This window comes from Vanellus vanellus (genome assembly GCF_965231255.1).
Source record: "Vanellus vanellus genome assembly, chromosome: 14".
Classification (NCBI taxonomy): domain Eukaryota; kingdom Metazoa; phylum Chordata; class Aves; order Charadriiformes; family Charadriidae; genus Vanellus; species Vanellus vanellus.
In genome coordinates this window covers 11,924,434-12,063,772 of record NC_138919.1, presented here as the reverse complement: position 1 = coordinate 12,063,772, position 139,339 = coordinate 11,924,434, and the positions used below count along the sequence as shown (strand labels likewise).

The 139,339-nt window shown below is 48.8% G+C and overlaps 7 protein-coding genes across 8 annotated transcripts; 3 read left to right on the top strand and 4 right to left on the bottom strand.

The window, feature by feature from the left end:
• Positions 1-35,842: 35,842 nt before the first annotated feature.
• Positions 35,843-86,879, top strand: TNRC6A (trinucleotide repeat containing adaptor 6A; the record flags this gene model as incomplete). 2 transcript variants are annotated; one of them, XM_082490368.1, is made up of 24 exons in its annotated part: positions 35,843-35,988; positions 38,343-38,378; positions 48,456-48,546; positions 52,504-52,525; positions 60,530-60,865; positions 65,110-65,157; positions 69,906-72,494; positions 73,308-73,472; positions 73,649-73,824; positions 74,139-74,219; positions 74,661-74,712; positions 76,140-76,282; positions 76,951-77,088; positions 77,323-77,451; positions 77,562-77,639; positions 77,901-78,111; positions 81,748-81,879; positions 83,437-83,595; positions 83,974-84,114; positions 84,645-84,752; positions 84,981-85,202; positions 85,926-85,996; positions 86,142-86,281; positions 86,487-86,879. In XM_082490368.1, the coding sequence occupies 24 exons, from the start codon at positions 35,843-35,845 to the stop codon at positions 86,860-86,862; spliced, it is 5,790 nt and encodes a 1,929-aa protein (XP_082346494.1). In that variant the 3' UTR covers positions 86,863-86,879. The 2 variants fall into 2 exon arrangements, with proteins under 2 accessions (XP_082346494.1, XP_082346495.1); XM_082490369.1 differs by lacking the exon at positions 65,110-65,157.
• A 2,355-nt stretch (positions 86,880-89,234) lies between these two features.
• LOC309677840 (uncharacterized protein) lies at positions 89,235-95,480 on the bottom strand (the record flags this gene model as incomplete). The annotated part of the gene is made up of 11 exons (XM_082490736.1): positions 89,235-89,365; positions 89,626-89,779; positions 90,467-90,691; positions 91,594-91,785; positions 91,913-92,176; positions 92,221-92,406; positions 92,549-92,607; positions 92,695-92,807; positions 92,964-94,895; positions 95,066-95,185; positions 95,408-95,480. The coding sequence occupies 11 exons, from the start codon at positions 95,478-95,480 to the stop codon at positions 89,291-89,293; spliced, it is 3,393 nt and encodes a 1,130-aa protein (XP_082346862.1). The 3' UTR covers positions 89,235-89,290.
• Positions 95,481-98,064: 2,584 nt separating this feature from the next.
• Positions 98,065-101,100, bottom strand: NDUFAB1 (NADH:ubiquinone oxidoreductase subunit AB1). The gene is made up of 5 exons (XM_082490434.1): positions 100,931-101,100; positions 100,710-100,832; positions 100,402-100,489; positions 99,077-99,188; positions 98,065-98,242 (listed from the first exon to the last, which is right to left on the bottom strand). The coding sequence occupies exons 1-4, from the start codon at positions 101,075-101,077 to the stop codon at positions 99,097-99,099; spliced, it is 450 nt and encodes a 149-aa protein (XP_082346560.1). The 5' UTR covers positions 101,078-101,100; the 3' UTR covers positions 98,065-98,242; positions 99,077-99,096.
• A 177-nt stretch (positions 101,101-101,277) lies between these two features.
• On the bottom strand, positions 101,278-111,778 carry PALB2 (partner and localizer of BRCA2; the record flags this gene model as incomplete). Its single annotated transcript, XM_082490735.1, has 13 exons — positions 101,278-101,660; positions 102,518-102,666; positions 103,683-103,770; positions 104,103-104,219; positions 104,391-104,552; positions 104,834-104,919; positions 105,393-105,554; positions 106,747-106,830; positions 107,422-108,233; positions 108,954-110,873; positions 111,360-111,441; positions 111,552-111,611; positions 111,698-111,778. The coding sequence occupies 13 exons, from the start codon at positions 111,776-111,778 to the stop codon at positions 101,429-101,431; spliced, it is 4,035 nt and encodes a 1,344-aa protein (XP_082346861.1). The 3' UTR covers positions 101,278-101,428.
• Positions 111,779-111,920: 142 nt separating this feature from the next.
• On the top strand, positions 111,921-118,675 carry DCTN5 (dynactin subunit 5). Its single transcript, XM_082490352.1, has 7 exons — positions 111,921-111,977; positions 112,114-112,182; positions 112,653-112,771; positions 113,693-113,804; positions 114,428-114,530; positions 115,281-115,372; positions 118,323-118,675. The coding sequence occupies exons 1-7, from the start codon at positions 111,930-111,932 to the stop codon at positions 118,341-118,343; spliced, it is 564 nt and encodes a 187-aa protein (XP_082346478.1). The 5' UTR covers positions 111,921-111,929; the 3' UTR covers positions 118,344-118,675.
• A 1,051-nt stretch (positions 118,676-119,726) lies between these two features.
• On the top strand, positions 119,727-124,733 carry PLK1 (polo like kinase 1). Its single transcript, XM_082490778.1, has 10 exons — positions 119,727-120,140; positions 120,243-120,411; positions 120,535-120,679; positions 121,161-121,254; positions 121,790-122,009; positions 122,348-122,506; positions 122,712-122,789; positions 123,255-123,409; positions 123,873-124,055; positions 124,499-124,733. The coding sequence occupies exons 1-10, from the start codon at positions 119,742-119,744 to the stop codon at positions 124,703-124,705; spliced, it is 1,809 nt and encodes a 602-aa protein (XP_082346904.1). The 5' UTR covers positions 119,727-119,741; the 3' UTR covers positions 124,706-124,733.
• A 2,136-nt stretch (positions 124,734-126,869) lies between these two features.
• Positions 126,870-139,180, bottom strand: ERN2 (endoplasmic reticulum to nucleus signaling 2; the record flags this gene model as incomplete). The annotated part of the gene is made up of 22 exons (XM_082490777.1): positions 126,870-127,083; positions 127,155-127,222; positions 127,529-127,652; positions 127,905-128,032; positions 128,145-128,292; positions 129,009-129,208; positions 129,410-129,509; positions 130,255-130,444; positions 131,085-131,175; positions 131,456-131,705; positions 131,991-132,167; positions 132,396-132,517; positions 133,212-133,362; positions 133,451-133,529; positions 133,635-133,896; positions 134,167-134,268; positions 134,355-134,477; positions 134,655-134,727; positions 135,080-135,152; positions 135,777-135,810; positions 136,159-136,276; positions 139,097-139,180. 22 exons carry the CDS (start codon positions 139,178-139,180, stop codon positions 126,892-126,894), a joined length of 2,889 nt encoding a protein of 962 aa, XP_082346903.1. The 3' UTR covers positions 126,870-126,891.
• Between the last annotated feature and the right edge of the window lie 159 nt (positions 139,181-139,339).

Sequence of the window (139,339 nt, the reverse complement as noted above, 5' to 3'; positions counted from 1 at the left end):
AGACGAGGCACAGCCTGTTCAGCTAAAGTTGAATTTTCTCACAGATCCACACCTGCTGCTTCCCGTCCTACCAACAAGGGACAAGAAGAGCAGCTTTTTCCATCCCTCTTTCTGGCAGCTCCTTGGCCGTAGCAGAAGGTTGACCAGCCCTTGGCGCAGCAGCCGGTTCTGGGGACAGTTCGTGTGGCCTCTGCCTCCCTGGGATGGGACAGGGATGGACAGGACCCAAGCTGGAGCAAGGAGGACCCCAGCAGCAGGAGGAGCTGTGGTGAGAGGAGTGGGGTGCGCTGGTGGGGAGACGAGCAGCAGGCGGACGCAGGGTGCACCGAAGGCGGTTTCACAGCTAAGGGTCTGCTGGCACTTCTTGGACTATGGTTCTTCTTGGACTATGGTTTTATTTCTCCCCCTGCTCCTCTCAACCAAATGAGCACCATTCATGTGGTTGTACCTCACACCCCGTTCCCCATCCTCTAACCGCCCTCTGCCCCCTCTCCGCATCCTCTCATGCATCCCCTGAAGCCGGTTGCGGTGCGGCGCCGAGCCGAGCGGGAAGGCAGAGCTCTGTGACAGCGCGTCCGGCTGTGCCTGCCCTTCCCGCACCTGAGCCCCGGGCGTTTGTGACCGCTGGAGCCCTCTGATGGGCTCTTCCTTCTTTCCTGAGTCCAGCGGCCAGTTTGGCTGTCCCCCAGGCTGGAGAACTACCTCCCATCCAGTGCGGCGGTGGGGTGGAGGGCGAGGACCTTGCTGGGGTCGCTGGTTGAGGCTCTCGGTGAGAAGCTCAGCCCTGGTGGGGCGGTGGCGATGCCGCAGGGTGGCTGCGTGGGGCACCCCCGTGTGTCTGCGTGCTCTGCACGCCGGGGTGAGGCGTGATTCATAACGCCAGCAGCTGCCTGGAGCCACATCTGTACCGAGCTCCAGCACTGCCACCCCCGTGTCCTCGCGGGGACAGCCACGGCTCAGAGGAGGCCAGCGCGGAAAAACCTCAAGCATTTGGGAAATGCGTGTGACAAGCGGCGGAGCCCACCCGAGAGCCGCTCCTGGGGTGGGGGGAGCAGCCGCTCCCCTCGCAGACTTTGTGCTGAGGCTCCGCGCTGCCCGGGGGGAGCCGGGACCACCGGGGCTGGGCTCACGGCAGCACCGCTGGTGGCTCCGGGGGGTCTGTGGGGTGCGGGGAGAGCCGGGGCAGGGAGAGCTCTGCAGGCACCTTGTGGCCGGCTCCCTGGGCAATGCTGGTGCCTGGCATAGGCAGGGCTCCTCCGGGGTGTCCGCTCCGGCCACCGGCCACGAAAGGCCCCGGTTTCCAAAGCTCAGCCTGGGCTCGCTGGGTAGGATTGTCTCTGCGGGTTTTCTGTTTGCTTCTGCTCGTACAGATTTATGTTCAGCCTTCCTTTGTGCCGGATTTAGACCCAGGGATCCATTTCTCCCCGGGATGCAGTGCCACAGGGTGTAGGAGTGGATTTAAACCCACGTGGGTGAAGTTCATCCATGGTTCCATTAGAGGAGGGTCCCTGTCCCCCCCCCGGCGCCAAGCTCTGCTGCTGCCCAGCTGCACAACCGTGTCCCGCTGCAGTGCCCCGACCCCTCCACACACTTTTTGTCTTGTTTTAAGCAACGACCTGCCCCACAGCCCCTGCCAGGCCCCTTGACGCCCCTTTGGGGCCGCAGACCAGCCCCGTGTCCTCTGCCCCCAGACCCCCCCACGGCTCCCCACCAGCCAGGGGGACAGCCGGATCCGGACCCTCATCTCCAAGCGTCCCCATCTGCTCCGCCTGGTCTCTGGGTTCCCCATCAAACAGCCGGCGCACAAAGCAGAGCTCTCCATCTTGATTTAATAAGTATCTGGAAATGTCATAAAAGACGTGATAATAAAATATCAGATGCAGGGAAATGACTAGCCAAAAGGCATTTGAAAAAGGGAAGAGTGTAAACGCAGTAGATTAAGACACTAATTCCCATCCCTTGTATGTTCTCCATCTTTCCCGTGTCTTGACAGACAGAAATAAATGCCCCCTCTTCCCACGAAGCACTATCTGCCTCTCCTTGCTGTATTGTAACCACGGGGTGCCCACAGCTGTAACAGCCCATTTATTCTCAAGATTTGATGCTTTATCACTTTCAAAGGAGCGGCTCAGCTAGTTCATCATGCATTCCCACGGCAAGCACTTGCACTTAAAGGGCAGATAGAGATTCTGATGGCAGTACCTAAATTTGAGTTTTGATGCTCTGAAGTATCTCTGCAAATTAAAGACCTGCGATTGCGCCTTTGTTTAGACCACGCAACAAGGCAACAGGAACAAAGGCAAAAACCAAAATGAAAAATAGTTCACATGAGTTCGGGGCGGTCCAGAGGGTCCTTCTGTAATCCGGGCTCTTGTGAAAGTAAAAGCTGTGGGTTGTTTGTGGGTTTTTTTCTTGTAAATGTATCTTTGAACCAAATAAAATGCCAGTAAATTCCCAAGCCCAACACCAGCACAATAAAGACAGGAGCCAGATCAGCAGCTAAGTGATGGATGTGTTAATGTTTTAATAGGCCGACCACCTCATAAATAATTTGCTCAGTTCTAGAGTAATTGACCTGGTCACAGCGGTAATAAAGGGCTGTCCCCTGGGCTCTCATTCAAAGGTTCAGCAAACCCTTCCAGAGAAAGTCTTAAGTGGCTTTTAACAATATATATTTTATATTGTTACAGTCTAGTACCCTGCTAATTCCGCAGTCAGGGCAAACACCATCAGTTCAGCTCCGTGGATATTTCAATTAAAAAAAAATTAGAAATCATAAGGGAGAGTGGCTTTTGCCGGGTGAGCACTTTGTTTGCTCTCCAGTGAGCAGGGACCTGCACGCGGAGCATCCCGCCGGGGAGCACGGCTCGGTGAGGAGGGACGGAGCCTGCGGCAGTGCCCGGCACTGGGGAGCGGTGGTGGGTGGCCAGGCTGGGGGTGGCTTCATGGGAAGACACCCGCTGCCACCAGGCCACCGGGGATGGGTCTGTGGCCGCTGCCGCCGGCTATCCGGGGCAGCAGGAGCAGACGGAACCCAGCCTGCAGCCTGAGGACGGGGCTCTCCCAGGGTGTTCCTCCTGTGTACTGGGTATGCTGCTTGTGTACCGGGTAGTCCCCTTTTATACTGTTTTTTTCCTCTCGTGTACTTGTCATTTACCAGATAGTCCACTCGTGTACTGGGTATTCCTTTTCTGTACTGGATAGTTCTGTTGCGTGCTGTGTATCACATTCCAGTGCTGGCACTGGGAGCAGCTTTACTCAGCCTGGGGCAGGGCTGCTTTGTCATTAGGATTTCTAACCTTTTGCCATCGTGGGGGTCAGGCACTTGGTGGCATCTGCAAGTCTACCCATGGGCACAGTGTGTTTCTTTTAAATTATTTTTGCACGGTTAACTCAAGCTGAAGAGCGCTCCCCCGCCTCCCAGCAGCCCAATGTTGTTTTGACCGCGTGGTGCCGCGGGGTTGGTCCCACCAACCGCTTCGCTGTGCCCGTGGGATGGGCCAGCGTGGTGGTACTTCTGTAGCTGCGAATAAGGAAGACACCAAACGCCGGAGTCATCTGTCAAATAAAATCAATGGCAGATATCTCCAGCATTGCGCCTCCAGCAGGAGGATGTAATTAAATTTGAGACAATGAGGAAACACCCCTGTTTTGGAGGGTGGATCAGCAGCCCCCCCCGCGGGCTGCAGGGACAGGTCTGTTCCCCGCTCCGGCAGCGCGGGGCTCGCGGTGACAGGCTGCGGTGACCATCCTCCTCACTGGCTCCCGGCTGCTTCTTTACTCCGATGGGAAGATGCAGCCGAGGGGGAGGAGGAGGGCCCGGCCGTCGCTGCTCTCAGCGGTGGCAGCCCTGACCCGCAGCGCCGCAGGGCTTCGGGTGCCTTATAGGGGATGACTGTTCAATACGATGTAAAACACCAGCCCTGGCTGCTTCCATGCAGAAGGGCCCAGTGTCGAGTCATTTCATGCAATTAAAGCCACAGTCGTTAGCGCTGGAGGCGCTGCATTAAGGGTGCAGGGGCTACTGGTGTCCCCCGGCAGACCCTGGACCCCGGCTGGCTCCGTGCCTGGCCGGGATGTGTGTCTGTGCGGAGGGGAGCTGGCTGGGAAACCTCACTGGGATGAAGGCTCCAGTGTGAGGCAGCGGTGATTGCGGCTGCCACAGCCAGGGAAGTGGCCAGAGGACTTTTGGGGTGCCCTCGAGCACGGTCACTAGACAGCCGTGACCACGGGAGACTGGTGGTCCCCGGTTTTTGCAGTGGGCACAGAGGGTACCGCAGCAGCAGGACCTCCGCAGGGATGGGGCTCCAATGGAAAGTGGCATTTTACCTGCCCGGCGCTGCCTCCGTGGGTGATGCTCCTTGCAGGGTGTCATGGCCAGGGCTGATACCCGAATTAACTGGGAGAGGAGGGGCCCATGGCTGGGGATCTGTGGGGATACCGGCAAGGGGCAGCAGGCTGGCAGGTTTGTTCATGGGCTTGCAGTGTTTGGGGGAAATAAAAGCCCCTGTGAGCGCGTGCTGGCAGGCAGGGCGCTGCTGCTGGCAGTCCAGCTGTGCCCGTCTTGGAAAAGGGACCAGTAGCCAAAAGGGCCAAGTGGGAGAAGGGTGCTTGCCGTGGCTTTGCATATTTAGTTTGCCACATGCTGGCACTCTGGCTGTGCTCTCTGCCCGCTCTCCTGCCGTTGACGGTGGCGGCGATGCACCTCCCTCCCTGCCAGCCGGGAGCGTGGGCGCGAGCGGCGTCGCTTTGCCGAGTTGGCAGCGTTCCCGCCAGGGAGCCCACCAGCCGTGGTGTGGTGGTTGGCACCGTGCTTTGCCCTCTGCTTCTCTGCAGGGACTGCCGAGCCTGACCTGCCTGTGCCGGGGGGTCCCCGGTTGGACGCCTCTGTGCCAGCGGCAGAGCCCCACAGCCCCCGGCTGTGGCATCCCCTTGCCAGAAGCATCTTTCCTTCTGACCGTCCCTTCTCCTCCCCTCCTGCCCATGCAGCCTCATCCCAATCATCAGAGGCAAATGTGGCTGTAATGAAAAGTAAATTTAATATCCTTGCCCCTATTTTTGTAAATTAGTATAACCGTCAGCTACAGAATAAATGACACCTAATTACTGTTCGGGGAAGTTCACGCAGAAGTGCTTAGCTGTGAGGTGATCATAGGGAAGCACCATCAATGACGGAAAATGAACAAGATGCCGGCTGTAGGAAACTGTAATTACAGAGGACTGACATACTGTGAGCTGTTTATGATAATGAAGTGGTGCATCAAATCAAATTAACCTTAGTTATTTAACACAGAATGCACCGAGGACTTGTCTCAGTAGATGCTACATCCAAAACCGCAGCGGTCGCTGAAGTCAGAAAAGCAGCTGAAATGCAGGCACAGGCGGTTGCTTTTATTTAAGATATGTTCCGTGAGCGGCCGCCGCAGCGTGCCGGGGCAGCGGGGCTGCGCCATGGCAAAGGCTAGCGCAGGCAGAAAGCCGGCAGAGCTGCTGCCGGCAGCCCGGGGAGCCGCGGTGCTGCCGGGGACCCCCACTGCTGCCGCCGGCTGCGCGTTGGCGGGGAAGAGCCCGCGGCAGCGTCGCTGAGCGAGCCGCCCCGGCCGCCGTCGCCTCCGTGCCCCCCACCATGCGCCCCTTGTTCTGCGCTCCGCCGACGGCCCCGCGCTCGCTCGCCGCTGGAGCGGAGCCAAGGCAAGGTCAGTATCCCGCCCCGGGGAGGAGGGAACGAAAAGCGGGGGGGGTGTTTTCTCTCAGTCCGGCGGGGTCTGGCCGCGGGGCAGCAGGATGCTCCCCTGCCCGGTGCGCCGGGCACACCGCCGGCCGCTCCCCGTTTTAGGGCAAAGGATGCAAATGCCACTGTACTCTCGTAAGAGGGTTTCATTTGCCCATCTCTCTTCCCCACGAAGGCTGCGGTGCTCGCTGGAGGAGCGTTCCCGTCGGGATCCCTTCACACTGACGGGTGAGTAACCTTTCAAATTAACCCAAACGCTCCGTTAAAGATTAATGAGCTTTCTAAACAAGGGTCCCTTCTGCGCGCCGGGCTGTTCGCAGCGCTGCACATTCCTCTCCGCCGGAGGAAGGGATTGCCGTGCCGCAGCCAGGGCTCTGCCGTTGCTGGAGATGCCGGCACAAGCTCAGCTGGGCCGGGGGACTCCCGAGAGCATCGTGGCGAGGGGCAAAGGGGCAAACACACTTTACGACAGCGGTTCTGTAAATAATGTTTAAAGGCGGTTTGTGTCAGCGGGGTTTCTTTGGTTAAAGGGAGGAGGTGGGAGAGCCCGGCCCCAGGCAGCAGGGGTGCCGGCAGAGCCGGGCTGGCTTTGGCTTTGCGAGGCAGGACTGGTCGCTGCGGGCAGGGAGGAGAGCTGGCGAGCAGGGCACGGGGCCGTGGTGGGCAGCTGCCTGCCGGCACAGCCCAACCGCGCACACGGCGGCCGAGAAAAAGCAACCGGCCTGAATAAAACGCCTCTTGCCCTGGCTCGTACTGTCCGTGTGCCGCTGGCCTGCTGGCTTTCCGAGGACCCGACTCGCTTCTGAACGTTTTGTTACGTGTTGTTTTGAATTGGTTTGTACTATGAAATGTTTGCTCGGTGCCCGGTGTGCCTGCGGGGAGCTGAGTCCCTCCTCAGGGAAAGGATGCCTCTGGAGAACTTCCCACTTGTTGGAAAAACGCAAATTGCACCTCCAGTGAACGGCTTTCCTCTCTGTAATTCAAAGTGTTGGATGGATTTTGGAGTAGCTGTGGTCACATTCATCCCGAGTTAATTTCTGCATAACTTTCTGTTCATTGGATTTTTTAAAAAATATGTTCACTGTCTTTTTTCCAACAGTTTTCATCCCCACACACGCATCCACGCACAGCCCTGCACAACCACAGGTGCTCAAACAGGCCAGCAAAGGGCCGAGCAGGCAGCTAATAGAAGCGGGTGACACCAACACCGTGGTGGCCCTTTTGGGGGACAGCCAGGCAGTGCCCAAACGCTGTCCCCGGCGCGAGTCGGGGCCGGGTGCGCGGGGGCCACGTGGGCACCAGTGTTGGGAAACCGACTGCGGGGCATGGCTGCCCTGCCGGGGTGCGGGATCCTGCCCCACGTCAGTCACTGTCGGCACTTCTCTGAGCCCTCTAACCTTCAGCCCCGCACTGGCAGCTCCCCTCTGTATATATTAGCACCCCAGGGGTCATCCCAATAATTCCTCCGCTAATGCTGGCTTTGAGTCCTGGTTCATGGCAGAGGGCGCCGGCTTTTGTGGTTATGAGTTGATTTCGCTTCTTTCCATCAATATGAAAATGCCTTGTGAGTCCTGAGAGTTAATCACTATTGTACAGGAATAAAGAGAGAAGATTTTCTCTAATCCCCTTTAAATGGCCTCCAAATGAGGGCTCGAACAAAGATGACTAATGACAGACATGATTAAACTAATTTAGTAGGTGAAGCTTTGATGGGAGCCCTCCCAAGCCCAGGTGTAGCCCTGGGGGACTGCACTTACTCGCCATGCTGCAAATGCAGACCTCCTTGCTGTCGTTCTTGAATTAAGCAAACCGATTATTTTTTGTTTTGTTTTGACCAGAGGATTCCCTTTTTTTATGGAAAAAAAAAAAATGTCTCTTTTTGACAAACCTTTTACTTAGCACTGCCAAATATAATCTCACTAATGGGGTACTAAATCCAGATTCACTTAATAGCCAGCAACATCGCTCATACCTTAGCCGATATGGCTCATCAAAGGGTTCCCTCTGAACATGCATTTGTCTTTCAAGAACTGATAACAGTAATGAAATATAAAGTCAGTGAAATATGTCTGAGGACCTCTCCGAAGAAGATGCATTCCGTGCTGGAAGCCTGTTGTGGTAAGCTACGGTACCAGGCGCGGGATGGCTTAAATCCGGTTCCTTTTGGATAAAGCCCAGCTGCGGGGCTGTGCTGTGTGGGAAGAAGGAGTTGAGCGGGCAAAGCCCTCCGGTCCCCGAGCAGGGCCAGTGGCCAGTGGCCCGGCGGCTGCCGGAGCAGTGGGCAGCAGATGTGAGCTCAGGGCAGCATCGGGTCTGTTCTGCAGCACTTACCGCTGCGATGCAGCTTTGGGGTGCAAGCTCTCCCCCCCCCAGCTGATTTCCTGGCAGGGCGAAAATCTTGCAAAGCTGGTGTGAGGCCAGGGAAGACGCACGTGGAAGACCAAGGTGGTGGTGGGGTCTCAATTCAGGCTCGGCTGGAACCTCTCTTGAGACAACCTCCTTTCATGGCCTGGGGAAGCTGCCGAGCTTTCCCATGCTCCAGTCCTCCAGCAAGCCATGCTGCTTATTTCACTGGGTCTAGAGAGCATAAATTAGCTACAATTTATGAGATACTTGTAAAAAGTCGAATCTAGCTGTTCAAGGCTGTTGTTGTTATTATTAACACATGCTACTTTCAAAATATCATTGTTATGTCAGGGCACAAGGATTCCCAGCAGCGCTTTTCCCGTACAAAAAGCATCTATGTCCTGGCTGCTGTGCTGCTGTTGAACCGAAGCCATCAGTGAAAGTCAGTCCGAGGCCGTCGGACAGATGGGCCTGACGAACAACCCCCGCGGCTGGGCAGGGACTCGCATCCCTCCCTGCATTACTCTTTTGCAATGATGAACTGCTGTTTCCAGCCAGTGAAGCGGGACTCTGCTCAGCCCCGCTCCTCTTTTGGTACCAGGGGTGGCTTCATTTTGGTGCTCACCTTTCTTGGTCCACACGTGGGCACGGGGCAGGAGTCAGCTCCGGCTGGCTGGCGGCATCGCCGCCGTTGGCATCTCCCCGACGGGGACCGCTCCTTTGCAGCAGGATGGGGGGAATTACATTGATAGGGAATATGTGTGTCAGCATGGAGGACTTCAGGTGGTGCTTGCAGCACCGGTGGCGGGGTCCAGTTGTGCAAGCGTGTTCGGCGTGGGGAATGAGCTGCATGGGGTGAGCCATGTGCCGGGAGCAGCCTCCTGCCCTCAGTGGGGTTGGCAGGGAACCCTGCGTCCCCTTTGCTGGGACATCAACGGGAGAGCTCCTCTGGCCGCCTCTGCTGGGCTTTACCGTGTGTCTCTGCCTTGGCCCGTCCCCATCACCTCCCCGTCAGGTGCACATCAGCCTCCAGCCCTCGTCCGGGCACCCTCCCCAGCCTCGCATCGCTCCTGCTGCCCGTCCCGTCCCCTCCTGCCCCTGCAGCACCCTCCTCCCCCCTGCTGCCCCCGGGGGTGCTCGCCGGCCTTCCCTCGGCATCGCTGGTGCCCTCTTTTCCTTCTTTTCTTTCCCTTTTCTGAAGCTTCCCAGCTGCGGCGGATGGATTTTCCCTCTGCCATCGCAGGGAATGCCGGCCAGGCCGAGCTCCCGGGCACGCGAGGGATGGCTTTCACCAGTCCTGTGCGTTACCTAGCGCTACCCGCAAAGGCGGGTGGCACGTGGTCACTCCTCTTCTGGCTCACCCCTGGTGACTGCGGGAATACCTCAGGCTCTGGCACAGACCCTGAGGACGTACATCTGTCCCCCTCCTTCCTCCCTCGACCCAGAGCATCGCGTTCCCTTCTCCCCCTGAGCTGCTCCCTCTTCCCTTTGCATCGAGGGTTGCCCTCGCCGGTGACCGCCCTGTCCCCACGTGTTGCCCATTCCCTGAATCCTCGTGGGAAGCTGCAGCCTCTCCTCCCTGCTGCTCCTGGACAATGACACGCTCTCTCTCACCAAACTATGATCTGTTCTTACGTATAATGAACAGCAACAGATCCCCTTCGAGGCCTATTCAAATACCACAACCCGCACAGAGAAAAGTGTAAGAATACGCAGGACGAAACGAGGGTGTCCCATCCCTTCCCCGCAATATTGGGAGTGATTAATGTGACCCTATTGCTGTCCATCTTGCTTTTGTTTAATTATCATTTTTTTGTATTGTTCCTGTCTCCGGAGACCCGATCTGGTGGGAATGGCTTGATGGATTATGTATGAAATCCAGGTCAACACGTCCAAGTATTACTGCCTCATAATTTGCTGCGCCACAGAGGCCAATATAGATGCCTTGTGTTATTAATTATACCAATATATTTTCATGAGTAATGTGATTAATTAGGCTGTATATATTACAGTCGCAGGCCTGTTCTGGTGCTGTGTTTGTTCTTGGGTGGAGGTGGCTGGCTCAGAGAGCAGGCAGCAAAAGCTGTAGCTTGGACTCGGTCGCGCTCCTTCTCTTCCAGAGAGTTCAGGGGGAGAATACAATTCCGTACGCTGCACTTCGTGTGCCAGGGAGCCACGAGGCAGCGGGGGAGAGGAAAGCGGGGCTGCCTCCATCCACAGGCGCAGCGCGGTTGGTCCTGGGAGGCGCCGGGCGCCGTCGGGGCTCTCCCGGCTGCCGCCGACCCCTGCGCTGCTGCCCAGAGCCGGCTGCCAGGCTGCAGCGGTGGCAGGATGAGCAGGGAGATGCTGAACGGGACGGAGGGACCTTGGTGGGAATCCTGCCCCGGGGCTGCCCGCAGCATCCCACGCGCGGGGGCAGTCGGGATCGTACCGCCCGGGCTGGCTCCCGCCGGCGTCTCCGAGCCCGGCACCGCGCTGGCCTCGCCTTTAGCACTGCAAGGGTGAATTACACTTAAAATAAATCACAGAGACTCATCTGCTCTCACTGAACTTCTTAAAAAGTGTATCAATGAAGTCGTTCCTGTTCCCGGGGGCATTGTCATTTTTATTTCCCTGTTATAATCTCACAGTGTGGGATGGAAACTGTGCTGAGTGCGGTCCCTGCCCCGCTGGCTTGTGACACCTGCGGGGCTCCGCTTCACAAAGTGGTTTTAACCTGTCACAGGCGATATCCTCAAAGCTGTTGTCAGTCTGTATGGTGCGAAGACAGGACAAAGAGTTTGCAGCTTTGCTTGCGGTGTGAAAATACTCACAGAAAAACAGATTTTTGACAAAAGCCGCAGCCTCCCCAGCTTGCCGGCTGCGTTTCTCGGCGTTGGGGATCCAGCCCCCCCGGCAGCCTGCAACCTGTGTCCCTCCCCGTGTCACAGCCGGCACCGGGACCCGGGAAGTCCGTGGTCCCTCAGCTCAGCATCTCCAAACCTCCGCAAAGCGCAGCCGGGCTCTGCCAGGCTTCCCACGGGGCGAGAGGAACCTGCGCCTTGTTTTCTGCCTCTCGCCCTCAGAGCTCTGCTCCCGTCATCACAGCGGAGCTGAAACCTCTTCTGTCTTTTGTCTCCATAAAGGTCAAAGAAGAGTCATCGTCCTTTAAGTGCCAAGAAGAGGCCTTCCACCCTCTGGTGCAAGAAGACTTTGAACAGTAAGGCATCCGCTTTTTCTTCCCGAATGGTTGCTGCTTGATTGCACATACATTGATTTTACACTGGCCATTTTTTTTCCTTCTTGTCACGAGGTTGATTGCAAGGGTTTGTTTCTTTGCTTTTTCACGTAATTTCGCCCTGGCAGTCACACAAACAATCATGTCGTTGATGGGGTATTGTCCTGTCCTCCCAGTGATGCTTTGAGATCTTGAGTTGCAATTTTCCCGTCAAGTTATTCATTGAGTGGGAATGACAGGGACCGGGGGAGGGCATTCCTGGCTTCTCTGGAGCCTCGCTAACTCCTCTGAGAGCATCTGGGAGCCCTTCTTGCAGGGGCAAGGGCTGAATTGCGGCTCCATTGACCAGCGGTCCTGCAAGCACCCAGCCTGGGGCTCAGGGCAATTGTCAGCCAGCAGGTTGGGAGACCTCATTTCTGCATGGCTTTACTGTCTCACTGACTTGTGCGCCTTGGGGGAGCGAGGACAGCGGGCTGGCAGGGTGCGGGATCAAACCCAGTGTAATTAAGGTGAGCAGAAGGTGCTCCAGGTGATCGCTTTGCATCCTTGCCTGCAGAGGGAAGCAGGTACCTGATGGGGTTAAAGTTTCCGAGATTTCCAGAGTGCTCTTTCTGCACCTTGGGATGAAACCCAAACCTTGCGCAACGCTTTGGTGGACCCCAGGGGGAGGCAGAGCCCCCAGTCTCCGCGTCCCCGGCCGGCTGCCCTGTGCGGGCTGGCTCAGAGCCCAAGCGGCAGCAAGGGGATGTTTTGCTGCACGGTTTCACACAAAGGCGGAGAGCGGCACAGACACACAACGGGTCAGCTGCGGCCGTTTGGCTGTGCAGGACCTTGATTTAATTATGCCAATGGTCGCAGTTGGCGCCCAGCCTGACATGTGCGATCCCTGCCAGATAGCTGTTACGGCTCTTCGGAAGCGCTGTCTGTCTGCGGCTCCCTGCAGCCGCCGTTCAGACGGTGCCATCGGGCTCGGGCTCTCCGTGCTTCCCAGCCCAGCACGGCCACGCGGTGCCGAGGGGGCTCATCGCCTCCGCCTCGGCACAGCCAGCAAAGCCCCCCGTGCAGGGGCAGTTGTGCAGGCAAAGCTCTGCGTTAGCTGGGATCGCTGATCCCGCGTGGGAGATGGGAAGAGACGCTGCCAGCAGCTCTGGGGATGGCACACGCACTTTTTGCACGCTGGGAAAGGTTTGCTATCTTGTGCGCTGGCGTGCAGAGACGTACCTAAGTGTGGCTGTAATGAAATGGCAGAAAAGATGCCGCACGTGCGGGGCGGTGGGATTACCTGGTGCTGCCAAAAGCCACCCGTGCCAGTCCCACACTTTGGCCACCGCACCTGACCCCGTGTACCGGGGCAGGGGCGCGGGACGCCCGGGAGAAGCGTGGTGGCACCAGGCAGCTGCCCCAGTGGCAAGGACACAGCCCGCTGGCACGGCGGGGAAATGGAGCAGAGTCAGCCATAAATTAGGCAGGACGAGGGCAGGTTGGGACGCGCTAGCCAGGCTCATTACCGACGAGCTCTCTTTTCAGGTCCTGCTGCATATTCATTTGTTTGTCCTGAGCTATGGGGAGTGTGAATTCCCCCTCTCCAGCAGGCGCAGGCACTGGTGGCGCCACAGCCCTGGGCTCTCGGTGCCCAAAGCTGCGTGGGGCTGCGCTGCACCGGGGGTTTCCATCAGGGCTTCCCTATTCCTTCTGGCCAGGGTGGCCAGTGCAAGCAGGACTGAGCCCTGAGGTGACAGCCCTGTCCCACACGCGGGGAGCAGGACTGTGCCAACCCACGTGGAGGCGGCCGTGGGGTGCAGGGGACACCCCGGAGGGCACCGTCTGCAGCCGTAAGAGTCTTTCCGAATTACGGGAAGAGCGTTGTCCGTGGAGAAAAACAGCATTAGTGTTTCTCATCAGGTCTCTGGAGTAGCTTGTGCTGCGTTTCTGAGCCCTACACCTCTTTTTTGACAATGGGATGCACTGGGAGGGAAATGATCCCACTGGGAGCCCTTCGCTGTCTGGGGAACCTGCGCTGAGTTTGGATGGAGACGTGTGTGCCCAGTCACGGTCATGGTGAAGATGATCCCCCTGTCCTCCTCCCCAGCTCTGTCTGGAAGGCACCGGGGAACTCAGCATGAAAAGAAACCTTCCTGAGACGGTCCTGCCCCAGGGGTTCAGCCATAAGCCAGGGAGGAGCCTCCTTTATTCTACGTTTAGTTCTTGGGATTGATCCCCCCTCCCCCTGGGGCAAGCCCATTGGTGAAAATGCCTTTTAGAAGCTCCGGTCACAGTCAAAATTAAATCAGAAAATGAACTATTACTCAAAGTGACTCGGAGTTGCTCAAGATTTATATGCTTTGGGCAGCTGGAACTCCATTTGCCAGGATACCTGGGGAAGCCTCCGCCACTAGCCCACCGTGACCGTTTGCAATTTCACACCACTTTAAACTCGCTCTCGTTGAGATTGGGGAGATGAAAAATGTCTTTATTAAGGGAAGTCACAGGTCCTTGATTGGCTGCTAAACGTGTTTTAATGTGAGTGGGGAGGGCGGAAGGGGGGGCACGTTGGTCACTGAGCTCCCACAGGAGCCTGGCAGGGCACAGCAACTCCAAACAAAGGATTTCTCTTTGGTTTTCCTGCTGCTTTGACCATCTCGAGATGGTTGGTGGCATTTACTTTGGGCCAGCAAGGTGGCTTGTCGAATTCTCCATCGCCCCACGGTTCAGCAGGTGTGGGAGGAGGTGACCTCCGCTCCGCAGCTGATGTGCTGGGTTCAACGCAGGGCTGCAAAACATAGGGATGAAGGGAAGAGCACAGGGCTCGGGTGTCCCCAAAGGCCAGGACTCAGGTGTGCATCCCATCACCCATGCAATATTGCAGGTATTCCTGTTCCCTTCTTCGGCGGCTCTGTTTGTTCCCCGTCCGTAAATTCGCGGTAGTCCCATTGTAACGGTTCCTCCTGTTCCCCTGTCCCAGTACTTGTCCAGCTGCTCTGCAGGAAGGTCTCCCAGACTGGCAAAGAGCACCGTTTTCTGGAGAGATAGCGGAGAATATCCTGCAGCATTAGTTTGTTTCTCACTGTCTTTACGTGCTAGAGCATCCCCAGCTGCCGTGGTCCCGCTGTCCCCCACCGCTGGCTGAGGCACGCCTTACTGGTACCGGTTCACCTAAACCACACTTACTGAACAGCAGAATACGGTGTCAGTAGGAATATGAGTCTTTGCTGATGGCCTCCAAACCAGGCAGGATGCAAATGCTCACAAAAAGCCGTAAAAGAGGAAAAGAAAAGCAGCGTCTGCAGGGTCACTCCCCTGCAGTTGTGCAACTGGGGGGGATGCCTCCAGGTTTTGGAGAGAGCGTGCCTTTCCGCACAAGCCCTGGTGACGATCCTGGGCTCGCTGGGCTGCTGCGCTCCATCCAGACATCCTGACGGTGTGATTCCTGGTGGTAGCTCTTAATGAGTGACCCTCTGTACACGGATACACATATGCACGCGCATGTGCAATGTGCTTTGCTAATTTCCTCCGTTAAAGGCACCTTTATTTGTGCTCCTACAACTAAGAGTCTTGGTGACCAACCTCCCCGGGCATCCCGCAATGGCTCACACCTTGAGCAACTCCCACACGGACGGCCGAGGCAGAGCTGCGCAGGGGGGTGTTTGTGCTTCCCGCTGCTCTTGTTTCTCCAGCAGACCTTTGTGGGTATTCACTCCCTAATGAGCTTTTATTCTTGCATTTGTATCTTTACTCTAGGAATCATGCACTAAACCTGGAGTGAAGTCAAGCACAGACCCTCCTCCCAGCTCATCCAACTGCAGTTTACAAAAGGCTCTGTTATTATCCCTGCATCCACACTCTCTAACCCTGTAATTAGATGCTTAGGCTATGATTGCCCCATTGTCCGCTGGATGGGTTTAATCATTCTTTTCTCCTACAGTGGCAATTTTGTTCCAATTAATTATTTCGGTTTGAACAGCAATAGCTGGTTGAGTTTAGAGAGAAATTAAAAGGGTAGAGAAGGATAATGAAGAGTGAGCTAACTAGAGAGAGACTGCAAACAGGGCTCTGCGTATCCCTGCTTCTCTTCCAGGCTCTTGCTTGCTCCCCAGAGAGCTCTCTGGGGCTGGAAAATGTTCTCCCTGGAAACAAGGACCCTGCGTGCCACAGAAGTGCTGCCTGGTTTCATCCCTGCCTGGGAGGTTTGTTACTGGGTCTGATGGAAACAACAGGGCGTGCTCAAAGTCCAGCCTGGGAGGGAAAGTGTCTCTCATTCAGGCTTTAATCAATGTGTCTTAAACTCTGGTGGAGGCAGGGTAGGCTTTGGCTGGTTGTGCTGTATACCTTGTGTTTTCTTAGCCAGCGAACATGTGTTCCAGTTCAGTCCCTGCTGAACAGGACCTGTAGCTGGGTCCCATGAGGCTCTCCCGGGAAGCAGCTGCACAGCAACACGGTGCACCAGGCGGGACCCGCGAAAGCGAAACAAGGTGCAAAAGAAAAGTTGATGTCTGGTTCAGCATTTGCATGTCAGCCCCTCCTGAGAAAGAGGAAAAGCTCTCTGCGGTCCTAGTTCTCGCCAGACCCTGGATGGTTTCCAGTGCAGCATTGCTGCCTCCGTGTGAGTGGCTCCAGCTCCGGGCTGGAGGAGAAGCAGCAGGACCAGTCCCGGCTGCTGGTGGGACCCGGCAGCTCTCCCAGCCCCGCATCCCACCCTGCCTGTTCAAGGCAACGGGCCCCCGACAGCGGCAGTCGTGGCTCTGCCGTGCCTGTGCTGTCAGCCATGCAGCATGTTCACAGCAATCCGCAGAGCAACATCTGGTGGTGGTCCTTCCCGCCCCGAAACATCTGGCCGCTTGGCTAGCTAACACATACGAGCTGCCATCTGAGGGCCAGATGCACGCAGCACGTCCCGCGCTCCCGGTTTAAAATGCCACGGAAAATGGGTCCAGGAAAGAGGGACGAGGCATGCGGGGAGGAGCAAGGGATGCTCCGTCATTCCGTTATCCCAAAGTCTCTTCTTTGCCCAAACTTGTGACAGTGGGGCTGAGCTTTCCCTCTCCTGCCCCGCGAAAGCTGCTGCTGCAGCTGTGCTGGTGGGGGCAGCGGCTGGCAGGGCAGGAGGCGGGAGCGCAGGGCAGGCACCGGCTGGGCACAGCAGCCAGGGCAGCGCCATAATTTTGGATCCGTTTGTGGCTCTCGGTGCAGCGTGAAGAACCTGCCAGAGCCCCAGCACCCCTGTGAGTGCATCGCAAATGCTTCTGGCCTCGATTATTTTTAGACAGCCACGTTTTTCCTATGGGTATGGGCAGAAATGAACTCACGCTGAGCCCTGGGATTAGTTCACTCAGCTCTGGCTCCCTGAACGGGAGGAGTTTTGCTTTCGGGGTCACTGGCTGGGAGAGAACCTCCTTTGGTTTGGGGTCTGCTCTCTGGCCGCGCCAGCGGGGCCGGGGGCTCGGCCCTGGTGCTCAGCCTCTTGCGTGACCAGTGCTCCATAAGCTCTGTGTCCTAAAACAAACCCAAAGGTGGGGGTTCAGAGAGCCAGGGCATGCTCCGGGGTGCACCCCGCTGCCGGAGGGGGATCTGCAGCGGCTGCTGCCCTGCCCGGTGCTGGAGCACCCGGCTGGAGAGGTAAAGCTCGGAGGAGCTTTCCCGCTGTGCTAGACTGACCCTAAACACTGCTGTAAGATACATTAAATTACAGCCAACGGCAAACCGTGATCACCAAGTCGCTCATTAATTCAGTGAAATTACTGTCCGGTGCGGGAGCCGTTCTCAAGGTGATTTGGGATGCCACTGATTTGGATTTTAAAAAATTGAAAAAAAAAAATTTTAAGGTTATACAAGGTTTTGAAGGGAGCGAAAAAAATATTAATGCCTTTCAGGAGTTACAAAAATGCTGCCTGTGCAATTCATGTATAATTCAATGAATTCCAGAGTAGTTTGAATATTTAAATTATGTATGATCAAAGCAATAAAGAAATCTGCATTTCCTCACTCCGAGCCCCCAGACATAATGCTCCCAAGTGTCCCCTCCCCAAAAGGCAGCTCCTCGCTTCCACACTCCCAGATCTATTGAGCCTCATTGCTCCAAAGAAATTGAGTTCGACTGGAAAAATACGGCCGTCAAGTGCAACCGCTGTTCTTTAATAAATCCGTGATGCATTGCATCTCCAGCCAGCGCCGTTGCCAGGGCGATGGTCATTGCCGCCGCCACAGGGCAGGCCTGGGGAGGGGTGATGGGCACAGTGCGGGGGCGAAGGAGCCCCCTCACTGCCGGCACGCTGCCTGCGGCCACGGCTGGGGAAGCAAAGCTCCCGCCCGGGAGGATGGAGACGGGCAGTCAAGCTTCCATCACCAGCACAAGAGGATGGAGGGGTCTCATCCCCCACCGCTGCCTTTCTCAGGGTGTGCAGAATGGCAGCCCCATCCTCGCTGTGCGTCCCCCTGTTTTTCTCCGTGGGCCGGGGGGGGTTGTTGGTCCCATCCTCCAAGCCCCTGTGGATGCGTCCATCTCGTCTCCCAGCTCCTGTGCTCCTGGATGGGGATGCTGCAGCTCCCCTCCTCCTGCTGAGGTTGTGGCCAGGCGGGCCAGGAAAAAAAGGAAAAAAATCAACAAAATGCTCCCTCTGCCCCTCCCCCTGCCCCCTCTCCAGATGCTGTAAATTTTCATTAGTATTCTGTAATTTAATGATCTATTCCCAAGAGAAAATTAGTCTTCAATTTACAAAAAAATCCCTGTTAATTTAAGCATAATAGTAGGAGAGAGATGCAAGTGTGGGAGCCCCGTCCTACACCTCCCGCTCCTCCCTCTCCACAGCCTTGCAAAGGGCAATTACGAGGGAGAATTTTAATAATACACTAAAGTCCATTTGAAATCTCCCGACGAAGACTGCAAAGAGGTTCCTGGGGGCAAGAAAAGCAATTTCCTCCTGAAACAAGAGGTTATTTTGAAGCAGGCAAACACACCGATTCAGCTGGAGGTTGATGCTGAAAGCCTGGGAGAGGCAGGAATGCACCCGGCTTGCCAGGCGAGCCGTCAGCGCTCACACAGAAGGCAGCCGCCACCAAACCATCCCGGCTTCTAAAATGCCAGCCAGTGCCTGTGGCATCCTGTGCAGAGGGGCAGCGCGCCCCTCCGCCAGCCGAAACGCGGTCCCTGGGTTAGAGAGGCGCCGTGGCGGCTCCCATCTGGAGATGCTGCAGGTCCCCCGGGGCTCCAGGCTCTGTGCCTGCCTGCCCTGCCAGCGCTGCCCGCCATGGGACTGGGGGCGAGGGTGTCTCTCCCCCGCGCACTCACCCCGCTCGTGCCGAGGGTGGCGCGTAAATCCTGAGCATCAGCCGGAAGCCATCTCCTCTGCAGATATTGAGATAGATGATGGTGGCTTTGCTCATTAGAGGCTGTGGCAAAGGGTAGGTGCTGGGAGTCTCCGTTCCGGGGAAGAGCTGCAAGGGGAGCTCATTAACTTGAAAAATTGGGTCCAGAGGGCTCATTTGTCTGATATCAGTTCACTGTTTTTTCTGGTAATGTGGAAAATGAGGGAGGGGGATCTGAGCCTCTCCTCAGCGGCCGACTCTTTGATTTACCCCTTTCGCATTCATGTCCTCTCTTTCAAATTGCCTTTAATACTGTTTATTTTCCATAGGTCTTAAGTCTATCCATGTGGAACATAACCCTTTGCTCCCAAGATACTGCACTTACGGGACAGATCAGATGCTGCTACACATTTTTTGATCCCAGCACCGCCGGGATGCTTTCTGAGGGGCCCATGATACCATCCTGGTCAGGCCAGGGTGGTCCGAAAGCAAATCCTGGGCAGGATAGAGAAAGGAGCTGTTGGCTCTTCACCTGTGTCAGTAGCCAAAGGCTGCTGCTGGTGGCCAGGGAACGGTGGGGTTCAGGGCTTAACGCCCTGTCCCTGTCACCGCCTCGACTCACCACGGTGGATGCCACCGTCCACCATGGCGTGGGCGCAGCACCCACTGCAGGGCGCTGCCGTACGGGCTTACTCCCTGCAGGAGCCTGGTTTGTGTCCCCCCCCGTTGCCTCCCCTCATTCCCCGGGGTCATGGCGGGCAGCTGGTGGGCAGAGCCCTCTCCGAAACATCAGAGACGGCTGATCCCAGAGCTCCGGCGTGACCGCTCGTGTGGGGAGGTGCCAGACACTCTCTGGATGGAGAGGCTGTAACGTCAGCTGGACCCTTACTTGGTGATTCCCCTTGGTTTTCTGAGCGAATTTACGGCAGAGAGGGCTGAAGGACACCCCCCCTTGGCAAGGCGGTCGGCCCCGAGCTGTGCGTGTGCAGAATTCCCCGCGGACACACCGCTGCCTTCCCAGGGCTTGTCCCACGCCGCCGGGGCTTGCTGCCAGGCTCGTCCCTCTTGAGCATCACCCCGTGTGGCAAGCCTGGCCACCAGCGATCCCACCGGCTGCGTGCCATCTCCTTGTCACCCCTGCGTCTGCCGGGGCCGGGTCAGCGCCCGTACCGGGGGTCTGACAGCCCCGGGGATGCCAAGGCTCTCGCTCCAGCCGGTATCAGAGCCTCCCCCCTCCACCCCGCCTGGAGCCACGCACGCAACAAACCCGACAGTTAATAAAAAGCGTTAACAGCAATGGCGTTAATTGCACCGAGCTATTAATAAAGGCAGAGTTGTCAAACCACAGCAAATATTTGAGTGGGAGCCTGGAGCAATCCCCTGCCAATGCGGGTCCCCTGGCTGCCAGCCCGCGGCCGGTAACGAGGTCGTTTTCTCTCCGCGCACGCGGAGAGGAGGACACGCTTTTAGCTGAGCTCCCGCGGAGAAGAGGAAGGTACGGGTTTGGCCGCGGGAGGCTGCTGAGCCCCCGGTCAGCATTTCTGCCTCCCATCAAACGAAGAGTTTAGCATCGCCGCTAACTGACACAAACGTAAGGAACGTTCTCTTCACAGCCAGCCGTTCCCCGAGATGTTGTTAAATTAGAAGGGAAATCTCTTTCCTGTTTAAAAAAAAAAAAAAAAAATAAAAGGCGAGCGAACTCAGTGTTAAATATAGATATATGATATGTAAATGAATCTGACAACTGAGTGAATAAAAAATGAAGGTTTAAATTATTGAAGGGTAGGAGGAGATGGCGCATGCAAATAGCATTAATGTGGAAAGAGGCAGCTCTCTGAGCAGGGAAAGGAGGTTTTGAAACGTAATTATTTCTTTTAAGAAAAGGGCTACATATTAAATAAAAGCCAACAGAACCGGCACGTGTTTCTTTCAAAGGGCTTTCTCTCCATCCTGCCACTTTATTCTCCTGGCTCTTTTTTTTTGTCCCTGCAAATCAATGAGAGAAATGGAAGGCTACTGAATTTTTTAGCTTTAATTAAAATAAGATAAATTAAGTTTTGATTGCTACATGAGAACAAATGAGTTCCAGAGATGGCCGATCACAGGCTGCTTATTGAGAGGGCTGGGAGAAGGTGTTTGCTAATTGATTTGGTGGGGACGGGGCTCTTTGGCTTTCAGTGCCATTGCAATCACATCCCGGTTTATCACGACCGCTTGGAAACGATGGTGACTTTCGGAACGTTTGCAGAGATAGCGTGGACTTAATTTAAATGGAAAAACACCTGCCTCGAGATTTTAGCCTGCCAGAAGGAGTTAATTACACTTCAACTGTGAAGACACTCTGGTTGCTTCCGCTCTTGTTTCACGGCGTGTTGCAGAGACCGCAGGGGCAGGAATAAAAGGGAGCGCAGGGCCGGGCTGAGCTGCCTCCTCTGCCCACGGCGGCTGCAGGAGCATTAGCGGCTCAGTATTGAAAACAGAAAACTAGCTGGTTATTTTTTCAGCGGTAAAGCTGACAAGGAATGCTGGTGGAATGGGCACTCTGCGAGCGCAGTAAATGTCTTCATTACCTTCCACAGGGCTGTATTTATGCCTCTCTGACCCTCTTCAGGACTGACAGGGCAGGTTACGGGTTTCCTTTTCCTAATTCAGTACATGATGGCTTGGGATGAGTTGTTAAAGCTATAGATCAAAATGTCATTTATTAGAAAAGTGCCTCCCCAGGGATTCTTATCCTTCGTTTATTATTTGTCGTGTGCTGACAGTGAGCTCTGTTCTGTCTAATCTGTCTTTCTAGCTATTTATATAGCCCTCATCACGGCAGCACCTGAGTGCCTCCCATTGCTTAAAAAATGATGTTTTGTTTCCCACTCCCTTACCTGTTCTGCGAAGCCGGCGAGGGCTTTGGGATTTATGAAAAGTGCACGGGATTTATTTTTCCATTCCCTTCCCAGTTACCAGTGGTGAAGATCCCACCCCATCCCCCACAGTGGAGGGGGGGTCTGGCCCCAGGCGCTCGGCGGGGTCATGTCCAGGATCTCCCCACTGCCTGGGATGCTGCTGTCACAGATTTGGTGGCAGGTGCCGCTGCAGAGCAGAGACCTCTGGGTGGCCCTGGTGTCCCCAGCATCACGTTAGCTTTCGCTGGCTTTAGCCCCTGCCTGACGTGGGCATTGGGTAGGGAGAAAGCGAGGGCAGGGGGTGCTTCCAGCCCGCGGTGGGGGAACCCCGTGTTCTGCCTGCCCCGCTGGCGCCTCATCCCACACGCCGGCGAGACGCGGGAGCCGTTTGCACAGATTTGCAGGCTATTCGGGCAGGACACAGGAGCGATCCCTGTGTTTTAAACGATAAATCACCCTGCACCGATATCAGGCACACACAAACCGCATTCATCACCACAAACCATTCACGGGCAGCCCACTGGCCAAAATGCGTCGAAATAATTCTGCAGAGCGGCTGCTACATCTTTTTGCGGATAATTTGAGAGCTGTGCATGGGCGGGATGTGCTGAGTGGGTTGCTCAGTCTGTATCGCCGCCCAGGCCAGGCCAGCAGGGTTTGTGCCTGCTGCTTTAACCGACTAAAGGAATTCTGTCCCCCCCCGACAGTTTTTGCATTGGTGAAATGAGGGGGAAAGAAAACTCCTCCTTGGATCCCCCCTTCATTTTTACCATGTGCTTGAAGGATGCCATTCCTTCTGCTTCTCCTCTCCTTAGACTAGCAAATACCCTCCGTAGCTGTGGAAGCTGCAAGTGCGCGCACATTTATCTGCCACAGGCTGGCTCTAATTTGCTTAGGCAGCATAAAGCTTTCCTAAGGAGATGAAGGCGGCACTGACAATGCACCAGCAAATTCTGCCGTGTTTGAGAGAGACTGCGATTTTGCCATTGAGACTTATCTGCAGGACTCTATGGCCAACCCCACCAGTCCAAGCACCTTCCAGGCAGTGCCTGTCACACCCCTGCGCTGCGGCACGGACCTCCCTCCCACCCACGTCAGCCCAGCCCAGCAGGGGCTTTGGTGGGCTCCACGAAGTTTTTGGAAAAACTCCCTCCTTGACTCTGGTCGAGGTCTCCGTAGGATTTCTATCTCACCTTTAAACACTTTCTGCTACTCAAACCTTTACCCTTAGAAAGCTCTCACTCCATCAGCCTGTAAGGACACTGCCCTTTTAACTTCTCCCCGTGGAATCTGAGTACCCAGTCAAAGGGTGTGTTTACACAGCTGTGGGCAGTGGGGGAAAGCTAATTAGCACCTAACCCACAGCTACAACAGAGACTAAAACCCGCCTTTCTAATGATCTGAATGTATAAAACTCAGATTGGGTCACAATTCTTAGGGGGTTTAGGGCTCACCTGCTGTTTCCCATAGTTCTTCCACCCACAGCTGGGCTTCCCTGGAGGATGGCCCCTCTCCTGCCTGATCTGCCCTCCCATCACTCTGCCTTATCCTAAGGCTCTCATCTTCACAGAGTCACCACTACAGCTCTCCTGCAGTCGCCTTGCTGCTTCTCTGCTTTACACCAAGAGAGCTGCACAGAGTTTGGAGAAAGCACTTCTACTCCGAGCTGAGACTCTGCTTTGTTCTGCCCAGGTGAGAGCTGCTGTCGATCTTTAATTATTGCTCTATCCACAGATGAGCCACCCTGTTCTCCTGCCTGGTCCCTTGGTCTGGGGACCGTGGATGAGGACCATCATGGGGCACCTCATGTGGCCAACCTGGTGCTCAGCAGCACCCCAAGTTTCCACCTTTCTCTTTAAAGCATATGTGCTTTCTGAGAACCCCCTTCTCTGTCCTCGCCCTCCAGGACAGCCCATATCCCAGGCACCACCGGCACAACGAGGCACCGGCATCTGGTCCTGCCTCCTGGGTGCAACCCCCTTCTCCGGGGGGGGGGTGGGGGGGTTCAGCTGGGCTCTGGAGGGACCAGTGCCCCTGTCTCTCAGCTTTGGTAGCTCCCAGTCCATCCCAGTGCAGGTCCTTCCTTCTTCCAGTTTGGCCGCCTGTGGTCTCCATGGCAACGCGCTCTCCCTGCCGCAGCGGCATCCTTGGCTCGCCACTTCCAGCGCTGCATTTGTATTCCCAGCCTTTGTCTCCTGCTCGGCGCTGGCAGCCGGCCAGGCCAGGCATCCATTTCAAAGCCGCCTTTGTTTTATTGGTGAAATAGCTGGTCAGAAATATACGCGATTTAATCGGGGCGAGAGCACTTTGTTTCTTTGCTTTTCTTCTTCCCCCAGCCGAAGCGCAGTTGCTCGGCGGAGCTGGCTGTTACCTGCGCTCGGGGAAAAGCCCTGCCGACAGCAGATCGCTCTGCTAAAACCCTGAGAAAATGGGTCTGCACCAGCTGCGATGTGTCGGAGGGGCAGCAGCAAGCAGGGGGGAGACATTTTCTCTCTCTCTCCCACCACCTAGGCACATCTGAAAATTTCTTTCACGCTCAGATGTGTCATTTTCAGAGCAACCCTGTCCACGAGGTTCAGACACAGCTGGATTTGCTGAACTGCAAAGCCCAGTAGCTGAGATCCCAGTCCCTGGGCGGGGGGGGGGAAAGCTGCTTGGAGTGAAAGAGGAGCCCAAAGCCAGGATCCTGCCACCGGCTTACGGCTTCTTCCCTCCTGTGGCTGCCTGCTTCTGCCCAGGCAGGCAGGGTGGGAGCCAACTTGCTGGAGGGTGTGATCCGTTAATTGCAGTATCCATCCTTGTTTCTAGGGGAGTTCAAGGCTTAGAAAAGGTGATGATATTACACATCTGCTTAAGTGTGCAAAGATATATGCAAAAGTAGGCGTGTGCATACAGAGGTATGTTGGTGGAGGTTTAGTGGAGAGCCTGTTCTCCAGGCACTGTGGTTCTTTGGCTCTGGTCGACCTGTCCCTTGGAGGACCTTTCCCAGGGTGCAGGGAGGCAGCCACGAGGGGACACAAAAGGGGACCCCCAAAAGGGGGCAATGGTGTGTCTCTGAGGTCCTGGTGCTCCCCGTGGCCTCCCTGTGTGCTCTCAGAGCACAAAGTGAGGCAGGAGGCAAAGAAGAGGATGACTGGAGAACAGTGAAGACACTGTTAAGGACAGAAGCTGTGTATCTTAGCCTTGTCCAGAAAAAATATCTCCAGGAGCAGCCTCTGACAAAGGCATCCTCGGAAGGCAGCAGGAGCTGGGCAGCCTCCGGCAGCCCCGGGAGAGGAGCCTGAAGTGCTGGGGGCTGCCGGAGGGCTCTCCTGGGGACCCAGCCTGCACTGGCCCGGTGGGGCTGGACCCCCTCCTGCTACTGGGATGCCACCCGTCAGCACCCAAAGAGCCGCGAACAGAAAGCAGCATGGTCCAAGTGGAACAAGCCAGAATTGCCCTAGTTTTATCCAAAAACACCCCATGAATTTAAGAGCAGTCTTTATTTTTGGTTTAGTTTCAATGATTTAAGGTGGATAGTCTTAAGGTAAAAGTGATGTTTTTTTGTGAAAATACAGCATTTACAGCTAACTGGAATTGCACTTCTCAAAAGCCCACATCAGCCTGTCTCTAAGCAATGCATTTGCTTTACAGTGTGGTAAAAAAGGAGGAGTTCTTCAGGTTTGATCTTAGAAAGCCAGTAACACTCAGAACCAAACTGAAAGGGAAAACCAAGAGCAGCTTATTTAGAAAAAGCCCAAGTGGAAAAAAAAAATAAGCCTTTTGTAAGAGATGTAAATGCAAATAGGCAAAAGCGAATGAAATACTTGGGATGTACTCTGCAATTTTTGTCAAGTCAACACAGACTTGGAAGGAATTAAATTCATGCATGGCACATCTGGTAACAGGGAAGGCAGAGGTGTCAGTGCCGGTCCAGAGCAGCAGACCTCACGTCTCTATTCTATTATCAGAATAACTCTGGAGTCCGTTTAATACTGTGAATCTCTGCTGTGCTGCAGTGACACGTGGACATACCAAATAGATACATTTTCAGGTGTGTTTTAGGAGCAATTTAAATAATCATGACATGACCACTTTAAAATTAGTGTTCTTGGAAAATTAATCTCCAGGTAACTTGCGTCCTCGAGCTGATGTGCACAAAGCCAGTAGCATGATGCAGCTTTTTAATGCATTGGATGCCTGGAGCAAAACATCTCTCCTGCCCAGGAGGAGCTGGGGAGATTTGCATACGCCTGATCTATAAAGTATACCATTCAGACCTGCGGAGTGTTTGGGTTTGATTTCTTGACTGCAAATCCAAATACCAGGCGAACTGCAGGGGAACAGCTAGCTCCGCCTGTCCAAAGCTCGTGGCATCATGCTAAGTCTTCTGCCCTGCTGCTATGGGGAGCAGGTGGGATGGGGACCTCTTCGGCCTCGGGCCACATCATCCACAGCCTGGCTGCAGCTGGAAGTGGGCACGAAGCTATTGGCCTCAGAGGTCTTGCAGGAAAGACCTTTCATCTTGCTAAACCTCAGACAGTCTTCTAAGTAATTTACTGCATCATCACGGTGAGATATAAACCACTCTAGCATTACAGTTCCCGTGACGCATTTCACTGGAGTCACGGTGTCAGCCTAGTTGTGTTTCCTATGTCCCAGCTTAGGAAATTGCACGCAATCCAGCTCTGTGTATGAATAATTGAAGGGAATGCTGTGTGCTCATCCTCTCCGGCCCATCCCCGTGACTTCCCTCTCAGGCATGTGGAGTGGACTGGGGAGCAGGTCCGTCTCCCTGCAGGATCAGGGCAGGGAGGCACCTGTACAGACAGGTTAGCTCATCGGTAGCCCAAACTACTCCCGAGTGAGCGCCAGAGAGGCTGCATGGTTTCTTCCCAGAACACACATGCTTGGTTTGGCTTCCAGCAGAAGTTTCACCCAGGACTGCCCGTCTTTTTAAAAGCAAAAAGAGGAGAGCCTGTCTCTGACAGAGGAGATGTCGTGGTGCTGCTGGCTGGACCGCTCTGACAAGGCAGTGGATCTGAAAACGAGAAGTCAGGAAGGAGGTAGAGGTAGAGGTGGTGGTGAGCCCCCAGTAACACGTGCAGGTGTGGCTCATTTCTTCACAGCACCATGGAATGGTTAGCCAGCCATGTCACATCCCTGGTCTATCAGCCTGCCAGGAACCAAAGTCTAGGACATGGGGTCTGGATATCTCGGCTTTCTCTCCCTCGCTGACCTGGGCATGTGTGCTGGGCTGGGGCTAAGGCTGGTGGCTCCATGCTGGAGCAATGCTGCCCATCACTGGTGTCCTGCCACGGGGGCGGTGGCTGTGCACGGGCTGCTCACACCGCGGCAGGCAGCACGCTGCAAACAGGGCTGCGGGCAACAGGGACGAACCTGGAAAAGCCGATTGGAACAAGTAATTAAAATGTGAGTTGGTTCCCCCCCCCCCCCAGATTTCCAGATACATACTTATAAATGTTTTTAAGTGAAAGAAAAGCATAGCAAAGCAACTACACCTCAGCGGAGCCACTGTTACGCATACGTATGTCTGGAAGAAGGAGCCATTTTACAGAGCCAGCCCTGAGCCAGTTCTTGCACTTAAATAACTGTACGGTGTTACTTCTGGGTGCATTTATTTATCATAATCTATAAGTGATTGCATTTATTCATTGCAGCCTGTTGCACAGTGCATCCTCTCACACCCCAAAGCTTCACAGCTGATCCTACCTGCTGCGGAAGATGCGCAATACCAGATCATTGCTGATCTGATCAGTAAATAATAATGAGGACAAATTAAAGCAGCTTCTTTAGGCTAACATGCTGCACTTAAAGAATTGTCTCAGTCTCTGACTAGCTAAGGGATGAGCTGGCTGGCATTCAGAAGCACAAGGCAAAATCTTGCCAAAAACAACTGCTGTATTTGAGCCTCACACCTCAGCCACTGTCACCAAGAGGTGGGAAAAGCCTCTCTGGATTTGTACAGATGGAGAGAAGCAAACCCAGGTCAGCGGGACCAGAGCCTAGACTTTGCATAGACCTGAGGGCTAAAGTCACTTTTCCTAAAGCTTAAAGTTGTTTGCATATCTCCTGCTTGGAAAGGTGACTAGAGAAAGTTATTTTAATTATACAGCAGAGGAAATAAGCTATATAGTAAAACTTTATTTAAGTCACATGTTAGGATTTTTTGCTCTTCAGGGCACGCTGTGGCCTTTGCAAACATTAACGAATTAAGTTGCATCGTGTGTTTACAAACTGTTGTTGACTAGGACCATGTAGAGCGGGGAGAAACGGGAGCCACAGGAGTTGAGAGTCACACAGAAAGGTCATGGAAGATGCCAGCCATGGCCCAGGCACGACGACTGCTGGCAAGGGCCTCCCTGGCAGCACCGACGTGACTTTGCATGAGGACACTTCCCTACCTGGAGACAATCCCAGGAGGTAACAAGTGCCAGAGCTCATGCTGTGGTCTATGGTGCTGCTCAATAACACGTGTCCTGGCCCCATTTTATTCAGTGTAATTAGGAAATTCCACAGATGAATCACTTTCTGAAGCCTAAACCAGAGAATATTGTTGGCACAAAAAGAAACAGTCTGTGGCACTGCAGAAATCATTTGTGCTATTGTCGGAGAGAAGTGCAAAAGAAATAGGTGAAATCATCTGTTAATCTGGTACTGTGTTGAGAAAGGGCAGTTGTTGAGTTAGACGATCAATAAGCATTGATTACAAAGAGGCTTACTCCTGTTAAACATGACGGAGGACAGAATAAATACATATAAACAACAGCACCTGGCCAGGCAGGGCGCGCGTCCCCCGGGGCGAAGGCGAGAGCTGCGAGAGCTGCGGGCACAGCACGTGTGTGGTCTTTGCCCTGGGGCAGCGCAGGCTCCCTCATCGGCCCTCCAGGGTCCTTCTGTGTTGATGACCACTCCGGTAGCCCACTCACTCCCGTCCCTCTGCTGTGGGTCTGGTGGTTTCTCTGGAGAACTGGCTCATGTCTCTCTGCCCAATTCACCAGCTGGCATTAATCCTGGTGGAAGGGCCCGAGCTCTGCCATGGGTGTAGCTGCTGGGTCAAAGGTGGGGGAAGCCGTTTCCTCCATGAACATCAGTGTTTGCACCAAGTTCACAGCAAATTATTGAGTCTGGAGGGCAGAAGAAGGGGGGAAAGCACTGTTCCCTGCACGCGTCAGCCACATCTTCGTGCTGGTGGTGAAGAAGGGCAGTGGTTTGGAGCGCTGTCGGCTCTTCAAATAGTGCCCTGCTACTTTCCAAAATTGTCTTATTTAGAAAAAAAAAACCTAGAAACAAGCTAGAAAGAACCACGCCTGTGAAAGAGACGCTGACACACAGTGACCCAGCAGACTCTGCGCAGGCAAAATCGGCTGAGCCGGCCACAGCAGCAGGCGATGCCAAGGGGACACGGTGGCCGGACCCCCAGGCTGTCGCGGTGTCTGGAGGGGAACCTTCGGAGTCGGGGGAAACTCTCCGACCAGCTTCCATGAGCAATTTGGACCGGGCCGTATTCGCTAACACCTGAGCAGTGCGGAGCGCGGGAACTGGCAAAAAGGGAAAGACGCAATGAGCCCATCGGTGGGATTTTCTTTTGAAGTGCAATGCAGCCCTGGTAAATAAATAAAGATTGGAAACGTCTATTGCACTGCACCACTTAAGAGACCGGGGATGTGAGGACGGCGTAATTGGCTGGATGCAGAGTGAAATCCAGGCTCAGCGATTCCATTTTGCAGTTGGCAGCCTTCCCAAATACAGATCGGGGAAAGCAAGTTGGAGTAGCTTTAAAACACAGGGAAATTCTTTATCTTTTATAATTTTTGCTGATTTAAAGGGCAGGATTAAATTCTCATTTAATAACCCCAAGTGCCTGCTCTCCCCTGCTCTGATCACTCTGCGTAACAGTGATAATGCTGGAAAGGCGCTGGGAGCCTGGAGGCAAGGCAGTGAATTTTGTCCTCCTGAGCATAGATCTAACGATTGTTTGCTACCGCAGCCTGCGAAATAGGCACCGACTGCTTAATCATGAGCCTTAGCAGAAGATTTTGCTCGCTGTTTTCCAGGTCTGTTTGGAAGGCAAGGCCAACGCTTTCTGTTAGCCACTTCCAACTTTGTCATTTGTGGGTTTTCCTCCTAATTACAGAACCTACGGAGACCCAAATGTTCCTCACTAAGATAAATAGTCCGGTTGAGTTAGCTGAGCGACTGCTGGGCAGGCATTGTTTTTATGAGTAAGCACTGCCTGTTCAGTACCTTCGTATCGCCACCTCTTACCATCAGCTGAGCTATTTTTAAATAGCTCTAAAAATGCATCCTGTAAATAAAGGCTCTACAATGAACAAGGGAAGGAGCCTCCAAGCAGAGTAACACACAGAGCCTCTGTGTTAACAAGAAGACTGTTTTCCCTTGTCTGTCAGATCAGCTCATTTAGATTATTTAAGTCAAGTGCAATTTTGAAAACAATCTGTTTTGCTCGTGACGGCGTCTTCATTCTGTATAATGATGGTGAATGTAACAAGCGGCAAAGGGTTATTGACGGCAAATTCTCCACGTTCCCAGGCCCGCACTTCTCACGTCGCCTTATAAAAGGAGCCCCTTGCTTTATTTTGCCCAGACATTAAGCAGAAAGTATTTTCTAACATGTCGGCTTTCCAACTCCACGCTGAAGCCTTCATTTTGCGTGATGCCTTGACAGCAAACTGCAAATAAAGGGGAACGGTGGAGGGGATGGGAAACGTTGAAATGGCGCCAGCTCGTTTTTAACTATTTTTAGGCAGTGCGTTCCTCCGTCTCCTGCAGTCTCGCTCTGATTATGTGAAAATCCTAATTAAAAAGTTAATGGGGATGTGAAGACGGGAGGACCCGCATGCGTGCCAGGCTGGCAGGGTGCAGATGGTGGCTGCTGTTGCTGGGAAAAGATATTTGGGGATCACTGACCAGAAGGGCATGTTTACCGAGTGGTGAAAATGTAACAGCAAAGATCCATCTTTGGCAGCTGCCTGAATGCAGGGCAGGTTGTTTGCCCTTGAATAGTTGTTTCTATTATTTCTCATTTCATGTATGACCGCAGTGCTTCGGAGCCATTCAAATGCACACCAGAAAAGCGGCTGACAGCCTGACCACAGTGCTAACACCACAAAACACAATGCTTCCCAAATCCCAAACCTCCGCTGTTTTGCTTAGACCAGAGTGGTCAGACCGGGGAAGCAGCGGAGCCTGCATCCGTGCCGGGAGACATGCCGGCCAGTGTGGGAAGGATCTCCCCTGCACCAGGAGCCTTCGCTTCACCCCTTTCCAGCAGCGGAGTCAATTCTCTGTTCGTTGCAAGCAGTGGGGGCTTTTTTCCTGCAATCCCTACTCACCACAGCTTCTCCGCTCATCCTTCCCAGTGGGAAGAGGTGCAGGCAGGCCAGGAAGGTGGCTGCTGCACCAGCCAGAGCCCGGTTTCTGCCACCAGGCATGGGAGAGACCAGGAGCCACAGCCACGGCTTCCAAACACCTCCATATCTCCGAAGAAAGGGAGGGGGGGGATGGATGGAAGCCTCCAGCACAGCCAGCTGGCAAACATCTCCCAACCGAGTAATCTTCCACCACAGCAAAATGTGCATGGGGCGTTAGCCCGGGGGGATGTTAGGTGATGCCTATCAACGTGCTGTAATGCATGTGAACACTTTGCCTTTCTAAGGACAGCAGTGACAGGGTGTGGAGGAAGCATCACTGGTGGCATTAATGGGATTCCTCCCTGCATATGGTACCCGGAGCACTCCTTGCCCACTTGGGAAGATGGTGGTTAAGGATTTATCTACCCCTCAGCTGAAAGCAGTTCCCAACCCAGAGGGTTACATATGTCTTTGTAAGTGCAGAGGTGTTATTTTGCTGTCCCTTTGTTGGCTGGCAGAATCAGAAACTAGGACATCAGCAAAGAAGTCCAGAGGTCCAAGCTCCAATAAACACAAAAGAACAAAGAATGAAATAAAAAAATGTAGTAAGCAGGAGAGATGACAACCTGGACCTTGGCTCCCAAATAACTTTACGCTCAACAAAACACGTATTAAAGCTAAAGCCAAGAGTGGATGGTTAACACTGGACATCATTATTCTGGAGATGACCTAATGGGACTGCCTTGCTCTTCGGAGCAGCATGGAAATCAAAAGGGACAACAGGAGCTCAGAAGATGTGGCTAGAGCATGGGCCACAGAACAGTTCTTTGGTGGACAACTCCTCCTGGAGCTGTGCACCACCACCCTCCCTTGCTTCTGTTAGGAAGTGGGGACAGCCAGCACAGTTCAGGTGTGTGCATGCTACACTGTCGTGCATGTTCCACAACAGCTTCTGCGAGGTGACAAGTCAACTGGTGAAATCTGAATGCAGAGCAGAAGGCCTATCAATGTGTGGTTCTGCAGCTCTGGCGGGGTTTAAAACAAGGAGAGGCTATCTCATGCTGCTTCCACCCAGCAGCCATGACCTAGTAAGCATCACTGCTTTGACTAACAGTCTTTTGTACGGGTGAAGTTCAACCTTCTGCTGCTTTTTGAAGAAAATTTTCTTCCTATTTGAGGGTGCCTGAATTTCCCTAGTATATCCAGTAGATCACCAGCCAGTTCCATACGTGTAAGAACTTAGATGAAATAAAGTGCTACCTGTGAGGGTGAAAGAGGTAGGATCATGATGTTGATGCGAGGAGATGATGGGACAAGTAATAGGGGGTTAGTTAATGCCACAGGTTTGCTGACAGCTAACCAGCTGTAGTATTTACAAGGTGGAATGGAAGCAATTGCTGCAACAGTCTAGTTGCTAGGAGCATGTGCATAAATAAAATTAGAGAACAATCTAAAATAATAAAGCAAGCTACAGACCTTGACTATGAATTTTATTGACAGTGGCATAATACAGTTAACAAAATGACATAACAGGAGTGCATAATGCATTTATTAGCCTTCGTAACTGAGGACAGACTTAACAGCAGTCCTCCTACATGAAGCGCAGCGCCTTTAAAGACAGATAAAACAGGACTGCTGTGAATGAAACAGTAACGGGAAGCTGAATCAGACGTCAGGAAATAATGGCTTTCAGTTACACACTATTGCATGACAATCCAAACTTTTTCATATGAAGAAAAATAAAGAAGACCAAAATTAACTTACAAGTTATTAATAGAAGCTGAGAAACCGATTTCAAATCATCAGTGCCCTTTTAAGTACATCGAAGATAATACAACACTTTATGCGTGTGCATTGTCGGCTCACAGCAATGCACGCTGTATTATTAAGTCTCTAAGAAGAGGACAAAAATAGCCTTACTGGCTACGCTGCGTTGTCATAAATGCTCATCTTTAATAATGTAGCATCTTCTTCAGGTGAAAAATACTTTACTCCATTCATGTTGGCAGAAAGACAGTTGATATTGCAGCAGATTTCCAGAGACAATTGCTCATTCGTGCAGGACATCCATTTATTTTACAGGTCAATAAAATAGCATTCTTTTTTTCGCTAGCATTAATAAGAATGGCAAAGGCCAACTGAGACTGGGCTGGTAAATGCTTGTGATAATGCGCAAGCTGGATGCAAAAAGAGAGCAAGAACTTCCCTCTGCCAACAAATCCACTTTTCTCAGTAGCTCTTATAACAGAGCAGACAGGATGATGCTTATTTCCATGTGAACAGTGGAAGGGAGTTGAGAAGAAATTTAAATTCCTGAACGGTACTGCAGGCACATACAATAACAATTATTCCCTTGAAGAGTAGCTGTGCAGACTGTTAAGGTATTTTCAACCAGTGCTTTACACCTCGGTGCAGGAATGCCAGTAAACAGCCATCTCAGTGACAGTTTTGCTGTGCACCAAAGTAACCCAGCCCTGCGACCAGACAGCATATATCAAAAGTTAATATCGCTTAATAAATTTTGTAAAGATTTTTTTGCAGAGATGTAGCTATATGTATGATACCTCCTCACTATCCATGTACTTGGTATGGCACTAATTCCTTCTCAGTTACATTTTCTAAGCAGAAATCTATTATCTGTACTCACTCTTTTATTATTTTATTGCTAAGAGGTGTGCATCTGCATCTTTCTAATTTTATTCTGTAGGCATTGGAAATTGGAAGTAGAAATTAGCCATGATGTTCTGAAATGCAGGTATGTTAAATGGACTCAGGAGTTTCAAAGTCGTACTATAAGCAAGCTTCTTATTCTATGTTTCTTTTTGATGCCAGTAATAACACATTAAAATGCTGAACTAAACTGAAAAGGTTAAAAACTACTTTCTTGCCATTATTTATTCTGTGGGCTTGGATGATGAAAATGAAATCATTTCACTTTCATTTTGAGGGATTTTCCACTTCTCACCTTTGCAGTGTTTGCTCTACAAAGACCTCATTGCAGTGGTAGCTCCACCTTCTCCACGGGGAAGTGCCTGTAAGATTGTTTACTGTGAATTTTTGTCTGCTCTCAGCTTCGCTCTTTCTTCACATGACTGTTCTTAATTCTCTTCCATTATTCCCTGTCAGTCCTTTGGTTTGATTTTTCTAAATTAATTTTTGGGATATTTTTACTGAAGTCAAGAACAGTAACACAGAGCGTGGCTCATACATTCTTTGCTCTTCATATTTGAAGTTAGAGTATCTGTGTGTACTTTTTGGATTAAGCTGTATGGTCACATGAATCAATTTCTAGCTAGGCTTGCAAGTACTAGATACTTTTCCATTCCCTCCCTCAACCTAATAAAGTCAGTGGAAGGATAAGAAAAAGGTCTATCTTACTCTATGGTGGTTATTTACACGTTAAGATTTCTTTTCCATCAGTCTCGGTAGTTATTGACGCCCCAAAGTTTGGAACAGAGCCGAGCACACCAGCAGTGCCTAGGACCCGAAACTGCTGTACCACATAAAGAAAAATATGTGTGGAAACATATGTTATGTTCCTCTGTGCCTCGTCCCGTATTGCTCAGGGACACAACTGTCCTTTTCTGTAGGGTGGTTGGTGAGGCAGCGCTTGGAATTATGTGTATGCTTTCAGGAGAAGTAAGAACTACAGTGGTACACTATCCAAAAGCGATCACCTGGCCAGCGGTAGCAGTGCACTACGAAAGGTCACCCTGTCCCCGCATGCTGCCATGGCAGCCCCCGCCAGGGTGACGGGGCTGTGCCACTGCAGGCTGTGGAAGCCGGAGGCACAGAAACCCCTGAATTTGGGATTAGCTCCTGCAGCACAGGCAGCTCACACTCCCAGTCCCCCTGACCCGGGCAGAGCAGGCCTCACACCCCTCACAGACCGGTTACTTCAGGCCCTTCAGTGCAGACACCCCTGAGGCAAGGTGGGTCCCTGTCACTGCGCGCTGCCACCCGCCTGGGGAGGGGGCTGGGAGACTGCCCGCGGGCCTGGCGGGGCGGCCGACAGCCTTGCGAGCGGCCTCGGCCTTCCTCGGGGTCGGCCTCAATGTCAGAGCGACGGCGCTTCGCCTCCCCCACCCCGTTGCTAGGGCGGTTGCTGCGGCGCCATGTTGGGGCAGCGCGGCGACCCGGAAGTGCTGCCCGAGGCGGGGTTTCCCTTCCTGTGCGGCGGGGCCGGACCCGGCCGGGTTAGGAGGCAGGAAATGGCGGCGGTGCTGCAGCAGCAGCTGCCGGGCCCTCCCGCTCCGCAGTGCCGGGCCCAGGCCGCTTAGAGCCGCCGCGCCAGCGCCGGGCCCGGGCCGCAGCCACGCCGGGCCGGACTCCGAGCACTTTACATACATGAGGTAGCGGGCGGTGCCGGGCGGCGGGAAGGGCGGGCGCCGCCGAGCTGAGGCGCCCGCGGGGGCCCGGCCGCCGCGGGCGGGGGAGGGGCCGGGCGGCGGGGGAGCCCCTCCGGGCCCTGAGGCGGCCCCGCCGCGACCAGGGGGGGCGGGGAGCCGCGGGTTGGGCTGACGGCGCCTCCGATGGAGGGGGGACGGGGGCGGCAGCGGGCGGGCTCCCCGCGGGAGCGGTGCCCGCCCGGGCGGGACGGGAGGGGCTCTCCCCCGGAGGGGCCGCGGGGTGCGCCCAAAAGCAGTGTTTTCCCCGCGGAGCTGAGCTTTGACCTCCTGTGCTCGTTATTGTTTGCTCCTGCGGAGCTGGCGGCCCTTTGCAGCCGCCGGTCTTTATGGGCTGATAGGGCAAGGAGAGCTTTCTCGCCGCTGTATTTTCAACAAATTCTCAGGCTGAAGTGATGCAGCAGAATTGTTTTCCTTAAAGTACTTGAACCGATTAAGAAGAGGTTGCGTAGTAGCGAAGGATAGCTGGTGTTGGTTATGCTCCGCTTGCCTCGCTGTCCCTGGGTAAACATATCATTTGATTACTTGGCAATCTGTGGTCTCCCTGTTTCCTCCTGACAAATCAACATATGGAGCTCAGTGTGTATCTTAACCCCGCTCCAGTTTTATTTTTTGCTTTGTGCTGCATTACTGTTGACATGGAAACCAACACCACTTTCTGTTCCAGAGAATTGGAAGCTAAAGCTACCAAAGAAGTCGAAAGAAAACTAAGCAGGTAAGATACTCATTTAAATTCACTCCTACAGTTCAGAACAAGAGTTGGCCTTGGGCTAGAAATCATTGTGGGTTTTATCTGGAGCTTTAATCTCATGTTAATTGTGAGGATAAAAAAAAAAAAACACAACCTGAATTTGAAAATGTGCCCCTCTATTGCATAGAGTAGTCTCTGCAATTTTGGTTAATTCTATAAACTAAGCACCTTTTTAGCATGGTTTCTTTTGCATAATAACAATATTATGTTCTATAATAGAATTTCTTTAATCAGGTGGGTTTTTGAAGAGAAAAATAACTTACTTTTCTGTCCTGTAGTACCAAACAATAAATAAAAAAATGAATGAAGGGTTTGTTTGTTTTTTTTCCTATGCAGTTCAGGCAAAAATTGTTGGGAGGCAAGAAATAGTTTGCTCAAATAAACTGTATATCGCCATATAACTTTTAGGGTTTTTTTTTTTAAAGGCGGTGAATTTCCTGTTAGCATATAGTTTTTATTTGAGAACTTTGTAGAATGGGCAGTTCCTTTTTTAAATTACTTGGCTAAAGAGATAAGAGTTATGTTGAATTCAGAATTCTGTGCCAATAGTATACGTAGCTTTTGTATTTAAGAAGTTATTTCTTCTGCTCCATTTATTTTTAGTACAGTGACTTTCTTGCTAATATCTACCTCTTTCGGTTGTTTACATTCTTTGATTTTGACTTTTGTCCTACTTTCTTTTTGTGTTCTCTTTCAATTAGACCTTAAAGGGACTTTTGCTAGCAAACTTTTAAGGAGACCTCTACTAGGGCCATTTGAAATACGCTGAAACCCTGAATATAACTGATAGAGTATTAGTTTCTGGTACCTTGCTTTTTTTCTTATTTACCATGCCTAATCAGTCTCTAACTTCCAGTCTGATTTATGATTACACTGTGAAAACTGATTGGCTTTCCCCAATAATAATAATGTAATATGCTTAAGCATTAATAACTTTTCCCATTTTGTTGCTGAAATGTATGGAATCTTTAAGATACACTGAGTATATTGCTTGTAAATACAATGTCAGGGTCATTGTTAAATGGACTTTACTTGAAGAGAATGTTTTCAAATTGCAACTCTTTAAGTAATCTGTCCACAAAAGGTACCAAAAAAAAAAATATTAAATCATTGGCATTCTGTGGAAAGCACTCAGTGCATACTTGATGCCAGAAGCGATTTCAGAATTATGTTATTTAAATGGACAGAGTGCTAAGTTTAAAACAATGTTCTGGAGCAAGTCTTAGTAACTCAGTAGATCTTAACGTTTTTATGACCTTAAGAGAGATCTCTTGTCACGCTGGAGGCGTGGCAGACAGTGACAAGAAGCGAAAGTAAACTGTAGAACTGCCTAAACTCTGTGCTTCCTGGGGGATGGGTACAGAACAAAGTTCACTGAGTAGATTCTGATATGGAATGGGTCTCTGTGCTTTCTGACACAGAGGTGTACGGTTTATTCATTTAAAAGGTTCAGAACTGGTTTTAAGTTAACATTAATATACCGGTTGTTTTCAGGAAACCCGTATTCTAACTGATTTATGTTTAGTGAGGTAGTTTTCATCACGTGAGCACATAGCCTGATAAAACTGTGGCATACCTACTCTGGATAGGCCTGATTAATTGTTTTACTGTTGTAGAACTCAACAGATAGCCCTGATTTTTTTCTCTAATGTCATTATTTACAATCTTATTAAATTTGCAGTGACCTAGTCAAATTGTAAAAGAGCAAATATATTTTCCTGGGAAAGGTAAATAGACCTATGCTACAGTTTTCTTAATCTAAAATTGCATAGTGTATATATAGACTGTAAACTCTATGGGACGTTGGCATTGCTTCTTAAGTCACCTTTGGAGTTTATAAATTAATGGGTAGCAAATATTCTTTTTTATCTTACTAGGAATATTGGCCTAGGCTGTGGGTTTGTGATAGGATAGGTATTGTAGCTTTTACTACATCTTGCTTATCCAGTTGGAGTAATTACTGTTTTAAACTCAGGATTAGCAATTTGGCTTCTTTGGCCTTTTGGAAAACAGTCTTCATTTGGTCTGCGTTCTTTGTAAAATACATGCATGCCTAGTCCTAGGCAAATATTCCTGGTCTCAAAAATAAGTGTAATGCATGATCTGTGACAGTAATTCAAATAAATCTATTGCACTCTGTATTGTTGCATAATGTTACAAGTTAAATGTCACCTGTTCAATCTACCGCTGAACAAGAACTGTCCGTTATTAACTGGAGAAATGTAAGAGTTAAAATTGGTTAAAATCAGGAGCAGTAAAAATCACCATTTAGTTCTTCTGATTTAAGAAATAACTTTTTGATTCTGTTTGGTAAACAGGGCTTTCCTGCCTCATTTATGTGGAACTGAGAGAAGGTAAATATCTGAAATATGTTTACAATTTTTTTTCTAAACACAGGAGTTTGACTCTTAGTTCCCAAGCATGCAGACTACAGGGAGGATTAACACACTGTTTTCATTCACCTGTGTTTCTGTTCCCTGGAGTCCATCTATATTTGTTGCAGACTGTCCATGTTCTGGGAAAGCAAACTTTTTACCTAAAATCATGTATACCTCTAGATTTTATCCATGTATTCTACTAAGTTACTACTGTACAATTTTTATTTAACTCTTCCATGTTAGAATAACCCCCATATTTCCACGAGGCTTTCCGTATTTGCTGTAGGGAAAAAAAAAAGAGATGTCTCAATGATGTAGGCATAGAGAAGCAGTGAGAAATGTAGTCATTTCTGTTGATATTTAACCACTTGATTTTCTGTTGGATTTTTGGGGGGTGGGTTTATTTTTCCTGGTAAACTTCTTATAGGATGACTTCTGCTGTCAAATGGGAAGAGTTTATTGCAGAGACAGCATTCTTTTTGTACTTTTCAAGACCTTCAAAGGTGCATTCTTTTCTCCTCTACACACACTTTTTCAGGTCATGCATAATTGTCAGGTTGTCCACATAAGGGGGACAACCTGACAATCCTACAGCAAACCCATTGTGCAGTATAATTCTCGACTGTGTTAATAAAACTGAAGCGCTCTATGGTATGGGTGGTCCTATGGTTAAGATAGTGGACTTGAATAGTTGTTTGGGTTTGTGCATCTGTTACAGATATCCTATATGACCAGTGTGATTATGGAGAAGCAGTTTAATCTATCTTTCTCATTTCCCCATTTGTTAAATAAAGATAGGGATTGTTTATTGCTGCTACTGAAGTCTTGTGTATTTAGATTATGAATTTCTTGGGAACACAAATATTATTACAGAAATATGGCGTATTTCTAGTGCTTGTAGTTTGGAACCTAGTTCTGTTGAACCAGCTTCAGTATTAGGAAAATCAGAAAGATGAGTGTATTCCAAGTAATTGTTAGTGGTAGACATGGTAGTTAGAATTCTATCACTTCACTTTAAGGGTGATAATTTAAAGACCGAGGTATTTAAGAGCAAAAAAGAAAGTAGCTGATACACATTTACTAATTAATTATTCATTGAAATAATTGTTTCAATTTTTAGCTTGGCAGCACCTCTTCTATACATTAATAGATTGAAAGAATTAACACACACAAGATACCTGTAAATAAGTGGTTTTGTTTTGTTATCAGTGCCTGAGGCTTTCTTTGCTCCTGTGTAATATGCTGCGTGGGTTTTGCCAGCATGTTTCCATTTAAGGCACTGGTGGGTTTTGTTGTTTTTTGTTTGTTTTTTTTTTTTTTGTTAACTTCAAAGTACTAGTTTCTGTTCCACAAACTTGAAGAGTGCTCTTTTTGGAGGAGTACGCTATTTTGTGGGAAGTATTGATAAAGGAATTGGAGGATCCATTTTTAATCAAAATGGACAGTTTATAATTGATTGTTGTATAATGATGATTTAGTCGAAAAGCTAGCTATTGTGTTTTTTATAGAAACTGAGAAATAATTTGTATTGGCAGTTGTATGTAATTGCATAATTTAAAAAAAATTAAAGGTTAGGGGACTTGTAGGTCAGAATACAGAAAAAATATCAAAGTTAAAGTCTCAGAATATGTTAGAAAGTCTGTAGAATATCTGTCTTAGGTTGAAGACATAGTGTGCATGCATACATGTTTACTGCCTTTGCAGAAGTGTAAAAGATCTTTCAATTCCAGGTACTTAAACGTAGTTATCTGGCAGTGTTCCACCTGTAGCATTGCAAGTTAATTTATAACTAGAAGAAAAGCAAATGGTGGAAAGGATTTATTTATTTGTTTCCCCCAAAATTTATTTTATATAATTGTCACTGGAAATTTAGAGTGGTTCCAAAAGCCACTGTGTGTAATCACTTCTAATTCTTACTTTATGTTTACTCCATGTAGTGTATGGGTAGAAGGTAAAAATCCATAGTTATCTTTTTACCTTCAGTTAGTAACACAGGGCCACTAAGAGGTTGTCGGGTTGTTTAACTGATCTCCTTTGTCCATTGGCAGAGTGCTTGCCCTGTGTGACCCCCCACACGCTGTTGCTTGTGGCCAGTGCAGTGCTTGGTCACTCGAGGTGTTCAGACTGGGGGGCCGTAGCAGTGACACCAAAACCCCCAGTGCAGTCTGCAGTGTTTGAAGTGCTTCAAAGAACCCCTAACGTGCAGTACCTTTGGGAGAGAATCTCTTCACAGCCTCAAGGCTTCTACAAGCATTTGTTGGCGATGGTAGCAGTGTCTTTAAAAATGTGCTAGCACCATCTTGTGGGGCAGCGTGACTTTAATGTGCTTTGAAAGTGTTTTTGAAGGTGTCTGCTTGGCTAGCAAACACTCTACGTGAGCATTTGTACTAGTGCTGGCATCTTTAGCAGCATTTGTGGAGAGGCAGTTCTGTTAGTGCTAGCTTGAAGAATCCGGAAACCCAAAAAGTGCAACTCTTGCATAGGTAGTTCAGTTTTGGTGAATGTTAGGTAACTGGCATTAATGGTGAACGGCAACCTGTTTTATTTCGGTGTTGAAATTTGCTGTGTGCGAGTAATACATGCTCTCACTCAGAGATAAATACTGAGTTCAAATCATAACAATGCAGTGCTATGTCTTAGATCTTAATTTGTGTCAAAATTCTTCTTGTAACCATAATTTCCTCAGTGAGGTGACTAGAATTATAATTTCATTGTGGCATAACATGTTTCCTTTTTATGTATTATAACGGCAAAGATAGCATGCTGCACAAACAGTAATTATTGCATCGTCAGTATGTCGTCTTGGGAAAATATGGGTATACTTGATTCTCCTCTTCTGTACGTAATAATAGGGGGTAAATATGTCTGTTTCAGCCCAGATATTTTTACAATGACAAGCTGGAGCTTTTGAAATTAATAGAATTTTTTTCAGGAATTAAAGTAATAAATAAAATATGATTTGATGTAAATATTACCTGAAATGTTTACGTTTTGAGCATGACAACATTTTCCAATTTGCAATGCAAATAACAAATGAAGCCATACAAAAAATTAGCATTGTCAAAACTTAAGACAAAGAAGTAGTAGTACATGCTGACTGTAGAAGTAAGAATGTAGCTGCTCTTTGTTTAATGGTATGTTGATTTTGGTAGTAATGAAGTTAAAGACTTCATATCAAAAATTGTCCAGAATTGCAAGGCACTTGCCAAAGTGATACCTGTCCTAGAAGACTAAAAAGTACTCAATTAAGCCATTCGGGGAAAAAAAAAAAGTAAAGTATTTTGGTAGTTTGTTGTTTTTTTTCCCTTATACGAACAAGAATTGTGCTAAGGTACACAAAATTGGAGAAAAAATTGTTTCTAAAATAAATAACAGTAAATATTTATCTGGCCCTCAGTCTATTTTAAATTACGCAGATAATAGCAGCTTCTATTTGGATGCTCTCAGGGCCATCAAATGTGCAGTCTCTCCTGAGGTCAAGATCCATTTTCATTTGGTCTCACTTGAAAATAAAGCATCTTTCAAGTTAAGCCATTTATACTGAAGGACTTTGCTCCAGTCTCAAATGTGTATTTCATGTGTCGTGGGTATTTTATTTTCAGTTGATCTAAATTAAAAAATAAGGTTTGCATTTCTGCTAAGACAATTTAACCTTGGGCAAGCTAATCCAATTATACAGGAGGAAAAGGAAATTCCCTGTACATGTGTTTTTGTGAAAGTTGGATGGCTGATAGGGGAAATAGTAGAAGTCTGTTTATATATTCATGTTATGAATCTGAATTCTCAGTCATTGCTTTTCATTTGGCCAGCTGATGGACCAAGTGTGCTGCTACAAGCACTTCTGCCATACAAGGTCAATGGATTAAATCTACCCAGAGGTAGGGAAAAGCCTGGCAAAAGAACTCGCTATTTTTCTGGCTTTGTCTTGTTACTATGAGACTGGGTTCCTGCCGTGTTTCTTGTTATGTGCTGTGAAGTAACGTGAAGCTGCTGATAGTTTGTACACAAAGAATAATATAAAGTGTTGAGTACTTAGCAGGAATAGGTGGCTATTAAAGTCTAAGATGATAAATGGAAATACTACGTAACACTTCTGTTTCTCAAGGAGTAGGATTAGAAATGTAGCTTGGTTGTTACATGTTCTAATGGGTGTTTGTATCTGATGCATAAATACTATCATTTGCTGTCTGTTGAGAGGGCTGTGTCTTAATGTGTTGGAGAGAATAAAGGAAACTTGCGCTTTCAGCTGTCAGAGATGGAAATTCAGGAGTTCTGCTTGAGACTGTGATGACTTGATAGGCAAATCTGAATTTGTATTTAATCTTTATGTAAGAGTGTAAACAATCTTTCAGATTGTTTTCAATGAAGAACATGGGCAGTAAGGGCTGTACTGTTGCTGTTATTTAGTTGTACAATGGGTTAGTTTTGCTTTCCAGTCACTGAGATTTAACATTATAATGGTAATCTAATACTCTTTTAGAAACATGTTATGTACTACAGGTGGGTAATTTTTTTTCAGGGGTTGCTTAGGGGCCCAATACTAATCATAGGGCTTTTTTTTAATGTGTTCTAAGCTGGCTTTATAATCTAAAATTTATTTTTCTTAAATACATGAAAATAGAATGATCACAGTGTCATAATTTAGGAGTTTTATTGTTCCTGTGTGGAAACAGAAAAATTATGCTGGAATATTCCAGAGATATTGATATGTTAGTTGTTAGCATCTGTATTCTAAAAATAAAATGTAGTCAATCCTGCTACAACTAAATCAACAAGATAAGTTACCTTTTTTTCTGTGAAAATACTATTTTGCATTCTGCTTGCTCTTTAAAGTGCTATAACTTTCTTCTAAAAGCTGAATGATTTTTCAGTTAATGTAGTTTTTGCATGTGACACGCTGAAATTTGTTATACAAAACAAGGCGCTAGTGGCTTTCTTAACTCTTAGAATTCTTCTCAGGTTATTAAAAATCCTGTAAATAAGCTTTTGTACCAGTAGATAATACTAGGTAATGTACCATCCTGTAGCGTTGATACACTTACAGCATCAGAGGTGTTTAACCTGTGCCTGTAGACCTTGTTCAGCTTGCTAGAACAGTTAATTCAGGTGGCAGTCGAGAGAGGGCTGGGCTGTTTCCCCGGGGTTCCACAGCCTAGCAGAGGCAAGTTTCAGACTGGTTGACTGTGTCTGGCAGCAACAGCCTGTTCCCCAGGTGTCATCTCTTCCTAAGGTCTTGCAGCTCATCCTGTCTCATGTTAAGACACACACACTTGGTGCTGGGTAGACTGGGGACACAGGACCCCGGGATGGATAGCAACCAGAACAGGCTGCTGCTTCAGAATGATTACCCTAGATTGTACCTTGCTCACTCCTCGGATCTAAGTAGCCTTTGGGAAAGAGGATGTCATGGGAAGGTGACAGGAATTCCTGTTGCACAGCCTGCTTGTGATAGTGCTTTTTCCTGTGGTGATCTTGGGGCAAGGTGGACAGAGAACAACTCATAGAATATTTGTGTTGACCTCAGGCTTTTGGGAGTTGTCAGCCCAGCAGCACATGTGCAGATTTGTTGTGCATTATGCACAGAGGCAATGAGGTTGTGAGAGGAGAAGAACTATGGACACAACTTTTCCTGCCTGTAGGAGGAAGGTATGGTACTTGGCCTTATCTGTTGAATATCTCTTAGCACTCTTACCTGAGTGGTACCTCAGGAAATACTGTCTTTCTGAATAGCAAATCAGTGACTCTTCTTCGGATGGAAGTCAACTGGAAATGAATTGTGTATTCTATTGAAAATGAACTGTGATATATAGAAGCTATTTTTTCTAGACTGATTTCAGACCTGCTTGCTTCCTGTATTGGTTACTGATTCAAATTACCTGTTAAAAATTGGATTATTCCAAATTAACTCTAACTGAGGATCAGTGTTACCAACTTCAGTTTAGTTACAAATACTCGGGATGCCAGTCAGTGGTGGACAAAACTGACTTATGTGTCACTTTTATAATGCACAGATGTCACTGCGGGTTGTTACTTCAAATTTGCAAAGTATCCAAGGATTCCTTTAAATGAAACTGGCCAACTGTAATTGTTTTCTGTTGTTACGTGACTAACGTCTTAGTTGTCCGTGAAATAGTTTTTGAAACCTAATTGCAAATGCAAGATTGCTTTTTGCAGTAAGACAGTCCTAAATGAATCATGCAGCCAGATGATAAAACTATGATAAAATGCAAAATAGCCACATTGTGTTTAATGGTTTGTGATTTGTCTTGCAGTGCAACTGATATACAGAGGGGTCTCAGAAATAACATTTTTAGATATTTTTTGTGTGTGTGTGTCTTAATACATCAGAAGCAAGACTTTTATAAAAGAAATAACTAATGTTTGCTCTCTGTTATTAGAAAAATCTTAAAAGGCAGAATTTGTTCTGTAGAAACTTTTTGAAGTGGTGGTCTGTTTAGTACGTTACTGTATATGTATAGTGGAAAGAATACTGGTATTGTTTGGCTGCTCATTGTCAACACATGCTGCTGCTCTGCCTCTGGTAAATACCTGCAGTGTCAGACGGCTTTTGTTAACACATGCAGCATGAGTTGATGGGTACTTGTAACAGTCACCCTAAAAGTGGTAGAGGAGAAAAGGGATGCTGGATATGCAATAAATCAGTGTTATTCCAACAGAAGGGAGCAGTGGGAAAAGATAAAAGTAGAGGATGAAATCAGATTTGCAGTGAGAACAAAGATCTAGTCAAGTAGGGATGAAAACTGGTTTTTGTTTGTATTAGTTGCTGTACAGATACAGGTAGCCATGCTCCGAAGGTTTTCTGTTTACAGAGAGAAATCAGAAAAGATACTTGTTATTAAGTAAAGAGATACTTGTTAAGTCTGTGAATATAAAACTTTCCTCCCTCCAAACAAACTGATTTTTACCATCTAGAATAAAGTATAGCTGTTGTCTGGCAGTATTAATAGTAATGAAAGTAGATTTCAGAAAAAACGCTTCAGTTACCCAAAATGCAATCATATGATTGTCTTGTGTGCTAATGATAATGGTCTCAGAAGTTCCTGGGCCCTGTAAATATTTTAAGTATTGCTGTTTTTTTTTCTTCCACAATGAATATCTTTTTTGTTTGAAACTAATAATAGCCAAGTGGCCACAAGCTTTGAGATTTAAATATCAGTATCGTTATTACGGCATTGTCCCTACTGGGAGGAGAACCACTTTCAACATCTTGCTGAAGAATCTCACAACAGGAGGAAAAAACAGTTTTAAAGTTTAAAGGTAGAACTCAAATGGGCAGCAATAGCGTGGTATTCACCTCTTCCAAAAGAATGGCATTATTATACAGAACGCAAAATACGATAAGTCACTGGCTTCCATTAAGGGGAGACCTGATGAGCTGCTGTTTAGTATTACTTACATTGGCATCACCTATAATGAGAGGCAGGTGCTGAAAGAGTGCTGTTTTGTCTAATTAAAAAGTGAGGAAGTTATATGAATTTGCCACAGTGGAACTGGGCAACTGGGAACTGGAAGTCACATGTGGATTTAAAAAAAAAACAAACAAACAAAAAAAAACAAAACCAAAACCTAAACTGATAACTGATGCCTGCATTCATTTTGAAAGGGAATTGAGCTGTGTTAAAAGTAGAATTAGCCGATTATTTATATATCCAAATAAGTAATGAAAATTTTAATACTTGTGGAGTGACTTGTGTTTTACTGTATTAATTGGCGTTGCTTCTGACACATGCATAATTTATCTTATTTGAAACTGGAGGTTTGTAGTTATAGGTAGTTCGGGGTTAAAAAGAAGCCCAGTCTTTCTAGGCAGAAGCAAACCTCTTATTGACATCATTAGTTCATTTCCCCCACAAAGTTTTGTATAGCAAGGTGTCTTTTGTTTGATAATGTATGTGCAACCGTGTGTCGTTGAATGAGGGTAACTTTTTTAAAGGAGATTTTAATACATTCAGAGTAATTGTGTTATGAAATCTCTTGTGTTCTGCCTTGTTTAGTATGTGAAAAGCATGGCAAAGATAAAGCAGTGCTTTTTATGTTCAAAGCTGAACTTTGGAGATAGACATCAGACAAGACCACTTGTCATAAACAGGGGTGTAAATTCCCTTCTGTCATGTGTTTCTTGGCTTTTTCTTTTGCAACAGTAAATAACCTATGTATCTCTAATAAGTTTTACTGTCCAGAACTCTCCACAGCAGCTTTGAATCGGAGCATCTCTTGTTACTTTAGCTGCAGTTGATCAGATAGAAAGTGTGTAGACATGTAGGAGAACACCAGTTACATATGAAACGTTAATTTAAAAGACAGGAGTTGTACTAATCTCTGAAGATTATTCAAAGAGTAAATTTGGTGTCTTATTCCTTTGCTTAGTCAAAACGTGTGAAGTTTGTTCCCACATCCTATTCAAAGTATCATAGAAATTAGGACTTCTCTGAAGGACGTGGTTTACCCAGCGAGAGGGTAGATGTGCAGTGGAGCTAGTATTAAGATTCAGGACATCATAAGGGTGTGTGTTGTAACCTAGATATATGCTTCAGAAGGAGATCTGGAAAAACATTTTTAACCTTTTTTTTTAATCTTGTCCACCTGACTATATGGTCAGGGCTTACGGGCCAAAACCATCCAAGCTTTTGAGCTCAGAGGCATTCCTGACCCTGAAATAGCAAAGAAGAGTCTAGCAAATAGGCTTTCTGGTACACAAAAAATGCTTTATGCTCTGAATCTCCAACTTTGAAGTGACTGAATATTAGTAGGCTCCTTCTCCCGCTGTCCTGCAGTGTTCTGACAAAAGCAAACTGCTGCCACTGTTTTATTTTTATAGTCAGCTTTATTGTTGCTTTTTAAACTTCGGAATTCATCTTTCTGTGAGCAATTGTTTTTATTCTCATGTATGAAACAACTAACTGATGTTCAGTTGCACATTCCATGTTGTCACGAGCTTTTTGCACAATTAGCCCAAATGCGTTTTTGTCTGCCTGTTACTACAGTCTCTTCTGTCAGTTGTGTTTGTGTGGAGTTTGTTCTCGTTCTCATCTTTCCAAGCATGGTCTTTAAGAAAAGTTTATTTTTGTTATCATTAAACTTGTCTCACATATTAGTTCTTACTGACCCTGATAGCTTGCAAATATGCTTGCATGCCCTTAGTTCTTTCTGCTTTTTACACTCTCCATGTTCTCCCTTTTGTCTTGCCTTTGCTGAATTCTGTTTTTAAGAGAATGCAGTGTAATCTGGAAAGTGGTGTCGCTGCTAAGCCTTCTGTTTTAGCACGTAAAACTTTGTGTTAAGTGAATTTAAATTTATGTAACAGGTTTTGTTTTCACGTTTGTCAAGCTACAGTTCTGTCACTCATTTAACGTGCTCTAAAATTGAAAGCTCTGCTATTGAAAGTTCTAGTCTGACCATGCTCTTCAGCTCATGTACCTGCTAGTTCATGTGTCCTTTATGTCATAGAGATACGCAGCCAGTTGAATTAGCTCACTGCTCAGGCAGCAGAACGTGTATATATTGGTTGTTTCTTGGCAGAGGTAGTGTTTAAGATCAGTGAGCTGATGCAAGTTGTGGCATGGCTGTCTAGGCACCGGTGTGTTGATGGAAAAGGGTGAGCGTGGCTGGGGAGGAGCCCACTGCTTGGCTTACGCTGAGCGTAGTCAAACTCCGTGCTGGGTCAGAGCTGATTGCATGTGACAGTGGGGAAATGTGATGTGGGGGGGCTCAGTCATACAAATTCACAATAGCAGGTAGAGATTAAATAACATCTGAATTTGCTTTGGCTTTTGAATCAAATTATTGTCTAAACCTTCATTGTAAATTTTGGAAAAAAGAAAATCTTCCATGTAGCTTAACACTGCATCTGCTCTTAAAGTTTTGTCACTTGTGATTTGCAGTGAAAGTACATAGTCCCTATAGAAATATTATCCAATTAGAAGTAAAATTCCCCAGCTCCTTTTGTGTCACTGTGAAATAATTGTTCTAAAATGAATCTAAGTGTGTACAAATTATATTTTGGGAGAGTTAATTACAAACTGTGTGGTTCAGGGATTTAGTGCAAGAAGAGGAAGAACAGTTGATGGAAGAAAGGAAAAAGAGAAAAGAAGACAAGAAGAAGAAGGAAGCTGCTCAAAAAAAGGTATGTTGAACATTAAAAAATAAATCCCCGTGCTTATGGGTTACTTTTGTTTCATCACTAGTAAATACTGTTTTAGATGCTGTTATTCAGAAGTGTTTTTCTTTTTAATTTATGGTTTTAAGCTTTAAATGTACTGTCAGTTACTTAGTGGTAACTGACATACTGAACCTCTTAATTGGCTTTGTGTGCAGTTTCTTCAGAGCTTAAATGTTCTTACTGAGATGACCACTCTTTTTCCTGATTGTCGGTTGAAGCGGTTTCAAAACTTCCTCAGTGTTAGTGCATTTATTAGTAGAATAAAATTACCATATTTTTTTAAGAGAGTGGCTTTCAACTGTATCCTTGCTTTAATATATCTTCTTATCCTTCAGTATGGAAACATAGGTGTCATAAGACAATTTATATTAGGGAAGGTGGACAAAAATGAAAATATTGACAGCAAAAGTGTTTTGGGATGGAAACATAACAGAAATGCTTGTAAACACTTCAGAATTCCTGTTTCCTGTCAAGATATGAATCACAGCATCATAGAATGGTTTCGGTTGGAAAGGACCTTGAAAAACATAGAGTTCCAGCCCCCCTGCCATAGGCAGGGACACCTCCCACTAGGCCAGGTTGCCCAAGACCACATCCAGCCTGGCCTTGAACACCTCCAGGGATGGGGCCTCAACAACCTCTCTGGGCAACCTGTGCCAGTGCCTTACCACCCTCAACGTGAAATCATGGCCATTGATTCTAGTACAGACCCTAAGCTTGAGAGGAGCTTGTAAATCTGTTTTTAAAACATGTCCATTTCAGGTTTGTTTACTAACTGCGGGTAGCAAAGTGAACCTGCTTAACAGTTTTTCTTTGATTCCATTGACTAATGCTAGGTATTTATTATGTAGTCAAAAAATCAGTAGTCAGCTCTCCTTGTTTGTTGGCCTAAATGAAGATGTTTGTTGTGCACCTGTATGAAATTAGGTATGTCTAATCTTGCAACAAATCTAAATGAAATAGTATTGGAGGGGTACTCCTAGAAGAGGTAATTGTTCATATTTCAGAATGAGAGGTTCTTTTCAGTAGCTGACTGCAAAGCTACATAATAATTTTTGGGCCTCAATTGTAAATTTATAACTTATTTTCCCCTTGGAGTTCTTTTTTAGTCAGAAGTTGTAATGGGAAAGGAGCTGGTTTACTTGTAGAATTTGAATCTTCTAAACAAGTGGTTCTTCATAGCTGACTTCTTCCCCCCAAATTTAGTTTTTTCATGAGTTTGAAAGGCATGTTTGAGAATGAAATTTCTAGAAGAAATAGAAGCATAAATATTTTTTGAAAGTGAAGAGATTAGGCCTTTGCCTAAAATTGAAAGTTTTGCTTACACTTTCTCCTGCCATGGAGCACCTGCTAGACTGTTCTTCAGAAGCCACAGGTCTTTATTGATGTGCTGCATTCTCAGAGTAACAAAACAAGTATGTGGATTTCATGTATCGGGAATTTAAGCAGCTTCTATGGAAAAAGGAATAGCGTGCCACAAGGATGCTCATCTGCATTCCTGGAGAAGCTTAAACTTGATCTAGATTAAAGAGAATATACCTCTGAAAAACCATGGTAACAAACAACTGCCAGTTAACTTTGGTGTTTAAAAAAAAAGGAAAAAAGTCCTAGTACAGCCAGGGCTTGATTCTAGATTAAAATGAAAACTAGTTAATGTAGGTCACAAGGAAGGCAAGAATCCCTTTTATGTTATTTTAATATTCATGAGTAGTTTCAGATTGACCAAAATTGTTCTTTTTGTTTTGTAAGCTAACTTTTTCTGTTTGATCTCCTAAGAATGTAATGTTTTGTATTATCAGCCATAGGCTCTCTAGCAAAAATTTTAAAGCATTTAACAGTGCACAAAGTACTGATATATTTTGGAAGTCCCTAGCTGACGTATATTCAAATTGTTTTTCTTTTAGAGAACAGCACCTTAGTATAAAAAGGAGTCAGTAACCTTATCCTGTGACCCTTTCTCTTCGCTGATCTCTCTAGGTGCTGTGGATAGTCAGAAACAGGAAAAATTTTTGAAAAATTCTAAGTTATCTCATTTTCCTGCTCATGGGTCAAGTGCCAAGCTAATCAATTGATTTTTAACTCAAGTCACAATCGGAGGGGGGGGGTTAGATTACAAGCTCTCCAGAGTAAGTTCTAAACACACGTATAGGCATGGCAAGAACTGAAAAGCCATCATGTAATAATACTGTAGAAGGAAAAGCTAATGCTTGTTTTTTATATATACTGTAGTTTTTTAATAATTGGAACTAAAAGGAGTAGAAAAAGAACAGCAGCAATCAGAGGTATGACACTTAACTAAGAGAAGGTATGTTCTGTGTTTGCATCCTGATGCTGAGCAGCTTTTGTGGGACACCAACTGTTGTGTTCCATTTACCTTTTAAAGATCATATAAAAACATGTTTTGAACACTTGGTTCAAAGCCAGCTGCTGTGCATACAGTACCCTGGAGTTGAAGTGCATGCAAAGCTTCCCAGGTCTTCAAAATCATTTTTTTAGCCAGATGTGTTGAACAAAGAACACAATGAAGAGTTGCGGTGTTATGTAGTGGCCCTGAGTACAGCAACTGCCTTTTGGAAGATGAGGTGGTATTGGAGGAGTCAGGGTAATAAGATCAGCAAAACTGAAAGTGAACGTGATGTGGGTTTTTTGATACGCTTGTGTAAGCAGCCATTGGCTTTATTTTTGCTTTCTTAATTACAGAGGTTGATGCATTACTGTTAGTAGAGTGGATTTTCTTCAGAAGAGATTCTGCAGTCTAGCTATTTTTTAGCAATCTCTTAAGAGCATAAACAAAAAAAAAAAAAAAAAAAACAACAAAAAGCTGAGGCTCAAGGTTTCTTGGGAGCAAGAGTCTACATTTTGAACTACTGGACAGTATAACTTAAATTTTTGTATGTATCTTTGGATTTGTCAGCTTAAGAAGTTGAAAAGAGGCATTTTCTGTTAATGCACTCTTGATTTTTCCTTAAGAGAAATGAGGCTGTGGCACTGAAGAGTCATTAATAAAGTTACAGTAGTTAGCCGTAACAGTGCTAATGTCAATCTAACCAAGTATTACATCAAATCAGTGAATCAATACTTTTTTCTTGTATTCACATGTGCTCTCTCTTTTTTTCCTCTCTCCTGAAGGATTTATTTGTAGACAATCATAGCTTAAGTATTATCACAAATTTATTGCATGCTATGAATATATGCAAGAGCGTAATTAAAAAGGGTTGTATACAGCTACCAAAGTAACCATATCAAAACAAATCTCATTTTGCTTTGACAATAGTGCATTTTAAAGGTGATAATTAAGAAAACTCTAGTTTCAGATAGGAAAAACTATGATTTGTGCTTTTGAGAGGTCCTTCATGAAGTCAGTTTCACTATGTCTTATAGTTAAAACTGCACAATTAAAGTGCACTTCCTTACAAGAAGTGTTACTCTCCCCATTTCTATCCTGTGATAAAATTTTATTCAAATAGATCTCTCATCTTGGCCATGTCACAGGTGTAACCAGTTGAATCTTGGAAATGAAAGACTTAAAGCTTTTGCATTTATTTTCTTCCTTTAAATTTCTAGGTCCCTCCCTCTTCCCCTGCTGTATGCTGCAATAAAAGTGGTGGGGGTTCCTTGCTTCTAGGCACAGTTTTCAACTCACTTCAAACATCTTAATTTGCAAGTTTAATTCAGTCTGTTTCATGTAGTTATCTTTCAAATTAATTTTGTCTTCTATAACATTTAAACAGCTTTCTAGGCATAAGGAATAATAGGCACGGGTTGGTTAGAGAGACACTTCTGAAGTAGATAATTAAATAACTTTAAAATATTTTAAAAGAGGAAAGTCAAAAGCTAATGTTGCTTTATGAAATGGCTTATGCACATGTGGTTTTTCTCTTATCTGCACAAATCACTGACACTTCTTCTTTCTTGTTCTAGGCCATTGAACAAAAAATCAAAGGTAAGTTACTTTAGAGTTATTTCTATTCTGTGTATTATTTCTGCATTTTTAAATACATTAAATCAAATAGGTCACTTGAAGGCTCTTCTCAAACTAATAGGTGGGATGCTTGAAACTTCAGTTGCACTTTTTCAAACAGTGACCACAAGACAGTAAGAGTAATGGCTAAGGGTTGATTGGAATCTTCTGTTCTTCCCGTTTTCCTTTCTTAATTACTTATGCAGCACCAGGCATATACATCATCATGCCTTGAGTTCTTTTCTTTATTTGCTCTTTTTCTTCCTCTTTTTTGCTTTGTTTGGAAAGTGTACAAACACTCTAACACTTCAAGTGTGACCATGTATAGATCCACGTAATGGATCTGCTGGAATATTTTGAAATTAAGTTTCAAAGTGCAACTGAGGTGGTGAATGCTTGATAGACAAGTAATTGATATGTCTAGTTTTAAGTAACCATTGCATGTGGAGAGTTCATCCTGACAAAATGATCAAGATGACAGTATATGAAAGCTGTAATTTCAATGTTCAGTGGCAGACTGGGAACACTACAGTTATTCTGAATGTTTGTGGTTTTTATACAGATCTCCATTCCAATCAGCTTCTATAAAGGAGGGAAAAAGATTCTTTTCACTTTATTTTTAATTCTAGCTCATAACCTGTTAGTTGGGAAGTGGGTAATAATTGCATAAGTGATCGTGTGGAGAGCTTGCTGAATCCCTGTTTTCTGGGAACGTTGGGTTTAATTTAACACTTACTCGAGCAGTGGTAGAAATGAGCTCGGAAGCCCTGCTTAGCAGAGAAGCAATTACTGTTGGAAAAATCAAAAAGTGTTTGAAGTGCTGTTCTGGCATGAAGGTAGTAAGATGGTAGACGACATACTGCGCTTGAGAAGAGGCAAAGAAACAAGTGAAAGTATCCATTACTGAGGTGTGCGTTTGAAGAAGCATCCTAGTTTGTGTGTGGTTGAAATAGAGGAGGCAGGTTCTCCACGTAAAAAATGCGCTGATTCTCCTGCCAAGGACTGCAGTACCAATTACCAGCTATCAGGAGACACGTCTAGTTTATTTAAGTGCAATGTCTACTTCAGTGTGTGTGTTTAAATGGAAAAAAAAAAAAAATCCAAAACAGGTTGAGCGGGCCCAATAGGTTTTCAGTGTGTCATGGTGCTGTGCAGAGGGAAGGAGGGCAGCCTGGGTTCTGCGTCTTGGGGAGTTCTACGTGCTGCTTAGGGGAGGCTGATGTTTTGGTTATGGATTATTGATCGCTTGAGGCAGAAGGAGCTGCCAGAGCGTGGTGGCTACAGGAGTGTTAGTGCACTGTTCCTATGGCTGATATCGGTAATGGAAGTTTGTTCTATATGTGGAACCGTCCTGTGGGTTTCACTGGACTGACTATGGGTCCTGGCATTTCCAGCCTGACTCTGGTCCCTGAAATCAGTTAGGAATTCTATGTTTGTCTTTAGGCACAGAACTGGATACTTATTAAAAGTGCTGGAAGAGTATTATAATTAATAAATACTCTTCAGTTGTTTTTTAAAGCACCCTTTTTCAAGCAGTGCATGGAATTGCATTTGAAGTACAGGCTAAGCATTTGTTTTCTTCTGTGTATTCCTGCCATAAGGCTTCTAAGATAATATACCAGGTTTAAGAATTATGAAACTGCTTGGGTTTATTCTGAAGTAGTAAAATATATCTGAAAAGATAGTGAAGAAGGAAAATGATAAAATACTTTGCTGTAAATAGTAACCTCCATTTTGGATGAACATTTGACCTATGTACTTATGCTGCACTGGCATCCATGCGTCACATCAGGGACGAGGTTGCAAAAGCAAATGGCTAAAAATAGCACAAAGATGGGAGGGCAGCAATTCTGCTCAGTAGGCTACCTGATGGTAATCTTCAAATTGAAAGAAAATGCCTTTCTTCTGAAGGACAGAGTAAATATTTTTTTCTCTTTTTTTTTTTTTTTTTTTTTTTCCCTCTCCTTGGAGGCCTGATGTTTACTGATGAAGTATTAAGTTCCAACTTTAATGTTACATTATCATTAAAAGGGTATTTCAGGAAGTTTAGCAGGAATTTAGAGTTGTCAAAGAAACGCAAGCTGGCAGTTCTGAAGAAGAAGAACAGACATTTTGAGATTCAGATAGGCAACTTTTTGCAACGGTTTCTATAGGAACAAATTCGTTGCTTATGTTGCACATAGCTCTTTCATTGTTTCAACAGTTTTGCCTACTTGTATTCAGGATGCAAATTAATGTTTCATTAGTTTCCAAGTTTCCATCACGTTAATGTCTTAAATAATTTATTTTGTGCATGAGCTGAAGATAAAATACAAGAGTATAGGATCTCTAAATAATTCAGAATTATGTTCCTTCTTTCAGAAAAGTAGCTGGTTAAGTGGTGGGGGAGGGTAGGGAGGTTATTTCTTATTTTTAAGCATAGTTTAGATGGCTCCAAAATGTTGTTTTAGCTAAGGTAGAAATGGCTTTTGTACCAGCTGAAGTAGTTACCACTGTGCATGTAAATAGTGTTGATTTTTTTTCCTGTTCAGGTTTAGGAATGGAAGTAATGAAGATGATGCTAATATAAATGTTTCTGGTCGAAGTAGCATTTTAATCTTGCAGTATTGTCATTAAAAATGCATGTGTGTCATTCCTGTGGATTTCAAATATTCTAACCTGTCTAGTTTTATACATCTGGTTTTATTAAAAGAGGGAAGAGAAAGTTCATAGGAGTTAGAGATGAATGGATTAGTTAGTTCCTAAGTGGAACGTTTCGCTATTTGTGTAGCAGCTAGCATAACAAATTCATACATCAACAAGTGCCCTCCAAGTGCTCTTGTACCACTATTTTGCGAAAAAATAAGTGTTATTTGAAAGTCCTTATTTGTTGAGAATATTGTAGGAATTGTCAATTGTTGTGGTATTCCTTCTGGCTTGGCAAAATATGTATTTTTGCTGTGTTTAATGTCAGTGCTATTAAAGACAGACAAATCAATCCATTTACCCTGAATTTCTCCTAAAACAGGACTCTGCAAACCGTGCTGTGGCCGCAAGTAGCTAATGATAAGCCAAGCACTAAAGTAAATGCTATTTAAGAAGAATGTTTGAGTTCCGTTGTCTATGCTCACTTCAGTAATCATGGTGTAATTCTGCAGAATGAGATTTCATTATGAGATGAAATATCTTCTTGCAGACACTTTAATGTATGCACGTAATACCCTAGTGAAGTAATTCACAGAACTTGAACAGTAATGTTGATGTTGATGCTAGTGTTGTGGTTAGTTGTTCTGAATGCTTTTGTGCTTTGTGAAACGGAACAAGCTAGAGCTGAAAACATCTGTCAATCTCCAGTTCTGAATTCCCCTGCTTTGTAGAAGGCAGAGGCATAAAGTACTACTTTTCTTGCAGAACAGAATAAACTTTGAATCAACCACTGAAACGGAAAGTGCTTTTAAAAATAGCTGGGTGTGGAATTGAAATCTTTGACTCATATTTCCCACCTTGGAAACTTCTTATTCATTTTCTTTGTGAAGCAAAATTGCCAGAATACACTAACTCTTCTGTTTTTTGTCGGATTTTTTTTTTTGCTTGCCTAACTATGCTTTTACAGATTGGAAAAACTGTTACGTTAGCTTTTAAATCTTGAAAGTGAATAGCAAAACCGAACAGAATCACGAATGCTTGCTGTTAAAATTACCCGTCGGAATGGCATACAGCTTACCTTTGTGCGGATCTTCAGGGGTTAATGAATTGGCAAACAGTTAGATATTTTCCAGATCAGCTAGCTGAGCTTACAGCTGCGGCCATTTTTCCACAACGAAAATTCTAGCACTACATCTTACGTGTGTCAGCTTGAAAGCCAGACTTCCTCTGTTTGCCCTTCAGCATTCCAGCACTGACAACTCTTTGGGGCATGACATGCAGGGAGAGAGCATTACAATACATTTTTAAGAGGTCAGCTTCGGCAGCAGCAAGAAGAAACATTTAAATGACAGCTTGGTGCTGTTCTTTGTGTGGTTTAGTAGACGATTTGATCTTTGTACGCTGATTTTGTGCGAGTGAGAAACTGTTTTCCATCTGCATTAAAGTTATTCAAACAGCTGCCATTTTTTTTTATTGGAGGGGGAGTTTAAGTCACTGGGCCCCTACTCCAGGAGGAGTTGGCAGGCAGCACTCCTGGAGCAGTAAAATGACACCATGCTTCTCCTCCATTTTCTAATGAAATCTGCAGAGTGGGAAAGCAACACAAGTTGGAAGCGTCTTTCTTTGGAATCTCTCTGTAAACTGTAACTTCACCATCCCCTGCTTTGTGGGTTTTCAGCAGGTTTGTTCTTTATGAAAATCTTTATTGTTTTTTAATATTCGTTTCTGTAAACTTGCTATTACTAGTCAAGTAAATAAACTGCGATAGACTGCAAGGCTGTTAATATTATCTTTCTGCCTTAATATGATTCAAAATAAAACACTGGTGTGCAGAACAAACTTTTATTAAACAAGCAGCTTGTTTATAACAAATTAAAATATAAAGATGATGATTAAGGGGTGTTGGAATTTATAGTAGCCATATTGGAATATTAATGTATTATTTAGTCTTCTGAGAAGTTGTTCACTGGAAAATGTTGGACAGAATAAATTGTATAACTTAAAACTTACTGTGTAGTACTTAGGGAAGTGAAGGCAAGGGAATTCTGTCGCACTTCGGATTAATTTCAGTTTGAAATTAACATACGAATGTAAACTCTGTGTATTCATTAGTATAACTGTGTTGTCTGGTAGATTTCTCTTTAGTTTGATCATAGCAGGAAGAATAACCGTATTTGCTAAGGAAATAAATGCATAGAATATATGAGAAATACAATTTTCTTAAACTGTTTGTGAAGTCTTGTTTGTGTCGTAGCTTAGGGGCTGGCTTGGCAGAAAGTAGCTTGTTTATTAGTTGCACTCTTTTATAGTCGACAGTGATTTGATTACCTGCAAGTCCATTGGATTCTGTGAGAATACGCACTTTGTCTTAAAGTAGCTTTAATTAGGAAAGTAAAATATTAATGTTGCTGCGTTGCGGTACTGCCCTAAGCACACTACTTGCAACTCTGATTGGATATCTCGTGGAATGTCATATAAAAATTATTTTACTTTATCTGAGAGGAGCAATTGTACGTGAATGGAAGTAGTAGTGTAGGAAAACTGAATCTTTTTCGTTGACCATCTTATGGGGTATTGTATGTTGTATTAAAAATCTCTTCAAGCGAGGTGTACTTTCCACTTAAGCTGACAGTAAAAAAAAAAAAAAGAAAGCTTAAATGCAGTGTACAGAAGGCTGAAGGATGTATGTGTCCCTAAGTGGTGCCAGTACTCTATGACTACTTTTTGCAGCCGGTATATCATTATCAAGCCAACAAAGTGGTTGTTTTCTGCATATCACTGTCAGCACACCTCAGGTGTAGGCTGAACTGCGCTTTAAACTGTTAAGAATAATTAGAGTGAATCAGTTGCAGCAGAAAGCGTATCGATAGATCAAAAAGTTAAGATTTGGGCAGTAGTTACACGGACGGTGGTATGTGATGAATTTTATTTTTTTTTTTTTTAATTTCAAAGCTTTTTGCAGTACCTAGACCACAGAAATGTGCTAAGTGCTTATGCATTAAATTGTTGACAGATTCTTAGCTATGTGCTAAAATAGCCCCCCCGCAAAGGCTTAGTCATTTTCAGTTATTTTAATTATTTTTAAACCAGGAAATTTGAAAAAGAATAAATGGAAATTGATTTGTTTGATTTCTTTGTATTTGTGAAATTCAGTTTTGATCGTAACTTGTAGACGTATTATATGCATCAAAACATTGTGCAAGATATCTGATCTGAGTTACCTATTTTTCAATATAGGTAACAACTTAAATTGACGGAATCTGATATGGTGTTGGTGATTTTTATCAACTTGCCAATTTATCTAATAGCTTTTGAATACCTTCTATTCCCCGTGCTCTGTACATTAAATTGACTTATGTCTTGGCCATTCCTCTCCTTAATTCTGTCCTTCTCCAGTCAGCTGTGAAATAGAGAGAGCTGGGTCACTGCTGTGGCAAAGCAGGGGAGATGGTGGGGCTGTGGAGTGAAGCTGGGTACTCCTCCTCTCCCCTTGATACTTCTGGCAAAGGCCTGTGAAACAAGGAGGTCCGTCAAATTTTTCTTTTCTACTTTTCTTAAATAGCCTAAATATGATATTCCATTGACACATAACTCAGATCCTGATACTTAGGTGGTGTTTTATTCTAAAGGCCTTCATGTTTGTGCGGTTTTCTTTTTTTTTTTTTTTTTTTTTCAAAATATGTAAGTCCATATTACAATAGAAATTAAAAAATATTATAGCCACAAGTAACATGGACAGTATTCAAATTGTTTCTTTAAACAAAAGTTTAAGGAGTTTGCTTTCATTTATTTTTTTTATGTTGTATTCATGTGAATCTGTTCCTGAAAGCAAATGATAAAATGTTCTTTAAACAAAGTAAAAAGTCCCAGAAAATTACATTTTCATTCATGTAGGAATGACATTCCTGCTTCTGACATGTTGGGAAATCATTAAATGGCACACAGCCATTTAAAAATGTGGGGATGAGTTTTTAACCTGGGTCATTTTTCCCCTCTGTTGGCTGTACAGACCCAGAAGGGGTTGTGTTGCTGTGGGAGGAGTGACCTGTAGCTAGTAGGAACCTCTTTACGTGTTTGTCACCAGAGGAGTTGCCTTACCGAGCTGTGCCTTTGCTGTTAGCAGCAGCAATGCTACATGGATTAAACTATTTTTCCTTTGGTAACTTCTAAAACTGCCGGTTTCATTTTGTGGAGCTCTGAGTAGAGATGGTGTCTTAACCACGCAGGGAAGTCAGTGTTGAGGGAAGTCATGATCAGGTCTTGAGGTATCTCTAAGTTCCACAGTAAATGTAAACACACTGTATGGATATCTCATCCAAGAAATTTGAAAAGTACATTAACATCTCAATAGGGATTGGAATTCCAGTTTACCTGTTACAGGGGTTGGGATGAATGGCAGCAGCACCAGGAAACACAGATCCAGTAGCTCACAGTGTTCCTTCCTATCCATTGAGCCTGGTTTCCTAACCAGTTACCTACACCTGAACACCCCCATACCTACACCTTTGCTTTTGTACTGGTTAGGCTGGAGGTGTTAAGGATGTTGCGGTTTTCTCTATATTCAACAGGGTTGAACTGTGGGTTACAGGGTTTGGTGTGTTCACTCACAGATGACCTCTGCAAATTATTTGACCTTCATCTTGCCTTAAAGTGGCCGTGCTGTCAAGACTGAAAGATAATTTGGAGTTGCAGTTGCGCATTTGGCTTTTCATCAATGCTGGCACAGTCCTACCAAGCCATGTATGGGGCTACCTGTGCTATTAGCTTTTCCTGCTGGCAACAGATTGACTCAAAGCTATTAATGTATTTCCCTTTGGATGATAGAGTTGATAAAGCAGGCAAGTCTTAACAATGTGTTTGGTATGTCCTGTTCACCTCTTGTTCTTTTTGTGCAAGACTATAACATTTTTCTATATGTAACACTTAAGTTTCCCATTGGAGTAAGATTTTTTTTTTTTTTAGTACTTAAATATTTTTCAAAATAAAGTTTAGATGCCAAAATAAACTGGCATCTGATTATAATAATAATAATATAATAATTATAATAATAATAAACTGTTCCTGATTTGTCAGGAAAAGCTATAGAAAGCTTGTTAGTAGTAGCATGCTTTAACTGAGATAACTTTGTTAGGATTGCTAGCAAGACATATTTCTGCTTCCAGATCTGTGCTATTAAAGCTGTGTGATTATGGGATAATAGAGCTTTTAATGGAGAATGAGTTACAACTTGAATCAGAAAAAATGCTGCCATTACATAATATATAAACACATCTAAGAACATTGACTTAGTCTTCAATTTTTTAAGTTGCTGTTCTTATGAATAACTTTGTCCAACTTTCTTTTTTTTGGGGGTGGGGGTAGTGCCAGAACAAACAAAGACAAGTGTAAGCCAGCCTCAGCCTGTCACCTCTAACGGCACTTCCACAGTAACCAGCACTAATAATAATGCCAAGCGGGCCACAGCCAACAGTCAGCAGCAGCAGACCTTGCCTCGATACCCTCCTCGTGAAGTACCACCGCGATTTCGACACCAGGAACAGAAACAGCTTCTGAAACGAGGTCAGCAGTTACCAGTTATAGCTGCAAACCTGGGATCTACTCCTAAAGTATTAAACGGCCAGTCAGGAGGCAGCACTGTCACAAATAAACAGCCAGTGACCAACGGAGAAGTGCCGAACAGCAGCAAAAAACAGCCAGGTGAGGGGGAGGTACCTTGTTTTCCTTTAACTAAAATCAAATAGTTTAAATTAAATTATCAGTGAAATATTTGAGCTAATATTATTTAAAGTTTAAAATGTAAGCTGTAGCATGATGAGATATTTTCCTGTGTTGTAGCTTGGTACTAGAGGATGGTTTCAGCCGTCTTTGTGCAAGTTTCATACTGAAACTTAAGACATCTTAGTTGCTTGTTGTTGCCAGCGGTGTACAATAGTCATGTCTGTTTCCGAACAGATGTTGAAGCCAATATGACCACTGCTATGTTCTGAATTTCCAGACTTTATCCTAATAATTGATCCAAGCGTGGTCATGGTGTGAAGCATCTTTTTTGCATCCAGTTTTGATACACAGATCTTACGAGGAAGCGTCTTTCAGACAGCTCCCAGAGCATTCTGAACAGCATCTTAAGACTTATTTTTATCATATCTAGAGATATAGTATAACTTGTTTAGAATATCAGAATTGCTTTTTGTTATTAGGTCAGTTTTTCTTTGTTCAGCTACCTGAAGCTAGGTTGTCTTATAAAATGGATAGACCTTTACCTTTATTACTATTAGTATTAAGTATAGTTAGCCTTTAATATTGTGGCTTGTTATGCATTCTCTTCAAAGACCCTTTTAAGAGTAGTAACCTTACCTGTTACATGTGCATAATTTGCTGTTCAGTGAATGTACTAGCATGCAGTTCAGCAGATTTTTTTTTTTATAATAAATGCAGTCTGGTTTTGGCTGGAAAAACGTAACTTTCTTCATGAGGATCTAGATTTTCAAAGGGATTTGGTATGAATGCATGCTAACACTTAATACGTTGGACAAATACTTTATTTTTATGCTTGTATTTGGTTTTTGATGTGCACATAGCAGTAGCGTGCACAATCCCACAGATGGTTTCTTCTGAAAGTTTACTGAATTCCCAGTGTTTCTCAGAATTAGTGTTTTATACGCTATAACTGATGTGACTCGTAGCCCCTTCAGTTGCAAAAAAGACTTCCAGAAAATAGCCTTGACATTTCAAATTTTAGTTAAATTGTGAGCTGTTGTGAATCTTGAAGAAGCAGTATTTAAAATTAATATAAACAATTAAAGCATTGGAAGCAGTTTATCCATGTGCCCCTTGAGGAATGTTTCCAATATTACTTTCCACTACTATTTTTGTAATGTACTGATAGAATTCTTCCAAGAACTGATTTTAAGCAGTTAATTATTTTTCTTTTTGCTTCACCTGTATAATTTTATTCCTGTCTATAGTCAGGTTTAAAGTAACCTTTCATAGACCCACTTGCTTCTAAGATGAAAATTTTTCTCCAGTATGTATCATCTACTGGTCAAATTGTATGGTAGCAAATACTGGTTTAAATATAAATTCATATGTACACTCATCTAAGAAGTATTACTCTCTATACAACCTATTAAACCACCTAATTGTATCCAGAGGGTTTTTTTGAGTATACTGTCCTTCATTGCACTTTTTGTGAACGCCAGACCAATATTTAATTAGTTGGGTTCCCATTTCTGTATTGCATTCTGCTCAATTTTGCTTGATTTTTGTGCTGGTGTGGCTGGACCACCTTCAGGCTGGGAGATGTCAATGTGTCCCTGTGAGGTACTGCCTCAATGCTACACTGAGTGTCTGAGGCAACTGCTTTACTGAGAGTACTTCTGCGGTTTGAATAATGTGTTAATTATGTGAATAATCTGTCTACACGTTTAGCTGGTAACAAAAAGGTTCCGAGAGCCTTTAGGGGAGAGAAAGGTTGGCCAAATCACTTTCCCCGTCTTAAGAAAAAGTTTGTATTATCTGTAGCATCGTGTTAGATCTCTGTTAACTGTGTGCTGTGCTCGGGCCATTCCCCTGTGTCCAAAGTAAACTCATCAGAACCGACAAGTGGGGTTGGGAGGCCAGGGTCTTGTTTCTTGATGCCATGTATCTGTGTGCTTGAAAGGTCTCTTTCCTCTGATATAACCAGGAATAATGTCTGGTTTGGATGTTTTGTCATGGTCTTTGAGAAATGTAGGTAAGATGATGATGTAAAGAAAAAGAATTTTCCAGTGCTGCATTTCTGTAATGGTTTCAAAATCTTGTCTAATGAATTGCCTGTGAGGTAGTGTGGAGGTGGCCATAGTCCAGCAGCATCCAAGAGTGACTTAATGTCTTTTGAGGCCTTTGTATCTGAAAGGAAATACTACTGTCATTTGCCTGTCTCAGTCTTTACTCACTCACTCTTCCTAGTTCCTCTTTTAGCCTCCAACAGCAACTTCTAGGTACTCTCCTTGTTGTTACCTCTGAAATTAAAAATCTCATTAAATTTGACATATCTGTAGATCCTTTCCTATTGAAAGAATACCTGTGTATGGGCCATTTGGGTTAATAAATTTTATACCTTAATGGAATATCTTTGGAGATTAAGTTCTTGACTTTTTTTTTTTTTTAGCATTATTTAATGGATATTGGGATTGATCTGTATTTTAGGGTTAAACGGAAAACTGTAGCTTGAAGTGTTGAAGCCAAAATTGCTGTAATTGGTAATGGCTCCGGTTGCTTTATCTGTCATTCCTGGACAGACCCTGGGGTAGGATCTCTCCCCAGTTCCAGCTGTGGTCATTCTGTTCAGTAGGTGCTTTGTAAAAGCCAGAGAGCACAAGTACTGCTAAATTTCAAGTCGTCTTTTAAAAACTTGCTGCGGCCAGGGTAATTAAATCTTTGGTATTGGAGAATTTTTTTAATTATAATTTAATTTAATTTAATTATAATCAGTGGTCAAAAAAAACCCTCTTGTGTTTTGCATGGACAATCATCTCTTTTGAAAATTAACTTGCGTTATTTAGAAGGAATGCTTAAGAAGGGATAGTCCTGTGGGTTGAGAGTTTTTTTCCTGGTCTTTTTAGCACACTTGGCCTATCTTTTTGATAAAGGCACATAATTGAAGCTCATGCCATGTAGTACTTCTGAAACAGATACAGTCTTGTACCAAGATGGTTATTTTTAGAAATCTGCGTAAGTAGCTCTTTATCAGAACGTTTTCATACCCAATTTGGTTGTTTGCTTTACTGAAATTTTCCCTTGTGTGTAAACTTCACGTGAAAGCAAGGTCTTGAATGCTGCCTTGGTGTGTTTCTTTGCCTCTATGCTTTGTAACACATCAGAATAACCAGGTGGTTATTCCACAATGAAATGATTTATATAGTGAACTGAAATACTTGCCAGCAGTAATTGCTTACAACTGTGGGACAAAACAAAATAGGAGAGCACCATCAGGCTCCTGGCGTTCATCCAGTTACTTGGGTTCCTCCTTCGACATGACTGGGTCTCGCTTTTTCTTCGTGCATCTTGCAGCGGAACTGCAAAATTGTGTTACAGCCAGAGCCTTTGGAAACAAAAGATTCTTCCTGTAACTCCAGGGTTTTTTGTCAGTTATTGTAGCAGTTGGGGGGGAACAGTGAGCAGTTGGGATTTGCAGTTAGTAGCGATGGAAGTTGACTTAATTTAGGAAGCATTGCCTTAAACGTAACAGTTATGGTCTCCAACTGTAAAATTTCTGAATTTGAAACTTTGATCTCATATGCTGCCTATAGGACACTTAGGAGGAAGAAACTATGAAAGAGTGGTAAACGAAAGTTTGTTATGCGCACGCTTAAGTTAAACCAGAGTTGGACCGTACTTATTTCTGCTTGGTAAATCAGGTAGCAAAATAATGACTTTCAGGAGGAGAAAGCGTGTCGTTCAAAGAAGTGATATGAACTTACTTAAGTTTCAGGGCTGACCTCTGAAATTCTTAAGTTAGTACAGTGAAAAATTAACTGGTTTTGGTTTCAACGACTATAAATTCTTCCTCTTTTTTATATAAATCAAACTTTTAAAATTAAGAACGTGTTAAATTGGTTAATTAAATGCCAGGTGTATAAAAACTAACTAGTAATGGAAATACTTAGTAAAAGCAGCAAATTTGCTAATAATTAAATGCTATTTGTAGAAAGCTGGGTTTGCTATCAGTGTATCTCTTTCCTGTGGTGTGTTCAGTGCTGTGGGTGAGGCAATTCAGAACTTGGTTGTTGCTAGCACAGTCAGTAAGATTGAGAGATGGCTCTTAAGAGAAACCTATCCTGAAAAAGGGGTGCTAACAAATGGTTTTTAAGTCATGAGTGGTTTGGGGACTGTTCTCAAAGGCTAGTTTACTTTAGTAACACTTCTGTAATTTTCTTGCCTTTTTTTTTTTCTTTTTGTAGGCATGCCTCCCATTCGGGACTTGGTGAGCCACTCCCCTAACCAGTCAGGTTAGCTATTTAAATCTCACCTTTTTTGCACTACGTGTGTTTGTAGTAGTTACATGTTTCACACAATTTTGTCTCTTTTTTTTTTTTTATTTTTTTTATTCTTTGGCTTATGTTTTTCAATAACTTGTGCTGTGTGAATGACTGACTTAAGTATACTTTCTCTGTGCCATTACATATGACATTTGGTTAAACATTTTTAATTTTATAAAATAATTCATACCAAAACAGATGTTTCAACTTTGTGGCACTTCAGCTTTAAAATACGAAGTGTCTTTTTTTACCTTTATGCTTACATGTTAAATTGCCTTTTCATGGTATTAAATTGAATAATCTGTGCAAGCCCGTGCTTTATATCAGAGATATTTCACAGCACAATGGAGGAAATCGTGTCTGGGGGCCTTTTTATTTTGAATGCTGAGTTTATGCTGGGGTAGCACATATGTGGGGGCCTGCAGCTGTGTATGTTGTTTACTGTATTTGGATGTGAAGAACATTTGCTGTTTATTTTTAAGTAATATTTTGGAGCGAATATGATGTATGAGGGCTTGGGGGCGTGCCAATATGAAATGGTCTGCAGTAATGCAGATAGTGCTGTAGGATGGTTTGTACTGGCTCTGTTTCTGGCTGTGCGTGCACCCATCGGGCTGCCGTGGGCACAGTGCTTAGGAGAATGTTTCATGTTGCATCTTTTCTGTTTACCTGGAAGACTGCTCTCAAAGGGGTGCTGTTAATCCTCCTCTCCTCTTCCCTCCGCTCTCTTCTCTTGTGTTGAATTTGACCACTTAGTGAGTCAGGGCAGATTCTTCATGCGATGGAAAACCATGAAGGTTCCTCTTTTTCCGATGGCAGTGCTGCAGGGGTGTTCGGTCCAGCACAAGCCGGGGCCAGAGCCTGCTGGGCTCTCCTGCTGGGGAGAGGAGAGCAGGGAGAGAGAAAGTGTGCGGCACGGTCCTGTTTAGGAGAGCTGCCAGTTGTGCTGGGTTAGGCGCAAAGGGACATTGTACCCTTGTCCTGGCAGCTTTCCTCTCCTGCGTTAGCAGTTAGGAAACTATTGCAGAGGCAAACAGCTACATATACTAATTCTTGAGTTGGAGTACTTTAACACAACACAAACAGACTTCAAGACCTTTTTCTCTACCACAGAGAAACAGATATGTGATGTTAACAAACAGGTTGTTTTTTTTTTTTTGGTTTGTCATTTCATAATAAAGGTGCTTTTTTAGCTTGTTTAATAGAAGCTAAAAAGCTTGTTTACTAAAATGCATTTTTTCATAAAGAACTAAGGTATAATAATTGGAATGATATAGTATTGACCAGTCTGTGGGTACCAGTGCGTACTAGAACTCGAAAAGGAGACAGAGGGAGCAGGATTCAGATATTTGTTAATTTACACTTTTTAATCCTAATGTTTAGTTTAGACCATGTGATGGTACTTGAAAACAAACAAACTACTTTAGAAAATATATACAGTTTCCTGCAAACATTTCCTGCAGGGATAACTCCTAGCTAGAGACCAATAAATTATTTAATTACAAATTATTGAAAAAATCTTAGCAGATTACTGAATTTTAAGGAACTCTGCTTTGTGTAATTTTTTTTTTTTTTGGTCCAGGATTTAAGCAGCGGAAGTTCATTTGCAGCTTCCAAATAGTTCTGGGGAGAAAACCAAGAGAACTATAGGCTGGGTTTGCTGTGCACCAAATGTAGTATGTTGTTAACTCTTAATTTTTCAATTTTGAAGGTGTTTTTGTGGTATCTGCCAAATATGAAAAATTGGAGATAATTGCTTGCTTATTCAGTATTTATCTACTTAATCTCAGACGTTCGTGAGTTGTGGAGATTCAGATAGGAACATTTCAGAACAGCGGCTTATACTAGGAATCACACACAATTATGTCCAGGAAAAACACTGTTAGTCAAGGTAGTTTTGTATGTGCTAGGACAAAATTCTGGATGACTGGAAATTAATTATTGTATGTTGTTTGTGTATTGGATCATTGCAAACTGTGTATTGCATCTAAATTAGTATAAAAGAATTTTACTAAATATAAGCTTTCTTTTTATATATTCTGTTGCTGTGCAAATTACGATTTGTTTACCATTTCACTCTGGCTTGTCATAACCTGTGTCTCTTTCTTCACACTGAATTCAGGCTGTGTGCCATATGTATACTTTCATGTTGTTTTTAAAATCGATTGTCTTATTGGGGTACTTTTTATGTAATCAAGATTTTGTTTTGTTAGGGCAGCTTTTGATACTGTTGATTCTCTAGTTCATCAGAGTGCAGACAACAACTCCTAATTAGCCTTTTAATATAGGTTAAATGTCAGTTTTCAAAATACCAGTGTGAGATTTGGAACCTTGGGTTTTCTTGGACAGTTGTTTGGATATTACAGTGTTTTTTTTCAGTGACACGTTAGTAGATGGTTATGGGTTGTGCTCAACTGAATGAATGTCTTCCAGTTCTCTCAAGGATGCTGTGTGGTTCCCCTCTTTGAGACTGTGGAGCTGCCGGGCACTTCTAACCATTGCAGCCCTGTTTCTGCCTGCCACAGGTCTTTTTCCACTACCCCCTGTGCCAAATTGCTATGCCAGCATCCTTATTTCTCATGTTGTAGTTCCTACGTGAAGCTTAAGTGATTGTTTTGACTCTCTCAAGTTTCCATCATCCCGGATGGTGGAGAAGTAGTGGGTGATCCCCGCTCTGTGCTGCTCTAGGCTACCTACTCTTGGAGGTAGGATCTTTGGCTAGATGCTTTTTCTCTGTAGGATGAATAACATTGATATTGATTAAAAATTAATGAAGAACACACCAGAACTTTTTGCACATCAGTGTAAACCTCAGTAAACTCTCCATAGTAAGTTGTTTCTTCCCGTTGCCTGTAGATCATAAAGATAATAAATCTAAATAATGTAACATTTAGAATTTGTTACTCTGATATTAAAATGTGGGGTTCTTTGCTTGTCATGGTGTTCTCAAATTCCTTTTGCGAGATGGAAGACTGAAACAAGGACTCATTTTAAATCTACATCAATTGTGCTTCTCTTCAGATTGGTCAGTCATGTTACACACAATAAACCACATCAGCCCTTGTTGTGGTTGAGTTGGAGCACTAAGAACAGGCTCCTGCCGAGTGATCTCTGCATTTGAGAGCTGAGCTATTGCCAAAATTCCTATCTTGTCTGTGTTTTAACTTCTAAATAGGTGGCAATTGTGACTAACATTTTTAATAGAGTAGATGCGACTCAGTTACTTGTTCCTGAGCCGTAAGGAGGGGTTGGTGGGCATCGGGATTTGGGGCTTCGGTGCAGAATTGGCAGTCCTTGCCGCAGAAGGGGGAAGCTAGTGAGACTGGCAGCTTCCTTTCAGACTTTGCAATTAACATGTATTTCTTGGAAACACAAGAGGCTTTTAAATTAATGTTACATTTTAAAAGTAGTGAGTCCCTAAATATTCTTTAAACAGCTTTTGAGAAAAATAAAGCTTGATAATTGTAGCATTTTGTTACTAATTAGCTCTGTCTGTTAAGGTGAACAGGTACAGTTTCTGTTCAGATGTAGGGCGTGTGCTGTAAAAATCCATTAAGAATGAGTAGGAGCTAGAAAACTTTTTTCTCTTATATTTAGGTGCATACATTTTGAATATTCTAAGTAAAGGCAAAAACAGGAACATGACAAAGTAAAGTTGACAGTTTCTTTTTTTTTTAAAAAAGTGAATGTTTTAATGGGCAAAGCAGCATGCTTTGCTACATACACAGCAATTGAGCATACACTAGTACTGTTATTCTTTCAGTTCAGGCAAATACTAAGTAAAAAAACTTCACTGACATTTTGTACTTGTGTTCTGTTGCCAGCTTCATTACTATTTTTCACATGCTTTACACTTTCATAGTTTCATCTTCTGGTGCACTTGTCTGACTATGTTTTGATTTAACAGTTTGATGTAGGGGGTGGTCTCTGCACTAAAACTTTAGACATATGAGATGAAAATTGATAGCACTTTTTTGTAGCAAATAGTCCATGGTGCATGAAAAGTTTGTAAGTGAATTAGGATGTATGTCATCTTGATTTCCAGACGTGATCAGCTTATTTATTGGAAAAGAAACAGCAGTTCTTATATAAATGAAAATGGGAAGCATTGGTTCAGCTACTGCATTTAATCTGTACTTCTGCAGCAGCAGAACTTTAGATTGGTCTTGTGATTTTTGTGTTCGATTGTTGTTATATAAAAGAAAATAACTTGACTTGTACTTAAGAAATCTTACATAATGTCTTTTAATGGAGGGGTGCATGTGTGTGTTTCTCTGGCTGTTGTCACAGAGCAATTGGTACTACTGGGTCAGTTCAATATCATGTTTAGATTTCTGCCTTCAGAATCTCTTTGATTTTATATAGTATTTTAGTTTTTAATATATATGTGTTTTTACAAACTATTTTGTATATGATGATACAGAGTTTTGTTTTGTTTTTTTAATATTTCTCTGGAAAAAAAGAACTGTAGGAGTGCTTCTTCCTGCTTTTTGTGAGTGCAACTTTGTGTGCTGGTGAGAAGTGTTCTAGGTTATGCATCCGGCAGTGTCCTGAACAGCTGTACTTGGAAGCTTTCTCTGTCATCTTCAGTGACTGTAGTGTTAAAATAAGCAAAATAATTCTTAATGTCTTTATACGTTTTTTGTCCCTCTTCTGCTTAATGAAGTAATAATAGTAAATATATAACAATGCTTTTGGACTTTCCTCCTTCTCTTTAGATCTGAACCACAGTGGTCTAGGATCCCATTATGAAAATTCTCACTGGGGACCAGTCTCTTCAAATAGTGACTCCAGCACAAACTGGGATAAAGTTATTGTAGACGGCTCTGACAAAGAAGCATGGCCATCAATCACTGGCAGTGACCCAGAGTTGACATCAGAATGTATGGACACTGACTCTGCCTCTAGCTCTGGGTCAGAGAGAAACCTCGTTATAATGGCTTCAGGGAGCACAGGTGGTGAAAATGATGGCATTCGAAATGGCATTGGACATGGTTCTCAAAATAAGTTTGTGGTTGGTAGCAACAGCAATAATGTGGGCAATGGAAGTATTAATGGGCCATGGGGTTTATCCCATGGCACCATAATAAGCACATGTCAAGTTTCTGTGGATGCTCCTGACAGCAAATCTGAAAGTAGCAACAATAGAATGAATGCTTGGGGCACCATAAACTCTTCATCAAATGGAGGGTTAAATCCAAGCACTTTGAATTCAAATGGCAACCATGGTGCCTGGCCTGTATTGGAGAACAATGGACATGCCCTGAAAGGGTCTGTAGGGAGTGGTAATCCTGGCACAAATATTCAGTGCAGTACCATAGGTCACATATCTAATAGTCAGAGTATTAACTCTAAAGTGGGTGGTTCAGCCCATGGTTCCTGGGGAAGCCTTCAGGAAAATTGTGATTCTGAAATAAATGGTACAAGGAAGGTTTCATTCAGTGGGCAACCTCAAAACCTTAACACTGAAATGAATGGACCAAATAACACTACTAACTTTATGACCTCTAGTTTACCAAACTCTGCTGGTTCAGTGCAGATTAACGAACTGCCTAATAATACAGGGCATGGGGCCTGGCGTGTGAGCACAATGAATCATTCTCAGATTCAGGCCTCTCCAGTTACAAATGGCACTTCCATTTCTCATCTTAGCAATGGTGAGGCGAAAAATGGTGGATCTTATGGTACTACATGGGGTGCCTATGGTTCTAATTACTCTGGAGACAAATGTTCAGGCCCAAACAGCCAAGCTAATGGTGACACTGTGAATGCAACTCTAATGCAGCCAGGCATTAGCGGGCCTGGCAGCACTAACTTTCAAATCAATGGGAATAAAGGAGGAGGGGTGTGGGAGGCAGGGACAGTCAACTCCCAGAATATGCCATGGGGAAGTGGAAATGGTGCAAGTGCTGGCGGGAGTAGAAGAGGATGGGGCAACCCTGCGCAAAACACTGGCACTAACATTTCAAACGGGGAATGGAGTAAACTGCCTAGTAATCAGCATTCCAATGAAAGCGTGAATGGAAACAGCAGGAAGTTTACAAATGGATGGAAATCTACTGAGGAGGATGACCTTAACAGCCAGAGTCCTGCTGCTTCTCAGATAACTGAGCAGAACAGCGCATGGGCCAAAACAGGTACAGGGGACAGCGAAGGTAGTTCGGAGAGCACTGGATGCCATGAAGACAGAGTAACTACAGAAGGACAGAACCGAGAGAGAAGGAAAGTTGACCAGCATGCATTACTCCAAAGTATAGTGAACAGAACTGACTTAGATCCACGTGTCCTTTCCAACTCTGGTTGGGGACAGACTCCAATCAAACAGAACACTGCCTGGGATACTGAAACATCACCGAGGGGTGAAAGAAAAACTGACAATGGGACAGAAGCCTGGGGAGGCTCTGTGACACAGACTTCCAGCTCAGGGGGGTGTGTGGATAGACCTAGCCCTAATAATAATGATACCTCATCTGTATCAGGGTGGGGAGATCCAAAGTCTGCTACAAGGTGGGGCGACTCCAAAGGGTCAAACAGCCAAGGGGGGTGGGAAGAAGATTCTGCTGCTACAGTAATGGTCAAGAGCAATCAATCATGGGGAAGTGGCAAAGAGGAAAAGTCATCTTGGAATGACGCACAGAAGATCAAACAGGGATGGACAGATGGACAAAAGGCCAGCCAGGGTTGGGCAGTTTCTGCCAGTGATAGCTGGGGTGAAAATTCAAGAAGTAACCATTGGGGTGAGGCTAAGAAATCCAGTTCGGGAGGTAGTGACAGTGACAGATCAGTATCTGGTTGGAATGAGCCAGGTAAATCAAATTCTGTTACTTGGGGAGGTAATAATACAAACCCAAATAATTCTTCAGGATGGGATGAGCCTGCAAAGTCTAATCAGAACCAGGGCTGGGGAGACCCTCCAAAATCCAATCAGGCTCAAGGTTGGGGGGATTCGTCAAAGCCAATCAACTCTCCAGAATGGAACAAACAAGATGTTGGCTCTTGGGGGGCACCATCTTCCACAAACAAACCCCCAGGGTCAGGCTGGCTGGGTGGACCAATGCCAGCACCAGCAAAGGAGGAAGAACCCACTGGCTGGGAGGAGCCATCCCCTGAATCAATACGCCGTAAAATGGAAATTGATGATGGAACTTCTGCTTGGGGTGATCCAAGCAAATACAACTACAAAAATGTGAATATGTGGAATAAAAATGTCCCAAACAGTAGCAGCAGTTCCGACCAGCAAGCACAGGTACATCAGCAGCTACTGTCTTCAAGTGCCATGTCTAGCAAGGAGAGCAGTTCGGGTTCTGGTAAGACTTGGTTTTATGCAAATTTGTGTTTTCTGTTAATTGTAAAACACTTACTTTGTTCTTGCTTCATATAACAATATTTTAGTTTCAAAGAAGAAAGGGAAGGTGTCATTGAGGTACCATTTTTATTTATTAAAAAAAGTAACAGCAATGCTTATAGATGTTTGAGATTTTTATACAGATTGGAAGATCTGTTCTAGTTTTAAATAGCTTAAGTAATAAAGACTAGGTAGCTTTACTTGAATTCTGAGACGTGGGAACGCAAAATATTTAAAATAGTATCTGAGGAACAAAAGTATTTTTCTTCATTTGATACTAAAACAGTTAAAATTTAATGTTGACAAAGAGCCCCCCGAAAAAATTGTTGAGCTGCTACAGGACAGAATGAAGGGTGATGGTTTTGTATGGACTCTAGGTCAGACTTTCTGATCTTGTTGTTTTGGGAGCAGTGAATAATGATACTTGCAGATTAGTTCACATGGTGTTTATGAAGTATTTTGTGTTCTGTCTCTTTTTCAGCTGTGAAAAGGAGTAGCTTAAATATAATGAGCAGCTCTTAAGAACTTAATATCTTAGAAAGTTCTACTATCAAACTGTAATTTTTTATGTATGAAATTTGTATTTTTTTATTATGTTTTTTTAATGGAACAGCTTACAGTTGTAATAATTACCTTCATGCAGAATGTAAATAGGTACTAATATGCTTTTTATTGTATGTTATGGGTCTAGAAAAGGCAAAACACTTGAATCTCTTTAGGTAGCTTTTTTAATGCTGTTTAAAAACATGCCAATAACTCACACTGCTTTAAAAAGGTTGGGGAGAGCCTTCTACTCCAGCCACTACTGTAGATAATGGAACTTCAGCGTGGGGTAAACCCATGGATACTGGTACTAGCTGGGGAGAACCCATCAGCGATGCAGCAGGCACCTCTGGCTGGGGAAACGCTTCTCTTGGTCAACAGGCTTCAAATAAACCTGGTGAGTGCTTTCTGCATTGTCTTTGAATAAAAGTATTTGAGGAAGGCAAAATACTTCTAGAGAAGCTGTACATTTTTGGGGGCTTTTTTTATCTTGAAGTAAACACAAAGCTAGTTTCTGTGTTGAGTAGTCAGTCGCTACTGAAATGTTAACTGCTGGATTTTTTTCACAACCAGGGCCTAAATCTATGCAAGATAGTTGGTGTGGAGATGATATGCCATTGACAGGCAGTCGTCAGACCAGCTGGGAGGAAGAAGAGGATGTAGAGATTGGAATGTGGAACAGCGGTTCTTCACAAGAAGCTAACCCATCTTTAAATTGGCCACCATATATGAAAAAAATGCCCACAAAGGTAATTCTGGTTTCTGAGATGTCAGGCTCAAACATAAGAATGCAAGTTGGCCATGGGGAAAAAAAAAAAAAAAAAAAAAAGTGGTGAGGTTCCTGAGTGCTACTGCTTTCCTATTCTGTAAAATAATTCCCAGAGGAGGTTGAGTCAAGGTACTTGCACTGTTGTCATTTCTAAAAGCGAAGTCAGAACAGACTGCTGCACCGAGTGGAGTACCATTAAGCTTTAATCTTCATTCATAATGTTTTATGATGTAATTGAAGCAGTAGGTGGTAAGCATCTTCTGAGTATCACAGGAAATCCTTTCTATTTTTAAGGGAATAATGAAAGGTGGAAATAAGCAAGATGAAACATGGATCAATCCATTCATTAAGCAATTCACAAATCTCAGTTTTTCAGTAAGTATTTACCTTTACCTGGCTTTACTGCCTTCTTAGAGTGCTGGTTATAGTCCACAGAGATTAAAATGCTTGATTGCCTACTGTTCATTTTCATAGTATTTTTCATGTTGCTTCTGTTTGTCTCCTGGTTGTCATCTATCCCTTTTCTTTACATCCACATTACAAAAAGACCTATTTATTGATGAGAGGTGTTTCTGCAAACTCTACCCAGGTATTCATCCAGTAGTCTCTTCATTTACTTAGTGTTACTTACATATTTTGGTGAAGATACCTGTTTTCAATTGGGTAACAAGGGAGAAAAATGCTTTAAATTAGCATCTGATTTGTCTTGCTTTTTTTTTCTTGCAGGTTTGAATTGAAATAGTATATATGAATCTCTTTGTTTTAGCTTTTAAAAATATTGTTATTAAATAATTATGATTCATTTTATTACTTCAGAGAGAATCACCAGAAGAAACCATACAGAGCAATAAGATGGACATGTCTGGAGGTAAGAATAGGAGAATGTAGCTAGATTTTGTTGCTTTCCTTTCCAGTCTCTCATTTAGTTTATATCCTTCTGTAAATAACTCTTAAAAAACTTTATATAATACATATAGTTATAACTATATGTAGTTAAATATATGTTTCCCTAAATAAAGGAATACCCTTGTAGAGGAAAAGAAAAATGCACGTGAGTAATGCTACACACGTGACTCAGCTGGTTGCTATAGTAATATTATCCATAAATCAAGCTCAGCTTATATATATTAAGGTGACACGAAAGAATGTTTTCAGGGTGTGGTGGGTTTGTTTCTTGTAATATAAATATCTAGATTGCCTTCTGGATACCTTCACTTAAATATAAACAGAAATGTTCCGAATACCCACTTGCTTATTGTGGTTCATTCTTGGAAACGCGTTTTCGGTTCTAAGAACAAAAGTAATACTGAACAATTATTTTAGAAAAGTTTAAACCTGAGTACGGAATGACTTGTGAGCAGTTTTAGTTTTATTTGAATCCATTGACTGTTACAATTCCCCTAGCAAATCAAATATAGTATAATTCTTTGATACATCAATAACAATATATTATAACGCTAGAATATTTAATTAAAAGTAATTGTAGCATTGTAGTTTTTATTGTAGTTGCACTCTTTTTATTCTAGTTTAAAATTGGGTATGGGCTTATAGTCTATTGTGTAAAGAAACTGTTCTTTGAATTTTAGATTTCAGTATTAATGGCAAGATTCATTTAAATTACTTCATTTTTTAAAATTTTAATTTAAAACATCTGCTTGGAAAGTAATTCTCTTGTACTGCATGCAGTGAAGTACTAAATGGATTTCTTTACTACTGCTTATATTTTGATCTTCTATTGCCTGGTGGAATTAATGATAAAAGATAGCTTAAAAGTTGCTTTTAATAAACACAAATACTTTAAATTTGTGTTTGAGGCTATTTTTTTTTTTTAGCTAAATAGTTATGGTTTTTTCTTAACTGAATCAAATTAAAGAGCCTCTGAAATACTACACGAATGTAGGGCGTGTGATAAAGATACTACTTCAAAGTCAAGATAATGTTTATTGCTACTTAAAAAAAGGGGGCATTCACAACTGGAAACTGAAGTTTAAACAATTATACTTTGTTCTTTTGAAGAGAAAACCGGGAATAATACTTGTGTGAAGCCTACCAAAATCTGTTGATGCTTTGCTGATTCCAAGTTTTAAGTGGTCTGTAGCCATCGATTCGTAGTGTTTCCTTCCCTTTTCAGTGAAGCCCAGAGAGAAGAAAGCTAAAACTGATGTTTTCTTTTATTAGTATCTAGCTTGAGAGCTGTATTACTTCAGCCCTTCATAAGCATAAACTGGTTTCTTGTGTGTCTGGAAAATGGAATAATTCTTCAATGTTGTAGTCACATCTCTCACCTTTTTGTAGGGTTATTGCAAGATAAGCGGATGGAGATGGATAAGCATGGCCTCAATGTTGGAGATTACAATCGTGTGGTTGGAAAAGGCCCTGGTTCTCGTCCTCAAATTTCCAAAGAGTCTTCCATGGATCGCGGTCCTTACTTTGATAAGGTTAGTAGGTGTCTTACTGGTGGACACTTCTGAACTTCTTTGACTATGCATTCTAAGTAGTTATCTGTGTGCTCCTTAGCTTTCTGCATTTAGTGGAGAGGAGAAATAGGGCTTCCTTGTTAATCCATGAGATATATTTTGTTCTTTTTAACATACTGATATATAATACTAAGCACTTTCTATAGCCCATTTGCAGTGCAAATGACTAACCTGATCTCTTTTGTTTTCTGCCTATTTCCTGCTGGTGCTGGACTGTCATGTGACTCTTCCCTTCTGTTCCTGGCAATGGTTTCTCCCTTCTGCTTGCTTGCTGGCTGGTTGTTGCGCATCGGTTTGTCTGTCCAATCAGGATGGCATTGTAGCAGACGAGTCCCAAAACATGCAGTTTATGTCCAATCAAAACATGAAGCTTCCCCCTTCAAATAATGCACTACCTAACCAAGCCCTTGGCTCCCTAGCAGGGCTGGGTATGCAAAACTTGAATTCTGTTAGACAGGTAAGGCTGTGTGCATATCCTTGGCATGTTACTTGACAGCATTTAATACCTTTTGATATAACGTCTAGCTACCTATGTGATTGATATGTGTTTAACTTCTAATTCAAATGTGTAGGGGTGGGAGAAGCAGGAGAAGAGGTTTATTGTCACTGACTGTCCGTTCTTTCCCCAGAATGGCAATCCCAGTATGTTTGGTGTTGGTAATATAGCAGCACAGCCCAGGAGCATGCAGCAGCCTCCAGCACAAACTCTTAATTCATCTCAGCCTAATCCACGTGCTCAAGTGCCTCCTCCATTACTGTCCCCTCAGGTAAGTAAGTACATAGAACTCTCTACATATAAACTACCAAAATGCTGCTTCAGAAAATTGTGGTTTGTTTATTGGTGTTGCTGCTACTTATTCTGTAAATATTTGAAAACATACTTGGCTTGATCAGTGTCTCAGAAACGAGGCAACTGTTCACCAGAGGTGATAATATTCTATGTCTAGTGTAACTAATTCCATGTTCCTGTCAGTCACTCTTCATACTGGTCCATTTTGCAGGTTCCAGTATCATTACTGAAGTATGCACCAAACAACGGTGGCCTGAGCCCACTCTTTGGCCCACAACAGGTAGCCATGTTGAATCAACTGTCCCAGTTAAACCAGCTTTCTCAGATCTCCCAGTTACAGGTAAGCTAACAAAGCTAGTCGCTCTGTGTTCTGTTTTAAAGTCTAAGTAGAGACTTAACGTCAGCTATAAACTGTTCTTAAAAAAAACACCACAAAACACTGTCTCCTAGCGGTTGTTGGCTCAGCAGCAAAAAGCGCAGAATCAAAGAAGCATGCCTTCTGGTGGTCGTCAACAGCAGGAGCAGCAGGTAAATAAATACGTTTATTTTTAACTTTTCAAACTACCTTTAAAAACTGTTTTTCGTCCTGAGCTGTATTTCTTGTTATAAATTGTATTAAAGCGTGCAAGAGTGAATGGCATTTTGACAAGCTTTAAAGGAGTGACGTAGCTTAATGCTGGGGTTCTGCAGGGCTAAGATGCACAGAACCCAAGGATGTGTTTCGTTGTCTGTCTTTGAAGGTGGAAAAGCTTTTGCCTATTTACATTGTAACTGCTCTGTTTTTTTAAGGGTCGATCTCTTAGTATGCAGCAACAGATGATGCAACAGTCCCGTCAGCTTGATCCAAACCTGTTAATGAAGCAGCAAACTCCACCCTCTCAACAGCAGTCACTCCATCAACCCACCATGAAATCTTTCCTCGAGAATGTCATACCCCATGCTACTCCTGAGCTACAAAAAGGGCCATCACCAATAAATGCATTCAGCAGCTTCCCTATAGGTGGGTTTCTCCATGCTACTTTCATACAGTCAATTAAGGCCTATGTGACACACAGCCTTTCTTTTCACATTGCCTGCCTCCTCTGAAAACAATAGTGACTGCAATCCTGTTAGCACTTACAATTTTAATGTGTGGCTTATCCAGTTATCTTTGTTCACCAAAGAACTTTTTTCATAAATACACTCACTCCCAGAAGTGACCGTCTGTATTTCAGTGCAAAATGCTTCACATTCTTAAAGAATGTTTGTCTCCTTATTTCTTTTTTTGTCCTCTGGGTCCAAAGGACAACACAAAGTCCTTTTGCGGTTATGATTCCTGGAGCTAAAGAACTTTTAGAAGTAGAGTCCATACAAAGAATCCATTGATATGGTTTCCCTTCTTTGGATTTTAAAAACGTTTTCAATGAATCTGGAATTGCATAGGTAGAACACAATGTTAATTTCCCTTCTAGTGTTTTTGTCCAGGAAAGAAAGCTTTTAGTTCTGCATTTTTAAAGAATGGTTGTCTCATTTCAGGCAAAATGTCTGAACATTTATAAATACAAACATCTCCTGTTTCTTTCTCCCTACATTTCCAGGCTTCTGTCCAATTTCTACTTCAGAAATTCCAGGCTTGTATATTTTCTCCTTTCTTTAGGTCCCTTTTTAATGCTATCCTATACCTATTACAACTGTATACCATTTACCACTTGTTCCTTATCCCTATTTTTTTCCTCCTCTTCAGTTTGCTTTTCTTCTATGTTATTCTAATCTGGTCATTTCTGTTGGGCTGATTTCCTTTGCATTCTCATTGCCCTTTGTAGAAAAGTTTATTTAATCAAGACTGCTGCTGAAATCCTTGTGCTTATAGGTGGAGTGTTATGGAGCCAGTGGGTCGGTGCAGGCCATGCTGTTGCTCTGCATGTGGCACACTGGAATTTTGCTTGTGGCGAGTCTTAAGTCCAGGCTGCTGCTTAATAGTTGCTGCTGATGATTGGCATCAAGATATAACTGTTGCTTTCATTCAAAGGGCAAGGCATAAAAGTAAAGTTTGTTTAGCTGTTAGAGACACTATGTTAGTTCTAATGAAAGGAATATTTAACTTTCTCACCAAACTTCATGCTGAGTAATTTCATCCTGCCTACACTAGGTTCCCTTCTGTTTCATTTCTTGAGTTGAATTGTTGTATACTATTGTTAAGTAGCTGCTTTCTCACCTTAATCATTGCCACGTTTCAGGAACCTGCGGTATATGTAAGATTGCTTTGAGATCCCTCAGAAATCTGCTGCAGTATATGTAAGAATTCTTTGGGATCCCTTTGGAGTAGTACTGTATTGCGATATAAGCAAGTGGAGCCACACTCATTCCACAAATAAAATCTTAAGGGTAGAAATAGTAGGTTGCTGGAGTTTTTTCACCCTTTAGTGAAAAATTGAGGCAAGCGGAGTATCAGTAGCATCCTGCAAGTGCACAAAATATGGTAGCGTAGTCATGTGAGAAGGAGCTGAACTTGCCAAGTTGTCTTCCAGAAAATCTTGCAGGTATGTTTTTTTTCCTCCATGTTCTAATATCAGTGTCAGGAGACCTAGCAACAAAATCAGGGAGGTCCTGTTTACAATTTGGGGACCAGGAGTGTGTCCAGAGAAGGTCAGCAAAGCTGGTGAGGGGTCTGGAGAACAAGTCTTGTAAGGAGCGGCTGAGGTAACTGGGATTGTTCAGCCTGCAGAAGGGGCTGAGGGGAGACCCTGTTGCTCTCTCCAACTACCTGAAAGAAGGGTGTAGCAAGGTGGGGGGCGGTGTCTTCTCCCAAGTAACAGGCTATGGGACAAGAGAAAATGGCCTCAAGCTGTGCCAGGGGGGGTTTAGGATGGGTATTAGGAAAAATTTCTTCACCGAAAAGGCTGTCAAATATGGGAACAGGCTGCCCAGGGAAGTGGTTGAGTCACTGTCCCTCAAGGTATTTAAAAAACGGGTAGACATAGTGCTTAGGGACATGGTTTAGTGCTGGTTTTCATCAAAATCAGAGACTGGAGAGGTGATGTGTCCTTCTCTCTGATTGACCAGTCCTGCAGTCACTTCCCAATTCATTTGTAGAAGTTGTTCTAATAATAAATATAACCTTTTTCTGCCAAATAGTGAGTGTAGGTGAACAATATAAAATCTTCCACAATTGGATATGAAAAATTACAGTATGTCCAGGGACTGATGTTCATCCCTCAGTCCACAGATTTCAAATACAGAGCTATGGACATGGATCTGTGCCTGCCAAGGGACTGGCATTAACCTTATCAGCTAGATGTGCCTATTTGCCAGCTTGTGATCTTTCTAACCCTTCTTTTAGAGGTCTGTTTTCTGCAAGCTTCTTCAGAGTTAGAAGAAAGGTTATTGTTGTGCACAGGTTATTGCTTTGACAACCACTAAATGCCAGAGAGAGCTGTCAGAAATGGGATTGGTTGGACTTTCCCTTTTTTCTATTTCAGCTATTCATAATTGTTATATTTCTTAAAACTCAGCTGTTCTGTTACAAGGCACTTTCTCTGAGGCTTTTCAGGGGCTTCTTTTCTGCCATCAACATCTGCTCGTGCCTTTAAGAAAAAAATTGAAAAAAAAAAAAAAAAAAACCAAACAAACAAACCCCGAAATAAACGAAAAAATTAACCGGCTTCTATATGGTAGTGAATATAGACTTAGGAACAGAATTAAGCACTAGTTTCCAGTGCTGAATGAAGGTGTTTCTAGTAAAGATTTGAGAAGTTCTCTGTGTGCCTCTGGCCCTAAGGCAAAATGCTGTAGTGGTTTATTTTCAGAAATGAAGTAAATAGACCTGAAGGGCTGGAAATGTAACCCAGGTATGGATGTGAATTAAGAATTCTTACAGACCAGGAAAGAGAGGAGGCATACCAAAGTCAAAAGTGGGGGCACATCATCCAAGCCCAGAATAGCTGGTTCTCACGGGTGTTCAAACTGATTTGGGTTGGCACCGTGTTGATTCTGTGACAAATAAACATTTTGAAATACAGATGACAGCTTAGAACAGGCAAAGACAAGTTTTGTTTTATCTTAGCGAAATTTTAATATTCGGCATGAATAGTAGCATTAGTGGGGGCTATTAGTATCAGGGGTAATATTAGTTGTGCAGCTCCGTGCAAAGTGCTTCTCTATCTGTGCTAGTGTGGTTCAGAAGCTGGCGAGGTGTCCTGTTGAACAGCCCCAGTAACAACGGGAACAAGGTTGTAACTGCAGATACCAGTACATAACTTCTGCTGAGAAGGAGCCGCTGAGTGTAGCTCTTCAAAGTGCAGTACTTCTGCTTTGTACAGATGAGATCAGTTGTTGTGCTAGTGCTAGACTGGTGTTAGAAATGCCACACTCTTTACATGTTTACATTTTAGTTTCTCTAACTTCCTCAATGGCTTCTTCCAGTGACATTTTTGCATGAAGATATCAGCTGAGAACTTTGGAGTGCTTTGCATTGCTTAGCTTAGCTTCTGTCTGTAGTAAGTTCACTGTATTAAATGCTAGAATGTTTCTCTAAAACAGACTTGGAAGCATGAAATAACCATAGTAATGTGCTCTTAAATGTTTATTAGAACAATAATGGTAATTAGCAGAAGAAAAAACATTTAGTCTGTATTTCATAAGCTAAATATGTTTTTAGGAATGAACTCAAACTTGAATGTAAACATGGATATGAGCAGTATTAAAGAGCCACAATCTCGATTGAGGAAATGGACTACAGTAGACAGCATTTCTGTGAACACATCGTTAGATCAAAACTCCAGCAAACATGGTATGTTAAACATGTCATTAAGTAGCGTTTGACGTTGCACATCAGACTTTCACATTCTGTGTATAAAATGCAGGTTTGCTATATTTTGGCCTGTAGTGGTAATGACAGTTGTTTGTCTTGCTTGTAGCTGTCAGAATTTGTACTGTCTTCTGTGCCAGACTTGCTGCTTGGCTTGTACAGCAGCCCATAGCTTTCTTGAATTTTTTTACTTACGGAAGTGATTTTGTGATGAGATTGAGTAGAAACATTGTGCAGAATTCCTTTTTTAAGCAGACTTTTCTTTAAGTGTGACTGACTATTGCTACTAGTTTTATCTTAATCTCTATTGGAAAGCTTCATATAAGTTTAAACCAAAAGCTTTAGATTTGCTAGCTTTCTTTCTCCCCACCCTGATGGTCTTAAGGTGATTTATGGGAATTTAAATCTGTGAGCCTGCATTCTGGTCATGTCTGACATTTCTAGTTACAGGTTTTGATTATGAATGTGTACATTTGCATTCTAAAAATGGGGAGAGCTTAGAAGGGATAGACTAGTACCATTGCTGCACTTAGTTTTAGAGGAGGCAGACTTGGTTGCTTCGTGTCTTATTCCAGTAATCAAGATTCATATGACATTTCAACTGTTTCAGTTGCTTGAAATCTCATCCAGTTAAATTTGAGTCTATAGCACAAAGGTTCTGTGTCTAAAGATAGTTATGAAATGTCTCCAGTCTCCTATTACTGTTCAGTCTTCAGATTGTTTGGATATTTTTAGATGTGTCAGCTGTTTAACTACTATGAAATGACTTGCTGCCTTCAGCATCTAGCGGAGATATACTGCTACTGCACTTCTGAACTTCACCTGATTGTTACAGATAAACAGAAGTCGGAAGTGTTGGTGTTATTTTAGCTGTAGCTAATGTTTTCTGAATAGTATTAGGAATTTCATTATTTGAACTCCGTATTGCATTGAATCACGAGTAAAAGTCATTTATTCCCTCAGAACTGTAGAATATCTTTGGCTTTGCTGTGTAATAACTTTTGGATTTCTCCTTATAGGACTTGCAGAGAATCAAATAGGTTGTGTACAATGCTTTCGTTCCTTGCTCTGCCTCCAGTGACTCTTATTTTTTATTTCTTTCCCCTCCCAGGAATTTGAGTAGAATTTACAGAGCTTTTCAGCAGCTAAAGATCCTTCAGATGTTGTAGATGTTTATTCCAAGAGCCCTCCCGTCACAGAATATATTCATTACCCCTGTTATCCAGTTGGGGTCTCACAGAATGCTCTTACCCTCTTGAATTAATATTTTACTTACATTACATTTAATAAGTATACCATTTTAACGAGATGACTCCATGGGAGATTGTTCTTATGGTTTTCTCCTGAATTATTCAGAGACATTTCATTTTAGATTATATAATCTTGTATGACTTCCTGTATAACCTGACATCATAGGAGGACAGTGTGCTGCTATATATTTCATGAATGCTTTACATGGGCGTGTTTTTATATATGTATATGTACGTATATAAAAATTGGCTATGAAAACTATTTGACAACTTTTTTTTTTGTAATTAGGTGCTATTTCAAGTGGTTTTAGGCTGGAAGAGTCTCCATTTGTTCCATATGACTTTATGAACAGCAGTAATTCACCAGCCAGTCCTCCTGGATCTATTGGGGATGGCTGGCCCCGTGCCAAATCGCCTAATGGCTCTAGCAGTGTTAACTGGCCACCAGGTACGCAGCACCAGTGCGATGGTTCTTACTGTTCAGCTGTGTTTCTTCTGTGTTCCTTGATCATTACATGTGGATGGGGCAGGGAAACAGCTTACAAAAAAGCATTAAGGGTGTGTTTTTAGCGGACTGAAATTGAGAGCAGTAGTTTTATTGTACAAAAGGAAGTCTATCTCCCTGCTTTGAGATTTCACCCCGGTGAGACGGGACCAGACAAACTAAAAATTAAGTGAATAAAGTGAAAAGAAGACTAAATTAAGTCAATTAGATCTTAAAAGGTTTTGGATTTTCAGTCATTAAGAGATGTATTGTTTAGACAGCTGTTTCCTGTTTAAAAAAAAAATATCAAAATAAGCTTCTTTTCTAAATCTTTGTTCCTAGAGTTTCGTCCTGGTGAGCCATGGAAAGGTTATCCAAACATCGACCCTGAAACTGACCCTTACGTCACTCCTGGCAGTGTCATAAACAATCTTTCAATTAATACTGTGCGGGAAGTTGACCACCTCAGGGACAGGAACAGTGGTACGTTCAAATGCTATGTTTTCAAAGTAATTGTGTACTAGTCTTCCTTCAGTCGCGTAGAGAGACTGTTTACTTGGAGATGTGTTTGCTGCTTGCTCATCTCCTTGTTTATCTCTTGTAATCTGGATTTCATAGCTAAAAAGCTCATCTTTGGCTCAAGCACTACTACTTGATGCAATGCAACAGATACTCGAAGAATGCAGGCAGAGTAAGCGAACGCTGCTGGTCTGCGTTCTGATGTAATTCTGTGCACAGAGAGGCAGTGTGTTTGAAAGCAGGCAAGCAAAATCTTGGCAATCTAGCCATTGCAGTAATGCAATGAGCCTTGCCTGCAGTGAGGGCAGGGTGCTTCCTGCCACTGAGCATGTTTGCCACCACATGCCTGTGGATCAAGGATGAGGACCGAGGAGAGTGGAGGAGGTCCCTCGTCTGACTGTGCAGATGTGTTCAGTCTGGGCTACAAGTCATTCTTTTTAATTTTACTGCATTTGTGATGCACTGTGCTGTGACTGACTTCTGTCTTTCTATAGGGTCATCCTCATCTTTGAACACCACGCTGCCTTCAACTAGTGCCTGGTCATCCATTCGTGCCTCCAACTACAATGTTTCCCTCAGCAGTACAGCACAAAGCACTTCAGGTGATGTCTGCTTATATTGCTCTGAGCTGGTGTTTCTTTCCCTTCACGTGCTTCAGGGGGCTACTAAGTGTTAATAAAAAGTAGTCCTGAGGTCTGGCCTGAGTGGTAGCTTCTTGAATTTTCAAAGTAGCTATTTTGATTTTACTCTAATTTATCAGCTTTTGTTTGTAGCAAGGTGGCGGTTCCAGCAGCATAGCGATTATTGTTGGTTTTGTATGTCTTTTTTAGTAGCCAGAAACAGTGATTCCAAATCAACATGGTCTCCTGGATCAGTCACTAACACCTCTCTGGCTCATGAGCTGTGGAAGGTCCCTTTGCCACCTAAAAGCATCACTGCTCCGTCCCGCCCACCTCCAGGGCTAACAGGCCAGAAACCACCGTTGTCCACTTGGGATAATTCCCTTCGTCTGGGTGGAGGATGGGGGAATTCTGATACCAGATATACCCCTGGTAAGGATGTCTTTTTGTGTATGAAGGTTTTCTGTTTTGTTATCAAGCTAGGCAGTCTCCTGTGTATTTGGCTAGATAATCTGTCGCTGTTAGCTAGCATCTGTACCATTTGTCTTGCCAAAAGCAAAAGCTGGTCTATATATCCTAAACTGCATTGCGGCAGACTTTCTACTGAATAAAACTGAGGGGAGGGCTAGGTATTGTATGCAGCGGTAACATGGGTGGCACTAATGTTTTTTTCCATCCTTAGTATGAACCATCTCTCCAAGCGCTTTCTGAGTTTGACATCTGTGCAGCTGAATGCAGTTGCCTGTTAAGCATTTTTCGCAGAGTGGCTCAAACCGTAATGAATTAGCTCATGATAGTACAGGGAGGCTTCAGACGGGCTTCAGAACTATTCTGAGCTTGCTGCAAGAGTCAAACCAAGTATCTTTGTATTTTTGCTTCAGTTATGATTATCTGACAACAATGTAGCTACTTATGACTGAATTTATATGATCAAAACACTTCAGAAAGTAAATCAAATTAGTAGAGACATTAAGTCCTGTACCATCCCAAAGTAGCCACCTAATGGGTTTAAGTCCAGAAAAGATTAGTAGTACATGAGCTTTTCTTATTTGTGAATGAATGTTCCTGTGAGCTGCCGTGCAGCTTCATGTGCTCCTCCTAATACCCTGGTGTTCAGTGTGGCAGGGACTGACTCCTTTGTTTTCCCTCATTTAGGTTCAAGCTGGGGTGAGAGCAGCTCAGGGAGAATAACAAATTGGCTTGTTCTAAAAAACCTTACACCTCAGGTAAGGCTGGAGCATGCGGAGGGAGTGTGGCACGGCACGGGCAGAGCGGGCTGGTAGACGGCTCTGTGACTCGAGCAGCCGCCCCTTGCTCGAGTCGGAGCTTTGTGCAGGCTGTTCTCACATTCTGCGTTTGTTTCATCCTTAGATTGATGGCTCAACCTTACGTACTCTGTGCATGCAGCACGGTCCACTAATAACATTCCACCTTAACCTCCCACATGGTAATGCTTTGGTCCGTTACAGTTCAAAAGAAGAGGTAGTGAAGGCACAAAAATCTCTGCACATGTAAGTGGGTTTTCATCTTTTTTTAGTGTAAGTTTTAAACACCTGTAGATGTTTTATTGGGTTTTAAATACTTTTTATATGCAGGGATGCAAGGATTCTCAGTGCCAGCTTAACATCTAACAGGCTTCTGCCAAGGTGTTTACAGTAGTTGTTAGCACACAAAGACAATCTCTGTTTAAAACGTGCTCTTCTCATCCTTCCACAGGTGTGTATTAGGGAACACTACTATTCTTGCTGAGTTTGCCAGTGAAGAGGAGATTAGTCGCTTCTTTGCACAAGGCCAGTCTCTGACTCCGTCTCCTGGCTGGCAATCTCTCGGATCCAGCCAGAACCGACTTGGATCCATTGACGGTTCCCATTCGTTCTCAAACCGTAATGATCTAAATCACTGGAATGGTGCTGGGCTGTCGGGAACTAGCAGTGGAGACCTTCATGGCACTTCACTTTGGGGGAGCCCCAGCTATTCCACGAGCCTGTGGGGCACCCCGAGCAGCAATGACACCAGGGGAATTAGCAGCCCATCCCCCATCAACGCTTTCCTTTCTGTTGACCACCTAGGTGGAGGTGGAGAGTCCATGTAACCTTTTACTTTTTTCAACTAATAAACTGTGACCTCAAGATGTAACAAAGCAGCACTAATTTGGACTTTTCACCTACAGCAAGGGGGTCACCTGTGGAAACAGTTACTTTCTGCACATTTTCCACTTTGTTTTAGCCCAAAACATATCAGTTTGAATACTTGAATCATGCAGGCCAATATTATAATGTGAAAAAGTATATATTTACACTTCCAGATAGTGCTATCCATATAAAACTGCTTGGAATGAGCTCATTTGTGTATATTCATCATGTTTATTCTTTGAATTCCATTTTTTTTTTTTTGCATTTTGCTGATAATGTTGGAGTATGAGCTTTTTTAACTTTGCACTGAATGATGTTCTCTCTGTCTAATCGGCAATATCGGGGAGGCAGCAGTTCACGTGTAAATGTTTACTCAAGGATGTTCTTAACAAACAGTGTGCGCTCTCTACTATGCCTTGATGTATGCCTACCTTATTGTGGTATTGTGGCGTTTAAAGATCAAGTTATGATACTGACTTAGGATTATGAATGAAAGTATTGCACCAGTTTTTTCATGTATAAAACTAAAGAATTTAGCTCTACAGTTTAAAAAACTGTGGCCACAGCTGTGACTTGCAACCCAGCCTGCAAGCCAGGGGGGTCCTGCACTTTCAATAGGCTTTCAATTTTGTTTTGGGGGTGCCCGTGTTGGGACCTTCTTGTTTACAGAATATTTTTTTTGTTTTTTGAGAAAAATGTTTACTCTTCCATCATTTTAAAAATTTTTAAAAAGACAAAAAAAAAAATTGAGAATGAAAAAGATGCTTTCTATCTCTGGGAATAATGAACAGTGTTTGGCCATGTCCTTTTGTTTTCTATTCCTGTATCCTAAATCAAAGAGCATGGCTCTCAGGAAAACCAGTTCCCCAGTAAAAACTCCTTGTAGTTTCTTATAGGAAAAAAACTCAACTTTTAGCACTGATAATACTTATTGCTCTGTAAGACTTTTCTCTGCCAAAAAAAAAATGCTTCAAGCTGGAGTTTGACATACTGCTTTCTGACGCTGTCTTTTTATTAGTGAGTGGTGGTGGTTTGCTAATAATCTGTAGTTATACAATTTTTTTGTAATCCCATCGAGTGGCTCTGTTTCTGCTCTTGTGACTGTGTTAACGTTTAACTGTCGTACCTTAAAGCCGAACTGAGTAACTATGCATACTGTAACCAAGTTATTGGGCTTACAGAATTGTTTGTTGTATAAAAGTTTTAAATGTTTTAAAAGTTCTCGCAAATACTTTCTTGCAAAAGTAACGAGTTACATCTTTTTGCCACAAAAGGTATTATATAATGCTTGTTTAGTCAATGAATTACAGACTAAGCAAGGGTAAAAAATTTTAACAGTGCAGAAATCGCCATCATTTCATTGCCTTGATTCTAACTGTTTGTGTCCGAAGATGCAAAAGAAGTCAGTGGCTTTTAACTGTTTACAAATAGAATGTGATTGTAAAATGTACAGTTTGGTTGTGTTTGAATTATGAAGTTTCTCCAGATATTAATAAATCATGATGTTTTTGGCTGCTCAGCATATAACTGTCTATTTTTTGTGACTTTATTTGTAGGCTGTTTTCTATACAATGAAAATATCAAACGATATGATAGCTCTGTATTCCCATAGTTTGATTTCCTTTTAGCAAACTGATTTTTTTATGAACAGATCTGCGTTTTATTCTAGCAAAAATCGCCCTCAACGTGCCCACTATGAGATGAGAATATAAGTGTAGAAAACTGCAGCTTGCTTTTTCCTTTTCTATTCGAGCACCTTTGGGATCCTGTTGCCCTCATCCTCGGTATACTTCAAATGCCCCATTTTCAAATGACCCCACCATTTGTGCCCAGCTAGATGCTCAAGAGGACACTTGCAAATAAGGAGAGCATTTTGGAAAATAAACTTTAATGCTTAAAACGTACTGGTGTTTAAATTTATACCTCATTTACATTAATCATGATGAACAATGCAGCAGCGCTTAGTTTGTATTTCACTTTTCACAGTGGCTTAGCTTGTTCTGAAATGGCTATAGGGCAGACCATATATGTACATAGTATGATGTGACTTCAAAAATCTGTTAGCCTTTATTTTCAAATTGCCGGATGTAAGTCATTAACTCTGTTGAATGCCAGCATTGTGTGTTACTAGACACTTATCTGTAACTACTTACTATGAAATACGCTGTCCCAAGCCAAAGCTGGCTTCTGAAGTCTGGTCCGAAACAGTGGTGAAAACGTTGGCAGATAATCTTTCAGGACTCTGCCTCGAGTGGAACTGACATCACACCTGCGTTGATTGTATTGTCAAAGTGTTTGAAATTCCTTCACTTGAGCTTGTTACGTGGAAATAAAATGTGGTTGGTTTTAAAAGCTGAACCTTGTCGCCCGTGTCTTGCTCTGGGGTCTTCAGGCTGTCCAGCTTCTCTCCAGGTTGACCAGCTCCATCCCCTCGCAGTACGAGTGAGGCCGTCTGGCTTTGGGCTGTGGAGAGAGCGGTTTTGTCATGTACTCCAAGTGGAGCCGCCACCCCCCAGCCAGGGAGGAGTGGATGGCTCCCACCGCTTCCCTGGGGGGCTCCCACCGCTGTCTCCCTCCCCGGGATGGAGGGAGAAAGGCTGCAGCCACGGGCATCTGCACCCCCTGCCTGCACACCCGCTCCAGGGAGGGAGCACGGGCTCTTGCAGCGCCCCCATACATACAAGCCAAAACGCAAAGCCGCTTCCCTGGCACGCTCTGCTCACCGGTCGCTGCCTGGAAAGCTGATGGAGGAGGGGAAAGGGTGTCCACTGGATGGGCTCCATGGGCCAACTCGACACTGAGATATCACTGGCTTTCCCCGAGTCCACCATGGGATCGTTCATGCTGCTGGAACTTGTGTCCCAGTCGTAATGGAAACTGTGAAGAAAATTAATCAGTAATTAAAAGGAGGAGGAGAAGAGGGTGAAAGTCAAAGATGCTGACAACAAAGCAGCCCGGGGACCTCAGGAGCAGGACCCTGCCTGCGGGTATTTTGCTGCAGCAGGCGATGCGTTCCCTGCACTGACTGCGTCTGTCTGCAGATGTGCTCCTCTGTCCCCACAGCAGCACTCATCTTGAGCACAGCAGCGAAGGGAGTCATTCCCGAGCTCGCCCAGCTCTGGGGCCTGTGGGTGGGGGTGTCCCTGGCAGTAGTGTCGTTTGCTCATGAAACTGGAAACTTCCAGGGCCCTTTTTCCATTTACACCCCTGGAAGCTGATTGTGAGACTGTCATACGCACACACAACCACACTGTTTCCTGCAGATGTGAACCCTTCTGCTGTTAAACCAGTTCCCATCACACAACGCTCCTTATTTGAGGGGAAGAAGAAAAGAAGCCACATATTTCTCCTTGGACACCAAAGGATGCTGCGGGGGTCTTTAGCTCCCTGGCACTGGTGGTAAGCGCAGGGGGGCCGGCACATGCCTGGGCATTGGCCGCAAAGTGGAGGTGCCAGGGCAGGCTGCTGGACCCCCAAAACCCCTCACTTCTCTGCTTCACCCTTGCCCACTGTGCAAATTAAAGACGAGACGTTGCTATGGGGGCTTGGCAAACCACCCTCTACCTGGGCCGGCACGCCGGGCGGGCGGGGGGCACGGAGCCCTGCTTGGCGCTGTCGGTGATGCCTGAATCCTCCCGGCAGCTGCAGCAGCCATTGTCCAAGATCTGCAAGTGGAGCAGCTCCTCCGAGTTGCTGAAGGCCGGGTTGTCCAGCGAGCTGGCCGAGGGCAACCAGGAGCGCGACCAGTACTGGGCCGAGACATCGTCCAACCGGCAGAACCGCCGGTAGCTGCGGGACGAGGCCAGGCGGCTGCAGCAGTGCCCGGGGCACACGCACACAGGGGGACACACACACGCGTGTGGACACGCCACACGCCACCCCACGCGGCTGCACTGCAAGCGCCGATGGCAGCTTTCCACCCAAATTTCACAGCAGCGGGGCAGGGCCCAGCCCCACGCCCTGGGTGGGGACAGGGCCCGTGAAACCGAACAACATCTGGCCGCAGGCCCACAGCTGTTGGGGTGGTTCCTCGGGAACAATTCCCCCCACCACTACTCCCCCCTCCGCGACACATTACAAACCCCATCCAGGAGGGCAGCGGGGCTGGGACCGCTCCGCAGCCCCTGAGCACTGGAGGCACTGGGGGGGGGCGGGGGTGGGGGGGGTGGGGGGGGTGGTGTGTCCGTCCCCCTGGGACCATGTATTTGGGGGCTCATCAGCACACCCACTGCGTCGCTCGGTGCCACCCGCGGTCACATCCAGCCCTGCCGCCTCCGGTACTCCCTGCCCGCACGCTGCTTCCCCGGGGCCATGAGCATCCCCCGGGCACCGGATGGGAGGGGGGCGGGGGGGAGCTCCGTGGGACGCTGGGACCCACCGCTCCCGCTCGTCCGCCCCCCCCCCGCCCCCCATCCTCCCCGGCACCTCCCGCCCGCCGCTATCAGCCGCCGCAGAGTGTTTTTCTTGGCAGAGCTCAGCCCCCGCTCTCCCCCACCCCTGGATGGGCTGCGCTGCCCCCGGGCACCCACCCAGCTGCTGCCCATCGCCCGCCGCCCCCCGCACTCCCGGGACACACACACACACACACACACACACACACACACACACACACACACACGGGGGGGTATCACACACCCCCCTTCTAGGGCCACCCCAGCCCTCCTTCCCCCCGCCCCCCCCGCGCACCCCACCTGCTGCGGGTCTGGTCGGCCCTGGCCTCCAGCAGCAGCGCCTTGAACCGGCGGATGGCGACAGCGGCGACGACAGCGCCCAGGAGGACGATGCTGAGCAGGACCCCCGCCGCCACCCCCAGCAGGCTCTGCTGCGTCACCCGGTAGTCGCAGCGCAGCCCCATGAACCAGAAATCGCTGCCGACGGGGCACCTGCGCCAAGGTGGGGGGGGGGGGGGGGGGACGGGGGGGACACACACGACACGACATCAGCCGCCGGGGACACACACACACACGACGCACCACCGGTCACCCCAGGCCCGGCGGCGGGGGCACTCACTGGCAGAGGGGCCCGCGGTCCCGGGGGTGGGTGCAGATGCCGTGGTTCTTGCAGTAGTCGCGGTGGCAGAGGGAGGTGCAGGTGGCGTTCCCGTCCGCCCCGGCCACGCAGGCGAAGCCGGCCCGGCAGGCGAAGAGCGCGGCGCAGGGGTCCAGCGGCCGCTCTGCAGAGACGAGGCGGCGGGGGGAGGGGGGGGGTCCCGCTGTGCCACCCCCATCACCACCACCACCCCCCCTCCCCGCCGAGCGGACAGCGGGGGCCAGCCTGGGAGGGTCCGGTGATGGCACAGCCCCCGCCGTCCCCCGCACGCCCCCCCCCGGCCCCCCCCGCGCTCACCCAGAGCCACGTTGCGCAGGACCGGGGCAGTGCCCACCGCCAGTCCCGTCCGGGCGCCGCCGGAGCCCAGCGCGGCGTCGAGCAGCGCTCCCAGCCCCGGCGCCGGTACCCGCTCGGCCGCGAAGAGCGCGTCGTACTCCAGCACCACGCTGCCCTCCCTGCGGGGACACGGGACACCCCGCCACCAGTCCAGGGGCGGCTCGAACTCCCACCGCCGCGGCCCCGCAGTGTGTGACACTCCCTGTGTCCCCTCACGACGCCAGAGAGGGTCACACACTGCGGAGCTGCGCAAGCACCTACCTGATCCCCGTCACCTCCAGCCGCAGGAACCCCGGCACCGACATGAAGAGGGGTGAGACCTGCGCGGGGAGGGGACTGAGCGCCACGCAGGATGCCCCCACCCCAGCCGCAGACCCCCTCCCTGGACAGCCCCGTCCCGCACTCACCGTCCGGTTGAAGCTGTGCAGAAGGCCCTGGCGCTCGCGGGACCCGGGGTCCTGCAGGGCGGGAACGAACCCCATGTCCAGCACCAGCTCGCAGGGGATGCGGAGGAGGGATGCTGTGAGAGGAGAGAGGGATCAGCGTGACATGTACCTGCACTGCCCACCTCGGGGTGCTGCCACCACTAACACCCCCCTCCCCATACTGATGGCTCCTGGGTCCTCTCTTCCTCCCACCGTGCCCCAGCTGAGGGTCCCAAATCCGCCAAACCCACCTCTCAGGAGGGGTGGCTGATCCTCCACGATGAAGACTCGGGGAGCCCTGCCTGCTGCAGCCGGCGTCGCTTGGGGGGTGTCAGCATCCAGCCACCCTCTGGGGCTGCTCGGCAGATGGACCAGGTCTGTGTCAGTGGCAGCTGGAGGGGACCCGGGGCCCCCACGACGGCCCAGGGTCCCAGGGGGATTGGTGGGCTGCTGGGGGGGCCCTGGCATCACAGTGGGCAGATGAGTTGGGGACTCCCACATCAGCCCTGCCACATCACTCTGCAATACAGCAGCACCAGGCTCTGGAGTGACAGTCCCCACGTCCCCGAGCAGTGCTGGGCTGGCAGTGGCAGCTGTGATGGTCGTGGTGGTGGTGACAGCAGTGGCAGTGACAGCAGTGGCAGTGACACCAATAGCAGTGGTCGGCCCCAAGGAAGATGCAGGCTGGGATGGAGCCGGCTGTCGAGGGGGCCCAGAGGCTGAGGGGGGGGCCAGGCTGCCCTGCTGCCAGCTTGGTGGGGCAGTTGCTGCCCAGGACCCGGCATCGCCCACCCCCACTGCCGTCCCACCCAGGATCTGGGGGCTCTCAGCAGGATCCCCACCTGAGCCGGTGTGGCGCGGCCGGACCCCTGGGGATGGGCCTCCCGGGTGGGTGCCCACAGCGGGTCTGAACCCCAGGACACCCCAGCCAGGCCCTGGGGAGGGCTGTAGGGTCGGCAACGTGGGCACTGCAGAGCCACTGGCTGGGGCAGGCTGTGGGGACAGGGGGATGCGGGGGGACCCTGAGGTGGTGTGCGGCACCCTGCTCTGCGCCCTAGCGGAGCTGCCTGGGGCCACGGAGGTGGGGGGCTGCCCCAGCACAGCTGGCTGGAGCCAGGTCTGGTCCAGGGGGGCTTTGCTGTGCTCAGGGGGACTCTCCTTGTCAGGTGGCCCTAAGACCTGAGTGGTCAGATCCAGGGCTTCCCCCAGGCCGGGGGATGTCACCCCTGCAGTGCTGGCTGTGGCGGTGGGGGCAGGCAGACTCGACCCCTTGCCTGCGGCAGGCAGCGAGGTTGGGCCCATCCCCACGGCTGGCTGGGCTGTGCTGGCCACAGGGCCCCCACGGCCACCAGTCCCCAGGGATGATGGAGAAGGGCGAGAGGCAGAATGAGGACCCTGCCAGGAAACGTCCATCCCATCCCACGGGCGGGAGTCAGAGTCCCGTCTTCCTGCTGGCCTCAGTGTCCCACCCAGTGGCCCAGTGGGGGTCAGCAGCCTCTGCAGCCCCCCTGCAAAGGGTGACATCCTGATTGTCCCTGGTGCTGGGCTGTCTGTGGCCAGCGTGATGCTCGAGTGTGTCCCTGGGCTACTGTCACCCAGCGGCATGGTGGCTCCCAGGCCCTCCCCAGCCCACAGCTTCGGGGACAACGGGCTATGTGAGCCCCTTTGGCTCTGTACAAGTGCTGTCCCCATGGGGGTCCATCCCAGCAGGGTGCTGGGGGACCCCCGCTGTCCCTGGGCAGAGCCAGACACCGTCATGGAGGATGGTGAATACGAGGGGGTCCCCTGTGGGGCTGTAGCACCTTCTGCCATCACATTTCCTACAGGGTCAGTCCCGGGGGGGTATCTGGTGGTAGGAGCTGTGTCTGGCTCCATGGGCGCTGGGGGTCCCACACTGGTCACCTCCAGGCTGGCAGGAGATGGCTGTTCGCTGCCTGCAGCTGCCTGCTCAGTGGTGCCCGCAGAGAGCGGAGCTCCTGGGTGCTCGATGGCTGCTCCATCCCGCACTGTGGGCCCTGTCCCCTCCCTGCCTGCCCAGGGGCCTGCAGGGCTCCCCTGGGGGCTGGGGGCCTCAGCAGTCCTGATGGGGGTCCCAGGGAAGGGCAGCAGCTCAGCCTCTGTCCGCCGCTGCCCTGTGGTCTCCGGCATTGGTGCCCACCCTGTGCCAGCTCCTCGCTCCGGATCTATGGGCAGAGGCAAAAGTGGGGGGATGCTGAGCAGGGCTGACCCACAGCTGGCACCCCACAGCTGCCGGTTTGGCACCCCAGGCCCCAGTGTGGCACTGGTGCACGTGCTTGCACGCGGTGCCACAGACAAAGGGCCGTGAGTGGGACGGTCCCAGCCCCGGCAGTACCTGTCTGGCAGCGCTCCCCCGCCGCGGTCCCTGGGTGGGCGCAGGGGACAGCAGTGCCCAGCGTGGAGTCCGTCCCACTGCTGAGACCAGGGCAGAGACGTGCACAGCACTCCACGATCACTGGGGAGACAGCAGCATGCATCAGGCATCGCGCCCCAGCGTTGGGCATCAGCACCGTGCCTCCACCACCCCCAGCAGCTGCCGACACAGGCAGGGGGGCTCCGCGCCTCCCCTCCGTTAATGGTGGGCAGCGCTGCCAAAGGAGATGCTCAGGAATGACCCAAACCCAGCTGGAAACCACCTGCCTTTGTCTCAGCAAACAAAACCAAATCCTGCCCCAACCGGCCACGCTCAGCCACGTGGTAGAAATGCCCGTTTTGTCCTGACCCAAACCACCATCCGGCAGAGTCGCCATGTGCCAACACTGGCACCACCGGGTCCCCAGGCAGAGCACCACACCAGCACCAGGCCGGTGCCATGCCGGTGCCAGGCCAGCTGTCACCCTGGGCAGGACTCTGGGTCCCCGCTGCAGCAGCGGCTGCTCTCTGGAGGGAGTGGGCGGCTCACCGGGCATCAGGGTGGGTGGTCACCCGCCCGGGGTCACCGTGAGCCCCTCGGGCCCTGCTCTCCACCAGCGCCTCGCTGGGGCTCCCGCTCCTCCTCCCGTGGGCACCGCACCCGCTGCCTTCGACGCCGTGGAGCAGCCTGGGCTAGTGGCACGGCACATGGCCACCGCTCTCACCGGCCACACGCCGGGTGTCCGCCACGCTGCCCACCCGCCACGCGCCCCCGGGACGCTGCGGCTGAGCCCACCCCAGGCGGGTCCCGACGACACCCGAGCAGCCACCACCGCCCCCCGCCCCAGTGCAACCAGGGAGCCCAGACCCGCCCGAGCCCGGCGCCGGTACCGGCCCCGCCACCGCCGCAGCCCCCCGAGCCCCGCCGGGATGCACCGGACCCGCGGCCGCCCCCCCCCGCACCGAGCGCAGCATCCCCCGCCGAGGGACCAGCGGCGGATCCTGAGACCCCCGGGCCGGGGCCGCGGGGCGAGGGGAGCGGAGACCCCTCCCCACCGTACCCCCGCCCGCCGGCCCCGCGTCGGGAGAGGCGGCGGCGGGCCCCGGCTCTCACCTGCGGCGGCCAGGAGCCGCGGGAGCCGCGGGAGCCGCGGGAGCCGGAGCCGCTCCATGGCGCGGCGGCGCTGCCGGTTCTGCCGAGGCGGCGGCAGGAAGCCCCCGCCCGCCCCCGCTGCGGCGGGGCGGAGGCACCGGAGAGCCGCAGCCCCCCGGCCCGGTCCCGCCCCACCGGCACCGGGCACCACCGCTCCATCCCGCGGCGGCCCCCCCCCCTTTCCCTCCCCCCCCCGCCTCTGTCCCGGTCCCGGTAGCGTGTGCGGGACCCCTGGGACGCGCTGCCCGGAGGAGCATCGGGGCGGGCGGGTCGGGGCTCGGCCGCGGGAAGGCTGAGCCGGGGCTGCGGGACCCCCCGGGGGGGACACCGGCAGGGCCCAGCACCCGCGGTGACCGCTCCTCGCAGGCAGGGCCGGGGGCTGCGGGGACAGGACCCCGCTCGGCCGCCCGGTGCCCTGCCGTGGGCTGCACCACCGTGCCGGTGCCCAGGGACAGCCGGGGCTCCGCTCCTCTGCCGGAACACGGTTGCCACTCGCCCACCTCCATCAGGTTTAGCTCAGAAAAGCTGCGTTAGGAACTGCCAGGGCTCTGCCCCCGCCCCGGGCTGTCCCCAGGGCCACCTCCAGCCATGCCCGGCTCTGCCTCAGGCCAAAGGCTCCTTGAGGACACATCTGGCTGCAGTTCCCTCACCAGATCACTCAGGGCCACACCACCAAGTGAAAACAGCCACCACACCGGCACACCTGGGATCACAATGGGATGGCTCTGCAGCCACCATCACTCCTGCCTCCAAGCAGGCACCTCGTGTCCACCCCAGGGAAGATGGGGGAAAACCACCAGAGACGTGGTGGCCAAAACGACTGTTTCCCCCCAGTTCCACCATGCAGCCGGTTCAGAAAATATTTTGGAACACATTTCGCGTGAAGGAGTGATGAAGGAGCTTCCAAAGGCATGGGTCTTGCACACAACGAAAGCGAAACTTGGGCGCTGAAGGCAGAGGGTCACCCAGCTGGCCGCGGATGCAGCACCGTGCCATTTTCACAGCGCAGCGCAGCTCCAGAGGAAGCCCTGAGAACACCCACGCCACACTCAGGCACCATGTGCAGCGCCAATAGACAGACGCGGGTCTATTTTCCATCCTCCGCCACCCTGATTGCCAGAGGAGGATACGTTATCGAGTGACACTTTCTTGGCTCACAGCCTAGCAGTGCCTCTTTGACATATTGAAAGTGTTTCTTGGCTCAGAGGAAAAACTGTGTAGTGTCCAGAAATAACTTGTTTCTGTCTCGGGAGAGATTTAATGCAAACCTCCCGTGCTGAGATTAGTTGGGCTTATAGAAACACTGATGCGATTCTGCTTTTCAGCAGCAGGAAAGTTATTCCCCGCCTTTATTTTCCATCAGGAAAGCAGAAGCCTTTCGAATAGAGCTTGCTTGTTTTTACCAGCACTGCTGAAATAAACAATAAAAGCAGAAGGGCAGTTTATTGGAAAGAGCAGACAACAGAAGCAGTGACATGAGGGGAAGAGCAATCACACCAGCGGTGGAGGACACAGAGCTTTGTGCGCAGCAGCACAAGCCGTACAGGTGCTGCTCGCGCTTGCACATATGAAGGGAAGAAGAATGGCAAAATGCTCTCAGCAAGACACGCTCAGAGCCTGCCAGACACACAAACACCTCCCACTGCGCTTGGCAGACAGTGCTTTCATCCTCCCATGGGGTAAGGGGCCCGGCCAAGCAGAGGCTGCGCCACCAGTCAAAGCCTGGGTCAGAGAAGGGCGTTTCTAGTGAAGTCCGTTACTCATCCCTGGAGTGTCCTCACACACAGCGAACCACCGACAGAGTGAATCAGAAAAGTCATCAACACAACAATGGTCTTATATATTTATTCCTTTTTTTTTTTTCTTGTTTTTAAAGGACAACACATTCAGACACCTTTAAATACAACGTCCAAGTACAACTTTCTGATGAAAGCAGCAACGGTACAGCGCGTGCGCTTATATTCATACCCGCTGACACCAGCCCAGTCCTCATGGTAGAGACATCCCCTGTTAAAAATAAAAATCCACACATTTAATATTTCATCAACCAAGAACTACCATTTTAAGGCATAACTAGAAGTGGGTCAGGCAGAGACAAGCTGAACACCAAAAGCAGGCATGTACTGAGTCCACGGGTTTTTCAAATCGCTAAGCCCCTCACCTTGGCTCGGAGAGCAGCACAGGGGCGCAGCCCCCGCCCCAACCCAGGAGGAGAGTGCGGGGGGAGGCCAGAAGTGCACACAGGAACAAACAGGAATGTGGAGGGATCCGCTGCTGCACACTGGCCTGAGGCCACCAGCTCATTTCCCCTGCAGCCCCAGAGCACCTCAGGGCAGTCGCTCCAATAACCCTTTCCTGCCCGTTTCCTTTCCTGCCCGTCTTCAGCTGCGTCTGGTGGGGAGGAAACGCTCACGCTTGCTATGGGCAGCTGGGAGCTGTGTGTCACACCCCTCTGGAGGTCCCTACCCGACACACTCTGCACGAGGCCAAGAAGCACTGAAAAGATGGGACTTTCATGACTAAAGTCATTTAGCCATCTACTAAAAGATCTGTAGATAATCTGAAGTGCCACGCAGGGCAAGATGAAAGGTCGCTGAGCCCCACATCCTCCCTCCAACAGCAGATGCCTCAGGAAAACACATATATTTTATCCCCCCCAACTCAGAGCAGGCAGCTGCTGCCAGCTCGCTCCCAGACTTGCCAGACTCCCGCCTGCCATACAGCCATGCGGCGCTGTCGCCTGACGCCAGACACTCCCCTCTGCAGGTGTCACACGTGCACAAGTACTCTGTGCATGCCCATCGTTACCCCAGACAGTGGCAGGAGCACGTTTCTGCTTACCAGGCATCGAAGAGCTGTTTTTATTCATAAACATCCTTCTTATCTGCAATGTAATCTACAATCTCTTGCGGACACATTAACTTTTCTGCATCTCCATCAGGAATTTCAAATCCTGGAAGAAAGTGCACGTATTTAGCCCAAAACAACGGAAACGGGAGCAAGGCTAAAGGAAGCAATTACCGCTGGCTCAGATGACTGCAGCTTGGCAGGGGACAAACAGGCAGGGGCTGCTGTGTCAGTCAGAGCCAGCGCTTCATTACTATGCCCAGTTCCAAGCTGCGTCCTGCCTTACACCACACTCCTTCTGGATAAGGGACAGGGCAGACACAGGAGGGAGCAGGGCTACCGAGCCAGCCAGCGAGTGCCCCTCACGCCTCATTAAAGCCGCTAACGCCTTCCCAGAGCTCCCACAGCCACCAGTGTGGGACAGAAGGTGGGATGTTTTTGGTAACTCCAGGCAAGCCAGGGTGTGAAGCCTCTCAGGTACAGAGGCTACTGTTGAGCGCTCATACAACCAACAGCTCGTACAGAGCCGCAGCCGGGGGCAGGGAGCACAACGGCTCTCAGCCGTGGAACCGGTCAGAAATACATTCCAGAAAATTTATGTTCTTCTTTCTAGTCCTCGTGGCCACACACTAACATTCCACCCACGGTACAGAGTAGGTGTATTAAATAGTGTTAGCAAATGCTCTGAAAGTGAAACGTCTGCCTAGGTTTTAGAGAATGACCAAACCCCTGGGACATTTACGACCCATGGCACATACTCCAGAATTTATGAGCTTCAAGTGAAAGCACAAAGAAGTCCAAAAGGAAACAAAAAGAAAACTTGGATTATAAACTAATGAGGAAAAAACTCCCTTTGTTGCCTAATGGCATCAAGTATTGAGGATGAAAAAAATTCCGGTGAGGAAAAACCTGGAATATCTGTGATTTCCCACACAGGAACCAAGATCAGCTCCAGGTGCAGCCTTCACGCTAAATGCAATATCCCCTGCCCTCACTTACACGCTGCTGCCCCCAACTCTCCCCCTCCACAGCAACGGGACAGGTGGTGCCCAGGAGGGGTACAGGGAGAAGAGCAGTCAGTGCTCCCAGAGGGACTGAGCTCAGAAGCAGACGGACAGATGCCTTCTCCTGACTCCCGCCGGTGCCACCAGTGAATGTTCTTACTGACTGAGAACTGCATGTTTTTCTTTGAATTACATCAGAGAAAAGTCAACGTTACTATTCACAGGAAAGAACTAATACACGTTTGCTACAGCTGCGCTTAAGGATTAGCCTAAAAAAGGCAGTGATGAACCCCACCATGCACAGCTCCGAATTACCAAATTCGTCTTCCATAGCCATGATGATTTCCACTTGGTCCAAACTGTCCAAACCCAGGTCTTTCATGAAGTGGGACTCAGCCGTGAGCTAAGGGGAGAAAAAAAAAAAATATTAATCAAAGATCATTTGGCTGCAGCCATTTCAGTAGGAGGGAACCCGCAGCAGGACCTCCGGGATAAACCGGAGCCTTTCGCCTTCCCGACCCCCTCCCGCCCATGAGGGCCCGGCAGCGCCTCTCCTCAGCCTGCCCGGAGCTAGCGGCGGCCCCGGGGGTCGGACCCACCGCCCCCCCCCGGCCCCAACTCGCCTTCTCCGGGTCGATCTTGTCGTACAGCTTGAGGACGTAGAGGACGCGGTCCTTGATGTCCGCCAAGGTCAGGGGCGGCAGGTCGGAGAACCGGCGGCACGGCGGCCAGGCCGCCCGCGGCACCTGCAAGAGAGCGGGGGGCGCGCAGCGGGCAGTACCGGGCCGCCCCCGGCCCGTCCGCCCTCCCTCCCTCCCTCCCTCCCTCCCGCACCGGGCCTTACCTGCGCCAGCGGCAGCGGCGGGGCGGCGCCCGGTGGTGCCCGCGGGCGGCGGGGGCAGAGGGTGCCGAGCGCGGCGGGCCGCGGGGCGGCCGGGGGCGGCCGGGACAGGAGGCGGCGGACGCAGGCCGAGAGGACACGGGCCGCCATGGTGACCTGTTCCCAGCGGGCACCGCGCCGCTCCCGCCGGCCCGCGCGCGCCGCGGGGCGGGACGGGGAACAGCGGCGGCAACAGCGGCCCCTGGCGGGCGGCGGCCGCGCAGAGCCGTGCCCCGGACAGAGCCCCCACCCCCCCGCCTTTCCCGCCCCCCACCCGGTACGGTACGGCGCGGCAGCAGGCACGGAGCCGGTCCAAAGCAACCAGGTTTAATAGCGTTGCAACACACACCCGAGCGCCCGGTAGAGCCCGCCCCGAGCGCACGCACAGCCCGTTAAAGGCAGCAGCAGAAGCGCCAGGCTCTGCCGGTGATGGGGGCTTTTGTCCTCCCCCCAAGTCCTCCGTCAGGCCACTCCTGGCTGGGGATGCCGGTATCGGTAGAGGCAGACGGTGCCGTCTCGCTGCCCGGCCAGCAGGCAGGCACTGGCAGTAGCCCAGCGGGCCAGTGCCCAGCTCCCCTCCGGGTCTGGGGGCAGCAGCGCCGTGCACTGCCCCAGCAGTAGGTCCCACACCGCGATGGCTCCCGACGTCAGCACAGCTGCGGCCGAAGCATCCTTCACATCACCCTCCAGGTACCTAAGGTCGTACACAGAAGGGTCACAACGCTGCAGTTTGCTCATCAAAACACTATCGCGTCATTTTTTAAAATTGGCTAGTTTTTCACATAGAAAATTAATAAGCGAATTTAAGCCAACTGTAGGACACCAGGTTGTGTCACATGTTGTATCTTCAGCGCACCTGAGAACAAAAGATGTCAAGAAAATCCTTCTGCAGCCTCAGCACGTGCTTGAAAATTGCTCCGTAAACAGAGATCTCAATCCTCTAATATTTGTGCGCATCCGTCATACTGTTTCCTACATAAGCACATTGCAAGACTGAGCCTTAAACAGCTTAGTCCTCAAAATGCAAGACATAGGAAGGAAAAGGTCATCTGACTGCAAACAGCTGCTTTCACATAAATAAACCCAGCAAAGTGCTCCTTAACAGCACAAAGGCTCAGAATGTCTCATTTGCAGAGGTTTTCTCCAGGGGTTTTGCCTGGGGAATTTACCCGATGAACCCAGTTCCAGCATTTCCACAGTAGCTTTGGGGGGGAGGGGGAAGAAAGATAAAAGCATACAGCAGGCAGAAAACCAGTGCTGCTGTTTGTGAGCGAAGCCCCTGGCCGTGCGGTGACACCGGGAGCTCAGAGGTCAGCGCACAGCCTGGCACAGGAAGCGGGCAGGAAACAGCCAACACCCTCACCCCATTCCAGGGGTGTCTGTCCCATGCACAAGGACAAACGGCAGCGACGGATGCGGCCTCCTTATCATCAGCAAGATGGCAAATGGATCCTTGCCAGCAACGCTGCTCAGCTCATTAAGTGATTCTCCCCCCAAAACCACCTCGAAGGAGTCATGCAGCCAGCACCGCAGAGTCCCCGAGGTACTTGCCTTCCAGTGTGCCCAGGTGGGAGGGAGGAGAACATCACTCCCGTGCTCCTGGCTGTTTTGGGGTTGAATGCTATCACACGGAATGCAGGGTTTCCACAGGTCTCGCTCTCTTTGGCATGTGGATGACTTAAAACAACAAACAGAAGGCCCTGATACACAGAGGAAAAATACATCACTAAAAACAACAGCGAGAGGGGAAAAAACTCAAAGAATTTTCCAAAAATTAATTGCTACATTCTGTCTATAATCAAAGTCCCACGGACAGTGATGCATTATTTTTACTGAATAAAACAGAAACGGTTTACTTTCCTTATCAAATTAGATAAAACCCAAAGCAGCTGCTGACTGATAAGGGCTGATGCAATGCAGGAGAATGACAGCTCAGTGACCCAATGGATTTATGCACTTATCTTTCTGCCTGAAAAAGCTAAACTTGCTGTCGGATGAGGTGACATTTAAAGTAAAATTTCTGGGCCTCATATTAATCCCTAGGAGCTTAAAATGTATCAAGAATTCCATGCAAACCAGCACAGCTGAAAACAGTGGCTCGCAGAACAGCCACAGGCCAGCATGGGATAGATATTCTGAGGAAGACTCCAAAGAGTCTGACTCAAGCCACCATTATCGGACAAGACATTCTTGGCGCAAAAGGTTAAACGCTCACTGAGAACAATCAAATCTTTGATAAACTACAAAAATCCATCTGGAAACACAGCACAGGTGGAAGCAAGTGGGAAAGAATCATTAGTATGAATCTTGTTTTTAAACAGTTGATATCCTCGGGGGTACATGTCAGTAACAACCACTCCGCCATCAGTTTTCCATCACCACGCTGGCAGCTACCCACTTGTGAAATGGATGAGATTTGCCAAGCACCAGCACTGGGCAACAGCACTTCTGCTTCCCACGTGCAAGGTGCTGCTGCTTTGGAATACCCTTGATGCATCACACACATTTTATCAGGACATGGCAGAAAACCAAGAATTCAAGGCAGCTTGTGTGGCTTATTTCTCCTAGTTAACCTATTTACCTTTGAAATATCTTCAATGTATCTAAATAGAGCTGATATTTCAATCCACTCTGTAAACCCTAATCCTTTAAGTCCCCACCATAGTTAGTCAGTGCAGTCCATGCATAAACTGCAGGTCATGTCTCACATACGTACAGAGTCAGAATACGCTCGATGGCAGAAGGAAGCCGGGTAGGAATAACCAACGTGCATCTTCTTCAGGAGCTGCCCTGTTTTCAAATTCCTGCAGTTGGTGAAAATACAAATTCTGACTGCATTTCCATGTTCTATCTGTTATTTTCTAATCATATTTACACCGCTATGCAAGATGGACACATTTTTGGTTTGACATAAACCAAACTAAGAGGCCACAGGAAGAGATGTAATGAATATGATGCAAGAGCAAGAGGAATTATAGCAGCATAGTTCATTCACTATCTATCCGACTGTATAGAATTTAAAGTGCCAAACTGCAGGGCCTTCACAGGCAAATCAGCAGCCAACCAACGGCCCTATATAACGTACCACCACGTACACCTGCAAGCTAAACCATTTAATTGCAGAGGAAACACTGACCAAACAACAACGCTGTTCACTGCAGTGGTGCCAACCAAGGCGTCTCTCATTCCTTCTACTTCAGCAAAAGCTAAAACAGTTTCTTCGGGGGGCATCAAAGTCTGTCCATCCTTGCTCCTGAATAGCAGATTAGCAAGTGAGAAAAGGCAGTCAAAATAATAAGTATGTGTTCTGTACCCAGCACACCTCCAGAAAGAAGAGGAACCTGACGCTTTTCTACATCGGAGATGCTTCCTTACTTTTCTTCCATCTGCCACACAGAGATCACCCCCAAACCAGCAGACTCACCTTCCTGTCTCCGAAAACGATACTATTTCCACTTGCTGCTCTTGCACGGTCCTGCTGCTGCTGACCAGCCTCCTATCCTTTAGCCCAAGAACAGCTTTTATATTTCCAGTTTTTACTAGTGATTGCTTGAATGAGTCATTCTCAGAGGAGTACAGCAAGAGCCTAAATTAAGAGAAAAGTACACATAATGACAGAAGGAAGCATAATTCAACCATGCCATAGCATATAAAAACAGGCGTATGTTTAAACAGTCTGCCACCTCTAGGGGTGAATAAGCAAGTCTTTACAGTTGATTTTTTAGAAATCCCTTCCATATTTTCCAACTGTTAAAGCAACTGAGAAAGCGACACATTAGTAAGAGATAATTTCAACCACTACACAAGAGGAGAGTTAAGCTGCAGCTATTCAAGGTGCAAACTGCTAGTAAGAAATAAATACAACACCTTATTTCTCCAATCTCCAAATCTCCCAATGCTATACACACAAGATTACAGGTGTCCGGCAGAGGAACGATCTGTATGACAGGAATCTAGGATAGCAAACCAAAAATTCAGTGTCACCCACAATGTCCCTTTGACTTTATTGCCATTTTCCAGAGTGTTTCAAGTAAAATGATATGGAGCAGAACTAATTTTCTGAAGAAGCACATTTAAGATTAACAGCTGAACTCTCTGCTGACTGCTTACCTAATTAAACAATCCCTGTTGATATAAGAGACAAAAAGCATCTCCAGGGAGCATAAAGGGCAAGAGCCTAAGTCAGTGTCTGCAGCCACCATTCAGTACATGAAGTATCAAATTCCAACAGATAACATGCAACCATAGAAGCTACTGGCCTTCTCCATCAGCAGTGCAAATCATTCTCTTCTGTTGCCTGATGGAATGAAAAATTTGTGCCACCTAAAGAACTTAACCAAGACTGCAAGCTCCTTGTATCTTGGGAACTAACACACTGGGACAAAACAGCTTCCCTAAATTCTAGAAATAAGGATTGTGTTCATACCTCTCCAACCTGCCAAGTATAGACTTTTCCCCAGCGGTCAGATGCCAGAGGTTTCCACAAGGAGACAGAGCTCTCACAAGCAGTCACCACACACAGCTCTCTGCAGCCAGCTGCTTCCCACCACATGGTACTCACATCCACAGCCCAGGAACTTGAAGAATCCTGTCCAAAACAAAGCAGCACTGGTTTTCTTCTGATAGGCACAGTTATCTAACCTGGAGGTTCAGACTGAAAAAAAATGCTTGACATTCAGCGTGATGAGAATTTGAGGCTAACGCTAAATGCTAACAAAGTTTAATTTTGAGCAAAGTGTCAGTAAAGCACCAAGGAAAATAAGCCTGGTAGGTTTCACCCTCAAAGCAGCAAATATCTTGGTTCGCATCACAAAAATCACTTGTCATTTGAAATGACAGAGACCCACCTGAGCCCAGAGCTGTGACAGGACTGGGGGTACTATGGCACAGACACAACAAAGCCCGAGTGCCACCTACCTGCAGTTGTGCACTTGCTTTCCTTGTTGCACAAATGGGAGGGGGGACTTGCAGTAGCACAGACTGAGTCTGAAACTGAACAAAGCAAAAGCCTTCTCCTCTCCCCCATAAAGAAGCTTTCAGCTTCAGCTATATCATCATCGGCTGGTTCTGCTAACCCCCCAGGCTTGCTTCTTGCGCAAAACTTTGCACTTTGGTTTGGAAAAGCTAGAGGTGACCCAGCCCCCAGCAAGCTCATTTGGAGTTCAGTGGGCTTTCCCACAGATGTTGCTTCCTTGCCTGCCAACTGTTCCCTACCCACTATGAGACAGAGGACAGTGGAAGGACATCACTGCAGGAGGAAGAGGCCATGGCTCAGCTGTGCGAACAGTCCTGGGCAAGATTTGCTTTGGTCACTGCACGTGCAATCAAGTCTCCGTTCCAGAAGGGTGTGAACATCAACATGTTAATTTGGCACAGTGCCATAGTCCCCCACAAAATTTGTTCGTTACTGGGTTAGGTAGTGCCTGCAGTGGTGACAGGAGGCTACAGGAGCCACAGGGCAGGCAACAGGGGTAGGAGGGCTGAGATCATTTTAGCCAGGGCTGAAGAAAAATGCAGCAGTTCTGTTTGTTAAGACATTTGCATGTGTTTAGACAGTCATTATTCAGAAACAAGCACTGAAATCCTTTATCAGTCAAAAGGAGATACACAGCAATCTAACCTTTCAGCATGCTTTCCAACAACTGAAGACAGACTTATCAAATTATACAGCAATCTGTTATGTTCAACTAGCCATTCTGCATATTCTATTGCATTTTTGTTAAACGCAGTATTAAAGAGCTGCTACTGACTCAGTAAAAAATTATCTGATGTTATCCCACCTTTAGCTTTGATACAAGCTGCAAGCTCTCTTCTCTCAGGCCATCAAGCAGTACCGGAGCCAACTGTTCTGCTACATCTTTCTTCTGCACAAACAAGTAAAGAATGAGGATAATTCAACTTTAAAATTACATTCAGCACCTGCAAGAATGAGGCAGAAGCGTGAATTCATTCTGCGTGCAGTTTTTAGAGAGCTATAGTAGGAGAACCTCTTTTCATACTTGCCTGTCTTAGAAAAACAAGAGATCCCAGATTCAGATCCCAAGAGATCCCAGCTTATTTCCTGGTTTCACCCGAAAAATTGTTTTTTATCACCACTCCGCATATCTCAGCCTTCAGAGACAAGTCCTTCTCTCAGTACCCATCCCACATGTGAGTCATTTAATCTCCTTTACCAAATCCTAGCTGAATATTTCCCTTAAGGTAGACCAACACCATGTGGGTACCAGAAACTTTTTTGTTCATATACACATTTCAAACATGCACCCTGCAATAAGCATTGAAACCCACATCTCCAGTTTCATCAAATAGAATTTTAAAGAATTTGATCTTAAAACAGCATGCAGGGCTAGCATGCAAAGAGGTCTTTCCTCTGAAGTCAGGTGAGACCCTGGAAAAGGGGATTTGCCCACAAAACCACTGGCTTAGTAACCTTGGCAAAGAGGGCAGTTTGTTACCTGTTCAGGAGAAGCCCTGCAAGATCTCTGCTGTTTGTTCTGCGACTGCTGATGCTTCTCCAATGCTGCAGCCTCATCAGGTTTATTATGGAGAACTCTTTCAGCTTCTAAATGAAACACTGTATTTTGTTCCTCCTCTTTTCTATCAGATCCTGCACCACAGCTGTCCAAGTGCAGTGGAATGGCAGAGTCTTTGCATTCCCCATCATCCATGACCTGGGCATATGCTCCTTTGGAGGAATGCAGGCTTGCTTGCAAGGGAGGTATGGATGGTGTATTGGGGAAGACCTCATTGCATACTGATGGTAAAACAGCTGGGGTTGCACCCACAACAGGGAAAACATATGAGGAAATCTGAGACTCAGGCTGAGTGGGAGCACCAGCTAAGACAGTCCCCGTGGGAGTAAAGAACAATGCATGGGTGGAAAGTTCTTTCTTGGAAGCTGGGCTTTCTACGTGAGGTAACTTGGGCAATCCATTTTTGAAAGGCGAAATCAAATTACTTTTCACCTTTTTTTCTTCTGGATTCATTTCTGCATCTTGTGCGTCCTCTGAAGCTGCACCATCTCCAAACACAGCAGGAACAAAAACTTCCAAATCATTCACAGGGGAAGATTCTAATTTCTCAAGTTTTAGTAGTCCAAATTCCTCATCCGGTAAGTGAAAGTCTCTGATATCCAGTCTGGGGACCAGCCACTGGGGACTGCGAAAGGAGAAGAGAGAGCTGCAAGTATCGGGGTCCACAGCAGGGAGGCCAAGAGAAGCAGAATCCTCTGAACCCACTGGATAGCTACGCCCTCTTTTGCTTTCATCTAGACAAAGAAAAACACAATACAAGAACATCATATCATAAAATAACCAGCAACTAGCCCTTTCAGAATCCCTCATCCAGACTATCACCCTATTAAAAAAAAAAAAGCCATATCCACCTTAATATGTGGAAGTGGCACTTTTCTGGAAAGACACTGCACTCCACAATTGCTCTGCATCAAGCCTTCAGCAAAAATATCATTGCCAAAGACAGCCAGAAATGACTGCGTGTTTGGTCAGTTTGTTTTGTTTAGTTTCCTCCCAACATGTTCTCTTTTTACAATATTCACAGACCCTCAAACTATGCTACTCTTTGCGTATTACACTTGTTAGCACTTAAAAAAGTAAATCATTAATATGCAGACTCAGTTGGAGAAACAGATTTACATCCATTTGCTAGAAAATAAGGTCCAGTGCGCACAACATTCGCTCTACCAGCAAAGGCTCTCAGCCCTGCTCCCCATCCATGCACGGCTGTTCACTCCCCATCACTGTGCTGAAGCAGAAGTTTCTGGAATTGCACAAGGAACATGGGCACCACAACGATTTATATTTTTAAAAAAGCTCTCATTTGAAAAAAATAATAAGTTTATCCACATAAGATTTTCTTAAATAAAAAAAATATGGCAGGGCATGAACAACAGTGCATGCACTCACTGGCACATTTCCCTGCCTTGCTCTCGGGCTCTAGTTTTAGGGTGTGCTTGTATTTGTTGAGGTACCTTTTGAGACTTGACTGGCTCTCTGTCTTGCAGAGGAACGCAGGGAACGGCGTGGAGGGACATTAATTGCTAGGAGCTGCTCAATCCTGCAGGCTCCTTGCACGTGCTGATTCTTAACATGCTCCACTGGATGTTTATCAGCCTGACACACACTTAAGTTGGTTTCCAGAACCCCTACATGGCTGGCAAAAGTTTCATTTCCTGGGTTCAGAGAATCATTGTTCTGAAGTGGATTTTGAACCTGTTCTAACAGAGTCTTACAGCATTTGCCAAGCACTTGGCTGCCTCCAGGAGGATCAGCACTTGTTGACTGCAGAGCCCCAGTCATTTCTGTCTCTCCAGACCCAAGAGCTCCAGCAGCAGCAAACCTTCTCTCATCTGAAGATGATTTTTCAAGATTAGCCTCACAGTTTTCCTTTTCACTCAGAGGCTCATTTGAGAGCAGACTACTGCTTTCCCTTGGTGTTATGAGATCCAAACTCTCTATAAGTTCCTGTGACACCTGATGCACAGAGGGTTTGCAGGCAGACTTTCTTCTTCCCTTTTGTTTCCTCTGCGATCGTCTCTGATCTCGCTTTTTGCTAGAGATACTGTTTTGAGAAATTGATCCAAGTGACGTGCTGCTACCACTGGACGCAGGAAGAGATTTCTGAGGACTACTTGAATTTGCTGGATCGTTTTCTGCAGCAAGAAAAGGGAACGGCACGACCCCTGACTCCAAATCATTTTCAACTCTTTCTTGGGAAGGCCGATCTGAATTTGCATCTTTCTGCTTACACTTATTTCGCTGACCTTTCTTGCTTCTGCCTAGCTGGCTGAGAATCACAGCATCAAGATCCACTTTCCTCTGGCAATTAGACATGCGTCGAGTTGTCCTGACATAGTACTCAACTGGAAAGAGAAGCCCTTCAACCACGGTGCACGAGTTCAATGCACTTTCAAGAGCTGTCACCTTTTCTGGATGAGAAAGTCTTGACTGAATTTCAAGCTGTTGATTCTCCAACAGTTCTTCAACATTGCCCAGAGCAAGATCTGTAGGAAAGGGACTTAAGCTATTAGGGTCACTTTGATTTCCTTCACAGCTTTTGCTCTCATTAGTTACAGTGTTATTTTCACCAGGAGGCAATACTTCATTTTCTGACATCAAATCCAAGAGCCTATGTAATTCTCCCTGATCTTCACACATACTCTCACCGTCCATTTGTTTTATTACACTGGAAGATTCTTTTCCTCCATCACCACTGACGTCAAGTAAAACAGAGCCACCACTCTCTGAACATGGCCGTGCAGGCTCATGGTTATCAGATGCGGCCACAGCACCTGGGGACTCAGGCTGCCAGACATCGCTGCTGTCCCTCAGCGCACTCGGGAACAGCTCAGGCAGTCCTGGAGGGACACTGTCTTCAAGCATGTCTTGTACAACTGCTAACGCTGCACTGGAAGGAGTGAAACTGTTTTCCTCTGTCCCCACAAGTGCTGGTCTGGATGCTCTTTGAGCCTTTTCCTCAGTGTTCAAGGAACTGTTTCGCCTGAAGACTGGAGACCGAAGTTCCTCTGGATGGGCAATTTGTTTTTTCACCATTTCATCAGTGTTGATTAGATGCACATCATGCACTGATTCCCTTTCCTCTGATACCAGAGCCTTTGTCCGTCTCCTCAGCTTCATCAAGCTCCTGGAGGTTTGGGTTTTTTTCTCCTCAGAGGCAGGCCTAACGATTCCACAGGACAGGTTTTCCTGGCTAGCCTGTGTGCTTTCTGCCTGCGAGCTGTCTGGCAAGCTAACCTCATTATCAGAAAATTCGGGAACGTGTTTAAATGTGACAGATGTTTTCTTCTCTGTGTCAGGGTTAGAGCAGGCTTTAGTTTGTAACTGAAAGGTTTCGTGTTTGTCAGCACTAGGAGATACATTATCTCCACAACCTGTGGGAAGAAAAACCTCATGTGTAAAGTACTCCCAGCAAAGTCCCATTCAAGAAAAACATCAAACAGCAAAACTAGACAGCTTTGTTAGGAGTGAAAGAGTGGGATCTTACAGTTGGGATCAGAGAGTGCTGCAAACCTGGTGAGGAGGAAAGGAGAGGAGATGTTATTGCAGATCACGATTCAGCAGCACTGGAAAGGCCGAGTGTGGGTGTAGGGGACAGTGGATGCAGCAGCAGCTGCAGAGAGGGGACAGCGGAGCCAGGAGGGTCAGCAGAGCTGGGGTCCATCCCCAGCTCGGCAGGACGGGGTGCGGGGGCACAGAAGGGCGACAGTGGCTGGGCTGGGCTTCCCTCGTGCCATCACCCACCCAGACCCACCGCTGGACAAGGACACGGGATAGCACACCGCGGCTGGCAGGGCCCCCCTGGCACTCCCGCCCCCCCCCCCGCGCCCCGAAGCGGGAAGCCGCCTGCCGGCTCCTACCCACGGGGCTCCGTTCCCGCCGGCCTCCTTCTTCCGACGTGCCCCGTCCGTTGCTTCGGGCTCGCTCGGCTCTCCGCGCCCGCTGCGGACACAACACCGGCGGAGGGCTGGGATCGGCCTCCTGCCATCTTCCCCCGCGCCCGGCCGGGCCGAGCCCCGCCTCCACCGCCGGCCCCTGCCCGGCCCGCTCACCCGCAACCGGCTGACGGTCTCGCTGTACTCCCTCCTCAGCAGCGCCAACTTCTCCCTCAGCTGCAAGACACAACGCACCGGGCTGGGGCCTGCACCGCCGCACCCGCCGCACCGGGCCCCGCTCGGTCCCGCACCGGGCCACGCACCTTCTCCTTCTGGGCGCCGCTGAGAACGCCCCCGCCCGCAGCCTCCCCCGCCGATCCCTCCGTGGCCGACGGTTCCTCCATGGCCGCCTCCCCCCGGAACCGCGCGGCCCGCGGGCGGTGCGTACCCATAGCAACCGGGCCGCCATAGGCCGCGTCCGCGGCGGAAGTGCTGCCTGGCGGGAGGAAGTGACGTCACGGAAGCCGGGAGTGGCCGTGCGGAAGCGGCGACGCCATGGAGTTGAGCGAGATGCTTTACAACAAGTCCGAGTACATCGAGACGGTGCGGGGAGGGGAGGGGTGAAGCGGGCCGGGGGCGGTTGAGGGGGCCGAGGCGGGTTTTTGGGGTGTCGCGGCGGGGTCCGGGAGGTGGCCGGGGGCTCCGAGCGGCCGCAGTGACCCCCTCCTTCTGTCCGCAGGCGTCCGGCAATAAGGTGAGCCGACAGTCCGTGCTGTGCGGCAGCCAGAACATCGTTCTCAACGGCAAGGTAGGCGGCGGGGAGGGGGCTGCGGTATCCCCCCGGTGCGTCGTTCTGTCCAGCAGCTCGGCTGGGTGGGAGGGGAGCGCGACTAGGCCGTGAGGTCCTTGTCACCACCTATAACAACTGCTGTGGGCCCCGTGGTACCGGAGCTTTGCTCTCTGAGAATGCAGACAGAGCTTTTTCTGCATGTGATCAGATCGGGGGCTTTTATCCATGCGACAGCATGTTTCTGTTTGTGTTTAAGCCTCGCTTTGTGTATTGGCTCACTTTGTGCAGCTCACTGACACGGTGGGAGCACAACTGGTGGTTCCAGGCTCCTGTGTCATTTGCTTTGTTCTCTCTTTTCTTTTGACTAAAAGAATCCTCTGTAAGGTAATGTAATCTTGCTGGAGTGGCCTGACCTCTGCATGAGGCTGTATAAAAACTGGTAACACAGGTAGAAATTTGAGCTCATTTATCTCTCTTTTCTTCTCCAGACCATAGTTATGAATGACTGCATCATCCGTGGTGACCTGGCAAACGTTCGAGTTGGACGACACTGTGTGGTGAAAAGCCGCAGTGTCATTAGACCACCCTTCAAGAAGTTTAGTAAAGGGTAAGAGGTCCCCTTCTTTTAGGCAGACAGAAGTTAACTTCAGTTTTTAGATTTTTAGAGTTTACAAACCTAAAAAACCACATCAGCTTGGCTGAGATCTGTATTCAGAGGGTTACGGTCCTTTTCACAGTATCACAGTATGCTAGGGACTGGAAGGGACCTCAAAAGATCATCTAGTCCAATCCCCCTGTCGGAGCAGGAACACCTAGATGAGGTTGCACAGGAAGGCGTCCAGGCGAGTTTTGAATGTCTCCAGAGAAGGAGACTCCACAACCTCCCTGGGCAGCCTGTGCCAGTGCTCTGTCACCCTCACTGAGAAGAAGTTTCTTCTCAAATTTAAGTGGAACCTCTTGTGTTCCAGCTTGAATCCATTACCCCTTGTCCTATCATTGGTTGCTACTGAGAAGAGCCTGGCTCCATCCTCATGACATTCCCCCTTTATATATTTATAAACGCTAATAAGATCACCCCTCAGTCTCCTCTTCTCCAAACTAAAGAGACCCAGCTCCCTCAGTCTTTCCTCATAAGGGAGATGCTCCACTCCCTTAATCATCCCCTTTTTACAGCAATTTGCAGAAATGTGTCCCTGTAAATCTGCCTTTTCCTCAAACTTTCAGCTTTGCCATGGGGGTTAGCGTTCCCTTCAGACCACAGTATGGAAAGGCTGGGATATATTAAAATGGCTATGTGAAGAATGTGTTTCACTTGTTCTTTGTTTATTCACAACATCTTCCTGTTGTTCATTTGGGCCATCCTTTAGAAGGAGATGAGAAAAGATCAGTTGCTGTTTAATCTTCCTTAGTATCAGATCTACCTCTGGTAATGCAGCTGGAGAGGAGACTCCACAGTGTGATTTTGGGTCCAAGTGTTGTGGATCGGTCTGTATATTGTATAATTGAACAAATAACTCTCCTGTCACAGGGTGGCTTTTTTCCCTCTCCACATTGGTGATCATGTCTTCATAGAAGAGGACTGCGTTGTCAACGCAGCCCAGATTGGCTCCTATGTCCACATAGGCAAGAACTGTGTCATTGTGAGTGCCATTTCTTAGTCTTTTCTTTAAACTCTTGAGTACTGTTGAGGCTTAGTAACAACAGTTGAAAGGTATGTGCACCAAATGGCTGGAGCAAGCATACTTACTCTGTGCTGTTCCTTTCTATTCCTTTTCCTTCTCCACAGAAAGTGATGCTTACAGTTTTGCTGTTCTGAGGACAGCGGGTTCTATCGGTTGGGATCGGTCTATCCCAACAATATTGTGACTCATGGGGACTGTCCAGGAAAGACAGCCTTTCCATGAAGTACAAGTGGAATTGTGTTTCTACGCAGATAATGCAAAACAGTCAAGGTTGCTGTCTGCTGAGTTACAGAAGGCCTTGCTACCTTACTGCATGATTTGGGTTGTAGATTTCAGTTTGCGCATTGACATGTGTTAATATGCAGCTGCCCCTACATGTGTTAGTTGAGAGCAAACAGACTTTTTTTCCCATCAAAAAAGAAGAAAAAGTGATTTTTTGGGGGAAGAGTATTCAGTCCCATGATCCCTTATACAAAATGTGGGTTTGAGCAGTTAAATTTGTTGAAGTTTAGGTAACTTGTCAGGAATAAACAAAAGCATACAGTATTTTAAGTATAAACTTTACCTAATCTTTGTTTTAGGGTCGTAGATGCGTTTTGAAAGACTGCTGCAAAATCTTAGACAACACAGTACTACCTCCTGAAACAGTAGTCCCACCTTTCACAGTCTTCTCAGGCTGCCCAGGTATGCTCCCTCTAACTTTACTTGCACAGAATTGTGGATAATGTGGATATTCTTATTTTAAAATGAGATTGCTATGACAAAGTTGCCTATTAGCATTTAGCGCCTAGAAATAAAGGTATAGTGCACTTGGTGAACTGAAAAGTAACAATTTTAACTTGTGAAACTCACTGCTTTAGTGTATGTTAGGTAGGTAGTATATGTTTACTCAGAACGGTATTACTAGGATGCCAGCTGTGCCCATCCTATACAGTAAGCAACACAGCTTTTCAGGCATCTAGAACCCAGCAGGCATTAGGCTCTGCCAGAGGCAGCACTCCTCCTTTCGTGGTTTCTGGTTTTGCGGGTATTTCAGTGGTTCAAACTGTAGGAAGTCCACTTGGTCGTTATTCGTATGTTAATAGGGAGGTAGGTACATTAAGCTGAGGTATATGAATGTTTAGTTCCTGCCCATCAACCTGGCTGTGCCAGAGATCTCAATGTACAAATTGCACACTCAGTCATTTATCTTCTGATAGTGCTTTACGGGGAATAGCAGAAGCTGTGATGGGACCCAGTTGAAGCAGTCTGTCTGACAGTGTCCTGGGGGGTATGATCCTACAGTATTGCTTGACATGAGAGAAGAGCCCTTTGCTGTTCTGTTGGTATTTACTTACAATTTAATCCAAGTCACTGCTTTGAATGTTGAATATAAGCTTATTTCTGCTTTCTCCTGCAAGAATGCTGATGGTCATACTCTTGTTCTTCTTCCAGGACTCTTCTCTGGGGAACTCCCGGAATGTACCCAGGAACTCATGATTGACGTTACAAAGAGCTATTACCAGAAGTTCTTGCCACTCACTCAGGTCTAGTAGCCTATTTACCATGTTTCAGAGCAGTAAAGGCACGCAGGAGTATTCTGGGGGCAGGGAGAGGGATATTATTCAGCAAGACCAGGCCACAGCCCTCTGCTGTTCCTGAGCACTTATGTGAGTGTTCCTCAACACTAATGGTCTGGCCAAGCAGTCCCTTGTGAAAGCTGCTGTGTCATGTTGTCTAAACTTTGTATGCTCATTTGAATGTATTTCATTCCATGTTGTCTGAATTGTACCATTAAATGTTCTGGAGCTAGGAAAGCTGATAGAATTCCCTTTAGGGCACATCTCGTTGCAGCTGGGGAACAGAGCAGAGTTTGACAGGGCGTACTCTGCAGCCTAAGCCTGTCTTTCATGTCAGTTCTGTTTCTAACCCAAAGCAAGTGGGTTTAGGTTTGCTAGAAGCGATCTCCATCCTACAACAGAAGCACTGTGTGGCTGATGAGTGTGTTATGGGCAGTTACTTACAGGGTTCATTAGACCCAGTGCTTTCCTTCAGAAAAATATTTGCTGCTCTATAGGCCTGTGTGTTGAGGTGGATGGCCTCTTCCTTTTCTCTCTGTGGACTGAGATTTTTCTCCTATAGGGACAGGATATCATTCATCGTCCTGGGATTGGCTTTAGAACTTTTGGCTGACATTGAAACCTATCTTTCTGTGCCTTGCCTGGCAGGACACTACTTAGCTTTTAGCTCTTGAAGTAGATGTCAGTCCTGTGCTCTCATCCCTCATGCAGGGTTAGGATTCTCATGGCTGATGTGTGTTCTGCTTCCTGAACATCGCAGACCTTAAAGGGCCAAAGGGCTTTAGAAAGAGGATTGCCATGTCACTCACAGAATTCAGTGTAGCAGAAAGTGGGTAATTAAAAGCAGAAACCGGAGGTGGGTGAGTGAATGCTACGATAGTCTGCACTTATTACCTAGTATGTATATTTGCAGAAAGCTCTTTGGTGCTTTTCTGCATCATAAAACTTAAGAATGAGATTCAGACTTCTTGGAAAGAGTGAACGTTTCATTTTGGACATGTAATAGAGCAGGAATAATTCTTGCTGGGAGCAACTCTGTGAAAGCTGGAGACAGCTGACACTTGTGTGTACCTGCCTCGCTACCAGACAACTGGCTAAAAATGAATCTGCCTGCTCTGGTTGTGTTATATTAAGGCTTAGCATTGTGCTTCTCTAGCTTTTAAAACTTGAGGCTCCTGCATGTTGTAGTGTAGCAGCTGGGGACCAGGACACACACTAGTTATGTGGTGTATGGCTGTGAGATCAGCAGCCCCGGAGCCTTCAGCTGTTCTGTATAACGCAAAGTACTGATACAACTTAAATAGCAAACAGCTGTACAAGTACTAAAGTGTGTAGTAACTACTGTTAATCAAATGTAAAACCACTGATTGGTTTGTTTGTATTTTTACTGTACATAAATTAAAGCCTCTTCAGTTGTTCAAGTGACTCAAGGTGTGACTCTTCAAATCAAACTTGAGACTAGAGTGAGGTTTCTGCTGTGCCTGTGCACGTGAGCTGCAGTCTCCTGTTCTGTGACTATTACAGGCTATTACTGACTATTACAGTGCCAGCGCATTAAAAAAGTGAAGAACAGTGTGAAAGAGCTTCTTCTTTCTGCCTCTGAGCTGATGACTTTCACCCACAAATGTCGCCAGCGTTGTTGTTTTATAATGGCTCTGACGCAGAATGTCTGTGCTTCTGCTCTTTGTGCTGAAGCGAGAATCCTAAAGCCACCAGGGTGACTGTAAAATCCTCTCTTCAGCACTGAAAAGTTCGGCACACCTATTTGGTACAGCAGTAGCTCTGGTAGTGTTGCTTCAAGCACTTGGAAATGGCCCGCTTTTTGGATCCAGCCATCCCAGATGGCATGACTCCTTTTGCATCTGTACAAAAAAGCAGGAGCTGGAAGCAGCTTCTCGTGGCAGGGAGCACAGCTGGGACAAGAAGATGAGATCTGTGTTGAAGCTGCAAAAACGGGGCTGGTACTGCTGAGCTCTCCAATGCAGTGGATCGGTCAGGTCATGTCTGTCTGGTTTCAACAGAGGTGAAGTGTTTTACCAGAAGCCCAGATTCAGAGGGCCTGTTGTACCACCTAGTCCCATACTGGCTAGAAATGTCTGTTCAGTCACAGTTGTGTTCCTCAAGTCCTCCTGAAGTGGGAGTGGAGGGAAGTGCAGAAGGAAGCTGTGTTCTTCTGTGATCTCCTGTGGGTTCGGAGGGATGTCCATGTGAAAGGCCGAGGCTCGCCACTTTTTCTACCTACGTGAAAAAGGATTAAGCGTTCCTTGCATCTGTACTACAGGCAGCTTCCTAATTGTCTTCATCTTCCAAAAATGGTTAATTCCTCCTGTCCAGAACATGACCAGTCCTTGCAGAAGCCATTTGCAGTGAGGGGCTATAGGAGGCCTCTCCCATCATGAGACCCAACAGGTTTGGGGATTTGTAGACTTCCTGCAAGTCAGATGTTTAGGAGTTTACACTGTCACTTACTAGTACTACTTTTCCCTGTTAACTTGCCATCAGCTGTCTCTGGAAGCGTGGGAAGCCGCACTGTAGCTGGTCAGGAGGGGGCTGTGTGTGCTGTGTTGCCATGGTGTCAATTCAAAGTTTCAACACCACATAGTACGTTTCACTGGGATCGCTTGATTAACGGCCGCAGTTGGGCAGCGCGAAGCTGGGCTGCTGGCGTGGGAGAGGGGTGGGAAGGGGCGGGAAGGGGCGGCTGCCAAATTAAAGGATGTGAGTGTGAGAGTGGGAATGGGATGGCAGTTGGAAAAATCCGAGTGATGTCTTTCCATGATCACTTGAGCAGCACAGCTGTAGTGCACGGAGGGATACGTCACTGCACCGTTACACGCTTCTTGGCCTACTCTTCCTTCTAGCAGGCTGAGCTGACCCTTCTGCCTTAATTAAAACCTCTTTTATTGTCTCTGTTAAGGTGGCCTCTGCCAGGGTCTAAAACCAAGTCGCCACTGAAGATCTCAAACACTCAGCACTGATAACATTCCTTAGATTTGGCCACTTTATCCTTCTGTCCTCTGAAGCATCCCTCTGACCCGGGCTCACCTCTACGCCTCTGCCAGCTCTGGAAAGATGGAGTGTCAGTAGGTTGCAGCGTGCTACTACCGCCCTGGGGAATTACGGGTTCCTGATGGCAACATTAAGTCTAGCGCAGTGCAATAAAATGGAACTTCCAAGGGAGGGCTTTGCTGCATAGCCAAAGCGGAGCTGTAGGTGCATGGGGAAGCATGCCCCTCAGGGAGGGAAATTCCTTCTTTCAGGAATCTTGTACAAACAGTGATCACTTCAAACACTAAATTGCTGTATTGCTTCATTGATCCTATATGCTTTAATCCAGTTTGCCCTGACCGAAACTGGTGGGCCGGTGCATTCGGAGTCTTCGGGAACAGGGGGCGGGGGCTGCAAGTGGTGTTCAAGCACAGGAGCAGCTCCGCAGGCTCTGGGGCAGCAGTGCGCAGCGTGTCCGTGGGGTGGGTGGGAAGAGGAGGGTGAAAAAATCATGAACAAGGTCAGGTACAGCTACGCTCAACTGCCAACGTGTCACCCTCGGTGACAGAGAGGCTGAAGATGCCGCTGGGAGTGGGTGGGATTCTAGAATAAAAATCAGCAAAAGGACTGGCTTTTAGAGTAAATGTAGGAATCTGTAAACGAGCCACATATGGATTTGGAAAAGCATCACAAAAATCTGCAGGGAAACCAACTGTTTAGGTGTAGGGTTTTTTCCTTGAAAAAAAAAAAAAACAACCCAAAACCACCCACACGTGGGGTACAAACCCCACCACGAATTTCCCTTCACGAAACACTTCGTGCCCTGTCCTCGGGAGTCCCCACCGCCGCCCCGGGATCCGCCTGCGGGCGCTTCTGCCGGGACCCCCCATCCCACCCCACCCATCCCCCGTGGGCAACAACCGGAGCGGCGGCAGGGCCGCAACGAGCCCACCCGGGCTGGGGAGCCGTGTGCCCCGGGAAACCGCTGCCCGCACGCCCCACGCGTGTCCCGCTTCCCACCGCGGAGAGCGGCGGAGCCGTGTCTGACCGCCACCAACGGCCGCCGGCGCACGCACCGCCCCGTCTCCCCTCGCGTGGCGCGGCGCGGCGCCTGTCTCTTTAAGAGCGGCGGGGTTGGGGGGGCGCTCCCATGGTGCCCCGCGGCGGGCGGCGTGGATTTTAAATCCTCTCGGCCAATAGGGAGCGGTCGCGGGCGCGTAACGTTTCGGGGCCGCGTTTGAATCGGGCAGCGCCTGCCCGTTCCTGCCGCCGCTTCCTCCCTCTCCTCCTTCTCCCTCTGCAGCTCCGCTCCGCTCCCTCCCAGCACTCGCGGCGGCACCGGCACAGCATGAACGCGGCGGGCGGGAAGGCGGCACGGCCGGTGGCCCTGGCGGAGCCGGCCCGGGCGGGCGGTTCGGCAGCGGCGGCGGCGGCGGCGGCTTCGGGCGGGAAGGAGGTACCGAAGGTGCTGGTGGATCCGCGGACCCGGCGGAGCTTCGTGCGCGGGAGGTTCCTGGGGAAAGGTGGTTTCGCGCGGTGCTACGAGCTGGCGGAGGCGGAGAGCCGGGAGGTGTTTGCGGGCAAAGTGGTGCCCAAGTCGCTGCTGGTGAAGCCCCACCAGAAGGAGAAGATGTCCATGGAGATCGCCATCCACCGCAGCCTGGCCCACCGCCACGTCGTCGGCTTCCAGGGCTTCTTCGAGGACGCCGACTTCGTCTACGTCGTGCTGGAGCTCTGCCGCCGCAGGGTGAGGGGGGGCGGGGGGCCCCGCCGGGGGAGGGGGGGCTGGTGGTGGGAGGTTGGTGTCACCCGGTACTGACCGTGCCATGGTACTGACCGTTCCCCGCAGTCGCTGCTGGAGCTGCACAAGCGGCGGAAGGCGCTGAGCGAGCCCGAGGTGCGGTACTACCTGCGCCAGACCATCCTGGGCTGCCAGTACCTGCACAGCCACCGTGTCATTCACCGGGACCTCAAACTGGGCAACCTCTTCCTCAGCGACGACATGGAGGTGAAGATTGGTAGGTGCCTGTGACGTGATGCCCCATCAGCCCCCCGTGGCCGCTCCGTGGTGGGGACCCTGCCCTTGGGCACCAGTCATCCAGGGCATCTCCAGTCATACCCCATCTCCCTGTCTCTCCAAGGTGACTTTGGCCTGGCCACCAAAGTGGAGTATGATGGCGAGCGCAAGAAGACCCTGTGTGGGACCCCCAACTACATTGCCCCAGAGGTGCTGGGCAAGAAGGGGCACAGCTTTGAGGTGGATATTTGGTCCATCGGCTGCATCATGTGAGTCAAAGTGTCTCCTGTGTGGCCATGGGGCCAGGTGGTCCCTGTGGTCCGGGTCTTGTTGGCCCCTCTGGGTTTTGGTGTGAGCTGAAACTTTGACCGTGCTGTCTCCTGAGGACCTGCCCTGGCTGAGCCCTGCTGCCAGCCAGCAGACAACCTCCTCCGTGCTCTGCACGCACTGGTGCATGTGTCTGCAGGCTGATCTCTTGCACAGCATGACTGCCTCAAGGCATTTCCCAAAAATCCACACTTCCTAACTGGAAATTTCTCCAGAGTGTACTAGATCCTAGCTTCACTTTCAGGGGACAGGAACCAGGCACAGTCCATGTAACTGTTTGTGCTACTGCACGTCCCATGCCAAGTGTGTTCCTTCTGCCAGGAAAGTCCCAGGGTGTGCTTAGGATGGGGTCACTTCTGCATACAAATCTCCTGCAAACTGCCTCACGCAAAACTGACACCCCTTTTGTCTGTAAACATGCAGGTACACTCTGCTGGTGGGGAAACCGCCTTTTGAAACTTCTTGTCTAAAAGAAACGTACATCCGAATCAAGAAGAACGAGTATACCATTCCCAAGGTATGGTGCTTCCCATGGGTGCTTCCCATTCACCTCACCGCAGGTCTTGGTCAGCCTTCTGCTGCACTCTCCTGTTTGTGGCACTTAATGGGCTCTCACATAATGGTGAAACGGCTTTTATTGCAGAGTGCTGGGAAGGGGATGTTTCAGCTGGTGGTGGAGTGAACCCGTAGGGCCAGCTTCCTCCTGAGGAGCCATCAGCTTCTCTGTAATCCAGCAAAAATCTGACCTGGGCGGTTGGAGTTAAATGGACGTGCTCAAGTCTGTGAGGTCTGGGCTAGGTCCCCAGCTCATCCCGCTGCTGTTGATTCGGTCTTGCTAAAGTCAGTTGACTATCAGGCTTTGCACACTGTCGGGAGACAGCTCTCCATACCTGCCCAATTCTGTTTTCCCAGGCTTGCAGCCTGCTCGCCAGGTGCAGCGCGGGAGCTCTGCCCCGAGCAGAACTTCCCCTAGGTTGTATATCCAATGCATTTGCTGCTAGTGTGTGTTGTCCCCTGACCCTTGTCTGCGAACTCTGCCTGTCTCCTCTTAGCACATCAACCCTGTAGCTGCTAACCTCATCCGGAAGATGCTGAGGTCTGACCCTGCCACGCGCCCAACTATTGACGAGTTGCTGAATGACGAGTTCTTCACGTCAGGATACATCCCCAGCCGCTTGCCCACCAGCTGTCTCACCGTTGCACCTAGATTTTCAATTGCTCCCAGTGGACTTGAACTGAATGGGCGAAAGCCACTGACTGCACTCAACAAAGGTAAGTGTAAGCGTCTGGGGGTGGGACTGGGCTCCAGTGCTGGATGAGAGCCTGCCTGGCCTCCAGCAACACCCAGAACCATCAATGGGGATTGTGGATTCTTAATCCCCATGGGAATGGGGATTCTTAAGAACTTATGAACACCTGGAGTATTCTGTGAGTGAGAGAGAGGTCTCCTTGCCCTTTGCCCAGAACCAAGGCAGGGAGGAAGTGCCAGCACTGGCTTTAGCTATATGGTATACGAAGTGTTTCCTATAGCTAGGGCAGAATTTAAATCTGGTGCCTCTAGAAACCTACGCCCTGGTCATGCCTCCACGCTCTTCTCTCTTGTGGCCCAGGACCGGACAGCCCTGCACTGGAGAACTTGCCCGAAAAGGAAGACGTAGCTGGGCTGCGGGAGCTGGGAGATGCTGTTGACTGTCACTTAGCTGACATGTTACAGCAGCTGACTGCAGTCAACTTGGCCAAGCCCTCCGAGAGAGTGGCAGTGAGACAAGGTGAGTCTGGGGACAATCCCACAGGCACTGGCCTTCCCGGATAACTTGCATCTCTGTCACTGTGATGCTGTTGTCTGAAGTGAGAGACCAGCTGACCACCTCAATTTTGAACTGGAAGGCTGAGAAGCCTTTTGACCTTGCTTGCTTGCTGGGGTGCACAGGGTGCTGTGAAATGTCTTCTAACAAGCTCCTTTCCTCTTTGCAGAAGAAGCTGAAGACCCAGCCTGCATTCCCATCTTCTGGGTTAGCAAATGGGTGGACTACTCGGATAAATATGGTCTAGGTAAATAATATGAGGGTCACGCTTCAGCCTTTTCTAGTTTCTGAAGAGGCCGGGGGAAGTTTTGATTTGGGCATTGCATAGGTCTGGTTCTTTAATCACAGTATTCCAGTGTGTGTGTCCAAGAAACACGACCAAATACCCAGTGAATCCAGAGTAGTGGTCACCAAACATCAGCCCTGACCGCTTTAAGGTGGAAAATGGCTACCTGCTGCATGAGATGGCTGCCCTTGCTCTGCAGTGAACGCGTGTTCCCCCTGTGGCGGTTAAAGCTGCTTCTGCAGCAGGTGATGCAACGAAGGAGGATGACAAATCCAGGGGAGGAAAAGTGCCACACAGACCTCCACAAAGAGGAGGCTCTTTGGACTTGGTGGGATGGCAGTCAGGGAATTCCTAGATGATACAACCTTCTGCCTTTGTATTTCACACAACTGGTGGTCCCTTGCTGAAGGTTCCCTTTTGAACTAGGTTACCAGCTGTGTGACAACAGCGTTGGAGTTCTCTTCAACGACTCCACTCGTCTTATTATGTACAACGATGGGGACAGCTTGCAGTACATCGAGCAAAACAGCACCGAGTCCTACTTCACTGTGAGATCCTACCCCCCTGCTTTGAACAAGAAGGTCAGTCCTGGGGACAGGAGCCCTCACTGGGGGTGGCTACTCCTGATGAGACTTCTGCCAGCCTTGTTGGATTTTGTCGGCAGGGTGGGTTCCAGGGAGAAATATCTGTAACTTGGGGCCGCTGGCACTCTGCAGGGCTCCTCTTGGCTGGTAAAACATGGCCCCAGAGACAGACGCTAGCAGCTCTGTTTACTTCTAGTTGGTATCTGAAGCTCATTTATGAGCAGCTTCACAGAAACAAGTGCTCGCAAGACTTGCATGTACCAAAGTGTTCTGCAAAGTGAGTCTCAAGTATCACAGACCGAGTTAACTTTGAGTATGAGAATTAGCACAAGCTGGTGCAGTGACACCTCAAGCTCTGAAAGACGTGAGGAGGCTCTGGGGCTGTGATAGCAGTCCCTGTGCTCCCCAAATAGCAGGGGTCATCCTCTGTCTGTCTGCTCACGGCCTTTCCTCTCTGCAGATAACACTATTAAAATACTTCCGGAACTATATGAGCGAGCACTTGCTGAAGGCGGGTGCTAACATCACCCCGCGGGAAGGAGACGAGCTGGCCCGTTTACCCTACCTCTGCACGTGGTTCCGGACCCGCAGCGCCATCATCCTGCACCTCAGCAACGGCACTGTGCAGATCAACTTCTTCCAGGTGAGGCTGCTACTCTGCTTTTTCTGGGGCCACAGCTCCAGCTGCTGATAAACCCCCGCCACAGGCAGTGCGGTATGTAAGGCAGCAGGAGGGCATAACCCGAGCTGAAAGTTTGCCCGGTGAACCGAGCACTGGGAGGCCCCTTACCTGCCTTGCTGGGATGTGAGCCACCCAGGCACTCCTCGCTTATGAAGGGGCTGTGTCCTTTAGCAGGAGGGAGACTGCTGCACAGTCTTGGGTGCAGTGGTCTTGAGCTGGCTGAGCCAGATCGATTTGTTGCCCTTTGCGGCAAGCTATGAATGAATGCCGCAGCGTGGGGCTTTGTCGGCATGCTTCTGGGTGCAGCTGGGATGCCCCACCTACTGTAGGGGTGGCTCATCACGAGAAAATGCAGTCCCCAAGGAGCAGAGCGCTCGGGGTGACGGTGTGTTCTCTCCCCACAGGACCACACCAAGGTCATCTTGTGCCCTCTCATGGCTGCTGTCTCATACATAGATGAGAAACGGGACTTCCGCACGTACAAGCTGAGCCTCATCGAGGAACACGGCTGCTGCAAGGAGCTGGCCAGCCGGCTCCGCTACGCTCGCACCATGGTAGAGAAGCTCCTCAGTTCAAAGTCTGGCTCAGCCCGGGTGAAACCCTCTGCTTAGGCCTTGTTTTTTGGATGGACTCAACATCTGTGCCAAACTGTCCCAGCTGTGGATGGGGAGGTCTAGTAGCATCCCTGCTCGTACTGTAACCTCCCATCACATAGCTGGGCTCTCACTCCTGAGTCTGGTCTGGTTGCCACAAGGAAGCCCCTGATGCTGTGGGAACGGCGTTGTTCACTCTGACTGGTACCCAAAGGTTTCTTGTTCCCCACTTCTAATAGAAAGTCTATTTTTTAATGGCATACCTAGTTGTTTTTTTCTAACTTCCAAAAGCCTGACTCAAAAACCAACCCTCTTGTTTGAGGCTCCTGGGCCTTCTCTTGAGGGAACAAAGCATGGGGAGAGCAGAATTATCATGTAAGTTATTTGTACATGCCTGTGCCGATGCTCTAGGCTTTTGTTTCCTCTTGTAGAAATTCAGGTAAGATATTTAACGTGCCCAGGGTGAGACTGAGCAATCAGCCTTTTAATACCGAAATTAATCTACATGAAAACCAAACTTTTGTATATTGCATAACTTGATTAAAGATTGTTTGTTGCAGCGTCCAGCCTGTTGTAGTTCCCTTTGGCTTGCTGGGAGGGAAGGAGCAGCGCCTTGCCTCTGGCTTCCCCTCCAAGCAAGAGCTGTCCTCTTCATGAGCTCGTGCACTCTGCTTCACTGTGCTGGTCGCCCCAGCTGTCCTGCAGGAGAGGAGACCTTGGGGCTAGGAGAGGAGATGTGCCCTAACCTGGGGGCTAACAGCCCTACCTCCTCATTTACCGTTTCATTGGCTCCCTTTGCTACATGAAAGGTGCTAAAAAATGTGACTATAGAATTGGGAAAAGTCATCTGCTATAGTAGGCTTCAGGAGGAGCCCAGTAAGGTAGGCTTGGTTTTCTCCCACCATTGCTGACTACTGGTGCTCTCAGGCCAGTTTATTTTTAAGCAGGACAAGCTTTTTAGTTTTTTTTGTTTTTTTTTTTTTTTTTATATAACATTTTGTATAAAATGCTCTAGGCCATACAGTATTCTGAAAACCAACCAAGTGTAAACCCCTTGTTACCTGTGTAACAAAATCCCACACCCCAGCACACAGAGGAATCAGCCTGTACAAAATTATTGCTTTCCCAGAGAGGAAGCCTTGCCGAGGGGCTCCCAGCCTGCCCACGGACCCAGCGGGTGCTGCGCTCGGAGACTGGCTCATATGAACTACATGCCCATGGGGATGCTGTGAAGTAGAAAAACACCCATAGGAAATCCGCCCCAGGGCAGCAGGAGAGGCTTTGAGAGCCACAGGCACAGGCATGTGTCCAGAGGGCAGGGATCCCCGGGGAGAAGGGGTTTCCCCGCCTTTGGGTCCCAAGACAACAGCTCCTGAACAGCTGCTCCGCTGTGTAAACCAGTCGGGGCTCCCAGGCGCAGGACTGACACGGGGAGAGGGGGCTCTGCCAGGCCGCTGGTGCCCAAAAGTGAGAAAACCTTTTTCTCAGCCCAGCTGAGATTCAAAACTTCATTATCGGGACTGTGCTGGAGGCCCCATGCCTCCCTCTGGGGCTGGTGGCACCTTGCCCTCGGCAGCCCTGATGCAAACAGCAGGTCCAAGCCCTGGGGTGGCTGCTACAAGCTTGACCCGCTGTGCTGAAGGACCGTCTCCAGTGTCAAGACTGGTGTACCAGTCCTGGTCACAGCCACGCTGGACACGTGCTCACAGAGCAGCTTTCCCAGGCGTGTGGTGCCGGAGGACAAAGTGCACTGATCCCTGGTGAGCACTGTGTTGGGACCTGGCCCCAGCCCAGCTGCCCTCAGGAAAACCCAATGCTCGTTTTCTTCTTTCTTCTTAAACACCACATCCACCGCAGAGATTTTTTTTTTGTTGTTCTCTGACACAAATGCCTTCAGGTCACAGAGTCTGACTGTGAGTGCTTGCAAAGATGGGTGTCCAGAGGGTCCTTCTTGGGCTCAGGAGACCCTAGGTGAGAGCCCAGTGCCACACTATGCTCACTTCTTCTGGACCATTCTGCTTCTAACCGGTGTGTACACTGGGTGACCAGCCGGTCCTGGGGCTTCTGCTCACCCTGGGGAGGGGGAGAAGGATGCTGGAGAGCCCCCGGGGCTACTGCAAGATGGGGCTGCGGGTACAGGCAGGGCAGGGAGGAACAGCCGCAGCAGCCTGGCACTGTGGGTGCCATCCCGGCACACGTCCTTGTCACCTGCCGTTGCCTTCCGGCCCCTGGCAGTAGTAGGAGTGGAAAAGCCGCTCGTGGGCGCAGACCCTCATGGCCTCATGTGTGTGCAGCAGCAGCCGTGGGAAGCGGGAGGTGAAGTACTGCACAAAGCCGTCGGGGACGGAGCCCAGGGCTGCCCGGACGTCGGCCGGCAGCTCATGGTAGTGATGCTTCTGCAGGAGAGAGGGCGAGGTGAGCGGGGGGCACGGGTGGCGGGGGCACGGGGGAGCCGGGGCAGCCGTACCTTGTTCCTCATGGCCCGCAGGAGGTCGCGCACCGAAGCCCCCTTGTAGGTGCGGAACTTCCTCAGGTCTGGGGAGAGCAGGAGAGATGCTGAGCAAGGCGGGACGTGGATGGGGCGAGGGGCTGCCACAGCCCCCCGCAGCGCCAGCGCCGCCCCGAGCCCCCGTGAGCACCGCAGCCTGCGGCAAACCGGAGCGCTGCTCTGCTCTGCCCTCCCAAGGAAGGGCTGGCACGTTTACCCACCCTGGGTTTTTGGCTCCCGAGCACAAGCAGGTGCCTCCTGCCCAGTAAAGGGCACTCACTGGACCAGGGAGCCCCATTCCCTCCCCAATTCTGCCCAGGCTGTAGCAGCGAGCCCGGCCCCCGCGCACTCACCTGTCTGCAGCGGGAGGGAGATGTGCATCCTCCAGTTGGTCCTCACCACCGACCGCCCCCCCGCCTCCAGCACCGAGACGATGGGCCCCTCGGCAGGCTCCTTCTCGATGCGGTCGCTGACGTCCTGTGTGCCCAAGAGCGGGGACAGGGGGAATATGGCACTGCCCCCACCCCACAGCACCCCGTCCAGCGCCAGGGAACAGAGCTGGCACTGAGGGGGACCAAAGAAGATTTGGCCCTGACCCTAAACCAGGGACCCTCGGCCTCTTGGAAAAGTAGCTCAAAATGAGCACGTTGACCTAAACATGGCTGTTTCCAGCACTTGTTTTTCAGAGCACACCTATGTTCACTGCCCGGTGGGACGGCGTGCACTCACCTGGAAGAACTGCAGCTGCTTCTCCTGACTCCAGAAAAAAGGGTGCATGAGGACCACCGGGGCCGAGGGTCGGCGCTGGGGCTCGGGGCTGATCATTGCCACAATCAGCTCTCTCGCAACAAGCTTGTCTGGTAGGCGAAACCACACAATGGAGAACTAACCTCGCTGAGAAGGACCGGGAGCTGCGCCCCTTGGCTCAGGGCTTCCCTGCGGGGATGTGCCTGTGGGGAAGGGTCTCACCATGAGCTTCATCCTGCAGGCAGCTCAGCTGGTAAGAGCCCGACAAGATGTTGGCCTGTCGCCGCAAGCTGTCCCCAAACGGGTGCTGCCCTCCCGACACCACGTAGTAGAAGATGCAGCCGGCTGAGAAGATGTCCACAGCACACGTCTGCAAAACACGAGGGGGGAGATGGGACTCCCGCAGCAAAGGGCGAGGAAAGCTTCTGCCTCCCCATTTTTCCATTCTTTTATGTGAATGCTTGGTCATTTGCTCTGGAGCTGCTGGAAAATGCACCGCACCGGGGTTCCTGCCTGCCCTGCTCTCTGGAGACAGTGAAGCGCCCATCACATCAGGTCCTTATCAGGGAAGAGGTTTTCAGAGACAGACTCAAGTCAGGACTTCACAGACAGACGGACACGTCAGGGCTGCTGGTGGCTCACCCAGCTGTGCAAACTGAGCCCAGTACGAGGTTATGTGGAACACAGTGACAGCACCAGTATGCGCCCTGCCAGGGACCAGTACGGCAACCAGCTTCCAGCAGGAAGAAGATTCCCTGGGCTAAACGGACGAGCAGAAGCATAACCTTTGCAGCAAGCCCCCTCCGACCTCCCCACCCCAAATTTCCGAGGACTGTAGCCAGATGAGAAGCCCTGCGCTGAGCCACTGCCGGGCACTGTCCCTGCGAGGGCAGGGACAGCCGCTGACTAGGAGGTCCTGACGAGGAGCACCAGTGCTCTGCATCTGGGCTGGCTTGGGCTCTCGGAGCTTCGGTCTTAATCGTGCATTTCAGCTGCACGCTGCGAGGCCGCTGCCAGCACGGGGGACTCTGCCACGACGGGCTAAAGGAGCACCCTAGGCGGGGGAGGCATCCACGGCTCACTGACAGGGTTCTCCTTCGGGGCCTCCTGCAGCACCTCGGGCGCGATCCAGCCCTCGGTGCCAGGGATGCCGGAGCGGAGGCTGAAGCTCTGTCGTCCCCCCTGAAGCTTCTTGCAGAGGCCAAAATCAGAGATGACGGCTCGGATCTGCCCGTGGCGATTCGGGACGGAGATGAGGATGTTACAGGGCTTCAGGTCACGATGGACTGGAAGAGAGGGCGCGCAGCGTCACCTGCCAACGCACGGCGGGGCAGAAGCAGGGCCAGTGCTGCCGCCGGGAGCGGGGCTCTGCCTGCCACCCCCCATGTTGCCGACCCCGATAGCTGCTGCCTCAACCCCGCAGCCTTGGCTGAGGATGGGACCAAGATGGGACACACCACCCTCCAGCCTGCGCGCTGCCCTCTTACCGATGCTGAGGGAGTGGAGGTGGGCCAGCCCGGACATGGTCTGACGCAGCAGTGACACCGGGTCCAGGCTGCGGCGATCGAAGCTGGGGCTTTCCACATACTGGAACCACACAGAGGTACAAAGACATGAACCGAAGCCTGATGTACTGAGGCAACTAAGTCAAGGCTTGTCAGAAGACAGAGGTGGAAGGAGACAAGCCCACGTAGAGGCCATTTGTGCCCAAGGGTTGCCATTTCCAGGTCTATCAGTCGACATCTATTCCCCCTGCCAGCAAACTGCCCTCACTTGTGTCCTCGGACCTCCACAGCTGCAGCAACACTCACGCTGTACGGAGCAGTAAAAGGATGCTTCTCCTCCCGCTTGCCGAGTCTCTTCCCAGCATGTCAACAACTGCCCCGACGGACGCCAAGGCTCAGAGCTGCCCTGGTCCCTCCCGAGAGGGTGAATCGGCAGGAGAACAAGGGCAAGGGCTTAACTGACACAGGAGCAGCGCTGTCGCTGGCTGCTCTGCCTCTCCAAAGCGCCTCGCAGCCTGCCCATGCCCGATCCGCCCCCTGTTCCCTCTGGCTGCTGGGAAGCAGGTTCGGAGCAGGGCTGTATGCCCGTGGCCGGGCAGGAACCCCAAAGAGTGCTCCGAACCCGGGAGCCGCTGGCTGCCAACCCTGCCCCCGGCCACGCACAGTGCTCTGCTCCCGCGGGAGCACTGCAGGACCTCCCCAACGGCACAGACGCGAACCCTGGGGACCGACTTACAAACGCGGGGATGGGGACACCCAGGACTGATCGACAGCCCCCCAGCAGCAGCCTCAGGCAGCTGGCCCCGTGCCCCCCGGACCAGGCTCACCTCCTGCAGCGTGGCAGAGCAGAGCTCGATGGCGATGTAGTGGAACTGCTTGTCCTTCTCGGTGCAGAAGTAGCGGACGACGTGGGGGTGCTCATCCGACTCTCGGAGTAGCTGGACCTCACGGTCCACGAGACGGAAACACTCAGGCAAGAGGCGCTTCACAGCCACGTTCCGGCCATCAAACTGTCCCCTGCGCAGAGTCGATGGTGGCGTTCGTGCACAGCCCTCCCCAGCCAGAGCGGAGCCCAGCGTTGCAGATGCACAGCCCTGCCAGGCTCTGGCTGATGCTGGAAACTCGCCCTTCGGGGTCCTCAGCATGGGTCACCTTGGAGTGACTCCCAAAGACTCGTCAAAGCCATGGACAGGCAGAAATCTCTGCAGCGAGCTGGAAACTGGGGGGTCAGGCTCCCCTTTTTGTAGGAAAATAACTTCTGTCGCTTTTTGCTGTGTCTGGTGCTGGGGAAAGGGGCTCTGCCAGAGCCAGGGGAACCTTACGAGGACTTGACCTGCTACTGCTGAGGGCTGCATGGAGCGGGCACAGCCCAGCTGCCCGACAGCCTGGTGCAGGCAGGAGGGGAAGGGGAGCACGGGGCGGTGCTGTGAGGGGGAGACCTGCCCCGCATAGCCGGTACCCGGTAATCAAATGCAACAAACCCAGTTCTCCAGATGGGTTCGATGAGGACCATGAGAAGGGGAAGGTGCCAACCCATTCTCAAAGGCCTCTGAACCAGCGGCCACCACCCAGGGAAGGAGCTGCCTTGGTGCTGTACGGGTGGCTCCCAGGGAGAATGAGAGAGGAATGAGGGCAGGCACCTCAGGGTGCCACCCACCTGAAGACAAAGGTTCCTCCAGCTCCGTGGCCCAGCACATCCTTGGGGTTAAAAGAAACTTTCCCAACTACAATCACGTCTGGTTCTGCATCTGCAGAGGAAGACAGCCATCCTTCAACCCATGAGCCTTATATCTATACAAAGAACATCCAGTTCTTTAACCACTTGGCTATTTCTTTGGCCCCGCTACTCTCGCAATTGCTTTTGCAGTCCATGCTTATCCAGCAGCAGGTCTTGCATTTCAGCTGGACTCAGCTGGACTGCAGCTGGACTGCAGCTCTCATCTGTGGGGCACCTCTGCTCCTGCTTTGGGTGACAACATCTATGGAGAGAGAGCCCCTCACACCTCACCCATTGCCACCTGCACACACCTTCAGCAGCCGCTGGGACAGCCGGATCTGGGCTGACCATCCCATTAGCCAGGTCCTTCAGGTGGGACGAGGGGCCAGAGCTCTGCGAGAGCTGCGATGCGCTTCCCTGGCTCAGCCCCGGCTTCCCGGACTCTGCAGGAACACCCTCCTCGGAAACCCGGCTTGGGAGCAGCATCTCCTGCTGCTGCTGCAGCAGCTGAATCTGCTTCTCCAGCTGCTGCTGCTGCACCGCATGCTGCTTCTGCAGTTTCTGGAACACAAACCACGGGAGCGCTCAGCTCCTGCAGCCAGAGCAGAGCTGGGGCATTGGCAGGGCTCGGCACAAGCCCCGTGCGCCGTCTGTCCCCTGCCCAGCCGGCAGAATGCCGCACACCACCTCGGCTTGTGGGTACAAGACGGCGTGGGAGCTGCATGGCTCAGAGTAGCCATGGCGCCGCTGCTTGTACCACGAGGATGAGAAAAAAGGGAGTCGCCAGCCCTTCAGAAGTGGTGTTTCTGTGGCAGGCAGCGGGCTCGTCCAGCGGCCACCACTCACCGTGAGCAGGAGGAACAGGACTCCTCCACCCAGCAGGGCTGTGCCGACGCCAGCCATCAGCAGGTCCCAGGTGCCAGCCTCGGGGTACACCTCCACCTGCTCCCTCGGTGCGGGGTCCGGCTGGAATGGCCCCTCGCTGCGGACAGCGGGCTCCTCCGGGCTGCTCGGGGCCAGAAACTGCAACACACGCCCAGGGCTAGGTGACACCGGAGGGATGGACCTCTGGGCACTCGGGTTTGGGACCCCCTCCCCACTACAGCCCTGCACGTAGGACCCTCTCCCCATCCTACTTCACGCTGGGGACCCACCGCCCAGCCCCAGACAGACCAGACCCTTCAAGGACCCAGCATCGCTCGAGGTCCCCGCCGGTGCAGAGGTGGGACCCAGCAGAGCTCCGCCACTCACGTCATCGAACACCGTCCTGGCAGGAGGAGCCCTGGGGATGATGGTTTCCGTTGTCTTCCTCAGGTTCTCTGGGAAGGCTCGTAGCATCGTAGTGTGGACCACGGGAGGCAGCTCGTGGTGCCCTGTGATGGGAGGAGAACAGAGGCAACCATCAGCTGGTCCCTGGTCACAGCATCAGTCCCTCATCTCCCCAGCAGCGATGTGGGCTCGCCGGACAGTTTTGGCTCTTCAGAAGGAGCGCCGCTTCTCATGGGAGGCACAAAAACCATCACAGCTACAACCTGCCGGCTCCGTCCCCAGCGAGGGGGACCTGGAGCAGCAACAGCCAGCGGAGAAAGGCAGAGGGCAAGGTCCCCTGCTCTCAGCAGGCAGCGGGGTCCTGACCCTGCTCCTTTGTGCTTCCCCTGCCACGACCTTGAGACACCCCCTCATTTGCAAACATGCCAACACAGCCATCGCACCTGTGACAGCAATCACAGAGCAGGCTAATTAACCCAGCGTCTGCGTACAGGGCGCAATGCACAGTGGCACACCCACCAGCACAGGGAATTGTGAGCCCTGCTTCAAAGGGAACCTGCCCAGTCCCCACGAGGCGGCCCCTCCTGGGGAGGGGACAAGGATGGGCTGCAGCCAGCCCCAAGCCACATTCACTGCAGTCCCCAAGGGTGAGTCACAGACTCAGCCCTATTTGCCCCACTGAGCAAAGCAGGTTGTGCTGCCACCCCAAAACACACCGGCAGCTCGGGCCACCCCTCCCTGGGGCGCCCTCCGAGAGCGAGGACTCAGGGAAAGCCCGTGCCCTTTGTGGGTCCGTACCTATTAGGAGCCACTGGTTGTGGAGCGAGGTGATGCTGCCCTGCGGGTACTTGACATCGGTGCTAGGCGTGATCTCACACTCCCCCGACTCTCTCATGGTCACATCATCTGTGGTGGGACCGTCGATCCTGGCCAGCGTGATGCCCTGCGGCTGGAGGTCCAACAGCTCGTGGAGCACCACGCAGCCGGGACGTGCACTGCCACAGCTCAACCCAACAGGCGCCAGCAGGGAGACTCACCACCAGAGCCACGCTGCCATGGACCAGGGACGTCAAGGCGTAGAAGCTGGCTGCGTACTTCCCCACGTAGAGCGCTGGCCTGCAAGGCAGGGACAAGCATGAGCCTTCCATCCGTCATGGATCAGGGTGGCCAAGCACAAGCAACCCAAATGCCACTGGCTGCCACAGCACAGGAACCACGTACAGCAGCTGGGTCTTGGTGGCGGTGAAGTCCTTCACGGACTGGTAGCTCCACTTGAGGAGGTGGATGTCCTGCGAGTGAAAGGTCAGGTAGCGCAGGGTCTCCATGGCCAGGTTGAGGTGGGGGATGCGTCGCAGGCTGTCCTGGTGCCACACGTAGATGCCGACCACGGGCGAGCCATAGTTCTGCGCCCACAGGACCTCCCCGCTCTCCTTGTCCAGCGTCACCACCAGCCCGTCCCCGCTCGAGGCGAAGTGTGCCATCTCTAGGCAGAGCCAGAGGGAGGGGCGATGCAGCAGCGCTGGCCGTGGGGCTTTGTCCCCCTCTGTCCCCGCTTAGTCCCGCCATCAGCTGAGTGCCATTGCCTGCTGCTCTGCTGCCATGAGAGCTGCAGCCGGCGCAGTAGCCGCTATTCCCAGCAATCAGCAGAACCAAGACCTGCCGCCACGGCAGCATCTCCCCGGGGTCCCCACACAGCCAGGATCCCGCTGCAAGCAGGGCACCGGGGCAGCCGGCTCCTGCGGTGGCCACTCACGGTAGTGGTAGGACTCCTCACAGAGCGGTGCCGAGTAGTCGGAGAAGGTGGCGTTCCAGCGCAGCTCTCGCGACTTGGTGTCGTACATGGTGATGACGTACTCTGGGGATGAGAGCGCGGCATGAGGTCACTGCCCAGCAGGCTGCGCCTGGGACGAGAGGGATGAACGGGGAGCAGGGCTAGCTTACGGGTACGGCCGATGTACAGCAGGGGACTTGACGGGCACAGACCATCCCAGGCCTCTGTGGAGAGGGTGGTCTGCTTCTCTCCTGACTTGGGGTCCACGATGAACCAGGTGTCCTGCTTCTTCCCTGAGAATGAAAATACATTTTCTGTAAGTCTCCGCAGCCCTGCTGTCCGTCCCCAAAAACCGCTCGCCAGGCTGCCTCCCATCCATCCCATCCATGGATACGTTCCCAGGAGGTCCCCACGCAGCCTCTCCTTCTGCCCCTGCCCCGGGTCTGGCGGAGCGGCCAGGATCTGCGTACCGGTGTAGAGCACACCATCCGAACTGCGGCATGGTGAGGACTGGACCAGCTCCGGGATGGTGAACGGGAGTTTCTGCAACACAGATGGCAGAGTGGATGCGGGGCCAGAGAAACGCCTCCACGATCAGCCGCCTTCCCGCCTGCAGAAGCAGGGTGGGAAGGAGACGTCCCCTCGGGACAGCCCCCTCCTCCTCGCCTGCCCTCACTGCTCAATCCCAAAGCAGGACGGCGTGGCGGGGAAGGAAAGGGTCCCAGCTGTATTTGCCCCACACCCACTCGGCTGACATCTTCCAGGTGCCAGGGACACACTGGAGCAGCCAAAGGCGCCGGGCTCGCCCTGTCCAGCAGGTCCCCCAGTCCCTCCGCCCAGCGAACCCCAGGGGTGCGGGCAGGCGGGACGCACGCAGCCCCGCAGCCCCACTGACCATCAAGCCTTCTTTGTTTTTTCCTCCCAGGATATACAGGCTGCCATCATTGGGGTCCGGAAGGAATGCTGGTCTGGAAAGGAGGAGAGAGGAGGATGAATTGTGAGCTGTCCCCTGCCCTGGGCACACGCCAAGGGCTAGAGAGGAGCTGCACTAAAGAAACCCCTTCAGCAGTTTGATCCATGGTGATTCACTATGGGGCTTGACCTTTCCTGGAAACCTCCAGCATTGGATTTGGTAGGAGATGAACTCCCACCATGGGTCAGCACCGTAACTCCATACAGGCGCCCCGCACCGACCAGCCGTGCCGGCTCGGTGCCCTGCCCGCCCCAGGGGAGCTCTCTGCTGTCCTGCCTTCCCCCTGCTCTTTCGGGTGGGTTTTCCTCAATTTCTCTCCTCCGCTTTTTGTACGTGGTGGTGCTGAGAGCTCCCGGGCTGTCTGCAGAAAGGCTATACAATTCACCAGCAGGGAGCAGCTACTCCTCATCATCGCGCGCGAAGCGCTAGCGCAAAGGGTGGCTTTAAGGCAACGCTATGGCACGGGCTGGCGGGTTCGTTGCTCCCAGGTTCCCCTTTCTCGTGGTGAATCTGTTGGTTCACCAGGACAGTCGTGCACCTCCGAAAGGCTCCTGCCCAGCCCCGCAGGCTGCCTGCCCTGCAAAGGGCGCTCTGCCCTTTGGGGGTGGGTGACACTCACTCTGCCACATAAACCGGCACCTGCAGAATAGGATCTGAAAAAGAGAGTGAAACGCAGACGTCAGCAGCCTCTCCCTGCGAGCGGGGACAACGTGGCAGTGTTTACCAAGCACAGCCATGCGCCGCCGTGCCCAGGTCCGCAGCCTATTTGCATTTCAGACCCATAATAAGCACCACCGGCAGCGGGGGTCTGCTCCCCCCTCCCCAAGATGCTCTGCTCTTGCACAGGGCTGTGCCTGGGGCTGGAGCTGCAGCTGGCAGCGTCCCCCATCCAGCAGGAGCCAGGCTGGGAGGGGGGGGGGTGTGTGTATCCCCAAACCCCGGCTAGTGACAAGCCCAGGGAGCCAGGCTGTGAGCAAGCACCCCCCGGGGTGGTTACTCACCATCCTTCAGCGTCCACTTGATGTCACCGGTGCTTTTACTCACTGCGTGAAGGTTTCCATCCAGAGTGGATATGAAAAGCAGTGTTTCTGGGACAGTCACAGCACCGCCTTTGAGGCACTACGGACAGAAACACTGCCCTTAGGGAGCAGGGCCAGACTTGGGGACGAGCTGTGGGGGCTCATCTCACACAGCTCAGCAAACCCCCCTGTCCCCAGCACGCCGGGCAGCAGACTGCGGGGAAGAGCCCCAGGGTCCCTTCTGGTCCCCATTGAGGCAAGACTGGGAAGGCAAATAATTTATTTCCTTGCACCAGCATATTAAATCTGCTTTTTCCTCTAGCTCTCCCCACCACAGAATCGTTACTGGCTGTTTGGAGGTGCTGTGTTTTATAAATCCATGGCAGGAAGCCCCGGCGCTAAGGTAGCTGCGCTCATCGTGAGTGGCAGCGTGTGTCACCTACGGTCCCTGGCTCCTGCAGCACAGGTCACGTCCCACCAGTGCAGTCCTGGTACCGGTGCAGCCTTTCCCCTCCTCTGCCCCGGAGCCAGTGTCGCTGCCGGCGGGGATGAGCTGCAGCGTGGCTGTTCCCAGCCACGACTCCGGGGTGCCTTTCTAAAGGTGACACAAACAGCCCAGCTACCGGCTCCTTCCAGAAAACAAACGAGTTGGGTGACTTTTCATGCCAGAAATGCAATTAATGCTCTCACAGGCCTTCAATGCTACAGATTTCGGCTGCCCTGACGTTGAATTGGAAATTCAGGCTGGGAACAGGAGCTGCTGCTTCCGTGTACGGCGTCCGTACAGTGAGGGCCGGCTCAGCCGCCGCAGGCTGGCACACACGCCAGCCTCACCCCGTCAGCAAACAGGGATCAGCAAACAGCACGGGGACCCAAACGGCTACAGGCGGAGGCAGGGCCGGCGTGGCTGTCCCCGGTGCCAGGGAGCCAGAGCAGCGCCCAGGCTCACCACTGGCCGCGATGCAGAAGCAGCTCAAGCGAGCTGCTGCCCTGGTCACTCGTGCGGGGTGGCCCAAGAGTTGCACCCGGCATGATGTTCTCCCCCCCCGGCAGTCCCCTGGTTGCCTCTCACCTGCTCTGTACCAGCTCCTGGAGCCTGAGCTGGGCAGAGCGCCTGGCGTGGGGACCCGGCCAGACGAAAGAGCGGAGAGCGGCCGACAGCCTGTGCCAAGACGGTGTCCTACGTGTGAGCACATGCCCGTCTGCGGAGCAGAACCCGATGGCGGTGACAGACCAGCCATGGCACAGTGGGGCCAGGAGACACGTCATGGCCTTGAGTCACTGAAATTCCTCCAGCTCCAGCAACATCGAGAGCAGCCCTGATGGGTGCCAGGTCGCCTGTTCTCCGGCTGTACCTCCTGCCAGAAGCACACACCAGCTCCCTCCCAATGCACCTCACATTAACCCCTCGGCTCTGAGCCCAACTCTTTTATTTGCCCTTCATCTTGCATAATCTTTAAGTGAGGTCGGAGCTGGTCTCCCAGCTCTTGCTTTGTCCAGGGGACACAGTGGGGCAGGCAGAGAAGGGCAACTGCTCCCCGCTGCCGCCTCTCCAGCACCCTGTGGCCACGCAGGCAGGCTCGCTGCCGGCTGTGGCGACAAGCCAGGCCAGCAGGCGCAGCTCTTGCGGTGTGGCCACCTGCACGAGGGAAACAGAACCGAGACCGCCGAGCCCTCCCAGCAGCCAGAGCTACAGCACCTCTGTGCTCGTGGGCTCTGCTTTTCCCTCCCCCCGATGCTTTGCAGTTTCTTCCATCTCTTCTGCAACTACTGTTTTTTCGGTGACAGGGCACTTGAACAAAGGCCAGGCTGCCCAGCCTGCTCCCCACACACCACCATGGGCATAACTGGGAGCGCTGGGCACCCGGGAGCTGCCACCCTCCCCTCCACCCCCAGCCCCAGTTCCCCCAACAGCCCTTCTGGGCTGTAGCCCAGAAGCACGGCTGCTGTTCCCACAGGATGTCCACAGGACCTGTGCCTTCCTGAGGCTCCCACCATTAAAGCGTGGAGTCTGCAGCGATGCCACTGGGGCCAGAGCTCAGCTGTGGGCTTGGGGCACACTCGCTCCCCCAGCGATGGAGGGGGACAGTTGGGGAAAGACAGAAACACGGTGCCAGCGTCTGCTGCTGCCAAAACCACCCTGGCACACTGCGCTATGTGCTTGAAATGCCACCAGCTGTGGCAGCTGCCACCCGGCTCCTGAGGGCACCACACTGTCGGGCAGGAGAGGGCAGGAGGGGGCCGAGGGCTGCCAGGGAAAGCCCAGGGGAGGAGATGCTTTTCTGAGCACAGAACATCCTCTGCCCTGGGTGCTGTGCGTGGTCCCTCAGTGCAGATCTCCATCACACACCTGCCAACAGCATTACGGCCATGGGACCCACGCACAACCACCCCGACCCCGCAGACATCACACCCCCTTCGCCCCACAAACCACACTCCTCTGGGTGCCGTCCCCTGCGCACCCACGCAGTCTCGAGGCGGGTGCTCAAGCCCTGGACACGCAAGCGGGTCACCCCTGCCTGCGTCGCCACGCACCGGCACCCACGGGCGTCCCGCGCACGCTAAGGGGCTGTGCCTGCCTGCACACCCACTCCCACCCGCGGGCCGGGGTGCTCACACACGCGTGGAGTGGATCGCAGTGCCCACCCACACACGTGCACACACACACACGCCCGAGCGCTGTCGCGCCCAGGGGACACGTACTCATTTGCGCCGGTACCCCCACGCGCTCCCACCCGCGGGACACACACCCACTCAGGACACAGTCACGCACAGGCACACACGCTGGGACCGCGCTGGCACCCGCAGCCTCCCACCCGCAAAACGCTCCCACCCGCGGACACCGCCGCAGTCCCACGCACCCGCCTCCCACCCGCGGACAGTGCCGCGCTCCCACCCGCGGGCCGTGGAGCGGCCGTACCTGTGCGGGGGGCGGCAGCGGCAGCAGCAGCAGCAGCAGCCCCCGGAGCAGCCCCCGGCGCAGCGGCGCGGCGGAGCCGCCCATGTCCCGGACATACCGGGGCCGCGGCGCGCAGGGCCGGGCCGGGCCGCGCTTATCGCCGCGCCGTGAGTCAGCGGGGCCGGGGCGGATCCAGGATGCGGCTTCCTGCCCCCCCTCCCCCGGCCCGGGCTCGGTCCGGCCCCGAGCGCGCCCCGCCGGCCC

What these genes read in the sequence shown, in the direction of transcription:
- DCTN5 (XM_082490352.1), top strand. Translation starts at nt 111,930, where the DNA reads ATGGAGTTGAGCGAGATGCTTTACAACAAGTCCGAGTACATCGAGACG. An exon ending in AGTCTTCTCAGGCTGCCCAG is followed by an intron (nt 114,531 to 115,280) that starts GTATGCTCCCTC and finishes TTCTTCTTCCAG; the next exon opens with GACTCTTCTCTGGGGAACTC. An exon ending in AGTTCTTGCCACTCACTCAG is followed by an intron (nt 115,373 to 118,322) that starts GTCTAGTAGCCT and finishes GTCTCTGTTAAG; the next exon opens with GTGGCCTCTGCCAGGGTCTA.
- PLK1 (XM_082490778.1), top strand. Translation starts at nt 119,742, where the DNA reads ATGAACGCGGCGGGCGGGAAGGCGGCACGGCCGGTGGCCCTGGCGGAG. An exon ending in TGGAGCTCTGCCGCCGCAGG is followed by an intron (nt 120,141 to 120,242) that starts GTGAGGGGGGGC and finishes CGTTCCCCGCAG; the next exon opens with TCGCTGCTGGAGCTGCACAA. An exon ending in CCCCTGCTTTGAACAAGAAG is followed by an intron (nt 123,410 to 123,872) that starts GTCAGTCCTGGG and finishes TCCTCTCTGCAG; the next exon opens with ATAACACTATTAAAATACTT.
- NDUFAB1 (XM_082490434.1), bottom strand. Translation starts at nt 101,077, where the DNA reads ATGGCGGCCCGTGTCCTCTCGGCCTGCGTCCGCCGCCTCCTGTCCCGG. An exon ending in CGCCGCTGCCGCTGGCGCAG is followed by an intron (nt 100,833 to 100,930) that starts GTAAGGCCCGGT and finishes GCTCTCTTGCAG; the next exon opens with GTGCCGCGGGCGGCCTGGCC. An exon ending in ACAAGATCGACCCGGAGAAG is followed by an intron (nt 100,490 to 100,709) that starts GCGAGTTGGGGC and finishes TTCTCCCCTTAG; the next exon opens with CTCACGGCTGAGTCCCACTT.